Here is a 144,179-nt window from a genome sequence, read left to right as displayed (position 1 = left end):
TGGATAAAAAAGGGCTTAAATCATTACCACAAGTGGGGCAAAAAAAAACGTCTTCAGCGCTAAACGCTGTATTTTGAATCAGCTGGGTTTATCCTCTTCCTTTAGTCCTTCAGTCTAACCTGGACTTTGTCAGCCTCAGATGCACTCAGGCTCAGCTGTGCTTTGAACTGAATGCTAACCATAGTTAATCATAGCTTAACATGCTAATGTTAATAGTGACGAGGGGACCAAGGCCAATTTCACTCAACAGTGACAGTGGCGGCAGAGGAAAGGTTGTATTCTGAATCAATTGTGTTTTTTCCTTTAGCTCTGCACAGTTGTTGTTGTTGTTGTTGTTGTTGTGAGACACTTCAGACTCAGTCCATCAGGCTCAGCTCTGCATTGTCAGATTGCAAAGTTCTCAGCTTTCATTAGTGTGAGATGTACTTCGTCAGCCTCAGCTGTACTCATTTGCCTTTTCTGAACAGTGCTGGAATTAGTTTTGACATTTCTATCGAAGCAGCTGCAGCAGTTCAGTCAGTATTCGCTGTGTCTTGTGAATAGCTATCGACAGCGCATCTGTTTGATGAAGCGATACTAATGTGATAACAGACCACCCAAAATGAGGTACACGGCTCACAAAGAGACTCTAAGCTCAGTTGCATTACGTGATACAGATCGGAGACATGGCATCCCCATGCCGCTGTGATTATGCACCACAATGGTGCCAATGCATTTAAAGCAGCCACACTATTACAACTGACAGTCGACTCATCTCTTCATCATTTATTCAGTGCGAGGAAATTTTCCAAGGCTTCCCCAGATGGTTGTCGATTTTATGCAAAATTGAAAAGAGACTCAGTCCAGCCAAGCTCAAATTGATATCTCCAAGTCACAGGTCGGATAGTTATTTGAAAGCCTTGAAATAAAGTATGGGGTCTTGGTCTCATATCTGTCTGACAAAAGTGACAAAGAAAAATACATGTTTCCCCGTAGATATTTTTCAAGAAGGATGACAAAACATCCAGGCTGGCTTTTATGGAACCATTTATTCCACTTTAACGTCACCCACACTTTTAAGGGTCACTTAGGTTGCCTTAAAAGTGGCCATTAGCGCAGCTTTCAGAGACAGGGACCTCTTGTAGGAGGAGCACCACTTGTTACAAAGAGCTTTCATCCTCTGATCTTTCTGTGTAAATGCAGCGTTTCAGCACTAAAACAAACACATCACGCAGGGTTAAATTAGAATGTGTCCAGATAACAAAATCTCAACTTGTTTGAAATTCATTAACACTGCAAGCATCATGGTGTATTCACTCTGCATATATTCAGCAGCCTACTATTATTAAAACAGGACTAGCTCGCACAATGTGTGTGCTGATTTGTATAAAAACCTGCTGTGCCATTCATGAACATCTTCTAATCGTACATACTATTTTGCTTAAAAGCCCATGATAAATATTGGAGTTGATATAGTGTCAGCTGACTGACATCCAGTGCTGTGAACTAATGCACCACAGTAATGTAATTGCCTTTTCTGTATAATGTTTGTTGTAACAAATTACTTTTGTTGTCACTCCTGTAAATTTCAAATTATAGAAGACTTATAATCAACATCCCGCCTCCTTTATTCATTCTAAATTGCACAAATGGCAGCAAAATTGACTCTCAAAGGTGTCAATATTTACACAAATATAACTATGTTGGGCGAAATTGGACTTTGTTTGGTCCCCTTGTCATTCACAGGAGAGGAAGCCGTAAAAGAAGTGAGATTTACCAGTTGTTTGGGCAGTAACATGATGCCAATGAGAGAGCATACAACGACGTACCAAATTCTCTTTTGAGTGAATAGCATACATACAGTAAACATAACCTAGTTTGATTAACCTTAACAAAGTGTTGGCAGTCTAAAAAGCACACAGGCTAATTAAGTAACGTTAACACCTTGCAATCATGTTTGTGACCTACCTAAAGTTCCTGAAGAGTATGAGTAAGTTAGCGGACGTGAAAGTTTTAATATGGTAACTGTGCTGTGATTTTACGGCTAACTAACTTGCTTAAAAGGATAAAAAATCTATTTAAAAAATAGGCGAGGCATTTACGGACATCACCGTTCCATCAACCACAAACGTGTTTGTAATCGGTATTCGTTTTCGCCCTTTAGCCCACATATATGCAAGAAACAAGTAGCTGTCTGACAAATCCTAAGCACATGTTCCATGTTCAACAAATGCACTCAACAACGTGGTGACGTCAATGCGTGTCGCCGTCTGCCACATCACATCAAATGTTAGCTAACGCTAGTTGCCCGAGCAGTAATCATGTCTTTTAACGCTACCTTTGTTGTTTTCATTCCATTTACGAAGCATAAATAAATGTCAAAGACAGTCAAGGTATAGGAGCGAAACAATAACTGAGGTTGCTTTGCTGTGATTGGTGCATTGGCCAAAGATTACCAATGGTTATGTTAAAATAGGATTATAGTTACTTCTAGGTTTGCTCTACATGCAACAACCTAGGTTGACTTAGACAAGACTACAAAATATATATATCTCAGTAGTTAATCAAATAAGCACTCACTATGAATGAATGCTTTTAGACTGGCTAATAGCCAGTATTATACTGCCTCTATTGCGATTCCACTGATGCTTCTTCTATAGAGGAACAGAGCGTGTTTTATGTAGACTGTAAAGGCAGACTTAAGATTTCCCCTGACCCTGATGGTCATCGCGAAAGGTCTGATCAGATTTCGGCTTGTGGCCTTCAGCCGGAAAACACGCTGGTCTCATGACAGAGCTGTTTTTATACTGACCTCTCAGTCATCACACATCCCACATGGTGACCATGCCAACAGGGTAAAATAGAGGATCTGGGACAATCCTGCACGTAATATGCAGCTGGAGAGGACAGGGACTTCTTTTTCTTTCCTTCTGTTTCGTTTCAGCGCTGCTTCATGATGAAAGACTCGGCTGGGGCCTCTGCTGAGAGCCACAGAGGTTTATATTGATGCAATGACTATAAAAGATGCGGTACCCTTTGCTTTGATTTATTAGCTACTCTTCAATGTAACTGTACCCACATTTGAAAGGTACATATTGGTCACAGCCCGCTATCGATTTCTCTACAGTTAAATGGATGGCTTTGTTTAGCAGTGAAAAAGTGAGCAATTTTACCTGCACTAGCAAGCTGTTTAATAGTCCCAAATCTATATTTCATTAAAATGATGACACATTGCACCCCTAGCCCTCTCCTAACTTTTGTTCTATTGATCACCAACAGTTCGGGCCTTGTAGTGAATAATAAATCGTCCCGGCATCTGAGGCACACTTTTTAAACACTCACCTCCCATTATACATGTAATGAAGCACAGGAATTACACAGTGACGTGAGGGAATTTGAGGTCACCCCGCCATGAATCTTCATCACTCAACATATGTTATGGAGGAATTTGGTCCTCATGATCGCCGTGCACAGCAGATGGACAGTAAACACCGTGCAGGAATGTTCTCGCATGATACACTGTATGTTCTCTAACAGAAGAGGAGAAAACAGGAGAATCCATCTCACTTAGCTGCTCATAGTTCCCCAATTCTTTGTGGATAACAGCCAGGGGCGCCACAATCAATAGCATTTTCTCTATTTTTCTCGACTCGCACGCACTCCTGCTCACACTTGGCTTTGAACGATCACAGGGAAAATCCCTTCTTTATAGGCTCGCTATGTGTCATCACTCATGAAAGGATGACCTTTACTGTCTAACTAAACGCCATGTAGTGTTTAGCTGGAAAAGACAGTGCTGGACTTTTGCTGCGTGTCTTCCCTTTCATTTTTATTTTCACACAATTAAACCTGGAGTAAGGGGCCAGAGCAGCTCAACATGGGATGAGGGAATGTTTCGGTAATGGGGGCCTGTTGTGTTTATGATGAAAACTGGCCAATCTGTCTGCCTCTGGAGGGTAAACACGTTTGACATTTGGTGTTGACCTTATCCCTTCTATTAGGCTGCTTGTTTTTCTGACAGAGATGGATAAGGGTGCTTTTTCTCATTTCATCATATGGAATGATGCTGGTTAACAAGGCGTCCTTGTTGGGTCAAAGCATATTCACATTTACATGTTTCACTGGGACTGCCACATTTGAGGTGAGCTCATAGTGTACAGGAGCTGCTCCGACTGCTGGTTTGCTGAAACATGGAGGCCATGAGAAAACAATGTTACCAATGTTTTTATTATTCCATTTTAAATGTCAGTGTGTACTGATTTTAAGTAATCCTATGTGACATTTTCATTCAAACAAAAGTCTGCCTGTGCTCACTCTTGGCCGTTAACATAACACTGAATTAATGTATAACAATTTCACGAAAGCTTTTGCTGGATTACGGTTGGCTGTTACATTGAAAATCCTCAGACGCTCAGGAAATAAAGAAAAGAAAGCCAGTTACCGTGGATGAGTAGCAAAAGTAAAGAGTGCTGCAAACAGTAAATCACAGAGACATCACAGTATACAGAACACACAGCTTGACTGACAGGTGACCTCAGGGAGGTGCAGTGCAGAAATGCCGCAGCAAGATGCTAATCAGGATTAGCACCTGCGATCTGTGGCGTGCTGTGGCAGACTGTGATTACAGAATGGACGTGGAAATTTGACCCAGACCGACTCAGACGTGCTCCACCCACCATCACACACCCTTTTACCTCACAATGTGGAACAAAGTATTATAAAAGCTTGCTTTGATTATGAATTAAGTGGACATACTGTTGGACCACAGGTCAACCAGGCTACCAGTAAATCTGCTACTCCATATGGCCCCATGCTCTTATGTTTCTGGAGTTTTGTTTACTAGAGTCCTAAAGATGACCTGTTTGTGTTGGTTAGATAACAACTGGAACTGGACCAGCACTGCCATTTCATACTACAAAGGAAACATTAGCTATGGGGGCAGCAATTCACCTTGAAAGGTCCTGCTTAAAATTCAGCATTGTTAAACCAAGAATTCAGCATGAGTATCTCTTAGAGGATGATCCATCAATATGGTATTTCTAACAGAAAAGATGAGCTGCGTATTCTTTTGCAAAAATATGCCACTGCTATGGGCCCTTAACTAGTTAGCTGGCTTGATAGCTGTGTGCCTGCAGATGCTATGTTTGATGTTGCAAACATCTGCCTATTTACACAGCTGAGGGGTTAAATATCTGACTATTTAGCCGCTAAATGCTCCACTATGTACGCTCGGTGCAATATTAGCCTGGCTGCTGTTTTCCTGCTGGGTACGTAGTGAACAGTATTTCTTTTGGCTGCTCCAGCTGGAAATGAGACAATCAAATGAGTAAAGTTTTGAGCCCCAAAACCAAAATGCCGAGCACCACGAAGCTGAGGGAAACCGTAGAGTCGGGGGATAATTCTTTGTGGGTTTGCTTTAAGGAGCAACACTTTAAGACATCAGGAGCCATGTTTCCATTGAATTGTCAAGCAAATTTTAAGAGAACTTCTGAAATGTCGCAAAAAACAAACAAAAAAAACACATTTCCATTAACTGGTCACTGCAAATCGTAGTCTTGGCTGTAGGCTACGCTTTATGCATGGCCGTAATCCACCAGTAAAAAGAGGAAGAAGTAGAGGTTGCACACCGGAAACAAAACGGGTCGCCTTGGCCACCTAACCCATCTATGAGAGACAAATGGAGAGAGGTCCTCAGGAATTTGTCTCTAATGGGCAAGTTTTAATTGTTCTTTCATGTCAGCTGGTATTGGCCAGGTGTCGTGCTGTCCAGACCCAGACACTAAGAGAAATGAATGTGGAACGGTGCTGCGTCAAAACTTATTCGTCCAAAGGTGTTTCCATATCCCATTTAGCGCATCAACTCTTTTTTTTCAACAAAGGCAAAAAACCACCTCAAGCGAGCGTAAACGTGTATATACACTTAAAAATGTGCCTGAAAATACCTTTATGGAAACACAGTCATTTAAATTTGTTTTAGCCAACTGGCCGTGGTGATTTGGATTCTCTCCGCAGTTACCGACAAAACTGAGCAATCTATGAAATGTTTGTATTCTCCAACCCTTGTTGAGAATCATTGCTGCAATGTTCATATTGTATTGAACAGGGTTAACATTCCTAGTACTTTTGCCGGCTTGTGAAGCTTTCTGAATCATAAGCGTTCTTCCTCTTGTCAGTTCACAGACTCGGGGCCCTATGAGAACACATTACAAGGCCTGTGCTTCCACCTGAACCCTGGCTTTGATTACAGAAGAGAGCAGGTGTGAATTAAGCGGGTGCAACAGGATAGCTTCCTGTGAATAAATGCATTTTGATTATGAGCAAACATTGCCCTCCTTTGGCCCTCATTATGCAAATTAGGAATTGTATTTTAGGGGAAGGGAAGGGATGGAGGGCGAGGGTGATTTGTTTGCAAGAGGATTTTGTGCAGCCTGGCAGTCATATGCTGCTGATTAACGGACTAATGGACAGGCAGCAGAGTGGGGTGAAGTAATTTCATACCAATCACTATTCATTACTTAATGAGAGATGATGACTCGGGGCACTCTCCAGCTCCAACGGCAGCAAAAGGCAAAGTTGATGAATCGTAATAAAAAAATCATATCATTATTTACCTCTTTAAATTCACCGGGGCCAAGGAACATAATTAAGTGGCACACAGGAGGACGGTGGAACAGTTTTTTTTCACAGAAAGACAATCATTTATCATGACCAAATAGGATTTTTGTTTACAGCTCGGGCCGTCAGAGCAGCCGTAGTCTTACCTGTTGAACCGAGGCGTAATCAAATCAATACGCCGATCTACAATATATTTCACTTTTGCAATGCCGCTCAGTAACGTGCGGCTTCCCATTGACTTTGTAGATAAATGAACCAGAAAGAGTCATCTCGCTCTTTTTTTCTTTTTTTTTTATGATTTCACTTAATTAAATTTGACAGGATTTTATTTTAATGGCATGTTATTTCTGTAGTTTGTGCAGTGGATAATGAAGTGGCTGCAATCTTAAAGCAATGATACAAGGGGATGTTCATTTGAGCTACTGAAATGGACAATTTTGTCTTTGGTTAATGGATGGATTAATGGAGCAGAGCTAAACTTCAGGTCACACAATGGTATGTTGGTATAATGAAAACATTCTTTGTCATGCAATGGTTGTTGGCAAAGTTAAGTATATACAGAACATTACAAAATGTAACTTACAGGCTGGATCTTCTTACTTTTTTTGCTCTACCTCACACCCCAGATGCCCTGAAAGCCCCAAGGTCACTGTGTATTATGTGGTATGTGGTAAAAACTGGGTCCGACATCATTTCCCAATCTTGATGCCTTGCTTTGCTTCGGCCCTGTTTCTGAAGTTTTTATTCCTGCTGTAGGGATGCAACATACAAGTGTTTTCATTTGCAATTCATCCATTGCTTATTCAGTTGATGGCTTAGTCCAAAATATATATCGTAAAGAGTACGACACAAAAGGTGTCATGTTGACAGTATCGAAACAGGACAGGCAGGTGGGAAGTGAACATTGAACAGTACCATACTGTTGCTAACTAGCTAACCAATGAATGTTAGCTCTGTGCCACTAAAAGTTGAAGATTGATTGATGGGTGAATGTCATGATGTTATTGGCTGAAATTGGTTGGTCCAAGCTTATGTAAGCACACGTCATATTTTGTTTTGCAGGAAGAAAAGATTTTTTTGTAATATTTTTGGCATATATAGTTAGATAGGTGCACAATATGACCAGGGAAGTGATTTAAAAGGGTTAAAAGAGAATTTTTCATCTCATACTCTAGGGGGTCATTAGGGGCCCACTGCAACTCCCCCCCCGCCCCCCCCCCCCGAGTCCATGACTGAAACACACATTTTAGAAAATACATTATGTACAAAGTAATGCTGTAAACGTCCTCTGTGCTGAGATCAATGAGTAGCTTGTGCTTTTAAAAAAGAAACATAAAAGACACCGTGAGATTAAAAGCAAAGGTGCCTTCTCCTGAGCAGATTCCTAATTTCACCTGTTTGTTTAAGGTCTTCAGGCAACTGCATGGTGGCGTTTGCAGGGTTTTTAAAAAGATGTGTGTTTTATGTCCCCATTTTTTTTTTTAAATCATTTTTGTTTCAAGGAGAAATGTGGTACATTTTATGGGATTTGAAGCAGCTTTTATTTCTTTTTCTGCAGGTGTTTACGAGTTTTTTTTTGGGAGAGCTATGTGTTACCTCAGCAACTAAGGCGTCCAGATGAAGTGCCCAAGTGCATATGGTCCAATAATCTAATCCATATGGTTGAAGTTATTCCTCATGTAAACATCCAATTAAATATGCTCTCTCATTCGCCTCACAGTGTTGATCTGTCATTACTGAACAGGTGCTGTTTGAATAGTGAACTGTGTAAATTTTGGAGCTTGCAGACTCGCTCCTGTCCCTTGACAGTTGGTGCGCGTGTGTGTGTGTGTGTGTGTGTGTGTGTGTATGCACATGAGAGAGAAAGAGAGGGAGGTAAGTCATATTTCAGATCACTTCACCAATGCGCAACATTCCACAGTGGGAGGAAGACGGTACGCCCACAACCGATTGATTTTGGTCATCACAGCAGATCACATTGCAGCCTTGGTAAATCTGAATTATGCTGCTACAGTTTTAGCCTCAGAAGCCTCCCAACTGTGTGGCCGCCAGTGTTCACTGTTCACGCTGTTCAAGTCTTTTATGTCTGACAGTAATGACCATCATGCTTCATCACCCACAAATGTCAGTTTTCTCAGTTTTTACCAACTTCTTCCAGGTGAGGAAATGGCCGTTATTTCTTAAGAGGCAATAGACTACCATCAGGACAAAGCGTTGATGACGTGGGAGAAAGCTCCAGCATAACAGTTTTAAGTCAAACGGGCCCTTGTTCACCGTCACGCCAAAGAGTAAACAGTAAGTAGATTGTACAGCATGTGTCTGCTTGAAGATCCGTGGCTCTGAACTGAAGTTCGAAGCCTCTAGATGAAGCTGAATAAGCCTGGCTAACATGTTAGTCAGTTGTCCGGCTCTGTCTTTCTTTAATTTTCTTATCTTCATTGGCAAATGAAACACTGGGTAGAGCTTCAGACTAACTCCTGCAAACACACAGTACATCAGTACTAAAAACCCTACCACTATGAATACATCAGCTTCCGGGTTTGTGTGAGGGGAGGTGCCATATCCAGCTCTCCTAATGCAAACGTGGCCTGGACTCACTAGCAAGTTGTTCACCAGCAACAACATAGTATAGTAGCATCCCGATACTCACAATGCAACACTCCTCTCTCAAAGTAACAGGCCATTGAGGCTGTTCCTGCATTTACCATTTGCATTGTTACATGAGGAGATTTCTGTAGCAATTAGAGTTGCCCCTCTTTCGGGTATGTGTGAGGTATACGGTTTTTTAAAAATGTATTTTTTATTTCCCCATAATTATTTAATATGTACCCAGGATTTAAAAAGTCCTTACAGTGTAATTTTGTAGGTCCCTCATAAATAAAAAAGGATTGCCCCCCCCCCCCCTTCACTCATCCATGCTTGGTAAACTGCTGTAGATGGCGGGCTAACCGTGACCTCATTATCTCAAGTCAGTCACTCGCTGTGAAGAGGGAAAATAACGCTCGCTAATGGTCAGCTTAGCTCAGTCGCTAATGAGTTCACATAGTTAACTCATAAGACGTATTTGTACCATCGACTCCTTTCTCATAACTGTCTGCAAAACACAGGTCTCTGGTGGAGCAGTTTGTGCTCCGACAGAGAATGGTGACACCCAGCAAATCGTTTGGACTCTACAGCTCTCAGTTCCCTCAGCATTGTCGAAGCGGTTTGTTATCGGTCAAAGGCGCAATTTCGCGGGTCAAAGTTCACCAAAGTTGAACGCTATGCGGAATGTTCACGCGGATTAATTTCGCCTGTGACTAGGTCTTTAATTCTAGTAAGCGTTTTGTTTGTACCCTGTATGTACTCAATATTTACACTCATTTCTGAACTGTAATCTAAAGCTTTACCGCATCCTCTCATTCAGTACCTGTGCGGACAACATGTGATAACATTGCCTCACCTTAACTTACTGCTCTGTATCGACTTTGCTGCAACAGGTGCCAGACTGCATGTGCTCCCCCCCGTCCTCACTGAAGTCCGCCCCTGCAGCAGTGCAAGTCTCTGACATCCTCCCACTGTTGGATAATGAAAAATGCATTACCATTGATCTCCTCTCTGTTGCAAATCTTGCATAACGTCGACTCTCCTGAACAAACTGTGCTCATTTATTTCTGTTATTCATTCTTTGTCCTACCTGGTCACCATTAAAATGTAATGCTGACAGTTAGATACCCCAACATCAAAGCCGCTGGCACCGCTTCTACCCAAATGAGATGAGGCCTCCTTTCAATTAAACCAACTCCTGACTGTTCTTTGTTGGGCGTCCTGTGTTCGTGAATTCCCTGTAACCCTTTCATCACCTGCTCCTCATTAATTCCCCTTCACATGGTTTTCGCTCTCTTGCTCTCCTGTTTCCTGACTCCGAGTTACCTCACGTCGACAGCACTGTAGGTTTTGCAATGATAATGAAACTGAGAGTGGTCGCAACGGGCCGTGGTCCACATCCCATGCAAGAGCACGTAAGGCGGGGTCCGCCTCCGCCGGCAATTCCAGCGGGTTGCTTTGCTCTGCGAAGGGGTTAGAACGTAGGTGCAATGCCGCCCGCGCCGAGAAGGCCAGCACAGCCTCCGTTAGCATAATTTTTTCCCTCCTTTCAAATTCACAAAGTGGTCTATCCATCTCCCTTCGCTGGAATCCCTGCTGGATGTCTCCACTGAGGCTGATAAGGCTTCATGTTTAAAAATCATCAGCGTTTGAGCCAATCTCTCCATTTGGTTCTTCTTTGTTGGCATTTCTGCCGACAATGCACACGGTTCCGTTCCAGACCAACATCCAATGGCTACCAGAGATGACATTTAAAAGTAATCCCTGGTAGAATCTTTTGTCTCGAGGAGAATCCACATCTGCTGGTGATTAAACGGCTCAGTAGCTTTAAAAATTAGCTCGGAATCATATTACTTCTTATTAATATACTTCTCCCTCATAGTCTGGAGAGAGAAAACTATATCTCTGTAAAATGAAAAGGATGAATAGCCAACTCCTCAATTCAATTCTGAAACTTAATCAAATTGCCAATTAACTGTATTAGCAGGGGAGGCTACATGTTTAGAATTGATGGATCCGAGTTGCTCCTCTTCCTCGTTCTTAATGAAACTGTAATTCAAGGAAAGTCTTTTGAGGTTGACCTTCATCTACTAATCTGCTAATTAACTTTGAATGAGACATTGATGCCTAATTATTTACCTGCACATGTACGGCTAAATCTTCACAGATTATGGGGGGGGGGGGGGGGGAGCATTGATAAAGATGAGCAAATTTGTGTACCGTATCTTATTGAGAGGTCCTGCAGACACGACTACCCCTGGCACCGCTACAGAGACCCAGGCAGCTATTACGCCCATCCTCCCCCATCTGTCCCTCCATCCATCTCAATCCACCCTTCGCCCATTTATCCCTGTCGAAGTGCCTGTGTGTGTGTGTGTGTGTGGTAGTGGTGGTGGGGGGGGGTCAAGATTTTGCTTTCCATCGGGGAGAAAGGTGTTGTGAAGCTGCACTACCTGTCATTTTATTTAGATACCACTCTCAACCATTTGAGTAGTATCGATCTTCTCATCTAACTTTAGTCCAGCAAGCGATTAAGCATATTTCCCATAATTTTACATTAGCTCTGAGTTACCAGGCTGCTGGTCCTCAGGATTCACCATTCAAAAGATGTCATGGGGAGTGTTATTTGTCCACACCTGGGCCCTGGACAGTACCACATACCTGCCACAGCAAGGTGGGGTGGGGGAGACCTCACTTTAGTCTGTGAATATTGAAGTTAACATTGTAAAAATGAATGTATAGTTATTTTGTTTGTTTTTAGCATTATGTGGTATCAAACTCTCTGTGTAGTGTTGATATGTAGTTGTATATAGCTGCGTTGCCTTATATATATTGCCCTCCCCTCCCCCCCTTAAGTGTAAGGATGGTTTGGTCTGCCAGTATATAGGTTCCCCTGTCAGTCAGTTTAAGTCAGGTGTTCACTTCTGTTGCGGTTGAATTTGCTGGTGTTTTGCGTTCAGTTCGGCTTTGTTGACCTCTTTTAGAGCTTGATGTAGTTAATGTTCGCTTTTGCGTCATCTTGTCTCATTTTCTGGGTAAATAAAAACCCATTGTTTTGAAATCTAAAACCTGAGTCCTAATGTCTACCTGCTGGGTCCCTTACACGGTCCCACCCCCACACTGACTGACATGTTGCAGATTTGTCATTTTGTTCAAAAGAAAGTCGAGTGTCAAGTATAGTTCCTTCTCTAATCCCAGGCACTAACAAATCACAACCTCAGCTGGAAAAAAACAAACTATCCAGGAAACAGCTGGACTCATCAACATTAGATCCGCTGTCTCTTTCAGCCCTTCATGTCATCCTTTATGTATGAAATATAAAATATAAAGAAAACAGACACGCCAGGGTTTTGTTCTGATGTGCTTTGAAGTTTGAACTTTTCTGTCACCTCTCTTGAAATTCTCTTTGTGAATAACTCTCCTAAATGGTTTATTATAAAAGGCTTGCTTATGCTGTACTGTTATGTAGATCCATTTCTCAACTTCAAATCTTCATTTCAGTCTTGACTTTCACCTGTATCTCTTCACAAGCATCTGCAGCCTGAGGCTGGCCTACAGGGCTCTGGCACTACAGGACTGCTGGATGAGGGAAGTAGAGGGAGTTTTCACCTTTGGAGCTTCCACATCGCCGGAGAAGAGACAAGTTGTGACTGCAGCGAGAAACACAAGCAAACAAGAATGCATCTGGAGGACAAATGTCGTGCGAGAAAAGCATCTGATTCTGCCTCGGAGGAGCTGTGTGATGTTCAGAGGAGGATCACAGCGGCCCCTGACATCTAAAGACGGCGCTGTTGATTCCCGAGAGTCCTAGCACTGCTCCAGATCAGGAGGCAGATCATGATGGTGGGAGGGGGGGGGGGTAATGAATGTGTATGGATATGTGTGCCTGGGATGTTGGATTTGGATGCATTTCAGAAAAGCACACCATATGCACTTGTCACTGAGTGGATAATCCAGCGATATGCAGGATCAGGGTTAATCTGTTGTTAAAAATGAAATGGATTCAGAACATATCAAGACGCAATATCTCCCGCTCAGCATGTTTGTGGTTTTGCCAATGCAGCACATTTTGTTGAAGGGCGAAAGTCATGATGACTTACTTGATAGTCCAGACATAAAGCCCATATGGATATTTTTTCTAGCACAGTATATCCTCTTTCACCTTTCTTTCACAGCTTTTCTTTTGCATGATGGAGTGGACCTTTGTAAGGATCATCTATCATTACACGGGATTACCATTTCTTTGCATGCTGGGATCTCTTAGGATTACAGGGAGATTACTTCATATTTTTAAAACCCCCGTGCCAGATCTGCCTTTATCTTTTCCATCCGGCAGTTTTTGGTGAGACGCTGAATCTCCGCCGTCCTGAATGCGTCTCAGAGAATTAATTTCCACATTCTCAGCATTTGTAAAAACTGATTTTTGTCCATCTATCTTCATTCCAATGATTTCAGAGAATCTGCATCTACTTTTTAAAGACCAAATGAATGTTAGATATTTTAATTTTCAAATGTTTTAGATGTGTTTGTTGGCGTATTTTTTCACCTTGTACAGAGCCAAGCTAGGCCTTTATGCTAAGCTAGGCTAAACAGATGGAGTCAGGATGTGTGCAGACAGATAAACTAATGTTCTATGTTACAAAGTACAGGTCAAAAATATAGATACAATGTGTTAATCAGCTTTAGGGGTACAATCACTTTTTATCATTTTTGCACTTTGGCGAGGTCAGCTATTTTCCCTTGCCTACAGTGTTTGTGCTAAATAGGTTAACCGTGTCCTGACTCTGGCACTGTACAAAAATGATACCAATCTTCTCATCTCATCAAGCAAATCAGAATAGTTCCCAAAATGTTGAGCTATTTCTTTAAAACGGCATTGTTCACCACAGTTCACCACCATCTCTTTTTCCTCTCTCTGCCTCTTAGCGTCTCTCTCTCTCTCTCTCTCTCTCTCTCTTTCTTTCTTGACAGCCTGTCATCCCCAACAGATATATCTGGTTTCAGGATTCTCTGACCTCTGCAGTTACAGCCCACCACAGCTGAGAAATGATATGGATGTGACTGGTGAAGTGTGTTCACCAGCAAGGCTTCAAAATTGGTGGGTATTGTCGGAATCACTTTTTGGAAGTTGACTTATTATTATCCAGCACCTGAAAAGGTTGGTCACCTTGAGGAAAGGTGACGCGAAAAGCTCAGTTCAACGGACTCTCGCTGGCTTCTCAAACACCAAGATGAATGGATTTAAATGTTTTCTAGCCTTTTATTCTCACTTTTGTTAACCAGAAGTTTCTCCTTGTCCTCTAACCACTTACTGGAGAGACGAGGAGGCATCTTGACACTTTATTGCCAGTGTGGATGCTACAGTAAATGTTAAATGTCTCTGGATCAATATCTTTGCCCATAGCTCTGAACTGTACCGGGTCTCTCACAATGCTCTGCTCATTAGCGATGTGTCTGACCTATAGGCTTACATCAGCGCACTGGCAGCAGATACAGATACCCACACACACACACACACACACACACACACATTATTCTGTGGCCCATCAATCCAGCTCTATCTCTTCCTAAACACAATGCAATGAGACAATCTATCACAGGGCACTGTGTAAATGTTTTGTCTCATATTACTGACAAACTCATATTACTGGCAAAATGGCTTCATTGCTGGACCTTTTAATAACCACAGCCTGTGTCACACAACAGGCGAGAACAGAGAGCAGTAGCACCATCTGCTGGAGAGACTGCAGAAAATGTTCATGGCATGGAAATTGGAGGAAAAATGGAAATAATGTACATGTAAATTTGCATGTGAAAGATGCCACCATCTATTGCTCACTCACAATGAATTCAGTCTGACAATCTGACAATTGTTTCAAATAGGAAAAACTGCTACGACTGATCGATAGAAGACGTGACTTCGCTGTGAAAACAGCACTGATAGATTTCCTGATGGAGACTAGACGCTAATTGTGGAGTCGACATGGACATGAAATTTTAGGGAGATGCATGTCCTCAACTCCGTAACAGGCTGGCAGGTGTTCTGTATGGAGAGCAGCACTTAGACAGCTAGACTAAGGACAGGCAAGGTTTGAACTGCAGCATGACATCTGCTTCTCGAATGTTTTTAAGTAAAAGTTGAAGATTGACATGGGTAGTTCGCATATCAAGATTACTTTCTTAGTCATGTCCAGAGACCGTATATAAAGATGTCTCCACGTCCTCCAGGGTCTGCACAACAGTGAGTGGCGCCGCGGTACAAGGTCCTGCCCATACACCCGCCTGACCCAATTTGCGAGCACACCACAGTCAATCGCAGCAGTCAATCATGACGTCTCAACCCCTTTTCATAGCATAAATAACTAATTAACACTGAACAAACATCAGCGTGATAAGAACTACTACTACTACTGCTTAAATGAGAGACACCATCTTTAGGAAAAATGCATTTAACGTTTAACTTTTATTTTTTAGTTTGGCCCATGTCCCATCCGCAAACATGGAGAGGGTGGGGCCTATGACCTATACTGCAGCCAAGCCACCAGGGGGGCAATTGAGACATTTTGGCTTCACTTTCGGGGAACGATTTCCTTGGTCTACAGACACTATCATAAGCAAATTGCACTCGTTAGCATAACTGCAGGTTCAAGTTTTCAGTTTTAAAACCCTTTCTGTGAAATATAGTATGATACTCAAATGACAAGACAGGATACAGCACAGAAAGTGAGTTTAGAAAGCCAAAATTCAGTTACTGGTATTGGTTTACAGCCCTGTCATCCCCCATTACGGTCACCTTGTGTTATGGAGCAGTGCATTAAATAAAAAGGCAAGTCCAGCCCTCACTGTCTGCTGGTCATAATAATACTCTACACTTGTTTTTGAAGGCATGTGCCAGGGTGCTATTCTTGAGTTCCTAGTGAGAGCATCCTGTCAAAGAAAAAAATCTCCAAACTGGAAGATCTGTCATCAATCGGTTCCCCCTGTAGCAACTTTTACTCCTCCGGATTAAAGAACATCGAGATGGAAAGACGTCATTCACAGCTGCACTGAAAGTCCAGCTCTGCCGCATTTGTGCTGCTTTATCTTCCTGATATGTAGGTGTGAAATCCCGCTCATCAGTGTCATGGGAGATAATGAGACCATGTGAGATCTTATTACCTTCCAGCACCGACAGCTTCATGCAGCAATAATTACTCCCACTGGCGGCTGGTTTATTGACGATGCCTGCCCAAAGTATCACTCTGGGACTAATGCTTTCCCTCCTTCACAAGGCAAACAATGGAATGAACACCGCTTCAATCAACTCCGAGTGATGGATTTAATGACAAAATCATTTTTCCTCCACTTTATGGGCGAGGAGGAGCGACGCATGCAGAATTAGACAGGTCTCCGTGGGGATGTGTTTGTGCGAGAGCTGTAAACAAGAGCGCTGCTTTTATTTGCTGTGATTTCATTGCATTTGATGCTAAGTGAATGTGACCAACCAATTGCTGTTAACTTGCAGCAAATGAAATGCATTACTATGTGTGAGCGTGGGTCCCTCATCAGTTTTCGGCAACGGAGTGATGTCTTTAGGGTCGGGCTGGAAAAATGAGCTCTATTGATTTCAGGGAGGGAAGAAAAAGGGAGAAAAGGCAAGTAGAGGGACTCCAACTGGCCTCAGTTGGATCATGAGTTCAACATGCAGTGACAAATGGACGGCGGAATGAGAAAGAACACCCTGAAATCAAATTGAGTATGGATTGTTGTGGCCTTGGATTTATAGCTCTGGGGTATCCCAAACCTGGAAGTCATAAATTGATGCAGTTGAAATGGGACGTCAGCGGGGGATTGCTGCTATGATTCGTTTACTGCGCGTGTCACCAGCGGACAATACAAATGGCGAGTCATTGTTGTCCCACAACAGGGCTCGTTAATAGAATATACACAGACAGAAGTTAAAGGCCGTGACAAATCTGCCCCGGAGGACGGCGTGGCTCGGGGAGGCAGGAAACAACCACATCTTTGCTCCCAGCACAAGCACCACTCAGGGACACTGACAGTGTCGGGGTGACAGCCTGGGTGAGACCAGTATATTGGTCTGCACGTAGATTATTGTGGGTCTGTATTGGTCTTATAGGAAAAATTAGGCAGTTAGTTGTTATATGATGGATCGGATAAAGTTTGGGTAATTGCATCCAGTGCAGAATGGATGAATTTAAGACAAAATATATTAAAACAGAACATACAACAGTAAGCATATAGTTAGTTTTTATTTTTCTTGCCCTAGATGGACAGTGATAGCATCCCTTATTTTAAAGGATAAGTCCCAAATCCCACTAAAAGACCAACAATGAATTGATCCTACGAACAAATAAGCTTCCTGATATGTTATTCCTCTGTGCCACAGAGCGCCATTGTTGTCCAAACACTATGAAAAACACATCAATGAGCCACACTGTTGCACTAACTGACATGTTGCATTATGAAGATGAACATGGGCACTGTAGTTTATTTTGAGAGGATCCCCCTCCGGAAATACTCACTAAAGCCATATGTGTATTAATCCGCCACTGAAAATAGTTCCCGACAAATGCACCATTTCCTCAGGTTTGAGTAACATTTACTAAACACTACAGTGTATAGTGTGTATTTGTATATATTTGTGACCTGTCTTTATAGATTTAAGTCTTTAGTAAGAACCTGAGAGCCACAGACAAGCTGGGGAAGTATTCAGAGACAGACTAATATGTTGTTGGTTTTGGTCTCACTAAGGTCTGCTTCTGGGGGCGTGTTTTCGTGGAGTGCACACATGGGAATGCAGCCACAGGACTCCAGCAGATGTCAGTTACCTTGTTAGGCTGAACCAAGTGGTCATGGGAGAGAGAGGGGAGAGGGTAGAGGGTTTTTTGTTAAGTTTATTAGTTCTTCAGTTTATTATGTATTTTATTTTGTATTAGGCAATAATCATTTGTATTTTGGTACAGGGAAATACTGGTGAGGTTTAATTGTAAATGTAAGTTTTAAAGTTAGATTGGGATTGTCGAGGTACCCTTCACAGTACAATGATGTTGGTTGAGATGTAGGTTGATATATCAGGTGCTCGTGTTCATCAGCGTGCTTCATGTTTGGTGAAAGTTGTGGAACTTGGTCACTAGTAAAAATCCCTGCTTGACTGTGCTGTACTCTATACTACGTTTGGATCGGAGGGTTCACCACCAGCAAAACCTTTTAATAGCCTGACAAGAAAATCTCCACGCTGCAACATTGGTAGACGAAGCGTTCACACAATCAAATGACCGGACAGGTTGAAAAGAAATCCCCAGTTTATCTAAAAAGTCAGCGCACCAGAATTGTCCATTATAGTTTTAGTTATTTTAAAACTGCACGCGCTGACAACTGCAGTAAATATAATTGGACATATTTGAAGCAGTAGGGCTGTAAAAATTGAATGGATATTAAAAAATATTGGGTGACAATATGTTCTTGATTTGCTATCAGATGACCAAAGTTCCATACTTTTAGATCCTGCGATGACAACTGAGCGATCTACCTCTGCCGATGAAGACCGTGAGATGCGGTTAAAAGCCGTGGAAGAAGCTAGAAAGTGGACCATAAGATTTATTTTTTGTCAAATTGTGCGATAAATTCACTGTTCACCTTCGCTTCCACTTTGAATTAAGATGTTTAGAAAATATGCTAAAACTTGGGATTAATTTAAAACCTGTCACGCAGAGGAGGATTAATCCACTACAACTGTGGGTCCCTACTGGGCCCCCCTACATGTTCCCCCACTCAATCCCACCCTGCCACATGTTTACTGTGTGTCACTCTAGACCTGATGTCCTTTAGATCCGTTATACGTTCAGTACTGTATGTCATTATACCCAGTCGACAGTGTTTAATAATCCTCGGTTACCAGATGAAATCTGGGTTAAACCAGATTAAAATTGGAGAGGGAAATGTCGCAACTGATAGAAAACCACAAAAAAAAATGTTTTGAAGCAAGCTGGAAATTGAAAGATAATAATGCAAAAGGAACATTTTTTATTGTAACATCATATCTGTTAAATAATACTATGCTATATATATATTTATATTTTTACATAGGACACAAGCTACTAAGGAATACATACAGTACGGTCAGCAACATAGAAAAATATTTGAGTAGTATTGGCACGGATGAAGTAGTATTTACTGTTCTTTACATGTTATACATTCAGCAAAAGAACTGCAGAATGGAATAAATACGTTCCTCACAGTGAAGTCAAACGTTTCTTTTTTTTTACATTCAGTTCAAACACATGAAGGATGTTCCAGCAACGAGCAGACAATGATTACACGTCTCCTTTCACACAGATATTACACACCCTTCCCCACCCTCCACAAACACACACACACACACACACACACACACACACAAGAACAGGACTCTCAGTAAAGGGCAATCAAATACAAAAAGGTTCAAGTCAGCTAGTTTTGAAGGTTGACAGCACTTGCAAGGATCTATTGGATACATGGATCACTTCTGAATTCACTCTCAGTTATGACAGCAGCATAAATGTACAGACACATTTAGTCATAAAAAACAAAAAAATGCTCGACAGAATGGAGTTCAGCGTAACGTAAATACAATCCTTTCTGATCTAATACCGCGCTTTCGAGTGAAACCTTTTACAGGACAGCCATCCATCTCATGAAACAATTTCAAACCTGTATTTGCCCTTGAAGGGGCCAATCTCAATACCACAAACACCTTTTTTTCGCTCCATTGATTCCCGCTGACCCCTTTGGGTAAACACACATGGCCCTAAACGCAAACAAACCAAAGCCTCATCCATATACAGTGTGTGTGTGTGTGTGTGTGTTGTGGGGGGAAGTTGAGAAATGATGCATGATGCATGGCAGCTCCTACAAATTGCTTACGCAGCTTTGCTTAGTGGCTTTTTAAGAACGATCTCTGCGTCCTAAAGGAGCCCATTTGATTAGAGTCAATCTCAGTGACACCCTGCTCACCCTGCGGCGCCACAGCAACAGCTGCAGAACAGGAAAGAGCGCTTTGCAATGTCATTGTTTGTACTCGGAGACAGCACGCTTTGAAGACGACACAATGCTTGAACGGCCCGAGACGGACGGCCGCGGATGCGACCTTCAGATCTAAAGGAGCAGTGTATGTATAAACCAAAAAACAGATTTTGTAACGCTAGTGGAGGTTGATTCAGAGATGTCAATAAGGTGCACTTGCCGTCAAACCAGTGCAAACGTTAAATATAGCTCTCTGTATGTACATAACTACATATGCAGAAGATGCACAAGCGCAACGTTTGTTGCAACACTGACAACAGTTCTCTAACATCAAAATGTAAACATCACTTGATGGACAGTGATGAGGGAACAGTCCTCACCAGTATGCTGGACAACGCCATCTCTGCATGTGACGGCAAAGGTTGAGGAGAAAAAAAAAAAGAAAAAACATACATGTATTTGAATTAGCTGATGAGATGAAATATGGCATCGAATATGTTCGAGAACACGAGACAGTGTCTGCTATGACGGCTCTTCCCTGCTATCATCATGCGTCACATTGAACTTGGTTTGTAGAAAAGTGACAAATGTGTGTGAGGGAGAATCTTGGCAGTGGGTCCGTGTTATGCAAAATCATCCAGTGTTCCAGAGAACAAAAAGCAATGACACCCTGATTTACGCCATTTAAAAAAAAATAATGAATTTCAAAGTGCCTTATGAAATCTACCCTTGTGCAGAGAATTTCAATCTACAATTTAAGACGGCTCATTACGAAAGTGACGGGCATTAGACCATTAGATTGTACTGGTGTAGTCGTGGATATTGAGTCCCTGTATATTATATATATAACAGTATATTTGCTGTTACTTACTTCAAGGTGCAAAATGTAAATTAAGTCATGTATCTTAATCGTGTCACAGTGGTAGTTATAACGCTATAGATTTGTTTCAACACTGTTAGTCGCTAGTTTAGCAAAATAATTGACTGTTTGGCTAAACCCCCGACTCCTGAACAGCAGTTGTCCAATCATAGCTTAGCATCTGTAACGATGCACCACAGGCCTGTCAAGCTTCGGATTCCTACAGATGTTGAAGCGGTGTACATCGGACTATAGCATGAGAGATGCAAAGAGTTTCAAGAGTGGAAAAAAAAGTGAAAAAACTGCACACGTCAGCAACTAGCTTACAACCTATAGTAACAGTAACCGCACATTACCTCCAAAGGAGCACACCAGCCACCAACTAGGTTGCATTAGTTTGTGGGTACAGGTTACATTGTAAAAAGCCCCATTCTGGACTTGCGGTCCTGGATGCTATCAGAGTTTAGGCAGACGTCAGCAGCTCTGTCTGTCTTTATTGGATTTGGGGCAAGTTTACACTCCAGCAACGCAAACCAAGATTGTACATTTGCAAGACTTATCAGTCCTCATCCAAAGGCCTTTTTTGTTTTTAATGTTCAAGTGTGCAACATACAGCTCGAAAATAGAACACAATATGTAAGCTAAGCAGCCAAACAGGGCTATGACAGGACGAAATAACAGTCTCATTTTAGCGTAATGTGGTTTAGCCAGCTGGAAAAGGCGTTTTCAACCAACTCACGTAGCTAACACTAGCTAGCTACAGCTGACAACATTGAGAGGAATAAGACGCCTGCTTTTGTCTACCTCTGTCTGAAATCAAGGACCCACCGTTTCAAAAGTTACACAGAACTGTATGTGTGTGTAAACCGTACGAGCCTGGAAAGGCGTAGCAACAGTAACTGAGGAGGGCGGGGCTTGGCAAGTGATCAGTTCTTGAATCTAGTCAATCAACCTTTCGATCAATCAGTGCAAAAAAACAATCTATCAAAAAGTGCTGGCTAACACAGCAGGTCGAGCCATTTGGTATCAATCGATACTGTATTGCTCACATGATGTAGCTTAATGCTAATCAGGGTCAATGAGGATGGACTGTTAAACATATGTTAATGTATGAAAAAGCATACATCCACTATACTGAATTATAGGCTACATGGGGTAACGCCTCTGCCTCTATTGTATACTTTATAAACACTCTTTCATTTGATAGATTTGATGATAACAACACACAAAAGATCACATTTAGATGGGCTACTTACACCGTGGACACATAAGCAGATAAAAAATAAATAATTTAAACAATATATTCATTTCTGTATAAAGGAACATCTATGTTTTGTACAACAAAATACTTCATGTACAATCAAGGGGATAAATGCTGCGCATCTATTGCCTCACCTCCAAGGATAGTTTAAGACTATCATCGGTGTGACCCTTAAAGAAGGAATAAACTCTAAACTCTAAAGGGAAAGTAGTTAAATGCTTTTGACCACAATTAGCATCTGTTAGTGTTCTGGCTGAGAGGTTATTCATAAGGCCAACAAAACATCTACGATCAATCCGGTGATAGATGTCAGATGTTCTGTTTTGCATGGCTACACGTCAAACCCAGACTTCTGAGTTAGCAATTTTAACATTCACAACACACTGATCTTTTAATAACTGCTGCTAACAGTCCTAACAAATGGGATACACAGGGCCTCGCCACTTGGATATCAGGGATATATACATTGAACATACTGTACAAAGTGTATAGACTTTATCCTCCAAATCGGCTCCGTCAGCCACCAACAAGTTCTGTTTTGTAAGCCTGCAGTACTAGCACCTTTATTTGAAGTAGTTGAGCCCTGCCACTAAGAAGAACTTCTCCAGGAAAAGCTCAGAGTCCAAGACAGCGATGTGGGCGGCGCGGCCGATCAGGGTGTTGGCGGTGTTGGGCAGAGCGTGGAACACATTCTGGCGGATCAGTCGGCACTCTTTAGCCTCCACAAGTGGCTGCAGGAGGTTGTTGATCATCTCAGTGTACACGGGCCCTTCATTGCAAAAATTAGGAAAGTGACGGTGAGTCCTACTTACTGTGTACATGATACTCCTTTTGTATTCAAATCCCAGCCAAGAAATACTGTAGTCTGGCATATATCGTGTTAATTAATGAGATTCAAAGGTGCTCACAGGTAAATTGTGTTACCTTTGGACAGAGCCAGGCTAGCCGTTTCCCCTGCTTCCGGTCTTTATGCTAAGCTAAGCTAACCAGCTGCTGGCTGTGGCTTCATATTTACCATACAGACATGGGATATAATTCTAAACAAGAAATAGAATACTTCCCAAAAAGCCAAATTATTCCTTTTAAACCAACCATAACGGAGTTAAAACCGACATACGACTTTAAGGGCGCAATGAGCACATAGTCACATATCCCTAATTGGCTCTTAACATTTTGAAGAAAGACCCTTTACTGGCCGCTAGCTGTGAACAGTATATGTCCCGGAGATTCAGCTATTTAGAAAAAACTAATTCTCACTCGAAGCTGAAAAGAAAATAGATGCATGAACACACGTGACATATGGGTGACTTGGTGTATGTTCTCAAGAGGACAGTCTCCCAAAATCGCCCAAATCCAGCTAAAAAAAAAAGTTACTTTGTGTCACTTTAAATAGTCTCATTTATTCCGGATTATTCAGGATTCGCATAGGTATTAGGAGACGAAAAATTGGGATTGTTGTTCTAAAATATTGAAAGATATTGTCAGTATTCAAAGAGAAGAAAACAGAATCCAATATAGTATCAATACATGCAATTCTGACCTGTGGTCCTGTCTTTGAGAGCAGTTTTGCACATCTCTATTCTGGCAGAGTGGAAAGGAACATAACGGTCCTGTGGAGATGCCACCAACACCACGTTCTTGAAGAACTGGAGCCCTAAAATGATAAAAAAAAAACAAAAAAAAAAACAAGTGGATGAGACTGCAGAGTCTGAGTGTGTGTGTGTGTGTGTGTGTGTGTGTGTGTGTGTGTGTGTGTGAGAGAGAGAGAGAGAGAGGTGGAGAGGGAGGAAAACAGAGGAAAGAAGTGAATTGGTTGTAAAACGCGAAGCACAATCACAAAGTACAATGACAGGCTTGATACGATAAAACTGCCTTTTTTTTCCTCAAGTCTCCTGTCAGTGTGCTTTTAAGAGAGTGCACTGGTGGGTTTCCAATGACAGGGTTTGGATCATTTTGTCAGCCTGCCACAGCGCTGGAGGGGTAAAAAAGTGTTTTCAGGCTTATCTTCTTCAAGCCTGTGTGACAAACGACTGCTTTGTTCCACTCACACAGTGGGGAGGCCTCTCACAGGCCTCTCAGAGCCTGCTGGCAGGGGTTTGAGTGTGAGCGAGCTGACACGTCCAGAAATTTGACAAAAAAGACAAGATGACAACATTTTCATGAATATTTGAATAGACTGTCTTTCAAGTAATAGTCTGTAAAGAGAGGCAGTCAATATACTGTCTCTGTTTCAAATGCGTCTGCTCTCAGACGGTACCTGGCTTCTGACTCAGGAGATAGAGGAATGTTTTCCGTGGATCGACGTGATCTCTGAAGGTGAGCTGCAGCAAGGATCCCGATTTCTTCAGCTTCTGCATTAACCACAGACCTAAGCAACACACGGATGATACTCTTAGATAAATGCTGCTGAGGAGCGCAGAAACGTGGAGACGCAGCGCAGCACAGCATTGTAAATACAGCACATCTGCAGCGTGCGCTTTCCCCACAGCTGCATGGTGGCCTCACCTGTGCTGACCAGTGTGCTGTTGTTGTACAGCGTCCCCAGGTGCGGGCCTGACAGCGAGAGGAAAGTGTGCAGTTTGGGCAAATAACAGCGGAAGCGAGGCCTCGTCAGCACCGAGCGGATGATGATGTTCCCCAGAGAGTGGCCGATGAAGCTGTGGGCCGAAAAAGACAAACAACTTTTCAGAGAGATAAGCTTGCAGCTCGAGTGGGTGGCTGGAAAAACAGTGCCTCCAACGCTGCTGACCTACAGTGCGACGCTGTGCAACATCTTATTATAGACTCTTCCGTAAGCAGGAACCAGTTAGAAACGGAGGCTATTTGGAGATTTTAGCCACAACACTGGTAATTACAGGAAATTCATTAACTTGTGAAACGTTCAAACATTCTCAAAGGCAATGACAACTTAATGATGCTAACGTGGAGGACATACCAAACAAATTGAGAGCGTCTTTTTTCCAGCAGTGGGAAACATTAGGTTCATGAAGCTATGTCTGTCACTTAGTTTAATTACTGTACTGTTACCGCTCTACCCAAAATCCCTCATCGCCATGTCTGCGCCATCTCATCTGTCTCCCACCAAACTAAATATAGAAGTAATGTGGAAAGAACCAGATGCCTTTGTGGCAGTCCATTGCTTTTGTCTTTGATACTTGCTCTCCAGAGAATACGCCACAATAAAGAAAGTTAACTAAACTTGGGTAGAAACTCTTCCAAAGAAAAACAAAATTGGCACATTGAGGGCAATTTAGCAGGAAGATGAATAGCTTAATTTGATCGGAACCAAGCGGCACACGGCTGCATGAAGGAGCACAGTCTATCAAGTGAAAGCCAGAAACGTATTGGCACTGTATGATAAGAGCTTTTCATCCATTTTGTGCCACCTACCCGTTTTTTGGGGGGGTTTTTTTGAGTTTGTACTGACTATATATTACCATGAAACAGTGATTCTCATAGGTTAAGGTGTTCATGCTGAGTCCAAGTATCCGTGTAAAGTCTCTGCTGCCATCTGCTGACCAAAGAAAAGGCTGCTCAAGTTGGTGACTGCCCCTGTTCTGACTTTGCCTCAAATAATCAATCAAAATCAGAAGGAGAGCTGTCAGTAATGTGCATGTCATACAGCATTAAAGCTGGGGCGACTGACCTTATCCTGCCTATGGTGAGATTGTACAGCTGGATATGCTGAATGATCTCATCCAGCAACCTGTCCGTCATGGTGTCGAAATCTGCAAACGTGTCAGTCTGCAGAGAAAAGCACAGCCGTCAGCGGTCCGCCAATTGCCTCAAGGCACTTTGGGAAAATGTGACTGTACATGTTATCAATTTGCTCCCATCGCCGTCATCTACCTGGTTCCTTTCAGACATGAGGAAGTCCAGCCTGGATCCTGGCAGGCCTAACTCGATAAACGTCTTCACCAGCCGAAGGTCTGCACTGTTTCCTGGAAGCAAAGAGGAAATAATACTCTACTCTACTTTCTGGCCCATTAATCATTTAAGAGACACCTAGAATATGTGTTAATGAATTACTATTCACAGACTACACAGTGCAAAGACATGCTGTCAGAGGCCATATTACACACGCTACTAAGGCACTAAAATCTAAAAAAAGGACATCCAGCATGCTACAGGTGTGTCAGTCTAATGGCTATCCCGTTCTCGCAGAGGAATTGGCCGGCAGTGAACCGGAACACTCAGCTGTACGCAGGCTCACCATCAAGCCCGTGGACACACACCACGAGGTGTATGCCGTCGTCAAACTCCTCGTCGTCCTCCTCGGGGGGGAAGTAGGGCATGTCTGATGCCAGGTGAGGAAGGTCGCCGTACAAGCTGGCCTGAAAGCTCAACTCTTTGAACAGCTCCTCTTTGGCCTTGTAGAAACTGGAAAGAATAAAACCCCGAAAGAGATTATGTTGTGTATGTTAGCAATACAGTGAAAAAGAATGTGCAAAAGACAAGCAAATAATGTAGAATCTTGGTTACACACAGAGGGATAAAATGCTGATCTAAAAAAGTTTGTGTAGCACTAAAAGTGAATCGCTCACGCAGTCTTCTCCCTTCGGTTCCAAAATATATTGGTAAACCTGCCTTCCATTTTGTATTTCAGTTCGCATTTCCCACCTCCCAGCAAACCACGGCTTATAAACAAAAGTCCCACAGACTCACAAGTAGCTTCTCTGAGGTTTATTACCCTGTCACCCCGCCAGGTTACAGATTTTTAGTAGCGGAGGAGTCAAAACAAATCCGATTCCAGCTCCTGTACTTTCAGCTAATCATGACGGATTTGTCTGCACTCTTTGATGTGATTTAATGCACGCAGGAGGCATTTCACCTCGCCTTGACTTCCTTGCTTCAAATTTGCCCTCACTTCATTTTGTTAAGCTAGGCTTTCCAAGCATGAGTAACTGCCAGCGACTGCGCCAGATGTCAGCAGCCGTCTCCACATACCCATAAAACACCGTGTTTTGGCCCTGTTTCCTGTCGTTGGTGTGGATTATAATCTCACTCCTAAAAAAGTTTTCCGTGGAAGAGGGCCTGCGTTTCTCTGAAACATTACTTGCTGACACCCAGGTCAGAAAGGCATTATTCTCACCTGCCTGAACGCAAATAACCAACACATTTGAACACGCTTGAATGCAGTGTTAGTGTTAATATTCTTTTTCTTTTTTTTTTTTTTACAGAAAGGAAGGAAAGTCTCAGGAACGCTCCTTCAGCCTCCAAGCCTTTAAATGGACGGGCTGGGGTACGTGTTTGATTGAAAGCTCAGTGCCCCAAATAAACTAGTAACTGTAGCTTATTAAGCTAGCAACTAAATTGGTCGAAACTGACCAATGTTGAAATTTGCAGGTAAATTTATGCTGTTCAAAGTGCTACAGCGGGCTATATATTTTGCTGTCTAGTAGCGTGTTCATCAAAAGATATGTCCTCGTTTGTAGATACGAAGGATACATAAGCTAGGAAGCTAATGTGGGTTCCAGTTCAAAGTCTGTGGCTATTTTGTGTGTTTCTTTTTGTTTTGTGTGTGTGGCAGGCTGCTGTCTGACTGTAAGCCACTGTCACTGTCTGTCAATAGTATGCAGACGGATACAATGGCATTCTGCCTGCTAAAAAAAAAAGCTAATATTAGCTAGAAAGCTACTGTGGTTTGCAGTTCACAGTCTGTCGCTCTTTTCTGCGGTTGTCTGGCTGTTAGTGTCGCTGTCTGTCTATGTCCGTGCCTTCTTCATTTTCGGCACTGACTCCACAAGGAAGTTGGATTTACAAAACGGGCCTATATAGTGAAGCAGAAAATAACCTGCTGTGTCATTTAAATTGGGGTTTGTATGTATATGTAGCACAAATTGTCCTTTGCTAACGCTAGCGTTAAAACATAAACTCACTTTAGCATTCGTTCATTGGTCTCATCATCCATGTTCAGGGGATTGAGTGAAGACGAGGAGATGATGCCGAAGGAGCCCAGGGGCTGATGGGTGATAGGTGAGGTAGCCTGGCGGGCGGACATTCCACTGATGGATGGAGAGTCTCTCAGAACAGAGGAAAATGGCAGGCAGGTCGGGGCGCAGGCCACTGACATGTTCACCACCTCCACCATCTTCTTATTCACGAAGGCCAGCCCTGAGTTGGGGATCTTAGACGACTTAGTCTGGCAGTCTAAAGGCTCTTTCTCACTGGCTGATGTCCCATTCAGGTCAACAGATGATGTGATATCATTGGCTATCAGCCCTGTGAGGTCACTCGGCCTCTGTGTGATGGTGGTACTGTTGGGGACGCCAGTGGAGTGTTGAAGCCCCGAAGGCTCTAGGGGTGTTCGCGAGGGATCCAGACACTCCTGGTCCTCAACACTAAGCAGTTCGGTCTGATGGAAACTTTGGCACTCATCTCCCGTGTTAATTCTCTCCTGATCTGCTGCACTTTCATGCACACATGGTTTGTTTCCACAGCTGCAGGGCGCTGCTTCCGTTTCAACGACATGCACATCCTCCACTGAGGCGCTTACTCCACTGATGTGTGTTTGATGGTTCACATTCTCCCCCTGGCTGCCAATAACAGCGCTTTCCTTCATATGAGGGCTTTCTATAGACTCTTGTAAAAGCAAGACTTCAGACACACCACTTAACACTGACTTGGTTCTGTATGTCTCTGACAGGTACTGTTGAGGGTTTGACTTTTCAGGGCTAATATTCTCCTTGAGAATATGGCCAAGACTTGTCGTTAAACTCGGGTCTAATATAGATGATTCAGATTGCTCTGAATCCAGGTTGCTGTTCAACAAAGGGCAGTTGATTTGAAATGAATCCTGGTGTTGCACTAAGCACTTAGTATCTGTTTCCTGGTTGAGCAGCACATGGTCCTCCTCAGTGTCTTCAGGGCTACTTATCTGTGGTGCAGAGACTGACTTGGTCAGTTTGCTGAGCTGCCTCTGCTGCTGGTCCTCCTCGTAGGGCAGGGAACTTATAGAGGTGAGTGAGGCCTGTATGCCTCCACTTGGAAGGCTGCCGTTGCTCTCCATCTGCAGGCCCTCCAGAGAGCTGCGGTGAACCGGGTGGCGACACACTATTTGCTGCGGGATCTCCCGTTCACTGGAGAAGTCTAAAGGAGGTCGGCCCCGCAGTGCAGCCTCCAGGGGCCAGGCCACCGAACTGGGCTCGCTCTCAATACCTGAGTCAGAAATAACTGAGGATGAGCGCTTCATGATCTTGGAGCCAACTAGGCCTCCGCGGTGACTCATCTCTTTTCTGAGATCACCGGGAAAGGGAGGTATAACTGGGTGAGCATAGGCAGGGGGCAGGCTGATGAGAGGAACATCCTCACTCTCATCATCCATGGAGTGATTTAATGGCATGGCGATGTCAGACTCCTCGTCATTGTTTTCATTGTCTCTTGCATTGCTGTCGTTTGTTGCATCACAAAGTGGGACGGTATTTTCCATTACACGATGAGCAGGGGACTCGTCGCTGCTGTTATTAGAGTCAATGAGGGGATTATGGTTTGAGGAGAGAACCATAACAGCTTCTCCTCTATATGGATCCACATCACAAGGCTTAACTGCGATGTACCTCAGGCCTGGATTACACTTCTCCTCAACCAGGCTTTGTTTTTCCTCTGGTTCCTTCAGGTTTTCTGCCTCTGCTAGAGAGGGTCCCACACTGTCCTCAGTAGGAATGAGGTTCTGGGTACTTCTGATGTTGGTACTGGTCTTACTCTGCTCTGCTATGAATGAGACATACGTGGGCAGGTCCATGCAGTCATCACTGTCCAAGGTATCCTGGGGTATTGCTGGTGATCTGGCTCCCTGGTTGCTTTCAAAAATCCCATTGGCGGCAGTGATGGCAGGATCTGAGTTGGTCTGCCCGTCAGTGGTTGGCACATGTGATACCCACTCTGGAAAGACGAGGACATTGCAGTTCTAGAGTAAACTGTTTGTCTTGAAAAGCAAGCAATCAGTGATAAGGTGTAAGTAAGACAATATTTTCAGTCATTTTTTGCATTACCTGTTTGAGGAGACTCCACATATCTGTCCTCAAAGATGATAGGAAGGCTGTTCCAGTCTCCGTCGATGTCCAGGCACTCAACAGGTAAAGGAGGCATCTTGGTCAGGTAGTCTGAGCTCCGCACCTCTGCAGCTATCTGACCATGTCTGTTGATTCTGAATCAGCAGAGTAACATCAGAAATGCTACACTTCTCTCCATTCTTATAATTAATTCTACTTTTACCGAGAAGGGTGACACTTACAGTTCCTCTTGAAAAGTCAGCGATATCTCTTTGGGGTGTTCGGTGAAGAAGTACGCCTCCGAGAACCTCCTGACCTGGTGTTTCCAGACAACAGACAAAACAATTTTCACTTTGCTGCTGCCTCATCTTCAGTGCCATTACAGCATGAGATGACGAAAACAGAAACAGTGAGTCAACGCACAAAGAGAGATTCAGACGACTCCTTCCAGTCTGTGAAACAAGCTTGATCCAAAAAGCTTTCGTCTTTTCCAGCTCAAATTAGAAATGCATTGTCCTCGAAAGCCAGCCACTGTGACAGGCAAATCACCAGGAACACTATTTCTGGTGTATTTTTCACCCCACAATGATTACAGAATAAGTGTTAATTGAAATCCTAACTCCACTGGTGGGTGGAGGCATGACAGTATCCCCTCGGGGTAATCTAATACCAAAGCAAACATGTTCATTATTTTAATTTCTGAGACAAAACAGTGCCACATCAGAGAGGCTTGAGAGCTACTCTACTGTGAAGCACACGTTCGAATTAAACAGCCCAGTGATTAGATACAAATTGCATTGGAAATTATATTAGCTTGCTCAGCTGGGCTGGGTTTAAGCTACTGAGCTCTAGAATTACATCTCATCATATCAGAATCAGAATCAGAAATTCTTTATTGATCCCCGAGGGGGGAAATTGTACAAGTAAGAAAAAATAAGAATGACTGATTGTACGCATGCATTACTTATTCCCTTTGTAGCACTCACAGGCCACTCTGACTCTTCAGAGTTTGGTCAGTTTAAGTCAAACTTCTGACCTTTGACTCATATGATGTCTTTTTCCCTGTCCAACATGAAGGTTTCTGCCTAATCACAACTGGTTTAAATGTTATTTTTACTTTTAAATGTATGCCCAGAGAGATCATCTCAGTACGGAGCGAGAGGATTTCATTCAATAGCTTGTAAAACCTTTAAGAAAATTGGTCCCAACATGCCTCAAGGAGCTGCTTACAGAGCTAAAATGTCACCGGTTATGAAACCACTTTGATTGTTCTGTAGTATTTTTATTTTGGCGTGTGGGTGCTGAGGATGAAAATGGCTAAATTTAAACATATCAGCAGAAATTGTCGTCATTGCGCTCGAACGTAGGGACTATCTGTCTGGAACACGTGGTAAATGTGGAAGTATTGTGTAAGCGTGCCTTTCATGGAGCGTGACTCTCACCCTGAGCGTGTGGTGCTCCTGGGCCAGGTAGGAGAGGATGTGGGGGTTGAGCACAGCGGCCTCCAGGAAGCGGCTCCACAGAGCAGCCAGCTGGGAGCAGAGCTGGCTCATGTCCCTGCTGATCTGCTCCACTACCTTCTCGTGGCCTTCCTGCAGCTGATGGGGACAGAGAGGAGTCAGAAAAGAAAGAAAAAAAAGATATTCCTATAATATCTTTGTTTCCCAAAATACATTTTGCATAATTCTATGATAGGATAACATATTTATACCTACTGACAATGTAGTGTCTGCAGGCTGCCTGACTTTCATGTCTTTGGATTATTGTAAAAAAAAAACTAAAAAAAAAACCCTCATCAATCAAGCAGCACGTGCTGTTCTCTGTGTGACCGGCTGGGCCCTCGTACTAGTCCACACACACATTTCACAAGTCTTGTTTTAACACTTGACAGCCATGATTATTTATGTATGCCTCAATGATCCCCTTCATGAATTAAGAAATTGTTGTTGTTGTTGTAAGATTTTTAGTCACCAAAGATAATATATATCAGCCAGTCCCCTTGAACTAAGGGCTCATTAGCATTGCCTAAGCTAACCTCCACTGTCCTACAGTGCGAATACTTGCAGCATTCCTTTTTTCAAATAATCTGAATTCCTCTTGTGTTGGTTAGCATGCAAACCCCAAAAAATTACATACATACACATACATCGAGATGAATCCATTAGATTTGTCATTGTCTGTGCACAGATTTAACTGTGCACCAACTCGCAAACGGCTTTACATACATGGTACAGCAGACAGGCCAAAGATACTGTCTTTTCGTCTTCCAACTTTACAGTCGTAACAAATAACATCAAAATAAGAAAATGCAGTTACAGAGAAATCACAACAATGTGGGAGTAACAATACAATTAGAATCACAATCAGAACTAATACGTGGATGTAGTTTGGCGAATGAACATACCTGTAACTCTATTGTGAGCTGATTTAGAGTTTCTTCGACAGGCAGCACTTCTGCTGAATGAAAGAGACAGGGTAACTACACCGGTAATAACAGAAAGTCATTTATTTTGTTTTAGAAAATATTTTCAAAAACCAATTAGGGCCGAATTTAAGACCAATTTATAATCTTGAATAAAGACACAAATCTGCAGATGGTGACAAAATGAAATTAAATGGTCATAAATACTTTTGAGGCAAAAGTGTATTTTTACATTCTTGTATTGGCACATAAAGAACAAAGAAAATGGTTGTTAGATTATGAAAAAACATACATTTTAATTCTCAAAAGACCTTCAGTTTCAATCATTTATTTGAAGATTAATTTTATATTTCATTTTTTAGGACCAAAAATAAGTCTGAGCACAGAGCTTTGCATGAGGTCACCTGAGTCTAGTGGCGTCTGCTGGAGCTGTGGGACCTCCTTCATCAGTGCGGTGTAGTAGGTGTGCAGGCCTCTCTGCGCGACCAACAGGAGGCGACAGAGCCTCCGGTGCCACGTGTGAGCTCTCTGCAGGCAGTTTTCACTGGGCACATAAAAGCTTCCCTGCGGAGACGGAGGCACAGAGGAAATGTCAGCTGCTATGTAGGTCAGTAGCCTCCTCTCCGAAAACGGGCCCGCCTTAATAACGGACACGCACACGTGCTTGAACTTGCCTCTGCAGCAGTTGTAAAGGCTCACTGACCTTGTGCTGAAAGGAGCTTGTTTCTGATTAGAACGGAATCAAATAATTACTTGGAAGATCAAGTGCGACGTTAAAAACAAATGGCCCCTAAACACAGCTTGCTGTGAGCTGTAAAAGCAAATCAATACGGGTATGTGGCGTGAGGAGGATGTCACGCGTCCCTGTTAAGACCTTTAAAAGTTCACAAGCGTGGGACGTTGACCCACAATCCAAGGCGTTTGTCTGGGAGAAACAAGAAAGAGTGTGTGCATAATGGTGTGTATAATACTGCAAATCGAATTTGTCGAGCTAAAATCATACAATTAAACGTTCAGCAACACCAAGAGAGGTAGAAAGCTAAAGGAAGCCTGATCAGCTTGATGAGGAAGTAACTAAAAAATATCTCCTGTAGTTCAAGTACAATCTCCCCCTCCTTTTGAGTGTTAGCTAAATATGAGCTGTAGTAAGGACCTTCATCCCAGTAGATGGCTCTCTAACAATGCAGTAGAAATATGAACTGTATTTCACCATTGCAATTTACAGCATGTCTAACATGAGAGTAACAAACGGCCACAAATCACCAAAGCCTCGAATCACCTTTAAGCCTTTAATCACGTCTCTCATTTGTCTTCCTGAAGAGCTACTGGCCGTCCACCCAAACGACTATCATTGCACGCATCAGATGTCGCAACGCGGAGCCAGGGAGCCTTGAATGTGACCAGTGGCTGCCCTCGCCCGCTGGCCCCCCGACCTGAAACAGTCTGCTACCCGGCGAGTTCTCCTCGGGGCCGGGATGCTTCGGCAGCGCCAGTGGGGCTCTGAGCTTTGAAAGGCATGTCATGCCTAAGTATCTGGGGATGTACTGTAATTTGCCCCTAGCAAAGTAAAGTCCCCAGCCCTATCATCATACCTGTGTGCGCTCTGTAATTGCAGCGGCGCAGTATACCCCGAACCAGGAAGGAACATCTGTATGTTTACTTTCATAATTCTCTTTACCTTTATAGAGGCCTGCCTGGATCAGTCTGCGAGCGAAGGGCAGAGAAAAATAGCTATTTTTTCAGTATGAACTAGTCATTATCCTAAAACCATAGTTTCTCCCTGGGCTGACAATGCCTGGGATGTGCCCCAGTCCTGTTTGCTGTTGACTTTTGCAGTTCACCGTCGCAGGTAAGCGTCCAATCACCGCTGGCAGAGAAGAGCTTCTCAAAGGCTATATTTGACACGAGTTCTGAGTTGTTATCTTCAGAACCATCTTTTCCAACCATTTTTTTCCCCACCAAAAAGACCAAACATTGTCAGGTGTCTCACTTCAAACAGCATTTTTCCTCTCAAAATATCCTTTTATACCACAGAGGGAACTTTTCCTTCTTTTTGAGATGTAACAGCTGATATCAATGGAAAGCTACAACATGTGATTTCTTTTTTTCCTTTTTTTCCAGAAATAACAACGTAACACTTGGGAGGAAATGCTGTGGTGTTAAGGGGGAAAGTGCTGAAAATGTAGTGTAGCCGCAGGTGAAAAGCTCTAAATAAATAAAGGTGAAGGAGGAGGCGGCGTTCTGCGCAGATTTCACCTGCAGCTATGTGATACGTGGCGCTTGTGAGCAGATCTCATTACTGTGATCAAACGAAACCCCCCTGCTTGGCTAAACGCAGAGCTTATTAAAGTGCCCAGCCAGGGGTGGGAGTAAAAACCAGGAGGAGGAGGCGGGGAGGGGGGCAGCGCTCGTTAAGATTTACAGTGTAGCCTGTGACGTCCGCAGGGACCCGAGAGATGTATGTTATAAAAGGATGGGGGGAAAAGAATGGCACCAACGGTTTTACAGTTTTTCACAAGTTAGAATAATTGGCAAACACAATTAGATACGTCTATAGATGAGAGACGATTTTGATTAAAGATAATGGCTCCATCAAGATCTACACCTAAACTCGGTCTGCTACTACTGTAATATTGACTATTGCCAATAGTCCAAGTAAGAGTTTTCACATAGATCACAGCTGTGTCCCCATACTACATATGAACTCTGGGGGGCAAAATGAATTGTACTCAAAGAAGTCAGTATGCGTACTAAATCCACACTACATACTAATTCTATACAGTAGGTACTACACACTAATCATCACAGTACTGTTTTGGCAGTTTGTATACAAAAAAACATTCTTCACCATTTTATACTAATTATTATGAAATTATTGTGCAACTTTGGGTGTCAGTCAAGCCGTTACTGACTATTTCCTTGCTGCACTGCATTGTGGGAGAATAATGTACTTCGACCAAAATCACGCGCATGCATATTGTCTGGTTGGTGATTAAAGGGTAATAAAATAATCGAGTTCCTCTTTAATCATTATGATAACAGTAATTGGATGACCGTTTCTGTCATCATGCAATTGTGCAGCCTAACTGTACTGTGCATGGGCACAGAGGCATGAGAGGGAGGCGGCAATACCACACCATCATTTCCAGGAGGAGCTGCTATCACTTCCAGATGCTGAGCCCGGAGCCTGCGTGCCTGGGCAGGTGGGTTAATCAGATATTATGAAAAGCCACGGTGCAGCACAGTAATAATCTCTGTGCTGGCCACTGGTCTTTAAGCCTTAAGACTCTGCGGAGCCCCGACAAACGGCCGACTCTGAGGGACAGACAGATCCAGATCAGAGTGACTCTCAGCCCGCCCAGCTCTGGGGCTGAATCCTGTTGCTTCTGGATGACATGCGAAAACAAATCACGTCTAAATCCATCGGCCTCTGTCCCTAAACCGAGATCACGTTGACGTCATGGCTTGGCATTTAGCAGCTTGCAAAAAAAAAAAAAAGGAAAAAAAGGGAACAACCAGCTGAATGGGGACAACACCGGCTCATTCTGAGCTGTTTTCAGCTTTGTGAGACAAAAATGGGCTTTGACTGTCTGTTACTTTCCATCACTGAACTGCTAAAGGTTAACATACCTCAGACATGACAGGCTTGCAGTAGCCAGCTCCGAACACAAGGTTCTCTACGGACACGGCAGATGGGTCGCTCGCGCTCTCCGGCGAGCCCTTCCCCAGCCAGGTGCCCTTCCCTGTACGCGCAAAGCTGCGGAGGGAACAGGGAGGACACATGCAGGGACAAACACATGAGTGTGTGTGTGTGTGTGTGTGTGTGTGAAGGAAAGACAGATAAGCTGAGAGACGGGAGCTGCTACTATTCCAATCAGTCAAGTGCTGCAGTAATCTATGTAATGCATGGCTAAACTCCGAGTTTATGATGTTGACAGCTGAATTCATCAGATAAGTGTTTGGATAACTGTCCTTTCAAGCAGCTAACGAATACACTCTTGATTGTGACTGCCAAAACAAAAACAAGAAGGAAAAAGCTGTGCCAGCTTGAGTTCTTCTGTTCTAGATTCTTACAGATACAATTGCAATGTTAGTTTTCACTCTAGAACTCTACATCTTCCCAGTGCAGCCGGGTCTACGATTCAACACGTATTTCCAATTGACCGTCCGCTAAACCCCTCCCACGAACAGCAATTGCCCAATCATAGCTTAGCAACTGCAGCTAGGCATGGCAGAACCGTCAAGCTTTGGATTTCTTCGGGTTTAAGTGGCGTGCACGGGGCTGCAGTAAGAGCGGTACCCAGCATTTACAGAGTTGGGAAGGTGGTGTCGTGTTTTAGCCTTAAGAGCAAAAATGTAAGCACTGGGTTTAACAGTGTTCATCTGCTCTGATGTGTGCTGCAACTGTTGGCGTGTCTGGGCAGTTATTGTGACTGTTACAGGTTACAGGTGTGACACATTGGGGAAATTTGGAAATGTGTTAGCTAAGCAGCAGACAGGTTGTAATTATTTTGGAATGCTTTTGTAACCCTGGTTTAGAAAAGTGCTTCATAAATTACTTAAACTACTCACTGGGGATACTGACTTTTGCCTCGGCCACGCAGCTTTGGCCTCTGTCTGTTTGCGCGGTATGATGTATTGACCGTCCGTCATCAAGGGCATAGTTAAAACCCATTTCTCAAGATTCTCATTTTAAAATTAGTCAGCTAGAAACCAATGGAGCTAACGTCGGCTTAATTAGCTAGCTGACTGCAGTTAATAAAATCTGCCAGCCGTAGTTCAGCTGTCAAAATAGACGGCTACAAATGAGAAGCTGCTTTTGTCTACCTCCGTCTGAAATCGAGGTTTTTAAACATTTCTAGAGAAACTAAGGAGGGGGCGGGGTCATATCCCATCAAAAAGGTGCTCGTGCTTTGTGTGAATTCAAGGTCTGTCAAACGCAGACGTTCACAAAGGCCCTCTTGACTCTACCTGATCAGCGGCTGATGTAAGGCAACCAGTGAAGCGTGTATGGAGACAGAAATGACGGACAGGTGGAAGTAGTCGAACATGACGGGGACGTGGTGGTGGAGGCCTCTCCGCGGGTGGAAGTGGAGGCTGAGGGTCCGGCTGCTGATCAACGGGACAGTCCCTATCTCTGCCAGCCTGAGGGACGGAGGAAGAGGGAGAGAGACGTTACACTAACGGACAAATGACAGACACGTTTACATACTCTTAAAGGGGTCATCTGCAGAGTTCCTGTCTCTGGGATTCTCCCCGTCTTTTGTGCTTATTCCAGGTGAACAGTTAGTCTGACGATGGACAGGGACACATCAAGCAGCAAATTATAAGTTAGTAAAAAAGTAGCGATAGGTAAACACAAATAAAAGAATACAATAGATTAAAAAAACTGAAAATCTAGTATATTTAAATTAAACTCAACTTGTAGTACAGTGCTGATGCAAAACTACAGAGAGTGCAGATTAATTACATGCAAATGAAATGACTGTATCACACGTTCTTAACAGGAATCTCTGTATCTATTACATCTGACCCTGGAGAGTCTGTACCTGGGTACTAAAAGGAGCAGCTCTTTGTTTAAGGAGGTGGAGGCATCGCCGACAAATGTCTTTGCCTTTTTGCCAGACTCTTTAAAAGGTGTTGAGAATGCGGACTGCTGCTCACCAACCACCCAAGCATCATTATCGAGGACATGTTTATTGCCCTCGCAGCTATGAAAGAAAGGGTCGGAGGGAGGAAGAGTCTGCATCTTGACTGGAATGGCAATGGTGACCTAATAGATATTCTACAATCCTTCAGACTCTGAGTAAAAGCAGCCATTGTCCACGCTATGATATAGGGAGGGAGCTCCGTAATTCAGTCGCTATAATCACACAGGTACGACAAAGACGGAGAATTAACGGTTTAAACGCACAAACACAACGCTGACTTCTCTTCACTGATGTGCAGCCGCTGGTCGATACAAGATAAGTGCCCCAACAAAAAAAGGAGGCCTTTTTAACCACCCATTTCTTCTCCTATTGGTCCCAAGCAAACAGACAAATCACAGTAATCACGCATTGCTAGCACAAAAGTTGTGATCAGGTGCATCAAGACACGGCCATGAGCCAAAAAACATAGGAGCACTTATTCATGCCTAGTTTGCATTCTCATTCTCGCGTAAAAGCTGCACAAGGGGAAAGTATAGCATTCTCTCTCTCTCTCTCACACACACACACACACACACACACACACACATTTCCAGACTGCTCAAAACACTTACTGTTGCTCATTGTCAGTGAAATGAAGATCCAGCTTCAGCTGAAAGTCCACCTCACTCAAGGCTTCCTCCACCTGTAAAAAAACATTGGTACAGTAGCGTTGTTAACGCGTGAACATTACAGGAACAAGGTGGCATGGAGGGGGGGGGGGGGGGGGGGGGGGGTGGACAAAACAATGGAAACACCACATGGAAACGTACCTAAACTGTTCTGAATCAGTAATCAGTAAAAAGAGCAACATGGCGGATGTTTACAGTACATACAGGAGGGTGTAGACCAATACTGCTGTTTGACAGGCCATAATGTGACCGACCTTGTTTGCAATGCTGCCCTGTGAGGTCTATAAATCTGTCTTCCTGATGTGTTAATCGGATGTAGGTTGAGCAGAGCTGAATTACTCTCCTGTTCAAAGTGCCATAGAATACCACGGTTTATGGAAATAAGGAGCACTCATTCAAATTTGAAAAACAAAGTGAGGAAAAACAAAAGGTATGAGCAAACTACAAAGGCGGTGCCGAGAGTTGGGTCTTTTGAAGGCTGAGGTGCAGTGTTGCTTATTATGATAAAGGTTAGACGCAGCACTTCCTCTCTTTCTCTGTACATTCGTCCAAAACACACACACACACACACACTGCAGAGTAAACATACAAATCGTTGCAGTTCTGTCCGACTCTGACGCTCTGATTGATTAAGCATACATATGGGTGTACGCAGGGGAAACGAGGGGCTATTTTTCGCCTGTGCTATCTGTAGCTGTCAGCGGCAGATAACCTCCGGAAGGTTAATGAGCGGGGAGCCTTCGGGAGAGCTTACAGCTGAAATCTGATATGCCTTAAAGCTCCTCTGTCTCCACACCTCCACGTGCATCTACATTTAATGAAATCTTCTAAAATTAGGACCCATGCAGAGCATCCGCACTCTTGTCTGAAGCGGGGATCCTTCCCGCAGTAATCCGAGCATCTCTGCTGTGGACGCATGTCAGAGAGCAGCTGTGGTGCAGGGCGACGTCAACGCGTCAGCTATGGCTATCACATGGATGATTAGCTTCAAGCGGGGCCATCTTAACACCCCCCCCCCCCCCCCACGCACACACACACGTCCCAGCCTCGGGCCTGTCTCATCGCTGTCACCGCTGATCAATTTGAGCTCCGGTGGCTCCCAACAACAAAAACAGGCAGAGTGGATTTTTCGGGGTCGCGCCCACGGTGAAACCGTTAAGGACAGTACATCAATAACTGTCCGGCAGGTTTACACGCCTGATCATTTCAACTGAGCGCGGGCTGTCTGGGCCACGGGCAATTTACTTTTGTCTGCGAATTAAAGCACATGGATTCCAAGAGGCAAGTTGCTCAACTCAATAATCATCATACTGCTTCTGTAGCTAAACATGGTTATAAAGTAGTTTTGGTCATCAGGGGCCAGCCGTACCCCTTTTGGAGCCCCAGGCACTATTTTCCTTTGGGGACCCCAAACTCCAGCCAATCATTTCATCACATTTTCCAAACCACTGACGTGTCTGGCTAAAAAGAAAAAGAAAACTGCAACTGGGACCCCCCAGGGAAGGATGGGACCCTGGCCCTGCCAGCGGGTCCAATCATTACTAGCGACTTTAGACCTAGTGTGTCAATTGCTAACACTTCTTCCTGTCAAGATTCTCTGTAAGGTTGATGTAAAGAGCTCACTAACTGATCATCAATTAGCTTATGTCTATATTTGCTACAGCGTCTGTACTTTACTGAGTTAGATCACATAAACATATGACACACGTCAGATGCGTTTCGTAACTTTTTGGTATTACTGTGTCGGCTCTGTCCTGTTATCTGTACATTTTGTTGCGTCGATGATTTGTGCCACCCTTTTATGAAAAAAAAGAGGTGTCTTATTTGTTTCCAATACTTGCACTTGCTCGCTTTGAGAAACATAGTTACCAAGTAGCTGAAAAGCTTCTGAATGCATAACAACAGATTCAGCAAGCTTGCAACAGTGGAGGATTACTGAACAAATACTGCCCGCTGAGTCGTATTATTATTATTCCATTATTACATGACTTCTTCGTTCCGTAGTTATGTTGTATTTTTGGCTTAAAGTTCTGTGTTATGATAAGGGAGTACTGTTTGTGTCAGATGGCAGGAGTGGGGAGCAGAGACTTGTGTAGGAGGGAACAGTGGATGATAGAATGCATTAATTAATGGCCATTTAATTGAACTATTACGCAGCTGCTTTCACTGTAATTATCCGTCATGCATTTTACAGCCAGGCCACTGATAAAAGGCAAGCAGAATGGTGTTCCCTACTCTCTCTGTTTCTTCAACAGGAAGTGTGTGTGTGTGTGTGTGTGTGTGTGTGTGTGTGTGTGCAGAAATTGTCCCCGGCGTGACTCACCCTTTCTCCGTCCAAAAGCAGGTGGACTTTGAAGACCATACAGTCATTCACCGTAATCTCCTCATTTCTGTAAAGGATCTGAAATATCCGGCTGAACACGGCGCCGTCATAAACCCCCGCCGAGCTGAAGCTGCATTCTCCTGATGTGGGACACAACAACGTGCACAATACGCATCAGCCTGTTGCTACGTCACAACATGCGGAGCTTTTACAAAACAACACTAAACATGAGCGTTTCGTTGTTTAAAACATGGAGTTGTCCCAGGAATACACTGTTTTTAATCATTAGAAACAAAATGAGGCCTTTGATTTTTTGCAAATGCATCACCGGGTGTTTGCAGTATGCGCTCAGATGTACACAGATTTGAAAATGCGTAATGAGTCTTGAGAAAGCATGACCTGACATTTGCAAATGTTTACTGGGGTTGCTGAGGGATCAGCGTGTGTATATTCAGATTTGGAAACATATGCTAAGATCTGTGAATATGCGTCCAGATTTGAAAATGTGTATTAGTATTACAGAAGTAGTTCTTGTTTCTTGTCAACTCAATTATTTCCTTGTTGAAATATAAAACTGATATGCAGGACTTCAGGAACAATACGTCACAATCTATCAATAAAGCCGACAACGGTAGAGTTGGGGTTTGTGTTTGGTAATTTAGTCTTTCAAGCACAGGGAGAAATTGATAAATTTGATTTTATGCGCAAAAATGAGCGTATACACACACACATATACATATATATACACACATATATATGTGTGTGTGTGTATGCTCGTCAACATCTCCCACGTTCCAGCACTTTTGTGTGCAATGTGAGGGCTGCTTACTCTTTGCTACTGGCGGGGCTGCAGTCACAGAGGCCGAGCTGCTGTCCAGCTGCGAGCCGTGAGAGGTCTTTGAAATCCCCTGCTGAGGTTGTGCTCTTTTCTGTCTCATTCTTACTCTCCCTCTCTCCGCAGGCCTCCTCCAGATAATGCTGTCACTACTCGCAGCATCAAGCAGCCCCAGCCAGGATGACGGATGTGTGGTAGCACGACTGTTGTCAAAGACTTGGTGGATGTGTGACAGAGGCAGCGTAATCCCTCTGGGTATGTACTGTATATGTGGAAGGAGTCGTATCTCTGTGTCAGCACTGTCACCGCACAGTCAGACGACTGCGACTTTGATATTTTTGTTGTCTCCTTGTGTTTGTTTGGGTTTCCGCCCACTGTCTGAAGACATACAAGTCAAGTGGATTAGAGACTCTAAACCGCGCGCAGGAATTTACATAAATGATTCCTCCGTGTGTGTTCGACCCGTGAAGGATTCTTGATCCCCCCCCCCCAGGTGCTTCCATGTCCTCTGTCCTGCGCGTGGTCACCTTTCGGTGTGGCCAACGTCACTAAATCAATGAACTGTACCTGCTGCAGTTGCCCTTGCTGCTTTCACACACTCACACCCACTGCACTTCCTTTGAATGCCAGTTTATTTTACAGGATTGATTAAACGTTAGATTATGTACCAAGGGAGCAGAAGTGATAAGACCTTGATAAGAAAGCTGCTTTTGCTTAGATCTCTGCTTTGACATTGATAGCAAAGTGTTATGAAGAGTACGGTCGAGACCTGCTCTATGTGACAAAGTGCCCTGAGATAACCTCTGTTAAAATTGATTCAAATAGCACTTAATGCTGTTTGCAAACAAGTGCAAAAAGAAAGCAACACCCGTACACATGGAACGCTACCCAATACAACAGCCATACCAGACCAAGTAACGCTGTAGCAGCAAAATACCTGAGTGTATCGAATTGACCAAAGGTGTGTTTTCTTTGCCCATCAATTCTTTTCACATATCTCATTTCTTCTTTCGAATGTGACACAGGGTCAGTTTAAGGTCTATGGAAGCCCCTTTCTGCCAGGAAAAGAATAACAAATAATGAATTTGTAATAGCTGTCTGCTCAATCTTCATAATGCGACATAAACGTGATCCTGGTAATGATCCACAAATGATAATGAAAAATAAAAATACAACATATAAACCAGTGTAAAGGACAGACCTTCAGTGGAGGCCACTAACTGTTGTGGATTACAGATCTGGAAAGAAACGCTCATTCACTATTATGACTAGCATTAATACCATCGTCGGAATGACTCCTATATAATTCTATATGCCATCGTTTGGATAACCGAGAATCTTCACAGAAAGATTTCATATATATTTTTCTCAGCAGAAATGGTCTTCCATAAATGTCAAACAAAGCAACAGACAATTTGCTTCTACCGGATGCAGACACTAATAAAATATTTGCAATGTTTAACGTTATTTCCACGCTCTTCTTGTTGTTCTTGTTAGACATAAATGTGATTAGAATCCATTTTAGAGCTCCCATTCATGTTTACAGTGAGTTACACCAACAGAAATACATCAAATCCACCCAGTTCTGACATTTTGGTGTACTGCAGTTCTCACAGGTGTTGAGGAGTTATCACATACTGCACACTAAAACCTGCTGAAATGCCCCGAAGCTTTAGCCACAGTTATTCTGTGCTGGAAATAATCTCCTTACAGTCTCTGGTGCTCTACATCTGCTGTGTGTAATAGTGTGTGTGAGCTGGTTACTCCCTATGAGTAAAACACACAAAACTCTCTTCATGATATTAATATGAGAGAGTATCTTAGTCCGTGCACTAGAAAACACCATAAACAGCAATGCAATCCTCCCAGTTAACATCATGGCTTGAAAATCATCATGTTACTGTGCGTGAATCATAGTCATTAAATGCTTCAGTTGAGTGTGTGGCACGATCCTTCACACACAATTCATTTGTCTGAAGGGCACAGACAATTGAAATGTCAGGCCTACACTTTCACAGAGAACACAGTAAGGGATTATTTCCTGTGTCTTTATGATGTATGCATTTCCTCTCGCTGGACGGAGCGCTGTCTGGTGCATTTATGCTCAGGATTCATACATGACCTTGTGGAAGGAGCTGCAAAGGGGAGGAGCCCTCCAATTACAATATGGATATGATACTCACTGTAATGTACACTGCTGCAGTATGCTATTTCCTGCTAAAACATAGGATTGCAGATACAGGCCGCAGTGCTTTGGAGCAGCTTTGGAATGTGTAACTTTGTTGAAAGAGTTGACAACAGTGGAATATAGGATTGTAACATATGCATGGCACAGACTAAAGGAATACAGAAATAAATATTGAACATATGAATGTAGTGGAAGGTAAATCTAATTAAGCTACAATTTACCCAAGTTGACATGTGTGAATCTTTAAGGAATAGTTAAAAAAAGGTTTTCCGTTCAACATGGAAAAGCTTATTTGCCTTCTTTCCATGTGTGAGATTAGAAGATCAATATCAAGCTCATATTTGTGCATTAAGTACAGAGCTGGAGTCGGACGTGTTTAGATTAGTTTAGCATAAAGCAGGGGAAACAGCTAGCTTTGCTCTGTCAAATGTGAAAAATATGCCTCAAAAGCTGACTTATTTAAGATGTAGAAAACCACAAATTATCTTTTTTACATTTCTGTTTATGTACGGGTTCAAAAAAAAGGCATGCAATGTTTTAAATGGTCAGCTTTTCGGCATGTGTTGCCATCTAGAGTTGGAAGAAGCTTTTTTTTAATTTGCACAGAGCCAGGCTAGCCGTTTCCCCCTGCTTCCAGGCTTTACGCCAAGCTAGGCTAACCTCGTCCCGAGGCTCAAACCTAAACCAGCATTAACTGATTGTTTGGCAACTTGGGGGCAGCAGAAACAAGCTGCTAACACTCCATTGATATATTACTACCTTTTAGGTTAATATGGTGAGCTCTTTTGTAAACCAGTCCTGTTTACATTTCAGGCAGACACGGTGCAACATTATCATTCATTGGGAGTCGTGTTTCTGGCCACCTAATGAATGTAAGTCCTATATTTATTCTCTTATGAGGGACCTTAGGGCAGCTAAATGCTCCACTATGTCATGTAGTGTACAGTGTTGTTATTATTCTACCCTAAATTAACTACCCGATGCTTCTGAAAACAAAGCTGGTGAGACAGGCGAGAGTGAAGCAACACAAACAGTTGTGGGCCAGAAAATCATCATTTGCAGCATTTGTCACTACGAGTGAACCCTTTCATATGTAAGTATTCATGCGACCATTGGTACTATAACAATATTCATTATAACCACTGACATGTTATTTATATCGATCTTCTTAACTGACTCTTGCAAAGAAAGCAAATAAGTGTATTTCACAAAATAGTTATTACTTAAGGGGTATTTAGCTGAAGAGAATAAATGTATATTATATACCCTCATGCTGGATGTTTACTTGTGCTGCTGACCCATTCAAGGTCAGTTTCTTGACATCACTGGCAAGATAATTCTAAGGATGAGCTAAAATTACTAGTAAATCGACAGCGTATTGTTAACAGCAGCAGATTTGTCTGTATTTACACACACTGTATGTGTTTTAGCAAAGCCTCCTCCAGCTGGACTATGCTCTATCTTCTTTTCCTCACCTGACATCATGTAAAACTGCACCTCCAGGATTTAGCACCCTTAAAATAGACTATTGAGAGCAAGAATACTGAACTGCTATTTTTATCATTTCCATTGCAATCTATTAATATTTTGACTATTCAGGATTTCTCTCCATCCATGAACTAATGAGGTATAGGAGATTGTCTTCCCTGCTAGTATTCCTGTCACTGTGTTTCTGGAGAAAACACTCGAAATGAGATGAATCACTGTCATATCTCAGACTGAGACACATTGCCTTCACAATCAGCCACATCCTTGTCACCACACACACACACATTAGTTCTGCTATAGCTGTGAGAACATTTAAACTGACAAATTATCCCCCTGGTGCCTTTCACATTAACCATAGGAGCTACATGCCTAAAACCAAAGTCTGGATCTTAATATAACCTGAAACTGAGCCAGAAATCATATTCATGTACGTCCTCACAGTCCAAAATGTCCTAAAAGGACCAGTGGGTTGGTACAGTCAGGAATTGGTCCTCACAAGTACAGCTAGATCAGCCCACACACACACACACACACACACACACACACACACACACACACACACACACGGCGCTCCAGTCATGACAAGCTAAAAATAGCCGTTATTACTGCGAATCAGTATTGCCAGTGAAACGGCTCCCTGCATTGCCAGAGATCCAGATTTTAACACTTGGGTAGGCTCAGAAACACTGTGTCACAACCTATGAATACAAAAGAAGACAAGACATGTCTGACTGAGTTGGTTGCATATTTTATTGCTGGTTATTTACAGTATTTTAATTAATAAACAAAGCTTTGATAAAAAGTATTTCATTTTAAAAGTGAAAATGAGTCAAGCTTAAAAGTTCCAGCTACAAATTAATAAAGTTTTCTTTGAAGTAAGGCAATTAAAGATTAGCTGTTCGTTCTATTGTGCTCTATGTTGCACTGCTTTAAGCCTCTTTTATCATATTCAGTCTTAAATCCCTCATTATAAGACAACAGGAAAATACTCCTGCTGTAGCATTTGAATTCCAAGAGAGTTTTATTTGTTTCACAAAGTGCAAATGAGACAGCAAAGAAAAAAGGAAGATCACCCAATTTTTTTTTATCAAAAGTTGGGTTTAAGAAAACTGAAATTACATTTGGAGCAAGTTAAATCATCTTGTCTCTATTTGGTTTTGAAAGGTATTAGAGATGCAAGACTTTCTGCAGAGTGAGTCAGTCAGTCTTTAACCCAAAGACGGCCAAATGTCCTAAATCAATGAGACAAGGCAGAGCCATAAAATCCCCAGACACCTCCCTCATTCTCTCTGATGCAGGAACTCTGATGGCTGGGACACACCAATATGACCACTTATTGTACTTACTATTTTTAGTCTCTGGCTTTTATCCACAATTAAAATGAAAGATTCTAATGCATTCTGATGTAAGTCCACTACACCTCAATTAGCAGATGGTGAAATATATGGTTGTTTCATTTTTCCTCTGGCATCTGTGGATTTCTTTATTTTAAGAAAGGCTCTATTCGTGTGTGTAATTGAAGGTCTTTTGAATCCACAGATGTCAGAAGCCAAGACACGAGGGAGTGAATCTGTTCCCTCATGTCGACTACAATCCAGAGAAGATTGTAGAAAACGTTCATATTACACATCCACATGATGCTGTAAAACTATGCTCACTAGTTCCAGGAGAGGCACAGAATTAGAGCTCTCCCTGCACACTACCATGTACTTTAACACAAAACACTGAAAGATTACTGTTTTTCACACACACTTCAAAGACAAACATGAACAACACAATGTGAGTAATTCCATTCCCTGTGTCAAGTGAGATTTTCTCACACTCAGTCCACTTTGGACATAACCCACTGTGAATGAAACGCAAAGTGATCTAAAGCATAGGATCAAGCTAATATCATTATTTGTCAATATTTGAGGCCCATGGTGACATTTAATTAAAATTCAACTGTTGGCCAGTCGGTGTTATAACAGTACAGATGGAAAGTCATTATTTGATTTATATTACTGAGTGACACTAAAGTGATAATAGAGGGTGTCTTTAATGTGGACGAATGATGTTTTATACACAAGTATGCAGGATTTATGACTATATCTGGTTGTGTATTTTATTGTACTTTCCTGGTTTCAAATGACATCAAATATTACCACCTTGGAATATTCTCTGGAAAACACAATAATGACTACACAGTGACGCAAAATTACTACAAAGAGACGCAAAACGACCACAATGAGACACGAAATGACCTAAAGGAGACTGTGCATTGTCTCATAATCCACTCACGACTGAATTAGGCCTGTTAAGTCATGGCCTGTAAAACCTAAAATCCTCAGTCTCCACACATGCTTCAAAACAGTTGGCGTTTGCTGAACAAATGTCCATCAGCGAAAAACACATTACGATTGCCACGAACCAATATAGCAAACTGGGAGCTCATCTGCAGACGAGAACGAGGATAGTGTTGTCAGACAGGTCAAGTCTGTGTGATGTCTAAAAATATTATGTGTGAGTGTGTGTGTGTGTGAGGACGTAAACATCACTTCCCCTTACCTGTATTGTCTTGTGTTGTCGCTATCAACCTGTGGGGCACTCGAGGTGAGACCTTCAAACCTGCTCGTACCTGGTAGAACCTGAGGGAGAGGATACAAACATACTGCAATAAATAAATGGACATACTGTCACGTCCAAATGGCCTGGCGGTGCCAAGAAAATGAATAATGTGAAGAGTAAAAAGCACATGCTGGTGTTCGCCATTCTGTCTCGCTTAATACCAAAGCAGAAGAAAGCTTGAATACAGTTCTCTATACTCGCAGATATTTTATATTTCACTGTGGACATTTTCACTAGAATAATTCCCGCTGTATTTAAAATCCTAAGGGTCAGACCCCTTACTTGGGAAAAACTAGTAAAACTGGTATTTCTTCAATACAGGGAGACTTTACAGTTATGAAATTAGCAATTTCAGGAAAAATACAACAGCTTGAATTTAGAGCAGACGTTAGCTCGGTACTTGCTAGCTACCTTGCTAGTGACACAAAACACAAACCAATTTTCAAATGTTAAAAATGTAAACCTGTATGAAAATATAAAAAGACATCCATCAAGGGCTACTTCTTTCAGGTATTTTTTTTCCTTGCTAAATGTTTGAAGCTTCCTGTTTCAAAACAGGAGAACAAATGACGTGTTCGTGGACCGGGAGAGACCAGGACAAACACACTACTTAACCTAAAATGATCCCCGCATGAAGTATTCTGGGTACTTGTTGACATGACCTCGGTCACATTTGTGGCTGTGGTGTTGCCTGTTTGCCACCCTTAGTGTGACCTTACTTCAAATAGATCCTTGTGGTAACATGGTCTAGGTGGAATACAGGACGCTCTGTTTTAGCATCGACAAAGACAGGTTTTATGTAAAAAAAAATCTTGACAACTACACCCGTTAAGTTTCACAAGTGCTCTTCATGACATGGATGAGAAGTTAACAATGTCATGTTCAACAAAATTTGGCCATGAATTGTACAAATGTAGTTTAATTATTAAAGAACAATGGGCTAATGGCTATTAATAATGAAGGAGACATCATAATGCACCTCGAGTCAAAGGCTGTAAAGTATACTGTACGTGGTATCAGATGAGCTCTGGCGCTGGAATTCTACAGCTCTGGCAAACATTTAAGGAAAGATGAAAATGTATTGATCCCAGTTGGGAAATCAGGTTATTACATATCAGCACAGGGCCATAAAACGGAGAACCGAATAGAGCGGTCCGACTGACTGAAACAAGGCTTATTTACGTGACATTCCGGCCTGGAACCAGCTATGGAAAACATGTCTTTGAAAAGGTCACTTTGACAGTTCAAGTCAACGCAGCTTTGTGTAAAAGCACATCTCAGCTCTCCGGGGAACCGCTGGCAATCTGAGAGACCAGAGCCTGGCTGTGGACACAGTCATCACATCAGTGTGTTGGCGACAGCTCTCCTAAAGGTGGAGGCTTAACAGAGAGGAGCACAGGAAAGGTTTTGAAGGTTGATATATAAATAAGGGATGTTTATGGAGTGAAATAGGTCAACTCAGTGGCAAGTGAAACTAATCCACCACCTCTCACAGCAGAGATTTGTAGACTTATGTGCTCAATGTTTAATTTTCAAACGACTTCATTATTTACTTAGACTACTTGGTGTAAGCGGCCAGAAGGAGTACACTAGAACTTATCAGTAGTGGCATTGCAGCTGGGTTTGTAATTTGAGTATCGGACGCAATCTAAGACTTGCCTCCATTAGTGAAAAAGTGTCGTGTTTATCGATATCACCTTCTTTACAAATCAAATGTAGATTTAATCAGTATTTGTAATGTAATCAGTGTACAGCTGGGCCCTTCAAAGTGTACAGCTGTGTGGCCCCCCCCCCCCCCCCAATCTGGCACAGCGCTTTGTATTGAATTCGGCAATTAGACTGCTGCGTGGCGAGATGCATAGGTCCTGGCAACTAAACTGTTCTTATTCCACAGTGCTTCGTATTTGCATTGGGATCCAATTCTTTTGTTTGCGTTCACGCCAGATCTCTGCAGCTATGTGAAGCAACGTGGCAACCGGTAAAAAACAAACATATTAGTGCACTCACACAGCTGAAGGGATTACCATGATGAAGCTTCAGCCCATCCCATTTAGAGAGGGGAAATCGTTTTGATAAAGCTGGCGTTTCAGCGAGCCGAAGGCCAGCCAGATGAGAGGTCTTAATCTTCCTGCAGACGCGTCATTGGATAAACATGGCCCTTTTTTATGTCAGGGAATATCATGACACACTCCACTGGAACAGTAACAAATCTGATTTTAGCTCTTTTTATTTACATTCTTCTTCTTTTTTTATAAAGCCTAATATATTTACACTTGCTGTTGCTGTGCTGTAATGTATACGTTTGTATGTTGTGTTACCATCCTCAGGTCAGCGCTGCCCTACAAAAGCAAAGTAGAAGCAGAAATGCCTCCATTTTGGGGCTGATTCATTTCGGGCAATTTTGCCTTTTAGGGCAGGGTCATCTGTTGTCTGAATGTTGATGAAAGTAAACCGCCATTGCATTGGACCACATGATGCCCTGACATACATCTTCAGGGGATTATGGGTACTTGCTCAGACATGTCTGACAACATCCAGCTCAGACGGAAGTTGTTCAACTTTTTTTCTTTCTTTCTTTCTTGGACGGCGTGAGTCAGTTTTACAGTGTTATCTTTGGTCAGCAGAATGATAAAGGGGCGGACAGGTACATCGCTTTAATTCACCTGATCAATTAAATTGTCCTGTGATTATTCCAAGATGAGTCATATCTCCATTACTGTTCAGCCATCTTTTTCTACATTGCATGTACGGGTATCAAGCTTTAACAATGTTTTCATTGGTTGGAGGGATGATGTATTTTACACATAGTCAAAGCAACGTGTCTTTTACTTGCAATTGTATTGTAATGCTTATATTGAAGTGCTGAATTCAAGAAATCATGTTGTGGTGCCTTCCAGCCAAGGCTGAGGGAGCCAAAGTAACTGTCTGATTTTTTCATACAAAATACGTATAGTCCGTTTCAGTTTGAAACCATTGTTCTACTACTTACGTTGTGTATCTTACAAATTTAAGCTTTGAATTCAATTAATATTCATTTTTAGGACAGTATACAAATGTTCTGTGAGTTTGCTGAGTTGCCAGTTGTGAAGGCAGGTAATATAATCAGAATCAGAAATACTTTATTGATCCCCGGGGGGAAATTGTACAATAAACAAATATCATGACCCTGGAAGTGTGATTTCTGTGGAGATGAATTGCTTACCCCCTTTGAAAGAGATCCACATTGTGAAACTTGTGCAGCTCTACAGAAAACTCCAGTGTTCCCTGTACTTCAGACATGATATAATCCCGCTCATCACCTGTCGAAAGAGAAGACGCCCCAGTAAATACGACATAGCAGACAAATAAGCAAAAATAAGACAGAATCCACAGGGACGGATGTGAAAGTGATGACATTTCTAAAACTAGCGCACACTGTTATTTCCACTGTTTGCTGAGCTGATATGACTCATGCAGTCCAGCATGCGGAGCGGACTGTATAAGACCAAGACATCTTGGTCTGAATATAGTTATCACCATCGCTGTTCACCACCCCGTCTACTTGTTCCAGAGTAAAGGCCCTAATGTGTGCAGCCGCTCTCTGTGTTGTACTGTATAGCTCTGCTGCGTTAATATATTGCCCTTTAATTGAATATCGGATACCTGCAAAACTGGCAATTCCGTGCTATCTTCTTTGTACATTTCAATTCTATTATGTTTTTAATGTTTTTATTTAATAGCCTTATTTATCCAAAAGCCTCTTCAGTGTTTCAGGGTAATGAGGGGCATCCTTCCACCTGTTACTGTATTTTACTACTTGTATTCAACACTGTTGAATTTAACCAAAAACGTCTTTTGTGATCAGCTTGGGTCACACAACACTGAAGCCACTTGTTGGAAATTCACTGTTGCACAGGTGCCTACATCTAAACAGGCAATGACAAACTTCACTGCCGGAAAATGTACACATTCAGCGACGACTCTTTTCTTTTGGGCCTAAGAGACAGGAATACAGGCCCGCGTAAACATGGTCATTGTCTCAGCTCATTGAGACTCAATGTGCCTAAATGCATCAGACCATTTAGACAATGGATTTCTCTAAATGAACCTGTGATCAACATATCCCGGGCTTGCTGGAGCTTAATTCACACCCCTATGAGGAGTGTTTTCCATTAGCAGCAATTAAAGCTCAGTGTTTCCCCCAGCACTTCCAAACATGAACCATCTCATTTTACTTTCAATCCACAATGTCTGAAACCATTCGGGGGAAAAACTTAAACTCTGAAGCGTTTAGAGAAAGTGCTGTGGAAGCTGGGGGGGTAAAAAAAGCAGATGAAACACTGACAGTGTTTACAGTAAAGTGTATCAAATAACCTCTCATTGAATGCTTTGAAACCTAATCCTCGCGTGTGTGTGTGTGTGTGTGTGGGGTATTGTGGTTAGTGTTCCTGTAAGTGTCATCACAGAAACAGAGTCATTGCTGTGAAACACCTTACAGAAGTGCAACTTCACTTGTGCATTACGACCAGTCCTCGGCTTGGCTGCCTTAAAAGCATAATACTGTTTCAGTCCACTTTCTGTGTGCAGTGAAGATTTATCTCGACGGGCTGGTTTTATTGCACCAGAGCTTTGACACGGGGGTATTGTGAGAGGTTAATTCGCTGCTGCTACAATGCAAAAGTTCCTACTAATCACAGTTAACGCCAGCTAGCAGATACCCGGTGAATACCACCAGTCTTCCTACCATGGCCTGGAAAACGCTTACAACCTCAAATGTTTTGTGAATTTATTAGCAACTGACCGTTCGCTAAGCCCTGCGCCATTAGTTAGCCTACTGTTAATGCCTGTCAAGCTATCCGTTCTCGCACATGTGCAGTTTGTTATTAAGGTGGCAGCCTTTCCATTTAAATTCAGAGTAATCTCTCAAACAAGGGTCCTTAATTTCAGACAGAGGTAGACAAAAGCAGGCCTCTCATTTCAGCTGGCTTCATGTGCTATAATACTGTGGCTGAAGCTACATGCCCTAGACAAAAAGTCAGCATCCTCACCACCTCATGATCCATTTAGCACAGCAACAGCATTGTTCTTGTATTGCAGTGTAAAGCTAGCTGGTCCTATTAGTACAGCAAGGAAAGCTGTAAGAGCAGACTCTTGTTTCGTTCCAATGTGCTTGGCTTACAACTTCTCTTTTAACATTGAAAGATGAAAGTCTAACCGACGTGTTTGGCAAACTCAATGCTTTCTCGGGTAACGTTGCTGAAGTTGCAATAATAAAAAGGTGACAGTGTCCAGTGTTAAAGCACATGAACATAAAGGCAAGCAGTACAGCCGAACAGTCCTGTAACCTTCTCTACTGTGGTACATTAGCCAGACACTGCTGCAAATGGCCTGAAGAGGCTCGAGATGACACTGAACTCTTTTGCCTCTTCTTGCTGACTCTGCATGTCGTGTCACACTGACACACACTTTGCCACACTTGCAGCTCCATAAGAGTGAAGCTTTGTGTGTGTGTGTGTGTGTGTGTGTGTGTGTGTTTGTGTCGGGGTGACCACAGATGACGGCGGTCATCATAATGCCATGAGCCAATTATAGGTTGTTTGATGTGAGAGAAGCGAGACACTGGAGTGTGTGCAGCTTGTGATTTCTTCGGCGTTGTTTAAGCTAGCCGAAGCTGCTTCGTCGCATCCCTAATTCAATCCAACGTCCTAGTTATCTGTTAACTGCTGTCTCAAGAGATTCAAAAAAGAAGCAGCTCACTTCTCCAGGAAAAGTGTTGGCTAGGCAGTAAGGAGGCGAATGAACACTGTGCTTGATTAAATGGAGGCCCACAGCCCAGGGGTTTGGGACTTAATACGCTTTCTTTCCCACCAAAACAGTCTCTACCTACAGTGTGTGTCCGGAGCACAGAGACTCTGCATGCACTGATTATCAGCCTCTCCTGAAAATTCATCAATAAGTTAATCAAATCAGCGAGGCACAGACCACAACACCCACGCTGACAGCTTCAAAGGCATACAGCTGTCATTCATCGAAGTGGGATACTTTGTGTTCCCTTTCATGACGATGACAATGATGATGATGATGATGATGATGAAACAACTGCAGCATAAGCCTCTAAAGGTCAACGTGGGGTTACTCCTATTTTCATATTGTCATCAAATCCCATGAAAAGGCCAAAACTGACAATGCAGGACGTTTGTTCGACTTCTAAGGCCTGTCTGTGGCACTCAGCCCTGAGCTAATTCTTGCCTATTGAAGATGTACAGTAATATTTTAAAAACAAATCCCAAATGTCTTGGGGTTTTTAAAAGGCTTAGGGCTACATACTCGTTAGTGGGATAAATTCGTTGTTGGTTTTGGTCTTTCCATTGGAGATGTTGACAGAAAAAGAAAATGATCAAATATTGGCAGCCTTATCCTGGCATCTTCCAGATAAAGCCTGTCTTTAGGCTGATTCCAGTCGGCCTACTTTTAGACTATTCCAACCAGGATCCAGTATTCCCCCACCACAATTTTACAGGGGCTTTGAAACAGAATTTAGACCTTCATGTCATAAAGGGATAACACTTTACACTACATGTCTGCAATTTCCTTCTGAGGAAAGGTTCTGAGTCGGAGTTGTCAGAGTAGTCAGTTGTGTTGTTGAAATTGCTGATTTCCTTGAAATTCCTGCTCCATTTATATAAATCTTGCAGAAAATAGAATTGAACAGTTAAGAATGCAAATGATTAGAGACTTTTAGAGACTTTCTTTTTTCTGTTTCCTTTAAGTTATAAACTTTAAGCTATTCATTAAATCAAAACCCAATTTTGATAATATTTAAGGTTGATTTCTTTCTTTTTTTTTGCAATAGCCTTTCAATGCATTCTGTAATACTTTTCTATAGTAGTTTTCATTGTTAATGGTAGAGTCCGCCATTTCCCGCCCTGGATTCAAATTGCCTACTTATGCTACAACTACAACGTGAGTTTGTTTGGCTGCACTGTAAAAGGCCCCCTGTTGTTATGGAACCTGTGGTATTAAGGTAAAAAAGTTCAACTCCTGGCTGCCCTTAAGCTGCCCTGTTGGTGTCAGCTCATTTGGGAATGCTGCCTGACATCTTCAATCTCAATTCGGGGATGATGAAGAGGCAACATAGTGACTGAATGTGGAATGAGCACATTTTGCAGGCTACGTGTCAGTGTATTACAGAGAGCCATTGTGTGCCGCGACTGGAAGCTGCTGTATGTGTGCACAGCTCAAAGGGCCGGAAATTAATCTCAGGCATTATTCCATTCATTAACATCCAACTCCCTCTGCAGAACACAGTAACAAAAAAAAAAAAGGACTATCACCAAATATAGGGTTATGTGACAAAAAAAAAACAATGAGTTATAGCAGCTCCTTCAGGGAAACAAATGAAAGGAAGTAATGCAAATGTTGTGAATTGCTTGCAAGGTTGTCAAGTATTTTAAGGATATTAAGATATGTCAAATCAAAGTTACTGTAACAGTATTTATTTTTCACCATGTCTGATTTGAAGGAAAAGGAATCTGCACTCTGGATATGTGCAGACAGAGTGTCCTTTACAGGAAGGCACCGAGCCAGCAATCATGTGATGGCATAATCTAGCATTTGCTAAAGCCTTCCATGACGCTGTATTAGGCTCTTTGTTGTCAAAATGACAATGCCAAATCCCTGTGAAGGCAAAAAAAAAGAAAAAGAAAAAAGGAGACCAAGTGGCCTGAGTTATCAAGTTAAATGAGTCAGAGTAAGACTTTGAGAGGATGAGATCGGCGCCCTCGCTATCTATCCAAATGAGATTCTATTATGAGCAACGAGCTGTTCTGCAAAAAAAAAATAAAAAATCCTACATTCACCAAGTCTTTTGTAGTGTTTGGAGAGCTGCTAGAGCATGATATCTGCACCTCAAGATCATACACACACTCACTGTTTGCATTCACAACTCTGATTCAGCGTTCATTTGTTTGCATGAGAAGCAAGCGCGGGTCACTGTGTGTGTGTGTGTGTGTGTGTCTGTGTATGTGTGTGAGCCACACACACACACACACACACACACACACACACACACAAATGTGCACGCGCTCCTCGGAGAATGGTTCAAAAAGTATGAAGATGACATTAATCCTTTTAGTTCAGCCAACTGCTTTGAAACGACACAGTCTAGGACTCTGAACGTGGTTTTTCTGCTCTGGTGAAATGTTCACATCAGTCACATGAGGGCCTGAAGTGCTGCTGCATTACAGTACGAGCAGCCTTACTCAATGTATTTAACCTTGCATCTCTGTTTACATCCTTTCTTATCTAACTCTGCTTTGTGTCATTTTGAAGGGGGTGTGGGGGACTATTGTGTGGGACTATTTCAGACTACAGCATCTGTGGAAAAGCTGATTATAAACAGCACTCAGGGCACTGTGGTGGACAAACACCGTCACTTGCCATAAAGATAATACAGAACTGCACAGGACACAGCTGCCAGCTTAGTTTGTCTATCGAAACTGAATTTGACTGACATTTCATTTGGATCATTCTTATTCTTATCGATACCTTTATTTTGAAAGGCTCGTTGGATTTAAATGGCCCCTTTTGCTTTGTTAACCCATCAGTGTGGTGTCCTCAAGTCTAGTTACAGAAGGACACATGCCACACATACAATAGACCCTGAGCTGCCAGCTAGAAGTAGCACATATGATGCAGCCTGTAAATGAAGCTCAGTTCCCCATTGGACACTACCTCTCCTATAAAAACCATCCCCATTCAGCCTGGCATCGCTCAAACCACCCAGCAGTCTCCAGCGGCTGCTTTCCCCTGCTGTAATGTATAACAACGAGCCCCCCCCCCGCCGCCGCCCCCAACCCTCTCATGTTCCACACACACACACACACACATGCAGATAGCACCCATCCCGCTAAAGCAGAAAGAGGGTGTCACATGTAGGGAATAAAACAGCCTCACCTTGGTAGTGATGGAGCGTAGATATCCGCAGAGGGGTCGGTTCCAGCCTCCACTGAGTAAATCGCAATGTTTATATCACCGCTTCTCCTGCTGCTGCTGCTGTTGCCATGGTTATTCATCCAGACCCTGTATGTTCTGCAGTCCCCTCCTCTCTCCCTCTCTCAATGCCCTCCCTATGTCTCTCTCTCTCTCTCTCTCTCTCTCTCTCTCTCTCTCTCTCTCTCTCCTGACGGGGATTTCAATTTGGGAAAGTGCGGCGGCGTCTGTCGCGGAATCTGGCTTTGCGTTTCTCCCCCCCACCCCCCGCGCTGCTTTTTCGCAGACAATACATATAGACAGTGGGGAGTTTCACAAGGGGAATATTAATAGCAGCCAGCACCCAGCCAGTGTGTGTCCTGGTGCTGCTGCACTACAGCGTGTGCGTCCGGCGGGCGGGCTGACGTCACAGCCTGCCCCCTAAAAGCTGAAGTGGACCGTGCGGTTGGAAATCACCGTGCAACAAGAAACAAAGGAGTGTTATGCAAACAAACGCGGTAACGCAATTAAAGCATGCGGGTGTCACGTGACGTGGGGGCCATGGCAGATCAGCAGAAGAAGAAGAAGAAAAAAATATACACTTCTCGGACTATGACTTCTTTGTACAGTGACTGCAAAAGTACATGAACACTGTTAAGGGAAGAAATCAATAATATATATATATATATATATATATATATATATATAATTTAATCTCAGCTTCACTGGTTGATAGGTGACCAATAGATAACAAGCTCAGGTCTGGTCCCCAGCTCCAACTGTAGTTGACAATAAATAGTTATAGCTTATTAACTGTGATCATAGGTTCTTATCCATGGGCGTTCCGATGGCGTCATCGGAAAGGGTTAACATTTAAAGCAGCACTAAATGTAACCATCTGGGGGAAAAAATGGCAAAAAATATTCCCAAAGTGACCAGAATCAGTGCCAGTGAAGCCGATGCCAAGTCTGGACTACCAGCTTGGCAAAGCGGGGCAGCGAACCAGTTATTTGTATTTTGGTCTCCACCAAACAGGAGTGGAATATTTGGTTGCTAAGCTTGTCTGTCTTTAGGTGCTGGGCAGGTAGTGTGCAGTTTATTAGAGAGCAGCTGCCTGCTGCTAGAAGCATGGTTGATGAGACTGAACCAAAACAGTAAAGATGTGGGCCATAAAACCAAGATTTATCAAGATGGAGTCGAGCTTTCATTCTCCGACAGACTTTTCAAGGTAAAGCAAGAAAGAGTAAGTTAATTACAGGGCAAGTAGATGAATAACTGGACAGTTACAGACCGTTAAACGTGCTCACACACATAAAGTGTGTTTAGTCAGGAGCTTGATGGAAACAGTACTTGCTGAAACAACGCTTACATTTAAAGAATAAATGTTGTATTTTAAGAATTCACCCTTTTAAGAATCCAAGGAGTGAAACTGGTCAGATATCTAATGTGGATTTAGTTCTTGGAGAAACTCCATATCAGCAAAGTAACAATGGACAGACAGCCACTAACCAGCACTGCCTCGTTTGTTCCTGGCAGTCAGGTGTTGCAATTAAAATGCCATCTGTCCTGGTTAAATAACTCCTCACAGACTAATCACTTGTCAGATAAGGGGGATGGGAGGATTATGTAACTACAAAGGAATAAAAATGTCCATGACACATAAGCTGTTGGCGTTGGTAACTGCGTGTTTAACAGTTGTCAACAATAGGAAATGAGCTTTCTCTATCGCTCGCTTTGTGTCTCTGATGCAGCATCCCGGCCAGGATGACTGTTTCCCAGCTTCACCTTCCCCTTAAAACACCCAAAGTCAATTGCTGCTTTTCTCTCGTGGCGTTCTGCCATAAGCTCCGAGCACTCTTGATTAAGAGAGAAGCGCTATTGATTTTTTTCTTCTTTTTTTTTTTTTCCTTTTCAGATGCTTGCCAGAGCCCAGATGAGATGATTTCAGAGAGGTTACACAGCAAGGACACCAATTTTCACACACTTCAGCATCAGACTTAGATGATTATTTCTGGTCTATAAAAAGTATAACTACAGAGCATAACAGTGGTGGCGGTGGTTACGTCCTATCAGGTGCTTTTTTGCTTTTAATTTGATCTGGCAACTCTGGTGATGTAATGTTACGTGACACTCCCACCTTATCGTCAACTCACTTCTGATTGTCGATGGGAACTATGACAAACTAACAGTACAGATGGGTGCCAAATATCCAGAGGAACCCGAACACATGAACCCAGATGCTTCCATAGAGGCCACGACAGGTCACTGTATGGTTTGATGAGTATGAAAATGATGTGAGTCATATGCTATTGTCCCACCAGATGTCAGCTCAATTCAACACCTATTAGAGATTTTGGAGCGACATGTTAGACAGCGCTCTCCACCACCACCAAATGAGGGAATCAACCCTCCAGAGGAGTTCCACACATTATATTATATATATTCTACAAGTGCGCTTCCACCCACCTGTTTTTATGTGCATTTTGCACACTGGAAATAAAATTAAAAAAAAGCTGAAATATAGCTGAAGGGTTTTTACGCTTGGCTGAGGTAGAAAAGTTGGTGTATCGATGAAAACAGAATCTGCAAATGTGCACTAAATTTGAATCACCTTACCAAAGATACTTTGGCTTCTCCTTTAATTCGTCACCTGTCTATAACAAACTAATATACATTTAAAAAGCTACAGCTACACACACCCACCACACTGGACACTGCAAAGCTTTTACCGCGTCCAAAACCTGCAGGGTGCCAAAGGTGTCACTTCCACGCGGCCTGTTGTTATAGCTTTGTGGCCACAACACCCCTGTTTTTACATTTCCACAGCACTATACCAGCTACTCTGACTGGAGGGCCTTGATGTTTGTGACTCCAGGTCACAAGTGTGCTAGTCATGGGGCCTGCCACGTGGATGGATGATCACAAACTGTTTTCTCTGTCCGTCTGGCCGCACTGTCTGTGCCTTCTCTCTCTCTCTCTCATTGAGAGCATGAGCTCTCAATTATCCAGGCTGGACACATGATCTCTCAGCCAGATCTCTGGAGAGGCCCAGTCACTGGATCCTGTTCCCCTTTACAGCTCTCTTAGACGAGCATTGTGGCGTAGCTACAAAAACAATCAATTCATGCAATATGATACAGTAACAAATACTTCTCCTTTATATTATTGGTTGTAGTAAATTGTAGGGCATCAGGTGACTGCTAGGTTACTGATATATCATATCATATGGCAGGGACAGCAACTGCCAGGATCAATAAACCAATAATACAAGACATACACAGAGGAAAACAGTCTCAGGGATAAAACAAAATATAGGAGGAATATTTAAGTTACACGCTGTGCATTGCACCCTCATGAGAATGTGTCCAGTCGTTATGCTCCTGGACAGGAGTGGTTATCACTTTTTCAGATCACAATTACCTTTAAATTCCTTTAAAGCAGGTGCTGCAGAGTTTGCTTAATTTGCCTCAGAGAGATCTGTAGCCACTTGCAAAGCGGCTCCTGTCACTTCAAAATGGTTGTGTCGGAGCTGAAAAACCTTTTTGGGATGAGAAAGTAGTAAGAAATGTCAAAACGTCTGTACAAGCTAAATAAAGTCGGAGCAATAACGGATGTCGCCGAGTATTTTCTGATTTGGGTTAATGTGATTTTCCTGCAGCTCGCTTTAGGCTCTCTGATCTTCTGAAGTGCAGCAACAAAAAAAATCACAGATCAAACGCCACAGAATCAATTACATAACATGCAGGATACATAAACAGCATGACCGCCTGAGGCCCTTCAGGTAATAACAAGGCTTTCTTCGTGTCAACACTACAGGCCAACATGCATTCTTCAGCTACACTGATGAGTACACGTGATTATCAAATCCACATTTCATCACTCGCTGGCTGCTTCTCTCCGCTATCCTGACGATAATTATTAAGAGAATTACACACAGGCATACGTGTCATTAGGAGGCACTGTAAAGAAAAGAAGCAGAGGGGTGGTGGTGGGTGGGGGGGGGGGGGGGTTTACTCATAGAGGCCCATGGGCTTCTGCATCTTTTTAAGTGTTGGTAATAAAAAGTAGTCGCCACCTCCTGAGGAACTCCTGGCCAATGGGAACCCATTGAACAAACTTTTATGTGTCCTCAGAAAATGCTTGAGCATCCCCTGCGCCGCTTCTCTCCGCCAGTCCTCAACATGCTCAGGTAGGACTGACTTCAGGGGGGAAAACTTCATATCTGCGGCTCCTTCTGCTCCTGCATCTCACCACTGTGATCCTCGTTGCTGAGCCCGTCCGTCTGTCGGTGCGTCTCCCATCACGGAGTGGAGTGGAACATGGCCTTCCACAGCTCTGGTCTGACGAGGTAAATGTCTCACGTTGAATGTCTGTCGGGGCTCTTTGTCAGCAAACCATCGTCTTTGAGCCTTTTGTGTCATTTCCATAACAACGAGGACCCGTCTCAGACTGGGTGCTCACTAAAAATCAACTTCTCGTCTTTATTTAGAAGGAGGAAACGTCTACATTTCCCTCTGTGCAGCCCTCAGTGACTTTATGGGCGCAATAAGATCTGTAGCTTAGCATAGATTAAAGAAGCCTTTTAATCTGGCCCACACATGCAGCCTGTAAACCCCTATGGTGCATGACATTTCAACAAAGTAAAAGGGAAAAAAGCCAGTCTTTAGATCTTCAGTGTTTCCATTTGATTCACTGGAAAAAGCCTGAATGAGTGATTTGATTAATGCCTGTAGCATCATCTTCTATAAAGACGTTTTCACACACGCTGTTGCTCAAAAAGCTTTTGTCCGCACATGAAATCAACTTTAACATGACCGAGTGGCACAGCTGACTGCTTCACGGTCGACAGCGGTAATTAAGACAAATGAGAGAGCAGAAATCATGCCAGGAGTGTTGGCTCACTCTCTGCATTCTGGGAGCACCTAAGGGACATCACAACACGGGTGGCAGCAAAGGGAAAGCCCCATCAAATGTTGATGAATGTCAGGAATTAAAGTAGATGACATGTCATTACCTAATTGACTTGACTGATTGATTTCACGACGGGGACATTTACTGGAACGTATTTGGGGATTTTTTTTTTTTTTGCCCTTGCAAGTGCTTTCATCACTTTTAAATATCTCTCTGTGTGAAACCGCAGCACCTTTAATCTTGCAGGATGCGCATTACGCACATTTACACTTATGTAGACATAACGGCATTTCATGTTAGTATGTTAAAAAGTTCAAATTTAAGAAGCCCTGCAGCTCAAAGCCTACATTAAGGCAGCTGTAAACGTTCTTACTATATTCATTTTGAACCAAAAGGAACAAGCACAGCTTTTGATTTTGATTCCTTCTTTGTCCTTCCACTCTTTCCTTTTCAAATGACATACACAGAGCTACACGTGCCTGTGACTAAATATTGTGAGAAGTGAGTGGATTATTGTACAATTGTGTGAGATCCTTTAAGATCCTTCAAGGAAAACAAAAAAAATCATACTTTGCAGAGAAGAGATTTGATTTGGTCCACGTGGATGTTCATTTGCTTTATGCTCATAGTTACCTGTCTTAAAGAAATAGTTTGGCATGCCGGGAAATACGCTTATTAGCTTTATTGCTGTGAGTTAGATGAGAAGATAGATATCAGTTTTATCTGTCCGTTAAATATAAAGCTACAGGCTGCAGCTGGTATCCCAAATATAGACTCTGACTGTGGCTTAGTTCAAATTAATTGATCAAACCTCAGAATTCTAAAATCATCGCTCAAATCAGCCTAGCTCTTGATTATCTTAAATAGGACCAATTTGCAGTGGATTCTGGGTAAATAAAGACTTTTTTTGGACAAGGTGGTCCCACCCTTGGTGGACAAGGAGCAGGTATACATCCACAATGACGAGTCTTTTGGCATCCATGTTGCCGTTGCCTAGCAGCGGACTTACCACTTGAACTTGTGAAACTGTCTAACTTGCATTAGACTACTTTCAGAGAAAAATTAAGACTGGCCTAACACGGCAGAAAAAATCTGAAACCGGCCAAGATGCTAGCTTAGCTAAGTACAATGGAAGCAGGGCCTTGCTTCTTCTAAAGGTAAAGAATCAGCCTACCTTCCTACCAAAAACACACTAATTAACACGTTATATCTTGCTTGTCTAAGCCGTACAAAAGCTTATGTGCAAAACAAATGGCAATTTGTGGCTTCACAGGTGGCTATTTTTACCTCTGCTAAGCTAAGCTAACCGTCACCTGGCTGTAGCTTCATATTTGATGGACAGATATGAGAGTGGTATCGATCATCTCGTCTAACTCTCCGCAAGAAAGCCATACTCCTCGAAATGTCAGACTATTCCTAAACAACTATGGGTTTACAACTTTGAAGAGTTCAACACCGAAAGCTTCCCTCTTGCCACATTCCATCAGTGACGTGTCGTTGCACCAGTCTACTCTGCAGATGGATCGGCTTGGAAGGCAGACAGCCAATCCCACTGGGGCTCTGAAGATGCTCCTTTAAGGTGAGGGGCATAATGTTAGGGCCCAACACCTTCCCTGAAGAGACCTTGCTGACTAGCCATTAGTCATATCTCTGACAGCACGCTCACACACACACATTTGCAAGAGAGTTCACACGCTGGAGATGGGTTACGCCCTCAGTAACACCTCCGCTACCTCATTCATTTCCCAGATTGACGAGCTACAACCTCTGCCTTTGGAAAAGAGTCCTCCCTATCACTATCAGTCACGTTGATGATGGATGTAGGATTGCTGTGGAGAGTTGTCACAACTCAGGACACGCATAAAAGAAGCTAAAAGATGGGAGCGTACTGATGCTAGTGGAAGTACTCAGACACATGTACTGCTGTGTAAGATCACCTGCTTTGGCTATTGCTGTCATTCATCATTTACCTTCTCCAGAATTGAAAGTGCACCTGCAGATATTAGTTCTACCTGAGCGGAGCAGAAACACACGCCTCCGCTTACAATGCAGGCAATGGTAAATAATATCCATGTATGCATAATATCTGTGCATTCAGTAAATGCTGATGTAACGATTCGGGAGGCTTGTAGTGATTCATGTCCTCAGCGGGAAAACTATCCTGAAGACGGATTGGAGTTTCAATTGAGTTAGATGGCGGCCAGTAAAATTACAAGAGGTCAAGAGGACCTGGCCTCAAGCTTTTTAGCTACAGTAAGCTTGTTAGCTAGCCTGCTAGCCTGTCAGTATAATGAACACTAAAGCGATGAAAGACTTTTTGATAAATCAGTCCAAGCTCAAGGTTGACTTATTCGATTTTTACAGGGCTCAGCTGCCCGACCAAATATACAGTATACACACACACACACACACACACACACACACACACACATATATTGTTAAGCTTGAAAGCTCTGGCAAAAATATCTAAGTGGGCCTTGAGTTGGCATTGTTTTGTCAAACAATTCAATTTACAAAGTAAAGAATGAACTTGCTTTACTTATAGCTTCTGTTAAACCTGCGTTAACTGATTTTTGACCACTGTAAACGCAACACTGACATATTATCACTCTATGTTTAATGTTACATGGCGAATGTCACCAAACATCTGCTTATTTGTACACTACATTCAACAGATAGCGAGCAACATTAGCATTCATTTTGGGTCCTCTAGATGAATGTAAGTCCATTTTTCACTCTCCCTTTAGCTCTGCTTTGGTCTCCACCAGCTTCCGAGAAAAGCATCAGGCTCTTTAGCCGCTAAATGCCCCACTATGTTAACCAGCTGACCGGGTCTGTCTGCTGTTTGGTGCTGAGCAGATTCTGTACACTGGGTGCCCGCTGTGGCTGGAAACGAGTTTAATGAGAGCCAAAAGCATTGGGAGCCAAAACCATGCGGGCCGTAAAACCAAAACAATGACCTAAAATGCACTGACACAGCTCAGCTCAAGACCTTTTTACGGTTTCTGCATCTGTGTGGCGTAAGTCAATTGTAAGTGAAATGCATCAGGTGTCTGGTGTTGTTGCCTTATCCAAGTACTCTATATCATTCAATTCATAAAACTGTGTTTATCAAACTGTTCCACCTCCATGTGGCTTTCTCACTTGGCATTTACTGTCATTTCCCATTTACAGTAATCTTTTCCATCTTCACTGGAATGGGCAAAGCAAACACAATTTGAAGGAACGACTTTTTCTTTCTGTTTACGTGCTTCTGTTTATGGGCACAGAGGACACCAGCAAAGTGCTTCATGTCTTCCCTGTGGTGTTTCATTGATTCAGACTCAAAGAAACTGTCAAAGAGAATTAGATGCATGACTGAATGCTGATTTCCTCCATCGTTCCCGAGCAGAAAGCAGCTGTGGCGTCCATCGATGTCGGCGTACTCCTCTGTCTGCATGGCTCTGCTGTCCCTCCTCCTCGCTCCAGCACTTGGACGTAAGTCACCCGCAGTGCAATGCACAATCATCGACACATCACAAAGCCAGAGTACCGCGTATTGCATGAATGCCGCCATTACTGTGAAGCTGTTTGTCTTGTAAACACAGACAAAGAGGAATCGGGTGGATGTTGATGCCCGCTTGTTGACCGTTGCTAGGTCATTCTCTTTATCAGAACTCACAAAGCAAAGGCCAGAAATAGCACACACACTGTGCTGGTCTGTGTCGTAGGATTAAATCAGATTAAATGTCCCCTCTGATAATCACAACAAGCCCATTCTCTGCTGTTGTTTGGGGACACAACAAATCTAGCATGAACACGCAAGTGAGCGCCAGATACAGTAGGTGTGCTCCTTTTAGAAATCCACCTTGTTACCACAGCGCGCACATGCAACTGCATGTGACATCTTAATTGTGGTTCATCCCCCGCTCATTGCACTAATGACTGGCTCTCTGAGCGTAATGCCGCGGCAGGCAGTAACTTTAACAACTGGAGGCCCACATGCACAGTCAGACAAGTGTTTAGTGGTAGTAAATATGGGATTATAAATACCGTCTCACCACTTTATCTCATTTCTCAGCAGTTATGTGGGATCTGGGGACGGCTTCCAGATGTGTTGTGTTCACGCTGCTCGCTGCAAACGAGCTGACTCAGGTTATTGACTGAGGAGGCCCTCTGGCTGTCAACATCCTCGTTTCATGGAGTTTTTCTTTTTTAAAAGAGGCTTTTCCCCTTCATAACAGCAGTGTAGGGACTCAGGGATAGCGCCCTCTTCTGACACCTCCCAGGAATTGATTTTCCACTGTATGAAACACCCCAGTGACAGTTACTGCAGGGCGATGTCTTGGGACCTGCATAGTATGTACCAGTTACTACACAGCTATATTGTGCATTGACACTGAATGAGTTTATTCTATCACGTACAAGTTTTTCTGAATTCACTAGTAATTTATATTAACGTCAGTTTGCTAATGGCAATGGAAAACTAGGACAGTCTCTTATGCCGTATATCAACGAAACAAAACATAAAAGTATGGATTTCTCAAACAACTGAGAAACAGTAATGATGAAAGCTGAAATCACATGGCAGTGTGATGTATTGCAGGTCGCGGTTTCCACCAAAGGAGACTTCCATCTTAATAAATCATACACATAAATAAAAAGGAAAGCGGCTCACCTGCCATATTGACCTTTCTAAAATGTGTGGGATGACATATGGTTTTGGCCGCAGTCGTGCAACACTAGCTGCCATATTTATCAACATTATGTTTCCATCTCTGATGACATATTTGGACCACAAGGGGGGTGTCTGAGCAGTCTGCATTATAAATCTCAAGGACTGCGTTGATTAGCCCGTGTTCATGCTTTGGAATGTGTGAATATGTGAAACACTGCAAGTATAGTTGTAAAAGAGACTCACATTAAAAATGCCCCTCGGCGCGTTGTGATGTTAATCCACTTTGACATTAAAGACCTTGCTTTTCCCTTGTATCCACCAACTGAATTAAACTGGCCGCTATTATATTGGATTTGTCAAATTCAGCAAAGAACAGGCGTAACAAGATTATTGGTTTTTTTTGTTCTTGTCCTGTCAGAACTAGACCTCAACCGATTGGATGGCGATACCGTCTGCCCACCAATGAGAAGCGGACAAGATGACCTTCCAGGTAACGACTTGTAGCTGTATTCAAACAAAAGTAAAAGCAGCAGCCGAAGCTGTTGCGAAACCACAAGCCTCAAAAATCCCTAAAAGAGAAAATAGACTATCCAAAGGAAGGTGGTGACTTTAATTAGTTGAACAGGGTGGGCCGCCTAATGCCTCGAGGCACCTTCAGATATCAAATGAGGCAAATAAAATGTTCCACTTGAGCTTTACAGAATCTTAGTTGGAACAATTCAAACTCAGCAAGATTGTAATTGCTCACCACTGCTCTGTTTCAACCGGTTCACTCCCTCAACACATCTGCGCACGTTCTGCTCTGTGGTTTGAAAAGGTAAATGCCTCGTTATTAAAAGTTGTGTACTTCACATGGGATTCATTATCACTTTTTTTTAAATTTTGTTTCCTCATTTTACGCTCTCACCATGAGCTTTATCATACATTTCCTACACATTCAAGCCCCACCTCAGGATCAATTGCAATCATTTTTGGCGATCCCCTGACTTTTCATCTTGCGCCACCATCAGGTCAAAATTCCACTTTGGTTTATGACCAAATGCCTGCCAGACTAATGACATTCCCATAAGCGTCAACTGTACTTTCTGTTTCTTACTAATTCACAAATGTTAGCATGCTGACATGCTAAAATAAGATGGTGAAGGCGGCATAAAGGTTATACCTGCTAAAAGATTAGCATGGCAGCATTGCCCTTGTGTGCGTGTTAGCATGCTGACGTTACCACTTAGCTCAACACGCCGGACTGTAGACTCTCAGTCTTGTTCCTGAGCCACAACAAAACTATACCGACTGCTTTACTTTGTCAAGATTATGTGTCCATATGATTATATAACACCAAATCATCATAAAATCATCTTCCATCATCTGAAAAGGAATTATTCATAAAACATTAACCTCCTGAATTTGAGCCATCATCTAAAACATTAAAGGGTCATTGCTACAAAGTAATACTAGCAGTTGCACTCAAAGTCACAGTGCTATACAATGTACAGTGGATGATACTGATCATTATGTTATACATTTTCCTTTGTAGGTTTTGATCTGATCACCCAGTTCCAGCTGGACGTGATCGCTCTGAAAGGTGTGAGGAAGGTGGACGGCTCCACTCCACTCCAGGTGGCCTACCGCCTCGACAAGGAGGCCAACTTCCAAATTCCAACCATGTAAGCACAGTAAAGAGGGTTTAAAAGAAAACAGATAAAACACGCACAAACGTCGAGAGGCAGCAGCGGTCTCCCGATGCAGGTGTTGCGTTATTACAGGTCCGGCACAGATGTTTCTGCATGGCGAGCAGCGTGTAATTGGTAAAGAAAAACATGTCTGAGCCTATTTGGCATTTCTTAGACACAAAGGCACAGTGGAGGCATTTTTCTGTGTGTGTGTGTGTGAGTGAGTGTGGGATTGGAAATGCACCTTTTGAACCCTTCTTGAAGCCCTTTGCATCTACAGTAACAACGTACAGTAAAGAGACAGACTTCACCATGCTCTTTTTAGCTGCGATTTATCTCCTGTTGTAAGTGCTCCTTTAAAGGTTTACACTGAAAAAACGACAGCACTGGCTTCCTGTTAAGATTGCCCTAGTTTGTAATTAAAGGTTAGTTGTACCACAGATTATCCTGAGGCAAAAATAAGCTGCGGACCCCACCTGATTTGAAAACAAAAAGGTATGTTGTTTTACGGGTATGGGCGTTTTTTGAATCCATTAATTAAACAACAAGTTGATTGATAATGAAAACAACTGTATGTTGCACCCCTAGCATGTAAAAGTAGATACATTATTAACGTAACCTAATTTGTGATTTTGTTGATATTATGATTGTACTCCAGCTATTTTGTATTGTTCTTCCACAAAGTTGGGGGACTTTCAAAAGACATCATTTTCAAAAGAATAGTCAAAATTGAAGCAGCAGAGGCTGAGATAGTCTAGCTTTTAGTCCCTAGTATGAGTCAAGCTCTTAAAATGCTGGACCTGGCCCACTTTGGGACGCTGGTGCAATGACGTCATCGGGGTTTTTTTTTTTTTTCACTTTGGAAAGCTCCCCACGAGACACAAACTGAGTAGTAGCACTCATGACGAGTAAACTGAACTTCATGTATAAAATCGGAGTGCCCCTACTAATCAGTCAATCAAATTGCCACGAATCTGGGGGTTTCAGGGCCCTTTGAGGCAGCTTCCCACTTTGCCCAGTCCACGATGCAGCCCTGCTTAGTAACTGCTGCATTTGCTCTTTATCTAACACAAGTGAAAGGCACACTGTTCAAGACATCATTTCCAAAAAAAACACTGGCGTCAGTACAGAGTGTGCAGGTTGATGGCTCTACCACTTTACGTAACCAAAGACGTCTCCTGGTGTTTCCCAGTGTGCCTGTTCCCGTCTGTTTTGGCTAATCTGTTCCTGCAGGCCAGCTTTCCTCAGAAGCTGTTATGTAACTCGCTGGCACCCCGAGTCTATGCCACTCGGGCCTGTCACACTGAATGTAAATACATGTTTATTCCCCCCTGCAGGTCCAGTGGCACCGGCTGTGCTTTGAAGTCCGTACCGGCCAGCGAGCTTTATGCTGCACTCCCTCCTGTTTTTTTTTTTCCTGCAGGACAAAAGCAGCACATACTTTAGACTTTCTCACCTCAGGGATAGCCAGAGCGTGGTCTTCATTTGTTTTACTGGCTCACAGGAAACTCTTTTTTTATTGCCTCACCTTGATCGTTTACTAGATGGTAAAAAGTGCCGGCTGCAGCGCCCGTCTATGAACGCACCACCTACTGAGATTCTGGCTTGTTAAAAAACGCAGACGGTGGATGCAAAGCAGGACTGCATGTTGTAATTGAAGCAGTGATTTACGCACTGAGGCAGCCTCTTTCACAGTATCTCATTTGTGATATAATAGCACGCCTTAAAACCTTAAAGAAACTTTTGTTTCTTTGAAGCGTGTAACTTTAACTCATTTGTGTTTGACTTTCACAGACAGTGATGGCGAGCCTTTTGAGTTATTTTCATCCACGTCTTGCACTTGATTTGATGGTAGTTTTGCCGAGTGGTGTTTATTCTGTTATCATGAATCCATTTGGACAGAAAAAGGTATTTTGAGAATGATAACCTGGCTGGCACAGAGATATCTTTGAGCTTGTGTCAGTGAGCGTCACTCAATGAAAGCATGTTAAAATATCTCTTTTGACGTTTGACGAACTTTCTACTCTGATTCCTCAGCTGATTTGAACCCCTGTGCTGAATTTCCCTCTCAGGCTGAACTTTCCTCGTGGCTTCCCTGACGAGTACTCCTTCATGGTGACCTTCCGCATGATCAAGAACACAGTGAACAAGGTGTGGAACGTCTGGCAAATAGTGGACGAGGACGGCAACAAACAAGCCGGACTGAGGCTGAACGGCGACCAGCAGGCTCTGGAGTACTTCCTGATGGGCGCTGACGGCAACCTGCAGACCGTCACCTTCCCCGGCCTGTCTGTGCTCTTCAACACCAAGTGGCACAAGGTGATGATTGGCGTGGAGCGCGACCAGGTCACTCTGTACGTGGACTGCCAGCCTGTGGATCAGAAACCCATCAAGGGCAAAGGCCCCATCAACACAGAGGGAGACACTCTCATTGGCAGGCTGGATGCTGATCCCGACGCCTCCGTGGTGGTAAGCGAGGATGGAGAATTGCCTGCTGCATTTAATCATGCTCGCTGACTCTCCTTTCAAGCTCTATCAGTGAAATGGTGCTCTGTGCGTACAAACACGTTCAGGTTTATATGTGTGCTGAGCTGTGCTATAATTCTAAAGTGCTGCTGTCACAGCAAAGCTGCTCAGCTGGGTTCCAGTGGGGAAAAAAGAAAAACTTAATCCCAGCAGAAAATAGCATTGGTGGAAAATCAAGCTCAACAGCCCATAGAGGGCATTGATTTCATTGACTAGAAAGAAATAACTGCACCATGACGAAGCATTTCAAGATTCTTTGTCAATCTTAAAATGAATGCGTAGTGTTGCATTTGTAGTAACATTAACATCTCTTTTCAGTTTGAACTCCAGTGGATGTTGATCCACTGTGACCCAAAGAGAGCCCAGAGAGAGAGCTGCAATGAGCTGCCTGCCACCGAGGTACAGTAACAAGGACTCGGATCTGCTCAGCATCTGCTGTGGTTTGTGGTTTTACCCAGGTTGACAGGGCTTCCAGCATGCTGAAAGAAAACAGGGCAGACATGCTGAGACGGAGCTACAGGAGTGTAGCAAATACTCAGTTTCCTGCAGTACATCCAGAGGTTGCAGTTCATCCGAAACAATTCGCAAGTTGGACAAGTTGGATTCTGTTATATTCTTGTTGTCAAACAGTAGATTGGAGTTGCAGTTCCACAAACATTCCTCGGAAGGCAGAGCTGCTGAGGACGAGGCAGACATGATCTCATTGGCTGTGCTAAACCTGCGTGGAGCCAGAACGCAAACACGAGTCATCTAACGGGCCAACTTTAGAGAAAGAGGAAGTTTGGTCAAATTAAAAGAGTGAGATCACAAACCTAGCCAGCACAGTGTGCTTAGTGCCAGATTTTTGCGGTCACCATTTCATTTCAATTTAGCACAGCGATACAGAATGTGCCACTACCTGCTGCTACTTGATTATCAGCTGACAGGAATGCAATAACACCTGCCGCCTGCTGTTTAAGACCATTCAAAGTGGTTTTCTCCACCCTTGTTGCTGAGGAACACGTAGCCAGCCGCTAACACCAAACAGAGTGTACTGTAAGAAAAAAAACTATCAGTGGAAATTGCTTTTTTTCCCATCAATGTATCCCTCCTTTGCTGCATTTGCTGTAATGGAGGTTAACTATTACTACTACTGAATTTAGAAGGTCAGTTAGCTTGACTAGCTAACCAAGTTTACCTTTTTTTTTTAACTAGTAACACGAGCGATAAACTTCATAAGTTTCAATTTAATGAGCTTAATCTTTTCTGTCCTTTAGCTTTGGCGACCCATGTTGGGGGCCGGGACCCCCGCGTTGGGAACCGCTGTTGTGTGCGATCGCGCTGCCGTCGGGTTCTGGCTGGACACTAGAAAATCCAGCCTCCGTAAAGCGATTTCCTGATTAAACCAGATCATGCTTCGTGCGTGTAACTTGTTATTGTAATTACCAGTTTCTGGCTTATAGAGTATCTTTCAGGTCAACAACCAAGAAAGTCACATTTTTCTGAAAGCAACTTGGCTCTTAGTATGGAAGTACCCAAAAGAGGTAAACAAATATGATTGTCTAATGTCAGTCAAAGTCCATCATTCAAAGTAATGACACCCAAATGTATTTGATATAGTGCTATATTCCCAACGCACAGTGCTTTTTACCCTCACACAAGCCATTCTGCAATCACACCACCATCATGTCCTCACAATTCATAAACATGGGAATCTTTCAGCACGAGGATTGGCTAGGGATCATTAAACAGTGTAATCTATTTGGAAATCAGTGAGAAGGTATTTGATGGTGGCGAGATGGATTTGAATATTCATACACGACAATAGAAGAATGAAAGTTAGGACGGCGTCACCCTGAAATGAAAACGCACACACTTTGTGTAAGGCTGTGAAAGGTTTGTGGCATTCATGACTAAATTTAAATCTTTCATTTCAGTGTAGCTTTAGCGCAATTAATGAGATCTCTGCCTCCGAGAAATACTTGTAGCCTATAATGAAAATGCCACTCTGCTGTCTGGCATCTCATTCTGTATAAAGTCTGCGGCAACGAATAAGGATCAGCAGGAGTGTTTTTGATCCAGTCGCTTGTATCAAGATAGAAAATTACAGACAGAACTATTTCCTGGCCTGGTGCGCTCTATTAGATTTCAGGCTAACATCCCTGCATCCAGCTGTGAGGTGGTTCTGTACGTGGGGAGTGTTGGTACTATGGGCTGTATATTCATAAATGACAGCATGATGAACTCTTCTACTACTTCTGTGATTATGAACAGGTGCGCTTCTGCTGACACTTTTGGTGAGGGTGGTGTGACTACTTTCACTAACTCTCCCTTTATCTGATTTCTCTTGCTTCTTCAGATGTATGCCAATGCTGAGGTATTTATCTATCTACTCCATTTTCTTTTTGCTTTGGTTGCCTAATTGCCTCATTGCTTTGTTCCAAATCTAATTTATGGTGGTGATTTTGTTTGTATGCTGTGTTGGGGGGCTGTGTAGGTAGACCATTCACGCATTTCTACACCAATTCGCACATGACCAGCAATAAAGTCGGACTGTAAATAAAGTTGGCACGTAGATATTTAGAATTATACCTGAAACGTCCCAAATTATAAACACGTCTGCAGGCTGTAAAATACATTATTAAAAATGTTACATTAACATTTAAGTGCCATTTAAATTAATTTGACCTCCTTAGTCCAAGCATTTGTTCAATTTCCTGTTTTATTGCTTTAAAAGCATAATATCTCAGATAACATTTGGCATCATGTAAAATATCTCACCATTCTGGATAAATGATTTGATGACTGCAATCCTTGAAGGTGTAAGTTTCATTATGTTTTTTTCTTTCATTAAAAGCTGTATTCATAGTTTTTATTCATTTCACTGCCACTTGCTGACTGGCTGTCTCCACTCTCAGCCTGACAAATCAGTCCAAGGCCCCCCAGGAGCCCCTGGCCCAGAGGGTCCCCGAGGGCCCGCAGGAGAAAACGGCAGAGATGGAAGAGATGTGAGTATTTCCTCCCTGATAACAGCCATTCTTTCTACAAATCCCTACTGTCCTTTATTGTCTGAATCACAAGTCGTCTTCTCTTTATGTCTCTGCTTTCTTTAACTGTGTTGTTTTGCTCGTCTCTCCAGGGTCTTCCGGGTTCCACCGGCAGTCCAGGCGTTCCTGTAAGTATGAAATGCTAAATGGTGTACTGAGGGATTTCTAAATTGGCTTGTCCAAGACAATATGTCTTTTTTGTAGGCCAGCCCTGAAATGTTTCCTCTGAAATGTTTTAAGGAAAAATGAAAAAGATAAGGTCTGTAGCAATCAGTGGCTATTGATATTCAGACATCTGGTAACCAAGATTATTTAGATTTCTAAACCACAGTAGAACTCTACAGGGGCCTGTAACCCAGACGTGATCCTGCCCCATAACCAAAGTCACATATTGTCTTTTATTTCATCCATTACTGAATGTTAGCTTGCCAGACTATTGGCTAAATTATGTCTCTGTCCCTCTTCCGACTGGGCATTGTATATCTATTGGCAACACGTGACAACACGTGGACACAGACCAAACCCAAACCCGAAAAATGGAACTTTTGTCAAAGAGGCATGAAATTTGACTCAAAGCTTCATATTGATTTTCCAAAAAACTAACAAAGAAGCAGGGATGCAAAGGTCAGTCCTTACTTCCTGTGGAAACAAGTCTACGGAGAAGGTCATTGTAGTTTCTGGATTTCTTCTTTTGTAAATCTCTGTCTTCCAGGATTACAAAAACGCTTGACGATGCTCACTTAAATTCTGGTTTCAAGCGATTCGTTCACTGTTAGTGGGTCTTCACCTTCCATAAGGTAGCGGGGGAAAAAAAAAAAAAAGTTTTAGAACTGCAGATCCATCGTAACAATTGTTATCTTACACTCAGTTGAAAAGATGTGGACTTCAGTGCAGAGATGTTTCAATGTACTGAAATGTATGATGTTATCTGTAAAAAGTTAGTCTTTTTACAGATAACATAAATAAGATAAATACCACCATGTTTTTGCACTGATACATAACTGACCTGAAACTTTTAAACAAGTGTTACTGATTGAAAATGAAAAGAAGATGGTGGACCTCGCTAGCTACTTGCACGTTCCTCTGGTCACACTTTGGCATACATGAATACACAACACACTTCCACACATGCGCAGAAACACATACAAATACGAAGTTTCTTTATGTAGTCGAAGTGTAGTCCTCCCACTAACAAAAGCAGATACAAATCTGTGCCAAATTCAAATCATAACCTCTGTTTATTATATCTCACTGTGTGTCTGTAAATATTGTTACACCCGTGTAACCTTTTGTCACCATTTGTGATGTGTCATTTTGTAATTTTGTAATGTCCTTACTAATTACTCTAATAAAGAAAACAACTGATTGAGCCTGGGGGTTAACTGGAGGCAACAGTGTTTACTGGTGCCTCTGTCAGTCTTTATGCTGTCCAACCCGTCTGTTTATCTGCACATCCTCACACAAGCTCGGGCTGTGGTTGATTTAAGAAACAACAAGAGCGGCCCACCTTTCATCGATTAAATGTTGAGTGTCGCCGCCTCTGTGTATCCTAGCAACAGTGCAGCGAGATGCGGGAAGGAGATAAAGCTGTCTTATTCCTGTTGTGTCTGTTTCCTAGGGCAGCAAAGGGGAGCAGGGGGAGATCGGTCTTCCTGGACAGAGAGGCCTGCCCGGCCTTCCAGGATCTGCTGTAGGAAACATCACCTCATCCACTGACACACACTCTTTATAATATCTGCCACAACTGTCTGTGTGTGACTGTGTGTTTGTCGTCTGCAGGGTTCTTCTGGCCCAATGGGTCCCAGAGGGTCTGTAGGGGAGAGAGTGAGTAACCATCTAGATCATTTCCAAATCATCCATTTATAAGAATTATGATTTTTTTTTTTTTTTACGAACATAGACCATTTTACCTCCTGATTGCAGGGGCTTCCTGGCTTTCCTGGACCTGCAGGTCCTCCTGTAAGTGGAAAAGGCTCTGATTGAAGCAACACGCATGGACATTACACTGTATTTGACTATGAAGAAGCTACCAACACTTAAAGTGGATGTAAATCTTCTGTCTCTTGTTTCACAGGGCCCAGCAAGTGAAGGACCCGCTGTATGTGTTTGCTACATCTTTTTTTTTTTATCTGTTTTATTCTGAAACATTGTTGAAATGCTTTTACATGGCTTACCGGTGAACGCGCTGTTGTGTTAGCGGCTGTGTGTCTGTGTCTGACAGGGACCACCGGGGAAACCAGGAATCCCAGGAGATGAAGGAAACATCGGGCCTGAGGTCAGACTTCACATGAAAACAAACTTTACTTGAGTATTTCCATTTTATGTTACTTTTATGTTACTCCACTACATTATATGTTAAATATCAAATATTGTACTAGGTACTACTTACTTTAAGATTTCAGATAAAAAAACATGATACTTTTATAACTGTTCGAGGTTCAAAGAGGTAAAGTTAACTTGAATATTAACTTGAGCCTTGAACGGCTACAGCAGTAAAAAGCGGCTTAGACATTGATGCATCAGTAACAACCGTGTCATGTATAATACTACAACACTAATAGTATCAGTCATAGGGGACATTTTCTGAGTACTTCTTCCACCACTGAAAATAGTTGTAAAACCTTGTTTCCAAACATGCAGCTCTCCAAATATGATTGGTTTAGTTTGATGTTTGGCAGATGTTGTGCTTGGCATGCATATCAATCAAATGCCTGCTTCATCAATATATATATATATATACATATCAAATGTTATGATAATATATCCTGCAGGGCTCACCTGGACTCAGGGGGTTACCCGGCATCGCAGGGCCTGTTGGCCCTCCTGGTCCACCAGGGCCTGTGGTAAGAACCAGACCTAGCCCATGTTTTGTTACATATCACAATGTGTATTGAATTTCATTTTATTTCTTTGTTTGATTTTTTTTATTTTTATTGTCATTTCAAATCTTCCATACTTAAGAGCCTATATGTAGATATGGATATTTGGGATTACAGTTGCTGATTGTCAATATTACCTGATATCATTGAGTTTGAATTAGACACTCTTCATGCCAAAAGAACTACAGAACAACTGTAGCTACACCAGACATGTTTTATTTGGAAAAAGACATTGGGATGCTGAGTGTCATCAGGGCTTCTCATGGACCTGGACCATGTAGGCCTGGTCAATTATAAAATACTACACTTTTGTATTACTGATTGTGTCATGCCAAATGGTCAGTTTATCTGCATACCTTTTGATTAAAGCTCAATGTCAGCCACACACTGTATATTGACCTTCTGCTGAAGAGGTGTAACCCCAGTAGCCCTCATACTAACTTGTCATCTCTATGGGGACAACTACACTTCATCTTGAACTCAGATTTCCATGTGGAATCATGAGGGTATGGTGATGTTGCACGCTTTTTTTCACATTTTCTCTGGGAATTTCTGCTGTGGTGGATTTATGAGGACATCTAAACACTCCACGGCTTGTTTTAGATGTCACTCTGCTGTGTTTTAGGGACCGCCTGGTGCCAGCAATGAGGGGAGTGGGGAAGCTGTGAGTGTTTTTCTGACTTACACACTGCCAAATGTTTCCTGGATGCATGGCAATTGGATTGGTGACAGTGAATTTCTGATCAAACTGAGTCATTGAAGTTAAGAGGCTCTTCAGCAGCCATGTTTTTTGAGTATCTGACTGTCTGTTTTGTCTGTCTGTCTGTCTGTCTGTGTTTGCAGTGTCCTGCTGCCTGTCCTGCTGGACCACAGGGAATGGCTGGGCTACCAGGGATGAAGGTGAGGAATGTCAATAAAAAACAATATTTTTTGGACTTTAGTTCTATTTAGTTGTGAGTGAGTGAGTGAGTTAGAGGTTTATTTGTGAGTGAGGTCATGTTTGTAACTGTTCCTCCTACAGCACTGACGTCTATACAAACAGGAAAACACTAATCAATCTTTGGCATCATGAAAAAGAGAACGTGAATTTAGTGGCTACCTGAATGAAAATGGTTGCTGTTTATTATCCGACACAACAATGTAATTTCTGAATAACCCCATAGCGCTGTATTTTATTGTATGATGCACACCGTGACGAAATATTTCAACAAACGGTCATCTATGTGAGGCAAATGAAATATTCTCTGTAAATTGATTTTCAGCCATGCTAGGGCTGCTAGGGAATGTCCGTCAGTCCACCCCTTTGCTCCAGACTGAAATATCTCGACAACTATTCATGAAATCTTGTGCAGACACTCATGGTCCCCACAGGATGAATCTTTACAACTTTGGTGATTTTCATCGAGCGCATCATCTGGTCAAAAATCTCACTTTGTCTAATAGTTTTAGTTTATGACCAAATGACTGCAACACTGATGACATTCTCGTCTGCCCTCAGCTTTGTGTTTAGTGCTAATTAGCACGTATTAGCATGCAAACACACTAAACTGAGATGGTGAACAACATAAACAGTGCTCGCTAAACATCATCATGTTAGCATTGTCATTGTGTGCATGTTAGCATGCTGACATTAGCATTTAGTTCAAAAGTACATCTTCAAGGAAGAGCCAATGTGGCTGCATTAGTCTAGATTATGAGAATAGAGGAGCCTGAAGCGTTGACAGTATTAAGATAAATAAATACAGATGTTGATAAACTATAATACAAAATTGTTAATGTGATTGATTGTTGCCTCCAGGGACACAAAGGCTTGTCTGGTGAGCCTGGAAAAGATGGAGAACCTGGAGAGAAGGTATGTGAGAGAGTAAAAAACAGAAAAATATCTAGCCAACAAATGAGGTTTCTTCTTAATACCCCCCCCATAAGTTGACAAAACAAGACTCCTCAGCACCGACTGTGTGAATTTCCATTTCCTGTAACGGGTCATACCTATGGGAAGACATTGATACCAAGAACAACTCGCACATAAATGAAGATTTGATTGCGGCCTACAGACAGCTTAATATGATTATCTCCGGTGTCGCAATTTAATTAATTTGTTCTGGTTGGTTTTGGTTTTTTTCCACAGGGAAAAGATGGAGCAGATGGTCCTCAGGGGCCACCAGGTCGCATGGGAGATGATGTAAGGAAGCGTATCCCTCTGTCACAGTGTGTTATTGCAGACCTGTCTCTATGATATATATTTTCAAAAACGCTCTTTGGTCATTTTAGGGTCAAAGAGGGCCCATTGGATTCCCTGGAACCACGGGAGAGAAGGGAGACAGAGTCAGTTGAAGTTTCATCACACTTTTTCTAGAAATTCTTTGGTTTCATCTACTGCGGACTACTTCAAAAAAAAAAAAAAAAAATTTAATTTAGTGACGTGATGATTATATAAACATTCGTAAAAACGGACTCCTCTCCATTCGCAGGGTCTTCCTGGTTTCAATGGCGTCCCAGGACCGACCGGCCCACCTGGAGCTCCTGTAAGCAGTCTTAGTTTGATCAGTTCTATGTCCTCTGCTCTTGGCATTTTACTCTCAGAGCAACAGGGTGGGGTGTATTTGAAAGCCAACTCTCCAGACGTGCCTCTGATTGAAATCTCTTCTCTCAGGGTGTGGAGGGAATCCGTGGACGTCAGGGTTTGGAGGGACCTAAGGGCGACACTGTGAGTCCTACACTTCAACTTAGATTCTGCATTATATTATTCTGCATTATATATTATTATATGTTATCTGTTTCGGTTAAAAACTTTGACTGTGATTAGGGAGAAGTGGGCCCTCAAGGGGAGCAGGGTCCGGCAGGGGAAAAAGGAGACGTTGTAAGTACACTTTTCTGTGGCTCATTCGCTCTTTAGCCCGCCGTTGTTTAGAGTGTGACTGGGTTATAACTGTGTGACGTTACAGGGAGAGCCCGGTAAAGACGGCTTGGATGGACTTGCTGGAGTTGATGGAGCTAAGGTAATCAATAGCTTTACCTTTTCTTTTCTTTTTTTTTTACCAAAATTATCCAGATATTGAGTTTCCCCCGAGATGTTTTTCACTCTTTAGGATGTAAAGCCTGTGATACAATGTTTAGACCATCATGGTGTACTAAAACTCACTTAACGCACTTAATCGCAGCCCAATGAGCGTCAGTTGCTCCCGTTGCTAACATTATCCACCATGAGCCAGTGTTCATACCAGACCAAGAAAGGTTGTATATATGTGTGTGTACTGAATTAAACGCATTGCTATGAACTGAACATTTTTGTAAGAGGAGATTTGTCATTCATTCTGTCCAGAGTTACATAGTGTCACGTAAATTTACAAAAATGATTTAAAAAAAAACAAAACTTTTTTCCTTTCAGGCATGTTCTCCATTATATCAGCAGTTTATATAGATATGGACTCATATATGTTGATCTAACTCTGCTCATTATTCTACTACTATTATTCTATGCTAAACTTCTCCTCAACAGGGAGAGCCTGGTATTGCTGGAGCTGCTGGTATCAGGGGGATTGTGGGTATTCCAGTAAGTGCAACTCATTTTGTTCCCATATCAAAAACAGTCACTTAGTTACACTTTACAGTTAGATCTTATATTGGTAATTAGGACTTTGAATATCTTTGCAAAGTAAGTCAAAAGCAAGGAAAGCTAATGGAGGACGAGCTCCTCTCTGAAGCCACAGAGCGGGTCGGATAAATGAAACATTAAAGCCAAACAAACAGCGGGAAGGAAACAGCACATCTACGGCACCTGTGCTTGTGAATGGCCAAACCGACTCTGCAAACAGCGCAGTACAAAAAGAACAGTGTGTTTTATGTCCTTATCTCAAGATTTACTGAATGAAGCTATGCCGTTCTCTTTCATGTCCTGGTGGGAGATTTTTCGGATGAATTGTCAGGGCTTAAACAAAAACTGCAGCCTGGGAACTTTTTTTGTAGTAATTCATTTGCAAGCCACCACAGATATATATATATATATATATATATATATATATATATATATATATATATATATATATATAAAAGCATTGTTATAGAGCCTCCACTAATGACATTTAAAGGGAGGTTATATGTATGTTAAAGTATGAATACATGTTTGTCTGTTTTTGTTGCCATTATATCTTTAAAAGTCAGGAGAGTTGCCACTGAATTTTCTACTGACATTCAAGGCTCCCCAACTATGAATCCTAAACTCTTTGGTCATCTCCTGACATTTGCTCTAGCGCCACCAGCAGGTTGACTTTTGTGGCTTTTACTCAACGCTAAACTCAGACGGTGAACATGGTAAACATTACCCCTGCTTAACATCAGCATGTCAGCACGCCATCACATGGGATGGATGGTAGAGATGGAAAGACGGTTGTCATGTTAACGACTAGCGAGAGTTGGTTGTGCGAGGATTAGAATACTGTGCATTTTTGCTACCTCATTGACTTTTAATAGACTATAAATTCTCACATCCCACACAAACAGGGTTGAAGGGTATAGCAGCAATAACACACTCATTTTCTGTTTCTCTTCATATGATGTGTCGTTGCTTCTAGGGGCTGCCAGGGAAGCAGGGAACAGTTGGACCCACTGGTGCAAAGGTAATTGGAATAATCTCCTATTTAATGAGACATGTCCACGCAAATTTTATTGCTGCACTATTAGACTTCATCAGAACTCAGTCATCGTAAGCGAACTGAGCTGATACAAATAAAAAAGCTAAAAGACTAACACATTTCCTGTTGTGGATTTAGGGTGACACTGGTGCTGAGGGGTCCATCGGGCCAGTTGGACTTCCTGGGAAGACTGTGAGATTCTCCCACCAAGCCCCCTGTCACACTCAAATTCTATTCATCTGTTTATCTGTTATTTTCAAACCCACCCATACTCATCTGTTTTCATGTAGGGGGAGCCTGGAAATGCTGGAGAAGACGGTAAACCAGGAGCTAAAGGAGCGACCGTGAGTTGACATTTGCTTCTCAGTTTTGTGTCAGATCATTTTAAGGTGTCAGTTCCTGCTTTTTTATTGATTTTGGAGTGTAATGGATGTCAGTTGCACGTTTTCTATAAGTTACAGGTACATCAATATTACTAAGTTGATTGTAAATTGTATGTACAATCAATTTGCAGGGTGAAACAGGAAAACAAGGGCCAGTGGGACCTGCAGGTCCTCCAGGCATCCAGGTGAGAATATATAATATTATATAAGGCTCCATCTACCAGTGGTGGAATCTAACTCAGTACACTTACCCAAGCACTGTACTTAAGTACAAATTTGAGGTACTCATACTTGAGTATTTCCTCCACTTTATACTTCTACTCCTCTACATCTCTGAGGCAAATATTGTACTTTCTACTTCTCTACTGAATTAGATTATTTTCCGATAAACTGAAGGATTAGGTGTTCCTGTATGGGTTGATAAAATTCTCCTACTTTTTCAGCTAGGTAAACTACTTCAAACCCCCCTTGGATGAGCATCGTCACAAAGCTGAAAACAGGGCTGTTTTTCTTCGTTGACTTTCTAGAGATACGTAGTTCTCACAGGACAGCAACGCTACAAACATCTGATGATCTTATAGAATATGATGCGTTGCTGTAGATGAAACCACCCGACAGTATATAAAGTAGTTAAAATTAGCTCAACCTTTAAACATCTACGGCAGTAAAATGCAACATACACATTAATACAGCAGTAATATTAAAACCAGAAACATCATATATAATAGTTATAATAGTATGATAGACGCCAATGAGTGCTTTTACTTTTAAGTACATTTTGCTGATGATACTATGATATTTTTACTTAAGTAAGGTTTTGTAAGCAGTGGAGTATTTTCACGGTGTGGTATTTCTACTTTTACTAAAGTAAAGGATCTGAATACTTCTTCCAACACTGTCATACACTAAGAAACCTTATTCACGGAGCACGTGTAATGCTAGCGGAAAAGAGATTTTACAGTAACAAGATAACCAACATCATTACTAACACTGGAAAACATGTACAATGTTGAACTGTATAGAATAGATGGATGTAAAATGTTGTATTTCCAGGGTGACACAGGAGAGAAAGGTGACACTGGTGCCAAAGGAATGAAGGGTCACACTGGACACAAAGGGGACCAGGTTAGACAAATCTCCTTTTACCAAAGTTACTTTTAAACATCCGTAATGATGAGAATCTTTAGTGAAGTACATAATGTTTTTTTCATGTGTTGTCTAGGGGCCAATGGGACCAATGGGACCAAAGGGTAGTCAGGTAAGAACAGTTATGATCTCTGTATTTAAATGTAATGCGGCCATTTCACCGATAGTTACACACTCACCATGTTGCTTTTTGCAAACAGGGGGACACAGGTATAGCAGGAGATCTCGGGGTTAAGGGAGACCAGGTATGTGGAGCTACGTTTTGTATGGTCAAAAATGAAACAACCTTTCGGTGAGCGGATTTGAAAGAAGTCTTTGCTAATCTTGGTGTGTTTTCAGGGCCCCCCTGGTGTTACTGGAATCAAAGGAGAGGTATTAAAAAACTGCTGTCTGTAGTGCAACTCTCACATGTCTGTTCTAAACTGTTGCCTGAGGATCTTTTCACATAGAGCTGTGACTCCTGCTATTATTAGTGGCTATGAGCAAAATCATGTAAAGATAGTTGTGCCCCGCGTATCTTGATGAAACCCCTACACATATAGAAGAAACAAGGAGGACGTGCAAGTAAAACAATGAATGGACATAGTTGTAGTCTCGCTAATATCACAATGGGATGGTAAGCATTTCTTCTTTTTCCACCTTAAGCGTGGAGAGAAGGGCCAAAGAGGAGCTACAGGAGATGAGGGCAGACCAGGCCAGCCGGGTCACGAGGGTTTGGCTGGTCCAATGGGAGCTCGAGGGCTGGAGGGAGAACCAGGCCTCGCTGGAACACCAGGCCCCAGAGGTCTACCTGTAAGTGTTACCATTGCCAATATACAGTGTGTACACGCTATCCGCAGCAGCAGCTGTAGTTCGGACATTGATTTACTTTTTAAGCCATGCTAGAGATGCCAGCATTGGTCTGTCGGTACGTGAGTCCTCGACTTTGGTCCAGACTGAAATATCTGCTGGATAGATTGCCATGACATTTCGTACACACACTCATGACATTTTGTACACACACTCATGGCTCCCAGATGATGTATCCTCTGACCATCATCAGGTCAGAATTTGAATTTGTCCAATTCTTTGGTGACCAAATACCTGCAGAACTATTGACATTCCCATTAGCCTCGGCTGTACTTTGTGCTACTAATGTTAGCATGCTAAACTCAGATGGTCAACATAGTGAAGACAGTGAAATGAAAAATACATTTTCCAAGTTCTAATCCATTTGTTACTTGTTCATTCGCTTGGTTTATATGCTAAATATGGGTCAAAAAAATCTTTTTTGAACTGTTGAATAACAAAATCCAGCTCTTTTCTCTTCCTGTAAAAATATGCTTGATGACAACAGAGGGCGGTTGTAAAAACCCATCCAATGAAATGTGATTTGGGCTGGGCTAACCCTGCCCGTCATACGAAAGCACACTTCATCGTTAGCTAGTGTGGGCAGCTGGCAGAGCAATATCACAGTAGGAGTTGTGTGTTTGGATTTCAGCAAAAACTTTGTTTTCCTGATCTAACAATGTGGGTGAAGAGCTCTACACGGGCCACTTTTGAATGACCCAATCACATCTGAAGAATTTGACTTAAATCACTCTTGTAACTGAACCCCGCCCACATTACACTCTTCTGTTTCACTGTAATGTCAACGCCTGCATGTTAGCATTGTCACTGTAGCGTGTTCGTTGACGTTAATGCCTTTTTCATTCATTCACAGGGCCCAAAAGTGAGTGATGAGAAGCTTCGGGAAATGTGCTCAGCCGTCGTTGAAGGTGCAGTTTGTTCACTTCAATTTGACCTCATCACATCCACATCTTTACTGATATTTAACCCCTGATCACCCTCATGAGGGGTACTTGGTTTGTAAAATTCTTTCCCGTTTTAAGCTGATTTGTTCTTTGTCCATCTAGAACAATTAGCAGAGTTTAAGAAAGAGTTTTTGAAGAAGCCAGCCGCAATTGGTGCCCCTGGTATTCCTGGACCGGCAGGACCTCCCGGCCCCCCCGGAACAGCTGGAGTGGCAGGAGCAGCAGGAGCCCCAGGGCAGATGGGTCCCAAAGGCCATCTAGGCTTCTTTGGACTTCCAGGCTTACCAGGCAAGAAAGGTCAGTAAGACTTTCCAAATCCATTCTCCACTACTCAATACTGAACTCCAACAAAGCCAGTCCTGAGATAACCAAAGCTGCTGGCTTCAGCAATCTTTAGAAAAGCTTTAAGTGGTTTGCAAATACTGAATGTGTTTCACCAGCACTGTGATAGATAAGCTGTGTCGCTGTGATAGCTTTTTGCCTTTGCTTTATTTTCCTGGAGAGCATCCAGGAGTCTTACAGTGGATGTAGTGGCAAGAAATTAAATGAAGCCTTCAGAGAAAACAAGGCCGTGGGTCCTGGCTGGCAGCACGCTTTTGTCTTCACATTGCCACAGCACACTGAAAGAATGTAGAGCGCTCTGCGGATGGAAGGGGTTCAGCCATGCGTAGTATTATACAATCAATGATTCACTAAACAAGGCTGAATCAGATGGAGCGAATTAACTTTCCTAATTACATCCCCATAACTGTGAAAACAGTATGCCTCTCCATTTCATCTCAACATTCATTTGTGTGTCCTCTATGTGCTCTTCTGTTCTGCAGGGGATGCTGGGGAGAAGGGAGATAAGGGAGACAAGGGAGAGGACGGTGTAGGACTCAAAGGCAGCCCAGGCGCACCAGGTGCACCAGGTAAGGCTACATTCTTGTCATGATGAGAGCATGTTGCTGCTGAGAGGAAACCGTGGGTCTTTAAAATGTCGACATTCCTATTAGCAGTGGGAGTGAACATTAAAAAGGTGCAAGCCTGTGGGCATAAAAACTTCAGGGTAGAAGTTCCCAAAGTGCATGTCGGCAAGAAACATCCTATCACAGAGCTTAAAATTTTGTCACATGAGTTGTTGAAAACAATTATTTTACGATCTGCAGCTTTAACCAGTTCACTTTTACTTTCTTGATCATTTTTGGATGAATTCCCAACTGCAACTCTGAAGTGATTTGAATTATCTACCGTTCTGGTTGGTGCGTCTGACTGGCTTCCTCTCCATGGCTACAGGGGGCCAAGCCTCATGGGAAATGTTTATTATTATTATTATATTATATTATATTATATTATATTATTTATGTAATTATTTAGAGGTTATACAGTATATGTTTACACTAATTTCTTTGCAAAAATGTTTTCAGTTCGACTTTAATGTTTCACATGTTTTGTACCTCCACCTCAGGTGCTCCAGGCGCTGCTGGCATTGGCAAGGATGGCAAAAATGGAGAACGTGGTGAGACAGGAAGTCCTGGTTCCCCAGGAGCATCAGGTCCAAGGGGACCGTCAGGGGCACCCGGGCTTTGTGATCCATCAACCTGTATAGGCAGACTTCCACCTCTCTATATGGTCAGCGGAAAGAAGTCTGCCGGCTACAAAAACCCATGAGACGTCACAGCTCAATGAAACGCTCCAGATCTCATCCTGCAGTGACCACGTTTAAGGGCCTCTCAGAAGTCCAGGTGTGGTGATCTTTGGGAGTCTCCAAATGTCTCCATCTGAACCACGGATCTAAGGGACGCAAAGGGAAACAGAGACAAGGCACAATTGTAGAATACTGTATAGACGTTTTATCTTGTATGTGATTTTAGCGAGAGCTTATCTAATGTTCAAAGATAGCTGCTACTGATGCCAAAGCAACTTCCTCCAGCCGACGACAGGCACGCAGGCCCACAAGTTGTCCCATACAGATCTAGGCAGTTACAGCTGCTGACCCCCTACCGTCAGGAAAACACACATGGGCAGGTTCTTAAGTATTATAAAGGTACATCTCTCTGATTTCCTCTTATTGCATGTACTTCTTCATTCCTTGAATAAGCTCCCCGAAGACATTGCTTCTGTTCTTTTAGCTACATGTAAAGCCTACAGCATACCAGGTGCCATTTTGACCCACTGATTCTCCACCGCAGTCATGAGCCAGTTAGGAACAGAGTTTGGCAAAGTGGAATTGTGCAGAAAAAGAAAAGTGCAGACCTGAGCTGACACCTCCAACAATGTGCTTTTTCATTTAGGATCATACATTTGCTGTGCCTGATTTTGCCATATTAATGTTCTTTTTCAAACAATGTAATAAAGTGATGTGTTTTGGAAGGGTTGCATAGTACTGTATTGAGACTATTTCACCTTTAATGGAGCACAAAATCCAGGTTCTATTAGTATTAAAATTCAAAGATATGCAAGTGGCAATGAGTCACATTACTATATAGCACGATTAAGATAGAAGAAAGTAGATTGGTATGCACATGGCAACATGGTCGATCAATGAAATTCCACGGCCGCTAAATGGTAAAAATGGTTATGTATTGAAAAGAAGCTCCCTGGGTTGTTATGGATATAATCTGCGTTCAGGAGGGCGTTTCACTGTTGCCAGGTTACAAAGGAGAGTCAACATCATCCCTACCTCTGTCTGCACAGTACAAATACATTCACAAGATCAAACATGACCTTTGCCAAGCTACTGGGAAAAGGTAGCATAGCAGCCATCCCAAGGACATCCCTTTGATTTAATAGATCCCATCATGGCTCAGAGCCACAAGGTTCATCAGATTTGACTCAGCAAAAGACTGGCTTTACATATTCAGCACATAGATATTAAACACGATGGGTGGCTTATTTTAAATGTATCCTGATAGAAGCATTGCCTTTTCAAAAGAACAAAGCAAAGCCTGTATTATAAAATGAATCCGTTCCAGTCTTTATTATACAGTACAGTACATGTGTCTTTCCAATACTTACAATATGCTACTAATTTTAAATATCTTAGCACCAATTCATCAAGAAAAAAACGATAAAAAAAAAAAAAAAAAGGGTTAATATATTTTAGTTAATGCACTTTTGTATTGGTTCAAATGAAGAATAATTTAGCAGTATAACTTAAAAAAATCTTTCAACTAGCAAAAACAGCCAATTTGAATAACGAAAGATGTTTGGCTTATATGCATTACAACATTTTAAACTGTGTGCAGCAACTTACCATCCCACCCTGTAACACATAGTCTATTGGTGACTGTAACAATTTACAAAACCAAGGGCAATACTGATACGGTTTGATTGTTCAATAATAAACCATTGACAGAGAAGCAGCTAACAGATTTAGTAAATAATCATTTTTATCTATTTATTTTCGCAACTTGTAACTTTTGCTGAACAGAGGCCACTGTCCAAATGTGGCAAAGTAAAAGTAAAAATTGGATAATTGGATAATGGCAAATGTTAAATTCAACCTTTTGCTAACATTAGCTAATATTAGCCACCATAAGCTACTGGTCATACCGGACCAAGTGAGGCTGCAGCATTGTGGGTGCATTTTATCGCTCATGAATTCAACGTTTCATTCGTAAGATGAAGAATGTGCCATTTCTTCTCTCGAAATTGACATAGTCTCCCTTTAACTCGACAAATCAAATTACTCCTGCCTCCAGAGTGGTCAGGAAATACTGGTCAGACTCAAAACTCCCATCTGCTTTACCAACATCTTCAAAACTAAGTTGTGTCAGAGCCACAACTTCACGTTATTCATTCTTCCATTAGGTAACCTGAGCAAGCGATGAAGCATGAGAGAGGTATGACTGCCTCATATAGTGGTTGACCTGTAGGTCATACTGTATGTCTTGGCAAGCCCACATAAGATCTCTATATTCTCTTCTTAAAAATTGCTCCCCCACTTCGCCTTTTGTTCTTGTGTGTATTTAGGTGTTTCTTCATGTTTTTGAAAGGAAGACAAATGTGATACCTTTTGTGGAGGCTATTTAATAGGTTCGTCTGACGCTGGGGAGAGGTGTAATTGGTCCATGAGGGACGTAAGGCAAAACATCTTTCAAATGGTAACCACAACAGTCTGGTCATCAGGATGCAGGGAAGCAACTCTCCAATTTTAGTTTCCAGGGGACAAATAAGGCCAGCAATGTCTTTTCTGAGCAGGGCCGAGCTGCCCGGGCACTGCCACAGCGTAGGCACTTAATAATCCTTGCCGAGCAGAAAGGAAGTGACACATTTAGAGAAAGCAGGGAGAAACAAGCAGCTTTTCAAGAAAGGTGGACAAAGGCGGCAATTATACCACCTCCTCGAAGCTATTTACTGCTCAAGTCTATGCATACCTCAAAGAGAGAACGACCAGAGCCACTTCATTAAACATAAAAGTACAAATCTAACAGTGACATTTCTTCCTGTCTCCACTTCTTTTTAGACTCGGGTTTAATAGGCATCCTGCGGGTGAGCTTGGAACAAATCACTACATGGCACGTATGAATTATGCATACGTGTCATGTTATCACTATTTCGGACAGATTTGCAACTGTAAATTACTTTCATTTCAAAATTAGATGTCCACCTTTAAATGACACACATTCATGCAAAATGATTGATAGTGTGGGTACTGTGTTGCACTTGTTTGGCAAATAAACAGGAAGCCTCCAGTTTATTCCCCGAGTAAAACCTTGTTCCGCTTCTGTCTAAATAAATCAGACATGTTTGCTTTTAAAATATCGAGCCAATTTCCAATTTTTTTAAGTTTTTTTTTTTTTCTAAAAGTTATTTTATTTTACTGCCAATACTATCCAAAACAGTCGGAATACTGCTTCTTGCCTCCAGCTTGGATGAAGTGCAGAAATGTGGTCATTCATCACCTCTCCACACTAACTCATTAACACCCCGCCTACACAAAATCACTATTGGTATTTGAGATTGTGCTTCACACCGTCTGTCCTCCGCCCCGTCCCTTCAATGACAATAAAACGGATAATTCCCTTCACTGAGTAATTACCAATAGCTGGGCAGAAGAGTCCTAGTGAGACATCAATTTATTGATCAATTTCTGTTGCTTGACGATGGACAGTGTGGGCTGTGAATGGTAAGTGATGCAAAATGGTGTCGTGGTGCAGACATATTCCTGTACGCCTAGCTGAACTTTTGAGATAATTACCGATGAAACGATACAATATCAGACTCCCAAATCTTCTCATGGGGGGTGGGGGTTAAGAAGAGGGAATTGCATCATCCTTGTTATCTCCCTATATATTTTACAGGAAGCATGCAAGTGAGGAAAAAAAAATGTTTAGCTGCCCTCTTTACCCCATTTTAAATCTGAAAAAGCCCCTCGTGCTCAATCCCCATCCATCCCAAGCTTCATACCAAAAACAAACAAAACAAAGAATCTGACCGGCAGCACATATTGCTTCAGCCCTCCGTACTGAGGTTATCTTCAAAAAAGGAAAGTTCTTGATTCAGACTCGACACGACCAAGTTCATAAATACAGCTGGACTTAAAGCTCTTTGTGTCTCTTCTCTCTTAAGTCCCCTTGACATTTTTGGTGTGGGGTCTGTGTGCCAGGCTGGCGTAGTAGGCACACTGGGAGGGGTCACATTGGCCAGGAGGACCCGGAGGTCCGGACTGGCCGTGGGGGCCGGGGTTTCCTGGCTCTCCCTGGGCCCCGGCTTGTCCCGGGCTTCCGTCTTTACCATAACCAGGTAGACCGGCTGGACCTATAGCAGGAAGAGGAACAGTTAGGGCCTCCAAATTGGGTGAAGCCAACTTAAAAAGAATGAAAAGAGTACGTTTGCGACTAGTCGGTACCTATTGGGCCAGTCGGTCCTTGCTCTCCTCTTTCACCGATACCAGTATCTCCCTTTTCTCCCTTTGCTCCTTTCTCACCTGGAAGGAACAGAAAACAAAATAGTCACTATGATTTCTGCACGTTATCTTTTAGGGTATTAAAGGGAAGAAAGTGCCTGAGGGCTTACAGTTGGACAGCTAGCGAGCAAGTATATTGCAGAAAGGTTGTCTGGACAGTGGAAAACCTCATTGGTTTGTGAAATAAATGGTTGCACTGGAATACCAGGCCCTGTGTCTGTACCAAGCCTTTGTAGCGTGGTCATCCTCTGCACAGCCTTTCTCAGCTATCTCAGGATGAAAAAGTCTACTTAAAGGGGCACTCCACAAAGCCGGTCTACACAGTCTGTGAACTCAGTTGTGTAACATCTTACGTAGCTGTGGAGGAGTGCTGTCAAGTCCGTGAAAATTACTCCAATTATATCAATTGAGTTAGATCAGCTTGGCTACCATACATTTGTAATGGAATGGATGCAGTACAAATGGGGTCCGTATGTTTAATCTGTACAAAAAGTGTAAAAACAACACCAGGACTATTTCTTGGCCAGGCCCTGTCACTTCCTGGGGTCTCCGCTAGTTGCACAGCAACCTCACAGTCACTATGTACCAAGAAATAGTCTGGCACCCTACGTAAAACCATAACGTGGCATTGTTACTCTTTGTTTTTTGTATGGATTTAACAAACAAGATGCAACGTGTTTATTAGTCAGCTTTAGAGGTGCTGGGGGGTGGATTTAGACAGAATTAGGTTAGCAGTTTCTCCCTGTTTCCATTCTTTGCGCTAAGCTAACTGTCTTCTGGCGGTAGCTCCTTATTTCATACACAAACATGAGAGCGGTATCAATGTACTCATCTAATTCTCAGCAAGAAAGCAAAGAAGAGTGTTTCCCAAAATGGGAAACGATTCCTTTTAATGTATCTCAAACATCCCTCAGATATCTTTTTAAAGATAAACTTTACTTTCTGATTTGTAATTAGCATTTTGGCACAAATGTTTGAATCGTTCTTTCTTTTCTCCACTATCTGATGTAGATAATTCCAAGTCAGCCTTAAATGCACTAAATTATATTGTTCACTCCTAATACAGAAAGTGATTTCAATGATTTGGACAAACCAATGTTTAAATTGTAACAAGTAACAAAAACCTTAAAAATAGCACTGCCACAGTATGAGTCTTCTTCCTACCTTGAGGTCCCATGGGTCCCCTGGGTCCTTCTCCTCCATTCTGTCCAGGCATACCAGGCTCTCCAGGGGGGCCAGGTCGTCCAGTACTGCCGTCCTTACCTGAAGGACCTGGAGGTCCTGGACGGCCCGCTGTACTCTTCACATGGGCAGGCTGGATCTGAGCCATGAGGTAAGCCATTTTGGCTGGACAGAAAAGGACAGTTACTTAAATCTAATGCAACTCTATGAAGGTTATCCAATATTCGCCCAAATCAACCAAATATCTCAAATGAGACCCAAAAAGAAATGGCCTCCTCACCATCTAATTGTTTTGCCAGCTCCTCCTGGATGAGCCGTCTCATCTGCTCCAGTGACACTGACTCTCCCTGAGACAACAAAGATGATCATGATTAATTCAGTTATGAATACCTGCATGTTACTGTGCCATCAACATTGCGGTGGAAGCTTTCAGGAGTATGACTCACTCTTTGGCCTGGGAGACCGGGGTTCCCTGAAGGTCCTTGTGGCCCAGGAGATCCTATTTCTCCTGGTGGTCCTGACATACCCATCATCCCTGTGTGGCCCTTTCTGCCTGGTGGTCCGGGGTTTCCAGGCATACCTGGATCTCCTGCTAATCCTTTATCTCCCTTCACACCCGAGTCTCCCTGGATTAGATGACAGCAATTGTAAATGTTCAGGCTTGAAACACCTTCAAAAGAACTGATGGAATACTGGACAGTGAGGAAAGCCATAAGGGAAGTAGAGTATGTTCCCCATGTACTCACTCACGTATCAGTATTTGTTTATGTAAAATTTCACCGCTATGTTTGCTATGACAAAAATCAGAAAAGCTCTTTTTCCCCTTTTACACGCACTTTTGAGACAGTCCCTAACTTCACCTCACGATAGATGCGCGCATGTAAATACAGCATTGGTATCAAAGATGTTCATTGCAGTCGTGTGTCAACGCAGCTGCATATTGGTACAAGAAATCCTCAATCCTAATGCATGAAAGTCTATAAAGACAGGAGGTCTCACTGAAATCAGTTTGTTATGTGGATAGTAACAGTATGTACATAAGTACATTTCTGGCAGGCTTCACAATTCTGTTTTTCATTATATTAACTTATTATATTATATAAACGCTACAATGTAGATTTAGGACTAACTGACTCTGGCATACTTGTTTTTTTGTTTTGGCAAATCTGCATCATGAACAGTCCCTTGCCGGTTCTGTTATCTTTCCATAATCACTATCTAATAAAGGCCTTCCTGTATTTGGTTATGTTTTCTGTTCTTCAAGCGTGTCTCTGTATTCTCTTGTGTTTTCTTCCCTACATGCTGTGCAAGTTGAGTTCTTCATTTGCTTGTGTTTTGTCAAATTGAGCTAATAAATAAAGCCAATAAAATGCCACAAAAAAATAGAGCAAAAGGTCTGAATGTGATAACTATGAGCCAAGATCAGGAATTATGAGATGCATGTTTATCTGTTACCTTTTCTCCTTTGAAGCCACGATCACCAACTCTGCCTGGCATCCCCTACAACACAGCACAAACATTTGATGTGAGCAAGAAACCTGTCCATATTACTTCACATTAGTCATCAGTGGTCTTTTGACGTGATTTAATTATGAAGGGCCTACCTGTTTTCCCTCTGGGCCAATTGGACCAGGTGGACCCTGTAAATCAAGACAAAAGTTAACATTACCCACAGCTGGTCATAGTTGTGAGCCGCAATTCATCTTTCAATCAAAATATGTCAAATCTCCCACTCACCGTGGGGCCTTTAGGCCCACTAAAGCCTGGTAATCCCGGGTTGCCGGCTTCCCCCTTGTCTCCCCTAAGACCCTGCAGGACAGCAGAGACATGGCCGTTGGACACATGGCACACACGTGGCACGCTACACTTGTATTCTAAAAGCCTCGCTCATTAGTGAGGATTCGGCAAGATTAACTTTTAGCTGCAGTTCTTATCAGTGCTGCGGATAAAAATCTCACAGAGCAATCTTGCGGTGGGACATGGCAGCTTGAAGAGATTAAAATTCATATTTACAGGGGGGGACAGGCGGGCCTGAAGACAAGCTGGTGATGGCAACCACAGAGTGAAGGGATTTTTTATTTCTTCATATTCTTGAATGGATACACCATCTTCTCTGCGACTGTCCAATCGCTACACCCTCCTTTTCTCCGTGTGGTGAATTCGGCCATCTGATAACATTTTTTGGCAATATCTGATCCTGCCTCTAAATACCTTCACCCTCCACTGAGCTATCTCCTCTCCCAACCTTTCTGCATCTGGCCCCCGCCCTCCTCCCTCCTCCAGGCTATTTCTGATGATCTGCTCCCTCTGCTGACTGATATCATCAACTCCTCTCTGATAGCTGGCTGCGTATCGTCTGCCCTCCAGTTAGCAACAGTTACTCCTCCTGCCAGGAAACCGTCCCACAGCCCACGCGGAGCGGGGTGCAGCTCCTTCTATTTCTTTCCAAAACACATTTTGTTGCCAATGATACCAACATGTCAAATAAGATATTCTCCTCACTCACAGGTCTCACAAGATCTCACTATCTCTGCTACATTTTATTTCTGAAACAAATTATATCTGTCATGATGACATCTGCCTGCCCCCAACCACCCTCCTCTTCATCTCAAGGCCCCCCAGTCTCCAGTGTCACCCTATAAACTCTGTAATCGCTGAACCCTCACAGACTTTAATTAACCTCATCTGTGTGCTCAGCGAAATTATGAGAGTACATAGAGTACGAGGGCTGCAAAAGCACCATGAGCACTTGTGAAATGACACGTCACCTGGGCAGTTGAGTGCACAGCTCATATTTCACAAGTAGCTTGAAAGAACCGCACACGGTGTTTATTTAAACTTTCTGAATTCTCTGAGATTTCATCCTCATCTCTAACAATAGGGTATTATAAGTAAGGATTGCTTGCTGATTTTCACGGCAGAGCAGTCCTGAACCATGGCAGACGTGTCAGGAACATGCAGTACCTGTAGTCCGTGAATCTCTGAGACATCTGGACTAGATGTATCCAGATTCTGTCCTTGTTCACATGCTCACTAGTTGCCTCCATTGGGTGTCCTTCCTCTAGACTCCCTGACTCAGTCACCTGCCTGTTGCTGACTTTAAGCCTCATCTTGAACAAGGTAACCTGTCTTTACATCCTATCTGCAGAGTCTTTGTGACTCCTTGGATTCACATCTTGCCTACCAGAACCTGAGACAGTATCACCACCTACTGCATCCGATGGGCCTCACTTGTTAGGTAGTACAGAGTTCGTTTTTGGCTTGTCTAAAATGTAATCTCAAAAGCTCCTATGTGTGTGTGTATATATATATATATATATACATATACATATATGGAAGTGTTGTGATGCTGCCCATACACCTGATGAAGATCGGACAGACCGATGTCAGCAGTAAGTGAGACAGCGCGGGTTAGGGTTAGTTCTTCTCATTGATTGTAAAGTGAACATTTGCAGGTTTTTTTTTTTTTATTGAATCTATTTTTAGGCAGTTTTAGCCTTTTTGTAGAGCACACAGGAAACATGGGGAAAAAGAAAGGATACGACTACGTGGTATGCATCTTAACCACTAGGCTACATGTACCAGGACACCCGAATCAAATCCCATTTGTCATGGACAGACCTAGAATGCGCTAAGCTCACTGGTAAAAACAGTGTTAAGGGGATGAAGTGTTATTGAGGGACTTTTGTTCACATGACTTAATTGATTAATGCCTCCTGCACAATTCAGTTTTCTGACAAAACTGTTTTGACACATCTGTTTACTGAATTTCACTTGAAATACCAAAGCAACACCCTGTATTGTTTCATCATGTCAGATCTTCTTTTTCATGTGGAAATCATTCACCACCTTTTGGATTTGGTTCATTTTTTCATCCATTCAATCAAAATGTAGTAACGTTAATGCCAGTTGTAAAGGGGCCCCATGATTATATTTCCCTACTTTCTGACCGATCCTTACACACTCAGCTTGACAGGCACATCTTGGCTGTCACCTCTAAATCAAGGACAACCTTGACAGGTCTGAGCTGTTTTTTCCCTCCCAATCCCCACATGACCTTGTTTGCATTCTGCACCATCAGATGATTCAGACCCTTTGTCGTCAGGGACTCTGCGTGGGTATTTGTCTATGGACGCACTTGTGAAATTCAAAACCTTTACGTGGCACACAAACCTGGTGAGGGAGCTCACTCGGGGGAGAGTGATGTTCCCACCCTGGTCAAGACAACATTTACTCCAATCTTCCATCATAATCTGACAGCTCATCTTTTCTAGAAATACTACAGTAACTGCTCTCTCTATTCGCTCTGAAAATGCTACTTTTTCATAATCCTCCTCCCTGCTTGCTCTATTAAATGAAAAAAATTATATCGGTCACAGTTTTTATGGAGGTGTTGTGGTGAAGTGTTTTTAAGATGGAATATATAACTCACTGGAGTTCCAGGGAGACCTGCTTTTCCTGATGGCCCAGGTTCACCTGGCTTGCCCTGGGATGCAAAAGAAAAAGAAGACAGATTGAGAAAATTGATGAGGAAGAATGGCAAGAGAAACGACTTGAGTGCCACTTTACATCCATATCTATCTGTCTGCTTGACGCTGTGCTGCGTCTGGCTTTTGTTTGTGTCAGACAGCCCCGCGAGTGATTGGAAGTGACTCACCGACTCTCCTCTTGGTCCACTAAGTCCTTCTCGGCCCGGAGGTCCCATAGAGCCCTGCGAAAACACAAAACAGGCAGTTTTATTATCTCTTTTACATGCTGAAAGCAAAGGAAGCTCTCCTCTTTGTGGACTGAGTAGGTGGGAAAAATATTTTATATTTATTACTTCAGGCTGTGAGAACATTCTGTCCCTAAGCCCCACAGCCAGAGGACGACTTAGGGGAAAAGGGTTTTTGGTGAAGTGTTACATCCTGCTACTAGACAAATGGGGGGATGAAAGTGCTGCAGCCTTCAAAGGTGTGTGTGAGAGGGATTTCAGTTTGTCGTTTGATGAAGATGAATGTGATGAAACCCATGCAACGGCAAAACATATAAAGCTGCTTTGGTTTCATATTTTACGCTGCTGGTACTGGACATCTTGTATTATATGGACGGGACTAAAGATTCTGCTGGAAATGTTGCATTCTGTCCAAAACTTGTTTAATCTCAGGGGTTGTATCTGCATTCTATCAATCAATGGAGGGTTGGGCCCCGACAGAAATACTGATTATTCTCAGGAACTGGAAGGTGCCTCAGGAGGGTCTCCTTCTCAGAACTGGCTGACTGAGTCAAGAAGGGATGGTGCATATGAAAAGAACGCAGGGAATAATAGTGAGGCCAAAAATCTGCTGTGGGGGTGTGTATATTGCTTTTATAAATCCATAAAAATCTAAGGTGGAGGCATACTGATTTGTTTTGGATTCCATGCTTTTGAAGTTTTCTTGTATTCTTTTTTCCTGAATTTATTCATTTAGTTTTATCATATAATTAAAGTAACTTTATTGCATCATCTCAGAATCACATCATCTGTGTATGTTTGTTATGGATGGAGGGAACTGCAGAGGGAAACACTGTAACTTCTCCTCCTGGTTGTTATAATTTCAATGTGTTTGCATACGGAGAATGAAAATGAAAAAACACTATAACGTCTAATGTATACGGCTGAACATACCTCCTTTCCAGGTTTGCCATCGCGCCCAGGTGATCCAGACTTTCCATCTTCACCCTGTTTGGTACGTGAGAGAGAAAAAAATGTGAAATAAGAGAAACTTTAAAGGTTTACTTGATTGCTCAGGAGAAAGTTGTCTTTCCATCCAGTTTGGTCTGTTTTTATATCATCTTATGTTTTATTGTAGTGGCATGTTCTTCAAAAGCTTAAAAAGCTTATGGGAAAATCTTACATTTTTGATTGTGACATCTTTCAAATTATTCGAATGGCTTTCAAGCGAGTGTGTAAATGAAATTTTATATAATTTTACTGCCTTTTGTCAGTGTTTGCGCTCCGTAACATAGTATTGTGCTGCCCACAGAACAGATGAAGACAGTCTTGAGATCCACAGGGTTAATTATAAGGATCTGTATGACACTTCTATGTACAGACCTGTGCTAAATCTGTAGGCTACTCCTTATTGTATATATCAACTTTCCTGAATAATGTGAAATGTGAAACACTTCACAGTTCCTCTAATAAGTTGTCTGCTGTCTGTGTGGCAGCGCGGGCTGCAGGGCTGAGAGGCCGCCTGCCTCGCCGTGGCTCAGTCAGGAGCTGTCTGTAATGAGCCATGCTATTGGTCACGGCGCTGTGGCAGGAACCTTTCCTGCGGGTGTGTGCTGTGTGAGAGACAAAGCAGCAGGTGCAGTGATTCTCTCGGAGGTGTGCGTAAAAAGTGCCAGACTTGCTGTATGTTGACATCGCAGTGCGGCATGCCAAAAACTGAACGTGGCTGTGTGCTGTTCCCTGCTCACTCCTGCAGTGAATAGTTATGAGCAGAGGAAGTTCACTTTCTAAAGGCACAATCTAATGTTCTTCACGGGCTTTTACAGTCTGATGGGCTGCCTGCTTGACGTGTGGTCAATTAGGACATCATTTTACCTTTTTTGGGGGCAGTTTTAATATTGTCATTTGATGAATATAACTGATGTAATTCCAATTGTGTGATAAATTGTACACACATTTACATTTATATGTTATGCCAAACCTTCATATAGGATACATAACAGCATTGGGCCTGTAGAGACACTCGTGTTATCTTAGGTAGCTGTTGCAGCATGCAGCGCCATTGACATGCTGTCTGGAAAACTGCACACCTCATCAAAAATACAGCAAAAACACTGTCACCTAACATGTACAAAACTGCTCTGGGGTTGATTTTCTGCTTTTTCGTCCAGTGTCAGATTCCCTAAACTATTTTATTTCACACATTTTATGGCGAAATGTTTAAATTGAACACTGCTGGCACAAAATGTGGAAGCTTTCACTGCATTGGCCTTGTCAAAGTAAAAGGAGAAACGTTGCTGCTTCCTTCGAAATTGAAGTCATGTGTTCCTTTTTTTTTTTTATCTGTGGCATTGCAGATACTGGCGAAATGTCATTGCAGTTCCATTGCACCAATGTGTGGTATTCATTTACTTTGACAAAGTAAAGACGGTAAGAAGCCTTAAAATTGTAAGCTAAAGACACCACATGAAAAATAAGAACAGCTGGTATCTTTAGTAGCTTGTACAATATATATTAGTTTGTCATTGATATGTTCCTCTCGCCCCCAATTTTAATCATAGCAACAGGTGAGCAATATTACTGACAGAACGTACTTGTGGCTCCTGAGATACTGAAGCTCATTAGGCAGGAAAATGTAGCCAAATAATAAATTGTTGTTTCAGAAAAAAACATTGTGTTCCTTAGATAAAAACTGACTGAAAAAGTAGCACACTGACCTTAGGTCCTGGAGGTCCAGGTTCTCCTCTGTGGCCTTTAAAGCCCTGTATAGGAAGAGAAACAGCAGTGAATCAGTCACAGCAAATTGCACGGCCATCTTCCTTCATCAGATTTGCTTACTGGTGGTTACTTACCGGGAGTCCCCTGAGCCCAGGGTTTCCTGGTGGTCCAGGTTCACCTTGCTTGCCCTGAAATGAAAACAGAAACAGTTACAGCATCATGGTCTGGCCACATTATACTATCAAATGTTTCTAAAAACAGACAATGTCTTGTAGTTGGTGTCCAATCTTTATATACGCTTTGCATCATTGGCAAGGTAAACATTTCCATCTACTTACAGGTTCTCCTGTTTCACCTGGTCGGCCATCTTTTCCCATTTTCCCGGGCTGACCCTGCAGATCAATGAAATTCATCATTTAGTGTCTGCAACTGTAAAGACCTACAATTGCATTTGCAATTCATCGTTTACACCACATTGCAGGACTTGTATATATATATATATTCATGATGCTGTACATCAAATAATTTTTTCTTACTATCAAGCCAGGAAGACCTGGTGGTCCCTGGATTCCTTTGAGACCCTCTTTTCCCTAGTGAAGACAAACAAACACAAAGAGGTCACCGTCACCAAAGAAAAAGAAATGATTAATGGCCACTATTACCACACAGGCTGGCTGACCCACAAGCCAGAGGGAGGAGGTTTGTACAATAATGACACATGGGTAATAAGTTTTCTGAGGGGAAAGTACATGGAGTGCATCCTGACCTTTTCTCCAGGGGCCCCCGGGGGACCGACGGAGCCAGGCTGTCCATCGTTACCCTGAAAAGTAAAGAGACAGTGTAAGTGGAGGTCAACAGAAATAGAAAGCCCAAGTGTGAGACAAAATCCCAACACCCTGTTTACAAAAAGCTTAAGTAGTTAGACCATTTCAAGTGCCTATTGAAAAAACAGAGTATAATAAGCCCAAAATAGTGACTTACAGGTGTACCCATTAAGCCAGGAGTACCTGGATGTCCAGGGGGTCCTGGGTGACCCTGTTAATACAGAGGAAAGTGATTAAGATATAATAATGTGATTCATACCAGACAATATTGTAATGAAGGTCCCTTTCAACACATAGATAGAGGAGGGGAAGCAACAGATAAGCGGGAGACTCATAAACAACAAATATACCTTATCTCCTTTGTCTCCAGGGCCTCCTGGAGGTCCTCGATCACCTTTAATACCCTGCGGTGAAAAAGAAAGAAAGATGGTATGAAATGTCACATTTCAAGAGGAAAGCATCTGTCTGAAAATGTTTAAAATATTACTAAGGAGGATGTTACAATACCTGTATTGCTTTTCAAATATGATTCAATATATTTTTTGAGTGCTGTTTTGATATTAAACATTAACCCTATTATGTAATGTTGACAAAAGCAATTAATTACCATTATGGCCCTTCGGGAGCCATAAGGGTGCGGTTAGTGTGCAAACTTGCCTTTCCACCATCAGCTCCAGGGGGCCCTTGAGGTCCAGCTGGTCCCGGCGGGCCCTGTAATGACACAGCAGAGCATCAGTCTCTGTCCAGGCAGACAGTGCCGAGCAACGTCACCTAATCGTTCACTGCTGCCCCCAGAGGAGGCTGAGCTAATGATGCAGACAGAGCCTCTCCGTCCGTCGCACCAACCGTGATTGATGATGACAAACGTGCAGCTACGACCTCGGGCCTCACTTCGGGCTAATATAGTGGACACACACTTTATAATACTCCTTTAAAGATGAGCAGAGTTATCATAGTAGTCTTCACATCGCAAGAGAAGTGAGGTTATGAGCAATGATGGTGGAATATTAATGACTATGTCCTACTTGGTAACCATCTTGACCGTTTTTCCCTGGAGGTCCTAGGTGTCCTTTATCCCCTGGGACTCCTGGTAGACCGGGTGGTCCGGGTGGACCTGCAGGGCAGTCTGAGCAAACGTCCTAAAAGATGGCAGAGACATGTTTGTGATTAAGTGATCATTCTCAGGATCCAAAGAGGATCCTTTTCTCACTGAAGGGGACTGTAAATGCTCCTTACCTTCAGATTTAGGTCAGAGAGGTCTGCTGCCTTTCCCTGAAAGACAGTGAATCAAAGAGTTAGTCAGTCAGGGAACACAAGATTAGAGGTCTCTATTCAGTAGGCGACCTAGGGTTCCATTCCAGAAATGTCCTTATGCATTTATTATATGCTACATGGCCCAAAAGTATGTTAACACCTGTATGCAACTGCATCTCATTCCAAAAACATGGGCATTACTCTGCCACTATAATAACCTCCACTCTTGTTGTTTCAGGCTTTCCACAAGGTGCACCCATTCAGACACGAGAATGTTCCAACACTGATGTTGGGTGACAAGGTCTGGCTCGCAGTCGGCAATCCAGTTCATCCCAAAAGTGTTGGATTTAGTTGAGGTCATGAGCCTGCAGACCAGTCAGGTTTCTGCAAAACCATTTCTTTATGGACCTCCCTTTGGTCACAGGAGCATTGTGACTGCTGCCACAAAGTTGGAAGCACCCCATAATCTGTTGTATGTGTGTAAGATTAAGATTCCCCTTAAGCAGAACTAAGAGGGTAGCCCAAATCATAAAAACCAGACCAAGAAAAGCATGTGTCCACATACTTTTGCCCAAATAGTGTGTGTATTTTCTCTTGTATTCAATCCTTCAAGTAAAAAAAATGTTTTCAAAAGTATCCACTGAATGGCTACGAAACAACTCAATGGGGTTTTAGTTTAGGCTTGTATCAAGTGTTAAACTTAGGTAGTTTAATGATTGTGTATAAGTACAAAGTTTGTTTATAAGTGCATGAGTTTTCTCTCCTTATATCTCACTTTATACAGTCTTCAGGGGACATATTTAATATAAAGTGAAACATAGTAGTTCAATGATCTGGAGAAAGAACACTTTCTATATTATAACTTATACAAACCAGTAGCACAGACAATACCTGCCAATTTCTGTACTTACAGGCTCTCCTGGTGATCCCTTATCTCCCGGCCTTCCAGGTAAACCCTGCATGTGCAACAAAGGCAACGAATTACATTTTCTGTTCACTGTAGATTGTATATGGAGACCCAGAGTTTTCTGTCCCAAATAAACAAATAAGACTTTAAGAAAGAAATAACCATATGAATGAATACAGACAAAACACTTGATATAACCATGACATTCTAAAAATAATCCTTATAATAATAAGTTTAAAACTCTGCTCATTCCAAAAGCTTTACAAAAACTTTTATTTCATAATGTCACTTTTCACCGCAACATTTTTGTCCTACAATCGAGGCAAGCAGATTAGAGCCAGTCATGTGATTGGCTGGTCGCTCCGAATGAGCCACTTTGGGTGCCCATAGCCGTGGATCCATGAGTCTCAAAGCAATAAGATATGTAGATCAAATAACTCACGTTATGTCCTGCTGGGCCCTGAGGACCGGCGACTCCTGGTAAGCCCCTCAAGCCCTGGAAAGCAGATAAACAGATATTAGAGACACACATTTTTATAGACATAAATATATTCAATATTCATCTTAAGAAAATATCTACCGCAGGTCCAGTTTCCCCATTATTTCCTGGAGGCCCCTAAGAAAAATAAAAGAAACATTGCACATTCGTAAATAAACTCAGCGGAGGAAGATAGTGTAACACTGGCTGGCACTGATGCTCATACCGGTGGTCCCACTTTGCCTTCTCCTGCAGAACCCCTGTCCCCTGGTAGCCCTTGTTCTCCTCGTGACCCCGGTTGGCCCTGGGAGAAAAAAATACCCAAAACAAAGTTTACTTCACCGTCCCGCTCCTCAAATAATGTCAGTTCAGCCTTAATGTTTGGCTAAGAGTCTCGCTTGGCGCAGACACTGTCACATTCAGCGATGCCTGCTGATCCCAGAAATACCACTCTGTTTTTAATCTGCAATGATGAAAACACACACGCAATCTGCAGTTGACATTTTGGTCCTCAGAAGAGAAAATGTATCGGTGATGAGGGTGAGCGATTTGACACCATAAATCCAGCAAATGCCTCCGTCCGGCCTCTCCCGTTCTGCGCCCTCGACATGAAGCTCTTCGCAGCAAAGAGCCGGTCATAATCAGAGCAATGGTCACAGTGCAGTGGACATAGAAATTGCTTTTGCTGCTTTCCACAAAAAATGAATTGTTTTTCTCATCCATGCCAAAAAAGTTTTTTCATATCAACAAAAGAGCACCTGTGCATGAAAACACACCTCAGGCAACCTACAAAGCTTGCACACACGCGCACATACACTTTCTTGCAAACTTCTAAAATGACATTACCTTTAGCCCCGGGGGTCCTTGAATTCCCTGTGGTCCTGGCTCTCCCTGTAATATCACAAATGACATCAATCAAATTACATGCTACTCAAACCCTGGAATTAAGCCTTTTTTGACTAAATCATTTCGAGTCGACAGTGTGTATCTGAGTTCTTCGCACACACAACTGTGGCGAGGCCTCGGGGCTGCACCTGGCAGCTGTAAAAAAACAGAACTGCTGTGAGCCAAATCTGTTGTGCTCCCGTGTTGCTTTAATGTGATATGTCTTAACAGTGTTTTTCCTGCTGGTTCCTGCCTCGTCAGCAGGACGGGCCACATGTCTGTGGGTGAAAAATGATGAAGAAACATGTTGAGCTGCCGCGCAAAATCTGCCTACTCAGGCTCGTTTTCTCCCCATACAGCCGGTCATATTGTGTTGTGGTTCAACACGCAGGGAGATGTTTACAAGCTGAACACATGTGGAATACAAGAGACTGTTCAGAGGCACATAAATGAGGCTTCTATTACTATTGGGAGTAATGGAACGTGAACATGCGTTTCTTTCATACACAGCACTCATTTAATAATTCTTTTACTTTTGTTTAACAGTGACATGTCTTACCTCTTAAACCCCACTGACCTGCTCTTGGACCTGTCCATACAAACTTTATAATACACAGAACTTTATTCTAAAGTCTAGTGGAGATGCATCTTCCAAAGATGACAAATATATAAGGAAATGTGTACAAAACTGTGCGCAAGACATCTAAAATATTTGCATTTGATCGAATGTTGCAGCTACAAAAACATGGAGTTTGAATATTTCACCCAGGAAAAATCTTGTAGTGAGAGTTGGAACAAGATGTTACACAATATATACACGATACTGTTGGACAGGGTGGAATTAGATGATTTTTCCAACCCTGGACTTAAAATAAAAGAGGAACATTTTACTGGACTCTGCAGGCTGCAGCACAGTTATCACCTCAGAATTAAAGAAATCAGTCAGTTTGCTTCTCATTATGAATAATAGGCAACAACATTTATATATCCAGGTCTTGGTTGAAAACAGCAAACCCATCCTTCCAATCTGATGAGTAGTAGTGAATAAAAAACATCAAAAGGCAAATAATCAATAATGTGGCCAAAAATGTAATTCATTTTTAATAACTTAGTTTCACTTTAATTTGTTGGTGGTTTCCCTTTGAAGACTCTAACACCATATAACTCATATATACATAAAATCAATTGTTGTTCTTCAAATCCACAATACGTTTGAGGTACACTCAAGTTATAAACATAATGTGACAGAAAAAACATATCTTACACTTTGCCCGTCTTTCCCCTTCCCTGCTGGTCCTGGGGGTCCAGTCAAACCAGGCTCTCCAGGTGAACCTGTAGGGCCTCCTTGACCTGGTTTACCTGGATCACCCTAAAATAAATGTTACAATACAGAAAGAACTTTAGTGACTCTCAAGGCTGCAACAGGTACATCAGCAGGTGCCTTAGACACTCTCACGTGAAACCTTTATTTTTCAGAATTCAGAGTGAACAGTAACGACATGGGGGGAACAGAAAAGCAAATCTCACTTTAAAAGAAATGTCACTGCAGTAACTTATGCAGTAACAAATAAAGGGAGAAAACAGAGAAAATGAAAAAGCCATGAGAGAGAGAGTAGAAAGGGTTCTGAAACTCCACAGCTATGAATTCATAGACTTCTCTGCTGAAACAATAATGGAGGACATGCAAGGTCACTCTCTCTTCTCTCTGCAGTCTTATTTTCACTCTGCATTGCAGAAACTGTTCTGAACATAGTCTGAATACTTAAAACAAAAACATCCAACCAAATATATCCATAGCTCTTAAAAATAGGTGACCGACCTTGTCTCCTCTCTGTCCAGCTGGACCAGGAGGCCCAATGATCCCTGGTATGCCCTAGAAGACAGACAACTGGTAGTAGGTGATTTGTTATCACTGGCTACCGTTCATATTTTACATTACACAGAGATCATTCTTGTACATAAGAAAATGCAAGCAGGCATCAATAAGGTGAACCTTAAATACATTTCAAGACCTACCACGTTCCCTGGCAATCCACGAGGACCTTGAGGACCAGCTACGCCAGGGGGACCCTGGGGGAAACACATCAGCCATTACAGTTAGTATAGTGCAGTGCATCTTCCTGTTTGGTGTGAAAATATGTATTACATCAACTTACAGGGTCTCCAACGCGTCCTGTCTCTCCTGTGGGTCCAGTGTCCCCTTTTGGACCCTGGAATAAAAATGGCAATTCAGACATATTCTACTTATAATCACTCAACTCTACGTTGACTGTGAGGTGCAGGATCACTAGCATCTTACCGCTGGTCCAGCTGGTCCCTTAAAGCCTTGCTCACCAGGTAAACCCCTTGGACCCTTCAGAGAAGGCACAAGAATTAACATGAGTTTTAATAGTGTAGGCCTACGTGCCAATAGAGGTACACTTTCACAAAACTCTAATGCTGTAAGGGCTTTAATGATGAAGGTTGTAGATAATAACAACATCTATGAGTGAAGAACAACATTCTGTGACAACATTATTAACTGAACACCATCACCTTCATGGGGTGCTTGAGAAAGACAAAGATAATGGAAATACATATCAGCAAGTTAAGTATTGTACATGATGTAATTGTGCAGATAAAGACTTTTATGCTGCTTCCAGGCCTGATTCATCCGAAATATACCAATATATCCTGCATTCTATTCTGGTCCATCTAATATAATGTACATCTATAAAATGAAATGGATAGAGAGTCAGGCCAGTGCATTACTGTCCCTTAGAGTTTAATTTACTCAGCCAATTAAAGAAAGTCCCCTGAGCTCCCACATTAGAGCAGGACTGCTTCATACCGAATCTCTACTGACATCTAGTGGACTCCTCTGCGTATTGCCAGATGGAGGTTGGTAACGTTAAAGGGAAGAAGACAAGACAATAACAAAAAAAAATGAAGTGGAGAAAACTCACCATCTCCCCTGGTTTCCCTTGATCCCCCTTCTCACCCTTCTCTCCAGGTGTTCCCTAGAACCAACAACGCAATTAGAAGTTTGAAATGAAAAAGAAGACACAGGGGAAGATGAGAGGCAGAGCAGACTCTTAAGAACTCTTTATAAATCTTGTACAGGATCATATACAAAACCAAATTTCTACTTTTGAAGTATTTGTAAAATTCCAATAATCTCATAGCAGAGTTTGGTCTTCGTAATACAAGAAGTGTACTTACAGGTTCACCAGGCTCAGGGATGACATTTGCCACCTGTGAAGAAAAAAACAAAGAGTTATTGATAATTTACCGTATCTGCACCGAATCAGAGATACTGAGTCAAACAGTATTACTGACTCCATTACCTCCATCATGGTTGTGTCATATACATATATATATATATATATATATATATATATATATATATATATATATATATATAGTGTCTAGACAGTGTGTTCACATGCGCACTAGAAACAGCAGAAATTTGACTTACATTTCCTGGAGCGCCAGGCAGTCCCCTAGCTCCCACTTCACCCTGAGGCAAGAGACAATAAGGTCACATTTTCTGCATACTAATGACCTTATTACAACTAATACTGCAGGGTGGCCATTACTGAGACAGAAGGGGATGACTGTAACTACTGTAACACGGTAGGACTCACAGCGAGGGTTTTTGTTTTTGGAATATGCTTGACATGGTTGTATAGTTGTACAGCACATGAAACAGCTTCCTTATTTCTTATTTACCTTGTCGCCCTTTTCTCCTTTTGGCCCAAATGGTCCATCCTGTCCTCTTTCTCCCTATGAAAGAGAAGACAAAATCAAAATTGAAAACATTTCTACAGACAATGTTTGTGATTTAGTACAGGCAAATGGGGACTTTTTAAAATTGGAAGTAGGAAGAGCGTCTCAAAGTGGCATTTGAGGACACCCGGCAGCGCTTGAGGGTGTCCTAGGAGGTTACCCGGCCAAATTAGGAACAGTTAATTTCTCTAGAGTTTATTTTACCAGAAATTATTTGTGTTGCATAATAATATAATAATATCCTCAAGAGGATGTCTCCCCATGTGCAGTTGTAGATATTACACGATTTAAATTTAAATGAACAACATAGATCATCTTGTAAAATGGGGGTCTACGGCTGCAAATGAACTGGTGATGCTTGATAAAAAGCTTTAAGAAGCATACACGTCACACCTACCGCAACACCCCTTTCTCCTCTTGTTCCATCAGCACCTGGTTGTCCAGGGGAACCACCTTCTCCCTGTTAAAAAAAACCCCCAAAAAACATACATGTTACATGATAAACTATGTTTCATTATCTTCCAAAACATCCCAAACCAAAAAAGTCAACAGCTGCGAACTCACTCTCTCCCCTGGAGGTCCCCTTGGTCCGGGAGGCCCTTCGTCCCCCTTGCGAGAAGACACACGGCCATTAAAATGTCAGATTTGCATATGGAAAATACACATGTGCTATATCATAAGCTGCATATGTCTTCAGTTGTGTCCAGCGTGTCTCTGGGTACGATTAAGTCACAGTACCTTAGATCCAGGCTTGCCAGGAAAACCATCTGCTCCGCGCTCTCCCCTGGGCCCCTACAGAGACACAAGATGTCAATTTAAATGTCATACTTTCAGAAACATTTGCCAGATACTGTATGTAGTTAAGATATAACCACCTCAACTCAGCTTTGCCACCACCTTAAATGTATGTATTATACATTTTATTCAAAAAATTACTTTTTGCTTAATACTGGTAGTTGTTTAGCCTGACAACCAGATCGAATTGCCATTTTGTCTTACTTGATTCATATATGAATACCTAAAAAAAACAAAACATTGAGTTTCCAAGCAAAATCTTCTTACATCTTACACATTTTCTTTCTTTAGCATTCTCCATTCTATGTCTTAAGTATATGTGCTATTCACATAGTAATACAGAGCACATTTTTAGGTAATGCAGCTGTTGTCCACACTTGCTAATGCATGACTTGTAGCTTAGAGAGTTGGAAGTCATAAGCCTCACAGTGATTAAACCTACAGCACTATTAAGCTTTTTTTGTCTACTTGGGGGCAGAACCCCAGAACAAGCTGAACAACACATTCTGGCATGTAAAGTTGACATGGCTAACATGTTAGCAAACAGTTGCCTGTTTACACATCTAGCAAACACAAAGCAACATTAGCATTCATTTGAGGTCATGTATATGGCCATCTGATGAACATCCAAAGTCCAATATTCACTATCCTCTTAGCTTTGCTTTTGTAAAACTGTTGAATGGTGCAGCTTTAAAGTGTAACCACAAGAAGGCAAAAAGGAAAAAAGAAGTTATTCTAAAGGTCATACTGACCATGGTACCATCATTTCCAGGAAGACCGTCCAGACCATCTTTACCCGGAAGACCCTTTGAAGATCAGAGACAAAAGGTTGACATTGAGTGACATGAACAGAGACTGAGGCCCTATGACTGAAAGTACCATTAACAACAACAGATGTTTTCATTTGAGAATAAAAGGCCAACTCACAGGCTTTCCAGGCTCCCCGGGTTTGCCTGAAAATCCAATTTCACCAGGTAGACCCTTCATAAAGACAGAACGGGTATGCGAACACGTTACTCATTATGTAACAGACATTTATTTGTTGCCAAAACAAATGATCCTATTTAAGAATTATTGTGTCCTGATTTGTGTGTCTGGTCACTTACAGGAGGTCCAGTGTGTCCTTGGTTTCCTGGTGGCCCAGCTGGACCCTGAGGACCCTATAAAATCAAAAATAACATCAGTGAAGATTTATATCACTTGATCATCATCTCTTAAATATACTCAATATACAGATATAATTTGTGTTTTTGAAGGCATCTATATTTTTGGGATAAAAATAATAGAAACATTGTGCCAATAAGTAATGTGTTTGGATCATTTTCTTGCTAAATATGTTCAATACAAATATTCAGAGTTAATATAGACTTCTGAAAGACAGTGTACATTAGTACCAGTGAGCAGCCACTAGAGGGGGGTATTAAAGCACTGTTTACAGCTCATTCAACCTTGAATAACACTTGAAGACAGGTGTATTTCTATTTTGCTCCGGGGAGCAATTTGGAAAATTAATTGACATAACCTGTTGGTTTTAATCCAGCCTGTTTATTTTCCCTCTATTAAAACACACAGTGAAGACACCTTTGAGAGATCAGTAATTTTGTGCTTTGTGGGTCACATCAAATATTGAGCAACCCAATACACAATTCAAATAGAGGTCAAACAAGCGCATTGCTAATATGCATGCACATTTTGCCTGTTATGAAATTGAAATTGTTCTTACAGGGGGTCCAGGGAGGCCATCCACTCCAGGCAATCCACTTTCACCTTTCTTTCCCTGAAAGACAACAGTTAAATTCAATTTAAAACTAAATTAAAAAGAAATGCATGAGGTGAGCTGTTTCCAGAGCCGTAGCTACTACTGAGGACGCTGAAGTCAAGTCCTCTGTATTCCAGTGTTTCTCAACTTTTAAAAGATTTAGCATTCCTCCACCAGAATTTGGCAGGGTAGAGAGGGCTTTGAAATTATGAAAACAAAGCTAGAAGATAACATAATCTTAGTGGTCCGTAATTTACTAATGTTTTCCTGGAAAGAACAATGTAATCTGGGATGGTTATTTTGTTTGAACTAAGCAGTTCTACAAAAGCCAAACTGCAATAACTTCATATTTGGTCAAAAATGCTAAAGCTAACGTAACTGGCGGTTGAGTAGCATTAACTTTCATCTCAGCTTTTGTGTGATTTGGTTTAGTTAAGTATTACATTGCAAATGAATGTATTATGTTGCTCCCAGTGTTAATATCAACAGTAGATGGACAGACAGACACAGCAAAACAGAGATGCATTTAATCCCTAAATTCCCCCCCAAAATTCCATCTAAATAGTCCAAATGAAGCTTCTTTTCTTAAACAAACTAGATAGAACGGACAAGAAAGCTAAAAGAACACATTCTGTCTGTGGATACTTTGTTTTTCTCAAAACACTGTCACATTTCCACGCACAGGGAAATTCAGGCACTTGCTCTTTAACCCATTTTTTTCCCCCCTCGCCTTATTTTTCTTCATATGTTTGTTGATGCTCAGGCTGCCCTCAGCTGTCATATCAGGATAGAGGTGAACAGACAGGCCTCAGCAGCGGTGACACAGACGACTGATGAGAGCTTTGCTGCAGTGGAGGTGAGAGTGGCTCAATCTATACCAACTCAACCATACAGCCAACTCTATCAGCGCTGGCAGCAGTGGAGACCACCCTATTATCACAGCCTCTCAGGCTACTTTCTCCACCCACCCCCCCGACACACACACACACAAACTCTCCCTGTGCATCTTCAGCTGAGGTATAACAACCCTAAAGTTGGGGAAAATAGGTCAAGCTCCTCAACATCTGTCTGTTTTTCTTAGGACTCACTTGGAAAGCATTCCATGGGACAGTGATATGCTGCAATGGGACCTCCAACAATATTAAAAAACAAAAGCAAGGCTGCACGGAGGGAGATTATCTAGATATTGTAGAATCTGAACCAAATGCGATCGCTTTATTCATGTTAATAAACTAAAAAATCCCTTGACCTCAGAGAGGCTTGCCTGACTGAAAGCGAAATGCATTCTGGTGGTGGAAAAGTCTTTCATTCGCGGCCAGAGGAGGTTTGCCTTGCCTCCGCTGCCCAACTGAGCAGCTGCAAATGTTGATTCCAACATATTGCTGATGAGAAGTTAATTGCTCCCAGTGGAGACGGGGAATGGAGGTCACTATCTTTGTTAATGCTTTGGAAGAACAAATTATGCAGAAGCGCTGTGTCTGTTTTAATTACACACTGCTGTGTAATGGGACCAGTGTGGAGAGAGACAGAGGGAAAAGACACTGATAACAAAAACAGTCATAACAGTATCAGTTCTCATTGGCATGAGGAAGAAACATCAGTTTTCTTGATTCCAGATAATTCCCATTGGAATATTATAAATACAGTTATGGGACTACAGTACAAACTTCCAATTACAGCAGATTAGAGTTTTGTTCTACAAGAGCTTCTCTTGACGCATAAAAATCTCATTTTAGTCAAAACTCAGTAGACAGTTTTTCTGCATACGTTAAGTCAGAGTAAAGCAGTAAAATGCACAGAACTCCCAAGACTCCATGCGTGAAAATATTTATTGTGTGTTTTCTCCCCTCATTATCACAATATGGTCGTTTGTGATTTAAACATAACAAGGTTTGATTTCTTGTGATCGCAAAGAAAGTCTTGCTTCTCAGTTTCACCGACAGAAACCGTGTTATAATGTTGAGTCTGCGGTTACAAGGAGGTCAGTAGTATAAGAATGTATTTCTCGGAGACAAGGTTGCATGAGCCTTTAAGGCTGTGTTCATGAAGGTAAGACAGGAGGAACCTAATATAAATGCTATAAGGTAGGAAACTCTTGCCCTGAATTGAGTCTCCCAGGCAGTCCGTTCTGACAGGTTTTCTACAGATTGCTTCATTAGGATAAAGAAAATGCTCCAGTGCGATGACATCCTAACCTCAGCATAGCTCAATACATAGCCTAGGTTATGTGCTGTTTTCAGGTTATATGAGGATAGGGCCTAGGGTTGGTGTGAAGCTCTGCCTTCAGAGAAACCTGGGTGTGATTTGTATGCAGATGGAGAAGTACTGCCTCAGAGGCATCAAGAAAAGTCCCTGACGCAGTCTTGCCACACAAAGTTATAAATTCACGGTGCAAGCTGATGGTTCCATCAAAGTTCGGGTTTGCCGTATTAGCCTAAATGCCAGATGCATGAATAAAAAGAGAGAATGATACATTGCCACTTTGCTTTACCATTCAAGATGTCAGTTAGCAAACTTGCACTCCTTTTCCCCCAATGATACAACTCAACCTGTAAGATTCGTTCTACCTCCACAGTTTACAAGAAGAATCCAGTCTGTCCTATTAATATGAGCTGTAAACAACAAAGATAACTACAGGTGTGCAGGTATTCAACAACTATGTACTTGTTTGAGCATCTCCTGGTACAGTATAGGGTCTAAGCACTGAAGTGATGAAGACATGTGGAGGAGAAATGTTCAGACAGTCTTCCATCAAAATGAGATTCTTACCCTCTGGCCGAACTCTCCAGGCTCCCCAGGCAGACCCGGAGGACCCTGAGGACCCTGAGGAAGGAAATGTTCAGTTACAGTTCATACGGCACATGAACTGCTCACTACATCTGAACAGGTGGCCTTTCCCACAACAGCAAAATATCAAAATGTAAACAGCAGCAAAGAGGAAACATGTAGGAAGGAAGTAATAAATCATGATCCTTACAGGAGGCCCTTGGGGGCCATCGGCCCCTGGAGGCCCAAAAGGTCCAGGTTCTCCCTAAAACAGGTCAAAGACATGAGTATGTATTACACATATCACTACATACATAATATAACTTCTATTACTATTTAAGACTACAGGTACAGTTTACTCTGTTCTGTTGAAACTGTTCAGGTAATGAATGTTTTTTCACACACATAAGATAATTTCCTACAAAGGAAATACACCACAATATAGTCCATAGTTGTGTATTCAGTTGTTTTTGTGTTCGTATTGATCACTGCATCAATAACCCACAGCCCTATCCTTTTTCTAATATTAGTTAATTATTCTCTATGATAATTAATACTACGAGGTGGTCTTCAAATCTTCACGTACCTGCTAATGAGGCAAACATGATGAACTATTTCATGACTGAACAGTGACTCACCTTTTCACCCTGTAAGCCTTCTTGTTGAACCTGAAATTAAAGGAAAAGATGAATAAATAATTACAATTTGTTATTTTCAAATGAGTGTGTCTTTGTCAGATTCGTGCTACCTTGGTTTAATTACTGTGAAGAAATGAGGCCATGGGCAATACAACTGGTAACCCTTATCTCGCACAAATGGTATATTCAGTGTTTCATAGCACATTTGACATCAAAAACGCCTCTATGGCTTCATGTGGAAAAGAATAATGGTTGTTCTGTCAAATGATTCCCCCTTTTGTAACTGAAGAATACTGAAGAAAATAAACACATTGGAAGAATGTGTGCTCATTAATTTTTGATGAAGCGTTTTATTTATAAAGTGTCAGCAAATGGTAAAAGCAAAAAGGACAGTTACAGTTCCTACAGCACAACGAGAAGAGTTCAGATTGTTTGTTCTATCCCACCGAAACAACATCCTCGTGTTTTAAAAAGTGGGAGCAGCAAAGTTGTGTCATTTTTGCTTGAAAATCACGGAAAAGACTCACCTATTATCAAAATAGCTGCCGATTTATTTTCAGTCAATCGACTAATCGGTTAATTGGCTAATTGTTGTCTGGAGAACAACGCCCCCCTCTGGATATGTGCTTCCACTTAGAGAACAAGGCCAGTAGGTCAGTCCAGTGCATGATGACTTAGTTTGTTTTAAGTGATAATCATAAAAACTGATCATAGATAATATGTACATGATAAACTTTAATTACATATTTGTCTGTTAGTTTTGTTTTTGTTGTTTGCTGCTTCAACAATGCTGTTCATCTTTCTAACGTCACCACTCCATTCTGTTCTTCATCGCTCAACGAGCCTGTAATTCTTCAGAGCATCATTTCTGTGTCCTTTTGGTCTATTTTTGGTACTTACCATATCCCCAGGTAATCCGGGAAGGCCTCTCTCCCCCTGCGACGTAGTGCACACAACAAGGACGAAAACCCCGTCATTAGAATCAAGAGAATTTCAGGGTAAAGCACCTCGGGCAATATGGTAATGATACAGCAACGGCCATAATTTATGAGATGACGCGTGCTTAAGTGTGTACTTATTGTAGGCCTAAAGATGAGTGAAGTGGGTGAAGTACCGCGGCAATTCTTTGTGCATATGTGTGTGTGCGTGCGTGCATCCTTATGCATGCATATGGGTGTGGTATAAGCATGTGTGCACCACTGGAATAATCATCAAAGTCAGTAATTACAGACAGACAAATGAACTCTGCATTTTATTTTCTCAGACAAATGAGTGGGCTGACTTTGATGGTACACAGAAGAGACTGAGGAATGTCTGGAGAGTGCAGTAGCTTGGGAAACTAATGATACCTCTTTGAAATGATTTATATCAGTGCAGCTTAATAATATTATGCTTGCGGAAATATCCTCTTTGCATTGTTTCTAATCAAGTGAACGGGGTGTTTTGCATACAGCACGCGGCGGGCATACCATACCTTGGTGCCTTTAATTCCGCCAGCCCCGGGCGCACCGACCAGTCCACTCAAACCCTAATCAATTTCAGACAAAAGCTTCATTAATACAAAGGTGACTCACCATATGTGTCACAGGTGAATATTTGTTGCCTGTTTGTAACTCCAGATAACGGGAGGAGGATCATGACTTACATCTTTCCCAGGAACTCCTGGTTTGCCAGGGAATCCGTCCAAACCTGCCTCACCCTAAAATGGAAACAAGTACACAAGAAAGCCTGTGTTAAGTATTGCTAACTGTCGAGGACAATGAAAGGTTTAAATAATAATTCCGGCTATGTTGTATAAATAAATGCTCCACTGATATTAAATAAAAGTGATCTATATAAGATCTAAACACCCAGAAAATAGTCTGCCCACAGGAAACGATATTACACGTCCAGTTTGTTTGCAACAAATAAAAGTTTTGTATGGCTAGCATGTGCAGCCATAGCTACCATGGTTTCATAGACAAAAGGCAAGAAACTCAAACGTCATCAACAGAAAATCCAAGGAAGAAGCCCTCTCAGTGGTGAACGAAAGGCACGGCTGATGGGAATGTCATTAGTCTTAGGACTAGTTAGGAGCAGAATTCCAAACAGCCCCAAAACACATCCCTGACTTTTCAGTCAGCAAACATTGCCCTGACTTTAACCCCACGTGTCTCCTCTGAACCACCTATTCCCTTTATCCCTTTACTGAGGCAAGTACTTTTCCAGTTTTCACCTACAGGAAATAGCTTACTGACTGACTGACAGACAACTCTAAACCTGGCATCAGCATGTTTGAATGGAGCTTCAGTTTACCTAGAACCTGCTACACATCCTCATGCCATATGGCAAAGTAATCAATGTACTGATTCCGTGTTTACTGCTTTGTACAGACTCCTTGTTTAAGTAGTTTGAATTTAAATTCGAGTTGACATCTGAACATGATACAAAAGTACTTGTTACAACTGTTTTATTATATCTTCCTGCTGTGGGCAATCGATCTGTTACTTGTAGCGTTGCTGAAATCACGATCACAAAAACATCTCGACAACTTGACTTCCGTTGAAAGCCGTTGTGATGCTGGGAGATAACCTTTCACTTATTTATTAACAGTCTGGATTGCATTCAAACATCATCTTGAGGGCAAACGGATGAAGATGTTAGCAGCTCAGAGGAGACTTCATCAACAAAGCTTAAGTAGGCCTGAATGAGCTGCATTATAGCCAAACGCCCCCACAGAATCCCAGACAGGAAGTGTGGAGAGTGAATCAAGGAAGCCACATCTGCTCGCACAATTACGCCTCTGAGTTCCTGAGAAGAATGGTCTCTCAGAAGTTAACCCTGTCGTCAGGATCTGCAGTATGAACTCTATTCTGTACAGGTTCAATCTAACATCAAGGTTCAGATCCCAGGACATGCTGGGAAAACATGGGCAGGGAAAGTAAATGAGTAACTCTCTTTTGTCCTTCAGCAACTACTATTTTGATCAAGTGTCCTTGAGCAAGATGCGGAAACCCTCATCTGCTGCAGTAGAGCTATAAGGCCAACACCAACAGTTGTAGCAGGCAAGCCATGTAGGAATATGTGATACTGTGTGAATGTGACACATGGTGATCTGTTCACATCAAGAATTCAAATTTGATTTCTTATATCAAGGAACTAGTAACAGTATTACGTACCCTGGCTCCCGATGTCCCTTTTTCACCTTTTGTACCTGATTCACCCTACAACAAAACAAAGGAACATATCAATAGAATTTCAAATATGAATATTCTCATTTATCAATATCATTCAGATGATACTCACTGTGACGCCTAATGGTCCTGGTGCCCCAGGAGTTCCTGCGTCCCCTTGAATTCCCTATATGATATGAATTGAACAACATTATATTAGTGGATGTTATTGACTTGGGACTCTCCAAAAGTGTCCTTGTTACTGACTCAGCAATAAACTGTAAGCCAACTGGTAGACTGCTGAGTCAGAGTTGAATCAATGCAAGACATTTAACTGACCAACTAAGAAACCTGAAACCCCAAAAAAGAAACAGCAGTTGTCAGTGACAAGACCCCCCCTCATGGGAGAACCTTGAACTTTGACCTCCGACCTCACTTTCAGTCTTTTCTCATGCAAAGAAAAAGGAAACGTGTCTCCTGACATTCATTTGCAAGGTATCTTTCTTTTTATCACTGCTCTTTTTTATTGAAGGTATTCTTCTAGAAGGTTTACCCATCTAAATGATACACCACAGTGAGCCTGCAGTTACGCGTGGGAATAGATGTCGGCTTGACCGATATTTGAAGCCACCACTTTCAAATGTTAGCAGAGTGGAACCCATTTGAAGCTGTAATAGTATAAATGAAAATGTCTGTTTCCTTTTGTCTCTTGATGAGGTTTATCATAATCAACATATATGTAGTAAAATGATGCTTTAATCAGTAGGCCTATTGTCAGCTGGATTTTGACAGCTTAGTTTAATGACTTCAGGAAAAAGAATGATGCTATTGCTGTGTAAGTTGGTCTCTTTACAGTGCTCTAGAGTAAAATTCCTCGCTATGTGTGTGCCATCAACCACTGATGGGTTAATCAGATCATTCACTAATGTACTGTAAAGAATCATTGATTCAATAGGCCTTTTTCACTAAAAGACATTTTGACAAGTCGCAGAGGAAAAGCACAGATATAAGTAATAAAATGAATGATGGCTGAATTCCATTTGGCTTACTGTCACACTGTCATCGTTAATGTTATTGATAGCACCTTTTCCTGCTTTTGCTGCTGTGTCGGTTCAGGCCTGCTGGCAAAAACGTTTTGTCATCACTGCTTAATTTAAAATCTTTATTATTATCATTATTATTTGACTATTTGGGGAGCAGGAAAACTGGAAAAACTGTAATGGCTAACAAGGTAGCAAACAATAGCTTGCTTACGCATTCTGCACACTGGGAGCAACATTAGCATGCATTTGGAGTAGTTTTTCCTCTGTGAATTCATCTTTGTGAGTGATCCCTTTCACTGACTTTACACATAGTCATTTGATTCATTATATTATAAAAAATTAATGGTGGAGTTTAGCCTGCCAACAATGTTTAAGCAAAATGAGTGTCTATTGAGTGTTAGCCTGCTTACACAAATACATCAGTTACTTTATTTATTTTGTGTTATGGCAATTTCACATCGTAATGCTTATACTATAGGTCAAAGCTGAGGTTAGGAGGTGAGCTCTGTTTTCTTATTGTCTTTCATATGCATCTGTAGTCTCTACCCTCTGCCATGACAGTAGCCTAGTATTCCGTGTCGGATCAAAAGTGGACCATCATTTCTTCCAGTCCTGGGTCGAGCAGCCTGTCACAGTCCATTGGCCAAACCAGAGCAAGAACCCCTCTCTCCTCCCCCTCCTGGCTCTTTCACCAGCTGCAGCTTCACCCAAGGGAAAGTCAACCAAACTGCCCCAACCCCCACCCCCCCCACCCCCTTTTTCACAGGAAATCGATAACAGGCTGAGAGGTAATTGTCCAGAAAAACGTATGTACGCCCACTTAACAGAACAAGTGCGTCTCTGAGATCAGTGCCAAAAACCAGAATGACTAAAGATAACCTTTCTTCGTCTTTTTTTTTTTTTTTTACCCGCATCAACATTATTCTAAAAACCTTCAACAATGAGCCAAATGCATGCACACTGGCTCATGAGTGGATTCAAAATGGGAGGGCCACATTCACACACCTTTGGTCCAGCTGCACCTGGCAGCCCAACATCACCAGCCCGTCCTGCATCACCCTATATACAAAAAAAAACAAAACAAATGGATGAAAACATACACATTTGCATAAATGTCGAACCCTGACTAACATATAAAAAAATGATCTTACTTGGTCTCCTTTGTCTCCAGGTAGGCCATCAATACCTGGCACACCACCAATTCCCTGTGAGATGATTGGAAACAGTTAATATCAGTATGGAAACTTTTAAGATTCAGCATATTAGAGAAATCCTCCGAATGTCCAGGTTCACAAGTGCCACACCTTCTCTCCTTTTTGTCCAGGAGCACCTGTCAACCCTATCCTGCCTGAATCACCCTGTAAACAGAAGGCAAGTATTTACTTTGACTGTGCTGTGACACATGAGCATGCAGGGTGGCCGGTAACATGGGCCGACGATGGCGTGCCGTCGGAATATCAACCTGGTAGCATCACAGAACATGGTTTAGTACATGGTGGTGGGAGGATTAATGTGGAAGAGAGTACAAACGTTAGATAAATGGACTTGATTAATCAAACAGCGGGAACATTTGGACAAAAGACAGCAGTTAACATTACACACAGAACACAAAGAGTTACACAAGTCAAGGTACAAAAACACACACACAAACTTTTGAGTAAATGTTTGGGAGCCAGAATATGCTAACAGCTTCACCGAGACCCACTATGGTCTGGTCGCACGTCCAACCAAAGACTCAAGGAACAATGGCTTTCCATTGTCCTCCGAGTGTTGCACTTTTGGTTTGTACACTGATGTCATATGCTACGCCAAGGAATCCCTTGGAATTCGAGAGCTGGACTGAGTGAAAAGTAACGGCTGTTAAATTACACAGTACCACAAGGTCCTGCCCACCGCAAGACTTCCCTCAGCTTCATAAACCACTTTACAAGTCACAGAAGGTTGCCCTCTAATTATTTTAGGAGCTTATATCATTTGAACGCACGTCATTTCTTTCATCACAGCGATTAGGAGAGAGGCCCCCGCTCGACCGTGCCCTATAACGAAAAAGACATTATCTATAACAACACCGCTACGCGGGGAATTGCCTGTTCTTGTCGGTTAAAGATGCAATTAGAAGCAATCAAAGCCGGATGAATTCACTTTCACCCAGTGCGACTCGATGACCGACATAGCCATTTTTAACCCCAGCTTGAAGTCGGCTTACGTCATGTTTTTGCATCAGCGTTAGGAAAGTTTACAACAAGAAATTGCAGCCTTCTCTGGGAGAAAGTGAAGACGGAAAGTAAGAAATAGAAAAGCAGCAGGGATGCTCTGCATTAAAGTTTGATTTAATGCAGTTTTATCAAACCAGCGAGGTTTCCAGCAGCAACAACTACGGAATGAAAATAAATTTATCATGAAATGAGGTCTGCTGTCTGTCTGACTGCATTACTGACGTTAAAACAAAAAGGCTCCCTACTGAGACCACAGACTTATATACTGTAGGTGCACCTGTATTATCCAAAATAATGTACAGTTGCATTCTCAAAACTATCACAACCAAAGTAGATACCACAAGTGAGAAGACCATGTCTCGTCTTCCAGACCTCTTATGGCCATTTTAAGTGTCCCTCTCTGGACAGCTTGAATGATGCATGCCGAGCATTTTGTCTCTAGGAATAAATTATACTCTGCGACTCCCAGCTGGCAGTGCCAGGCAGAACAGAGGCTGTGATTTGAGCTGGGTGGGCGTCTGCGTGGGCCTGCCCTCTCTCTGCTACAACATCCTCTGTGGTAACCTGTCCTGTAATTCTGACAATAACAGCTACGAGCATTTTCCTAGCCACTCCCTGACAGAAAAGAGGTCAAACGTATACATAACATATAAAAGAAAGACACGAAACAAAAGATAGGGGAAAAGAAAGATACAGAATATCAGTTTTTAAGGAAGAAATTAGAAAATGTACATGCATATAAAATATTAAATCTTTGGGTTAACATGATGCCCATGCAGCATCAGGAGGAGCAGGTTTACTTACCTTCTCACCTCTGTCACCTTTGACAGAGATTACTTTGCCCTGCAAATAATTCATCGATAAGGATCAATTATTATCGAGGCAGGAAGAAAAGCAGATGAGATAACAGATGGAAGACATGCAGTCTGAAATAAATGAAATGTGTATGAAAGTGTGTCTACTGTGCAGTAACAACAAAGCTTTGAAACTATTAGCATTAAATATGCTGAGCTGAAACTCCATAAATTAGCACTTCTCTTTTCATTTAAGGGAAAGCTACACTTGTAAAGGCGCACACTTTAAGTTTTCATACAGTTTCTCCTTTTTCTCCTTTGAGTCCTGGTGGTCCGAAGGCGCCTTTAGGGCCAGTGTCACCCTGAAAACGCAGGCATGTTCACACAATAAAAAAGTAGAACAAACAACTCTGGAACATAATGAAACTGCAATCTTTTGTCACACACAAACTTGTACTTAATGGTAGATGACCTTTTCACCCTTAGGACCTGCAACACCAGGTGCACCGTCCTCTCCCTGTGAGAAATGAAAATACAGACGTCTTTCGAAAGCCATTAGAGAAAGGGTTCCTGCTCATCTGTAGAACTAATGGATAGGGATAAAGTCTGGCAAAATCAGGCGACTTTACCTTCTTTCCTGCAGGGCAGGAGCAGTTCACTTGAGGGCCTCTTTGTTGCTCCACAACAGTAGGTGCTGGAGTGGGGATCTGCACAGGTGGGGCCTCAGTCACAACTTTCTTAGGGCACTGAAATGACATGATTTATGCCAAAAGTAATGGTCAAACCAAACAAAATTGTAGCAGCACTGGTGTCACCACCACTCTGGCTTGACAATAAATGGCAGCAGCCATTTCGAGCAAGCACACTAGCGTCACCTTTAACCCCGCCTGCCCTGCCTCGGTCTGGGCTCGCTCACATGAACGACAGTGACAATGCCTAGGAAAGTGACTCTGGATTTGGTCATTAGTGAATTTTACAACTTTTAGGACATATTGGTTTAAATAAGGGCAATTTAAGTGTCCTTACTGGGAAGTGGATGTACCTGAAAAAAAAAGTATCCGTTGATTTACAGACGTCTCTTCCACAATGTAAGTCTATAGGGGAAAAGTATTCTTGGGGTCCAGTGTCCATCTTGTGACGGACCCGGAAGTTGTAATTACACGGTTTGGCCACTATGTCAAATTGGCTTCAAAGCCCGGCGCACTTCCAGGGGGCTTGGAGAGCTCGTTTACTGAGAAATATAGAGTTGCAAATCGGGAGAAACAATTTCAGACACCCCTGGTTCTGGAAGTAAAAGTCCCATTCATTTCTCCCATAGAAGAATTTACTTGACTCACAGTTGGAGCACTTCTAAGACTTGGATCGGCATAAAACTCAGAAACAATGTATCTGACTGCAATTTAAACAGATTTAGGATTTTTCATGCATCTCTGTTTTGCAATCTACATAATCATTACATATTAGTATATTTGTCAAGTCTCTAATGAGTCTCCATGGTGGAGCCAGATTTGGTGGGGGGAATTTTTGACACTGCCTACAGTACTCACAGGTCCATTGGGGAGATCACAGCAGGTTTCCAGCTCTGCATGCTTGGAATCACAGTAAATCATCATCCTCTGGAGGTCAAACTGCATGGACACAGACAGACAATTCATGAGCAGATCACCCTCAAGAAAATATCGGGAAATTAAAAATGCACCAGTACCTCTCATAATGCTTCATTTCACTACATGCAGGTAAAGACTCACATCAATTGGAACACTGTCATACAGCCTCTTCCCAATCACTGTCTTTCCCTGGATGTCGATGTCCTCCCTGTCTTCAATGGGCAAAGTCTGGATGTGTTTGCAGTCCAGGTACAGGGACACAGACTTGGCTTCCACGCTGAGGCCAATCTTGTGCCAGCTGCGGTCAAACAGGTTGTCAACTTCAGGGTTCTTGAACACAGCTCTGACAGCATCCTTTGTCAGGCCGACGGCATTGTACTCCACCGCCTTGTTCTCACCGTCCAGGCGGATGGACACCTGACAAGTCAGAGGCAGGATAAAGTTAACGATAGGAGCTGAAACAAAATGGCCATGGTCAGGTTCAAGCCAAGATGCAGAGACATACAGAGAATTTCAACCTTTTTTTTCTCCATGGAGGCAAATTATGAGAGTAAATAATGGAACAAAGTTTAGACACATACATTAGCTAAACCTGCTTTAACACGAAGAATTATAGTATCGCAAATAGTTTTACAATTTGAGATGCCATTTGAAAGCTATGAGCAGGAGTCTGGATTTAACTTTATCTGGCTTGACAGAGGTAAACACACCATTTCCATGTTTAAGCGTGTGGTCCATTAAGGGCGTTGGGGCGCCGCCCCTCCTGCAATTCCAATTGCGAAATACGCATTTGAATGAAAAATGGTTTTCGTTACGGTTGTGTTGTGTTTGTGTTTAAATACAAGCTGTTACTCTCACATGAATCATTCATTATAACCGAAACGTGTGATAACTGTGTGCTGAGGGGCGCACTTATCTCCGCCCGACGGTGGAATGTGTGTAATATGTTCGGTCACGCCATGCCACTGGTCTTAATAGTGAGCTATTCTAAGTTAACTTTATAACTGGCTAAATCCAGACACATGAAAGTCACATTTATTACTATTTACTTTTGGCTGACCCACCTGTGGGATTCCATATTTGTCAAAGACCTGCCAGAGGTACCAATCTTCCCGTCTTGAGGTTTTCCTGAATTTGAATGTCGTCACGAAGGCGTATTCATCGGGCAGTCCTTGAGGAAACACATCTCTGCGGAAGGAAAGCACATTGTTATTGCTAACACAAAAACGCTGCTGTACTTTACTCTTCTCTACTCTACACACAGTTGCAGTGACCCCATGACAGTTTAGACATTAATGTACAAACCGAAACAATCAAACACAGTGTCTGTGTTTCACCTAGTAACCGCTTTGTTTATATATACTGTTACTGCCTTCCGAAACAGAGCAGCATTGCATTAATATGATTAAGAACAACAACAGTATTATATACTAGCATCTACCATAAGGTGTGCTGATAAATCTGACACATTTTCTCATCGAACTCTTGCAAGAAGGGGCCCTGTGTCGAAATCTAGTTTTATCTTCATTGTAATTGTAGGCAATATTCTTTGGTACATATTCCTAAATAAATGAAATGAAAATGAAAATAGTCTGTTCTTAATGGGAACACTGCATGTGACAGGGTGCACACACAATCCGTGGGGGGGGCATGACTTTGAGTCATATCTTTACAAAGGAAAGGTGCACTGTCTTGTTTGCAGTACGACGGGATGGTCACTTACTCTGTTTGCTGTACGATGGGCATGGTGCCAAGGCGAACATAAGAACTCTGGCCCTCATCATCTCTGGTTCCCAGAATATCTCTCACACTGAAGTACTCCATCAGGTCGAACCCTGCAGCAACATAGTAAAGTAGCCTAGTTGGACTCAAGACAGTCACTCACGCGCACATAAATAAGCACACTGGGCTCTTGAGTCGTGCGGCTGAGTTATGGTTTTGTCAGATTTCTCGGGGTATACTGAGGTTTAATTGGGTCAGTCCCACCACACCCTGCAGCCGCTGTGTTCGTGGCTTTTTTGGAAAAAGATTAAAATCGCAGTATTTCCGAATAACTGGAAAATAGAGTCATTTGTTGGCCGTTCATTTGTTTGATTGGCTGCCAGAGGTCCTTGTGTGAGTCTGAGAGTTTGTGCACGTGTCTGTATGTTGCCCTGCAGCGTGTGATTTGAAGTGGTGTGACCACAGATCATATTTAGGTGGTTTAGAAAGGACACTCCCTTGTACAACAAACAAATGCTGTAGCTATGGTAAATCTAGCGGGATGAGAACTTGAACGGCACTAATGCTGCCATTTTGTCCGGCAGATCTCCCTGAAAGCCCGTGGTTATGTCGTGTGGACTGAGCTCCTCTGAAAGCATTCTGTGCTATTAGCGAGCCAACAGGATGAAGCCAGCCTCACCATATTCCTGCACGGCCTCAGTAATGCAGCAAAATCTATGAGATGTAAGGTGTCCGGTGGGAATATTAACACCAGTGCACTAATCTTCCAAAGAGGAAACCGGAACATTAAGGTGGTAATGTGAGAGTCTGGCAAAAGCTTAGTGGATGTCATTTTGAAATAGCCTGGAAACAGGTGGTTAAGACACACAGGCTGCCCCAGCAGCATTAGCAACAGAGCAAAAAATAACATTAAAAACAAGATCCGTCATAGCAGACTGAATAACTGATGGGATCAGCCGTCCACCACAGCGTCTTTGTCTGTCAGTAAAGATCACCAAGTGGCACCGTTAGGGATAATAGAGTGGAGAGTCTCTCTGTGCCGGTTTGTACATGAATAAGGGCATTTCTCATTAACTTCCATTCATTTTGGATGCCATTTATTCACTTGCAAATTAAACAGTTGCCTCTATTCTTCAGTAGATGGTGCTGTCTCTGCTTTGGCTTAAAATACTAACACAAAGCCATGGAGACGACAGTCTCAATCAGGGTAACTAGCATAACTGACAGTGTTGGAGCAGAGCTGTGTAGCTGTGTACCTGCGTAGTCTTGAAGTTTCAAGTTTTCCCACGTTTAAGACCAAAGGACACACTAAAGCACGACATCTCAAGCAGAATACGTGCAGCTAATTGAACAAAGGCTATTGAAATCAGATAGAAGTCTGATGTGAAAGGGTGTGGCTTACGTTTGAATCAGAGCAGAAGTCTATGCATTTATACAACGACCAGTGATAACAAATTAGCAAGTAGAAAGCTTTCTAACGCTCAGCTCTTTTGAGCTTTCATGATGCTACACAAAAGGGATGTTTTGCTGCTTATCAGTCTCGCTGAAGGGTTTGCTCGAGGAAGCCACGCAGCTGTGAGTTTTGCTGGCCCCTGACTCCCTCCGTCACCCTGCCTGCAGCGTGCACATTCGCTCGCCGCGCCGTTTCTGTGGCTGTTTGCGGGCCATCTCAGCACAGAGCTGTAATTTGGACTGGCAGCGGATAGCGTATAATCAACCCAAAAAGTTATTTTGGACAGCCAAAAAAACGACCAATGGGGTGATCTGTGGGAGAAGCCAGATGAGTTGACAGACTGGGAAAAGCACACACACACACACACACACAGCATTCTTTTGATCAGAGCAGATGGCAACGTTTGTGCAGTAGATAGTGAGCGGGGAGCCGCAAAGACACTCTGCAGCCTCTCGTGCGCTCAGTACCCCCGAGGGGTCAGACTAGACAGCCCACGATAAACACAAGTCTGACTCAAACCACAGGTCTCCTGGCTGTCAAATCACAATCAGTGGCTAATAGCCTTGACATTTCTCACGGTGAATTACGCTCCCTCTGCGCCCACGTGGAAAGCATTTGTTGTCTAATTATAAGTGGGAACCTACAGGAGCTGCTGGTGTAGTGACGATAAACACTGTTTGTATAGTACTTCTCTGGATGGAGAGAAAATCTCTATGTGCTTGGCCACAATCTGAAAAAAAAAAAAAAAGTTTACTTAACTCAAGTAAGTTTGACAATGTATGTCTTAAAGATAGGCCGCGGTTACAGAATTACTGCATTTTGGAAAACCCCGGATATCTTTGTCAGGGAGCTTCAGTCCTCCGACCGCAGTTTGATAAAGTGGGGCCCCAATGCAGCTTTGAGCTCTTAGATCTGATTATGACACCGCGGTCTGTGCTATGCTGTAGGCAGAGAAAACCAATAATCGTCCTTATACTTTCTCTTACTGTGCCAACATCCAAAGTTTTTTTCTGGGTACCTGCTGTGGCCTCTAGATGTACTCCTTGTGGTCCTTGGACCATACTGTGGGAACAATTAGGTAACCGTTCTCTTAGGGAGCACCATTTCATTTGTGGCGTTGGTAGCTAAATGTAAACTAAATATAAATCAGTGCAGTGTACAGTATATTTATGGTGTATTCCACAATAACCTGGCTTTTGGTTATAAGAAGGGTTGTTTTTTTTCTCATATGATGTTCCAATGGAACAAGACCTGGATTTGGATCTTGGACTTAGAAAGACCAACAGAACACAGCCCAAAAGGATTTATCCCAATTAGAGTGCTCACAGCACATCTGACGACGTGTTTCATCTGTTTAAGAAAACATCAGTGGGTTTCTGTGATTTATCTAAAGTTCGTTTTAATTCCTCTGCGGTTTAGAGGCAAAGGATAACCACATAATTAGCCCAAAGGCGAGGATCTGATAATATGTCTCGACAGTGGGAAGTGATGCTGTCAGCTGTGATCAGAAGCAAACACTCCTCTGCTCTGCACTGCCAAATCACCCTTGATTGGCTGTTGTTTTGTTTTTTTTAACTCTGACCAAAAAGTCACTTTACCTTGTAGAAACAACTTTTGAGATTGTGAGTGTGTCAATCTGTGATATCAAACTTAAAGCCTTCTCAACAGCGGGGACAACACTAACTTGGCTTCTGTGGTGAAAAGTAATTAAATACGTTTACGTTTCAAGATCTGTACTGCAGTATAATTTTGTGTCCATTTTAAACATCCAATTTGAAACTTGCAAAGAGATTTCATTCTCTTGCCCAATTTCATTTTATTTTATTCTTATTATTTTTATTCTGGTTATCACTGCAACCTTATAGCAAAAAAAAAAACGTACTTCATGGACAGACTCTGTCACCATTATGAGGTGTCACTGTGCCAGCCAAATGTGTTAAGAGTCAAACTCTCTAAAACACAGCTTTCGCCACTCTGACATCTCTCTTTCCACGAAGTTCAACATAGCAGGAGTCCAAACAGTCATGTCTGGGCATCTGTTATATCCCTTAGTGTGATGGATGTGGGTGGGAGACACAGACAGGAACTCAGATCCCCCAAAAGACGCTCTTGTAACAACATCCGACCTTTCTGGATAAACGCTATTCAAGAGTTCTGAGAAACCTTTAACACAGCAGCTTGGAACATATGAAATAACATCAAATGATGGAGGACTAGTAATGTGCTTCAGTTGGTATAATTCGAGCGCTGAATCACAGCTGCATTTAAAGAAACACATCAGTGTGTTCGCTATAGTGTGACATTTTTGGAATTATGCTTATTCACTTTCTTGCTGAGAGTTAGAGGACAAGATCATGTCTGTATAGTGAATATGAAGCTACCAGCAACAGCCTGTTGGCTTAGCTTAGCATAAAGGCTGGAAGCAGGGGTGAACAGCTAGGTTATTGAAATGTTAATTACTAAGCTTCTCTCAGCAAGAAAGCGAAAAGGCCTATTTCCCAAAATGTTAAATAGTAACAGACTTTAACTTTAAATCATGTATACTTTACAATTTGCTATCTCTGAATATATGACACTACAACTTTGACAAAAATGAATGTAACTTGATATATGCGTGTGAGTGATTACACGACACATACTAATTGATTTTCATGTCATATGGAAATGGATGGAAGCCAACGGCTGCCTGGAACCAAAATACATCTACTTTTTTAAAACACAAGCAACTTGGTTTCCAAAATGGCTAGCTGTGATGTAAAGTGGGGAAAACAGAGGTCAATTCCAGTCTGACAGCATTTTGTTTTTGCAAGTATATTGAGTTTTTATAAGACAGAAAAATGAATGTGTCAGAAAGGTAGCATTTTCAAAGGCATGAATAAAACCAATTCACTTTGCAATCAGACAGAAATAGAGGAAATTGTGAGAGAAAACTGTCTAAATCTTTGCATGTAGAGAAGTATCTCGCTGTTTCTCTTCATGTCAAAAAAAAAAAAAAAAGCTAAATGTGGGAGTGTAGGAAATGCTTTGAAAAATAAAGAGCTGACTTTGTGGTTGAAGACTATTGCCAGCGCTGCGTGTTGCTGTTAGAAAAGCAGCAGTTTGCACATACCTGGAACCTCTTCGAGACCATAACTGGTGCTGTTGGGCTTAAAGCGATCAGGTTGAACCTTCATGTTTGGACACAGGACATCTGAGGAGAAAGGACAATAGCTCAGTTAGACACTGTAAATCAGGATATGATGATCCTTTGGAAACAGGGTAGGCAAAGAGAACTGTTCAAATGACGTTGTATCTTCCTGTTGGAAATCTGATCATGTGTTATCATTTTATTACAATTCATTCTATATGAAACTATATGAAGGGTCAGACGAAAAAGGTGTGGGCTGTTGGATTGTTTTAGGAAATGGTGATCTCATTGAAACGCAGCCTTTGGACTGATATGTGATCTGAAGAGCATCGGCGCAGACAGACCGCCCTCCACCTCTCCTGCCTGATGTCTGGGGATTGGAGTGAGTGGGTGGGGGGTGGCTCTACAAGAGCAGGGGGCACATCCACAGGCCCAAGAAGCAGTAACAGTTTCATATTTCAACACACACACATTTCAGCGATGGTGGTGACAGTGAGAAAGGCAACACCGTCAGGTTAAGTTTTTATTGGCAGGGAGGGGTGTTTTCTATTTGTGTCAAGATGCCAGCTTCACTACTGAAGAACGCAGATACGGATCCTGTTGAGTTTAAAAGATATAAACATTGGCATAGAGATGAGATTGGCATTTTTAAAGGGCCATTTCAACTCAACTGCCAAAAACAACAAACATATTTTGTCACTTGGAGGTGATGTTTGTTTATGGTTCTCACAGCATTGAAAATGTATGTTTAAAAAGTGTATGTCGTCTTGTCTTTCCAGAAACAGTGTTCCACAGACCTCGATACCAACACTACTTTCTAGCAGGGAAATACTTCCTGTGGAAACGGTTCATAGTGAGGTCAACTGGTGGGTCCAGACCGAAATATCTAAACAACTACTGGATGGATTGCCATGGCATTTTGTTCAGACAGTCTTGTCCCCCTTTGAATTTTAATAACCCTTTTACGTTCCATGTAACACCATCATCAGGTCGTATTTTCACTGTCCTGAGGATGAAACCAAAGTTTATGGTCAGCCTCAGTTGTACTTTGTATTAAGTGTTACTTACCAGCGGTTAGCATGCTAACACGCTAAACTAAGAGGGTGAACATGGTAAATGGCCTCATCAGCATGTTAGCATTGTCGTCATGAGAAGGTTAGCATGCTGATGTTAGCATTCAGCTCAATGCATTGCTGGGTCTTACAAAGCTGCTGGCATGCCTCTAGACTCTTTTTTTGTGTCTAAACGTAATTTTTTAATAAATTAAATTCCTATTATCTTTGTTGCATTGGGGTGGCGTAAGAAAAATCTGAGGCTGATATCACAAAACCTGGGGGACAAACCCCCCCCCCCCCCCCCCCAAACTATCTGCATGTCTCCCTACCGCAAGAGGCAAGTGTGAAAACATGTTTTATGTAATTTTAGTGACCCAACCAGCTGCATTAGACAAGGCTTCGCAATCTAAATTAAATAGCACGGCTGCAACAAAGAAGAATGTCCCATCCCCACTTACTAATGCTGCAGGTGGTGTATTTGCACAAATAAAATCTCAGTTTTATCAAGACTAATCTGGACTCATCAATGTTCGAAAATCCCAATGGTCTGTTCCCCTGCATTCATTTCACAACTGACAAAGTGTATAAAACCTTCTCACCCATCCCACATGGCGAGATACATTTTCATATTGTTGATTAGGTACGACAGCAAATCTGTTCAGAGGAGCTCCTCATTAAACCTAACATTAGCCCAACAATTTGTCTGCGTCCTGACTGTCAGTCCTAAATATTGTCTGTGGCCGAAAATAGCACAGTGAGGCACTCCAACTTCCCTAATAGATCAAGTATCTGCCAAACACCCACCATCAAACCCTGCAATTTACTTAAATCACTGCTATAAAAATCATCACGTCAGAGTAGCATTTAACCTTTGCAGCGTTCGTTATGAGGACGGCTCTGTTGGCTTGTTTTTATGTTCCAGGCAAAGCCCAGAGCACGTCTAATAGGAAAATCCTAGCAGCTAATTTAACTGCGAGTATTTGCATACTTTTCAGTAATTCTACAAGTGACGTTAACTCCTTTTCACATGGTTAATTTCTAATTTCAGCTGCAGAGTTTGTCCTTATTTGTGTCTGTCATCAGTTTGTTTAGCAGTTAAATTAAAGGAATTTTTCCCCTTCATTCTTAAAGTCTTTTGAAAGTGATAATTGAAGATCTCGGAAAAGATTCTTGGTCTATATTGTTTATGAAGGCGGCGAGTCTACCAAAAACGACCATTCTGTGAATGAATAGAAGTGCGTCACTCTTTTTTTTTAAAGACGGAGTTGCTGCACAGCCCTGAGACTAAGCATGCTAGAAGTTACTCCCTGCACTTGTGGCCCTGAAGCTATAATTTAGGGCTCCGGCTGTGAAAATGGAAGCGATGTAAAACCTGCCTTGTCTCGGACAGGTTCATAGTATCAGCAGAAGCTTGAGCCTTGCCCACCTAACAGCCACCATTTCCTTTGCAGCCAGAGACCGATACATTTTTAATTCTTACTATTACCCGTGTCATCATTATGGCTGCTGAATGTTTTAAACACACCGTAGGGGACAAGAGCTTTGACATTAAAGTTCTCTCTCACTGGGGTCATGTAAGGTCGAGTGTGTGGTCATAAGCCTTGGTATTCTTAAGTGAGGCCACACATGCTCTAATGAATCAGTGCAGCACATAATAAGTAGTGTCCATTTTTGAACGTATAGATTAAAAGGTGAAAACATTTGACATGGACACTGGAGCGGCTGCACTGGACCAACTTGAAACATTACAGCTATAATTTTCTGGGTGAAAATAACTTGCATTGCTCAGTGAGCCAGTTTAGCTGACCACTGATATACTTGGAGACTCACTCGTGGCGATTTTAGAGATTACAGAAAGAAAACACTGTATCCTTCTTTGGTTAGTACTACCGAGCATAATGCTCTAAACCTGCGTGTATGCCATGTTTTATATACGACCAACATTATTCGTTGACAGATTGAAAATCTATGGAGTCAAGGAGCAAGGTCAAAGGCCAGTGGCTTTAAAATGAATCTCCTTGCTGCCCTTGCACCAGTATCACTCTGCAAGATGATATGCCCTTAAAAAAGAATAAAGGAGTCTGAATCAACAGAGACTTCAGTGGAGTCTCTACTTTTGCCTTGTCATACTTGACAATTTAAAGCCAGATTAGAGTGAGAGTTGAGAGTTTGTCGTTGCTCATCTGTGTGCTAAACCATGTAATCATGTCTTTTCTGTTTTTGTATTTACTGTTTGCGGCTGAGACTCATGGCATCCTTTTCTTTCCTGTCTGGCTAATTTTAGGCAGGAATTTCAAGCGTTGGAGTGCAAAGCATCCATCTTCTCCATGAAAACACTCACATGCAGATCCTTCTCCACTTCTCCACATAGCTACCGCACAACATGAGGCTGTAGCTTTATTTTCAAGCCTGTTTTACCAAATTCATTTGGCTATGTAAGCTACTTTTTTAGCCTGTGTGCCTGTGTTGAAAGATTTTCACAGCAGACTAGTGGAAAAACCATTGAGGTTAGCTTAAGACAAGCTTTCCAGTGCTAAACACCTCTGCACCAAAGCAGCAGTCAAAAAGGCAGCTACACCACAGAAATGTCTTGGTTAGAAAACTGTCATTTACAAGCCAATTTTTGCAACAGCCCCCTCACACGCCTCATATTCCGCCAAAAAGAAGCCACAATTGATTGTATGAATGTGCAGCAGCTCTTTGTGGTTGGGGTGGGGTTTTGCGGTTGGGGTCTTTTCTCCATCTTGTGCTTAAAGGTTAAAATAAGAGTCTAATTTGATTAAGTGCACGTTCAGGATGAGGCGGGCTGTTCAAAGTGAGGCTTCAAACAGAAGCCATGTAACGTGCAGTGTGAGGGATGTGTTGGCACTGAGCCGGATGGCCGACTTACTCTCGCACAGCCTCCTCCTCAGCCTGCCCCTGATCTTGTCAATGGCGTTAAAGTCCGTCACATGGAAGACGTGGGCATTCTTTGGCTCGGCTGCGATCTCCTCCAGCTCTACCTTCAGTGCCTCCCCAATGCCCACGGCAAACATCCTGATGCCGGCTTTGGCAGCTGCCTTAGAGGGCTCCAGAACATAATCCTGGCTTCGGCCATCTGTGAGAAGGATGGCTACCCTCTGAATGCCTCTGGCTGTGGGCCTCGCTCCATTCCGCTCCGTGAAGATGTTGTCGGTGGTGTAGCTGATAGCATCCCCGGTCATTGTATTTCCCCCCAGGTAGCGGATGTTACGGGAAGCTCGCTTCACATCTTCCAGGGTCCTGTGCTTACCCAGGTTGAACTCAGTGGTGGGTCTGTCACTGTAGCGGACCACGGCCACTCTTGTCTTGTCAGGTGCCACATCGAAAGACTCTACAAGGTTGGCCACCCATTGCCTGATCTTCTCAAAATTCTCTTTTCCAACACTGGATGAGGTATCCAGGATGAACGCCAAGTCATAGTGGACATTTTTACATCCTGTCATAGGTAAATACAGGAGGATTTAGTCACATACAGTCAAAATATAATATATACTACCACTGCTGTTATATCAGAATATTCAATCTTAATGGTCTTACCTGCCCTCTGTGCTTCCACTCTCTCGCCGGAAAGAGTCAAAGCCAGGATGACCAAGACCAGGGTGATCCTAAATCCCAGTCGTAATTCCATCTCAGCCTAGGTTTGGGTCTGTTTTGTTTAGCTTATTACCACATCAAGCTGTCCAGTCTGTGGAAAGGTCAGTGGAAACATCAACAATGCACTATTACATGTACTCTAGCAGACACTACAGTCAGTTAGCCTATGTTATAAATGTACAACTGAACCATAAGACATTGTAACTGTCCCTTGGCAAACAGGATTTCTCTCCAACAGTGAGACCAAAGTGGATGAAGCACTTCCTGCAGTGCAGGGAGATTGCTGTAAAAGAAAAAAAGCAAGCCTCCTGCCACATCTCTATATTGACATGGGACTGGTTGAAAGCTGATTTAAGATTGCATTAAGCAGTTATTTGTATAAAGGGACTGGGACTCAACAGGAAAGAAATTCTCTATCTCATCCCCCCTATTGTTCAGTATTTCTATTGTCCCCTGTTTGAATTTCTTTCTGGCTTGGAAGCTGGCAGGAAATGTTCTCCATTTTCAGGACGTGATAATTGAAACCTAAGACTGAAATGCACATCTCTCTACAGCAGCAAGCGAATACTCCATCCAGACAAAACTGGACTCACCAAAGATTGTTGGCCAAACTATTTTTTTTCTGGCAACTCCACCCACAAGACAGTAACAGAATAACGTTTAGGAGTGTGGAGTTTGCTGATTTCTCCATAGTGATGTTTTAAAGTTTGAAATTCACACATCTCTAGTTGTCATTTGGAGCTGCTAGAGTGACATTTGCGCAGATTTGATCCACAGGCACGTTGCAAAGGACCGATCAGTCTGTCTCTGGTTCATGAGGCTGTTGTGCCTGGGTGGCACTGACAGAAATCTATCATGTAAGCACAAAACTATTCTTGCTCTTATTGTACACCAGTGGTTGCGATGCCTACCATCAGGGCTGATGTGTGACTGACCGTAGCCATAACAAGGACTCATCCTGACTGGGAGAGTGTCTCATTGCGGGGGGTCACTGGGGGAGGTTGAGGAAAGTCTGGCTTATGCACAACTTGGAAAGCAATAATACGAGTCCCTCGTGTTCTGAAAAGTTCTTCACCATCCTTCACCACCTTTCCGTGCTCTCTGATATTTCCATTAGTCTGTAAATGCAATTGTTTTCTAGAGTTGAATGGCATCCAAACCTACATTTTGGGAAATACGTATTTACTTTCTTGCTTAGCGTGTGAGAAGATTGATACGACTCTCATATCTGTTCTTTGAAAAGCTGGACCCAGGAGACAGTTAGCGTAGGTTAGCATAAAGACTGAAAAGACCTCTAAAGCTCACTCATTAACACGTTTTATTTGTGTTTGTTTAATACGTACAAAAACTACACGTTGAGGTTTTACTGGGGGTTACGTGCCGGACTATTTCTTGGCCGAGAGCAGCGAATCCAAGCCCCCAGGAAAGGAGCTGGGCTGTGAAGCACTTTTCGCACAGTGGCTGCACCGGGTATTGCAACCGTGTTCATCACATGATGCACACTGGCATGTTTTCCATACCTCTCGGGAAGAAAACCAATGAGTGTATTTCCCAATGACTCAAACTAATCCTTTAATGGAGGGCATATAGTATAATATGGAGTTATATGATCATATTGTACTGTGTAGTATTGTTATTAACTGATACAGATATTGTCATGATTTATGTTCCCTTGACACTTGCGGTATTTCTCCTGTTTCAAAGGTAATTATGTTGCCATCTTTGCAGCATATTTTAGAAATGAAGTAGATGTATGAAAGAGTAACAAATGTGAATATAGTGAGTATATGCTTGTATGATTTTGAGATAGAGAGTGATTTGAGCAGAATATTGTTCCAGGAAATGTTGTGGGAAGAGAAACCTGTTGACTGTGGCTTGGCCTATATATCGCCTGTGAAATAGAGAGTGCATTATTTACTGCGGGTAAAGCAAATTGCTTTGGCCTCCAGATACAAGTTTCCTTATCTGATTCTCCATTATGCTATTTCTGCTACTTGGTTTCACTGGTGCTATTAATGAGCAGAATAGTTTCGCTGAATCACTCTGCTGTAATTGCCCTAATTAGTGTGCATTTAAAATCTGAGAAATTCAGCCCAGCAAGACTTCAGTGAAAAAAAGAAAAAGAAATCAGCCGCCCCATGAAAACAGCTGAAAAAGAATCAAGCTCCTAATAATCCTCTTTACCCAACTTTGTACAAGCCTAACATATCCTAATTTGTCCCCCTTTCACTTCTGATCACATTTAAATATACTGTATGGGTCTCCCAGTGCTTACTACTAAGCGCATACTTGTGTCCGAGGTAAAGCTAAAAAAACAAGCTGGTTTGCCTCTGTCAACATCTGAACTTGAGTCCAGATTCCTTACAAACTGTGTCTGTATCAGGCCTGTTTCCACTTCCTCTCTCAATGGTAGACCTGGGACTGCAAGGTAGATGTCTATAACAGAAGTACCACATTTATCATTCCCAAAACATAAAAAAAACAAAAAAAACAGACACACTTTTTTTTTTCCATGTCCAACCCAAGAGGAAGAGAAAGAAAGAGGAAGTCTGCTCTCTGATAGAGCATCTGAACAGCATGTGGATACCAAAAAAAGCACCTCTTGCCAACAATTCAAAACTGCTGATGAATAAATAAGTGTTTTGGAGTCCGTTTTTAGAGGAAGACAGCAGTGACAGATGGATTAATTTATGACGCTACGTTTTTTTTTTTTCTTACCTGGCCTGTCACTCAGTCAGCGTCACTGAGGTGTCCGTCTCCCCTTGCCTCCAGCACCCACACCCTGAATCAGCACCGGGGCAGCATCATTATCAGGTGATAATAATCCAAAGTACCTCTCCTGCAGGCGCCAGAAATCAAGATTAGATTATCACAGCATATAATCCAGGGTGACAATCCAGTGTACAGTGTTGTTGGAAAGTGAGGTGAGGTGAGCTTCAGAAACCTTGTGGATGGGTGGACAGAGTGGGAGGGAACTGCGAGGGGAGAAAGTGTAGAGTTTCACTGGCTTCTACTGTTCTTGACTGGGCCGTGCTCGCACATAAAAAAAGGCTGAGAGGCGCAGCCAATTATAGACCCAACTTTCTGGATATTTTGGTCCTTTATTTTCTCTCCATTATGGCTGCACCCATCTGAAGTGTTGCCCTCAAAGAAAAAGGCACGGCTTCTTGGCAACCGCCGCAACTGTCCGGCCTCTGCCACTGTGATAGCCACAGCGGAGCCGCCCTGGGACTGGTGGTGGGCCGGGCCGCGTTGGCTTCAAGCAGCCACACACTTGTGGAGAAGGGCTGTATTTAAGTTGGGGGAATGATTACAGAACACTCATGCCTGCAGCTTTGTGTTAAATGTCTGTCCTTGCACTGACTTACAGTAAAGCTCTGTGATCTATATTACTCATGTCGTGCTGCTTTGACAAGTTTACAATCATGTCAGACCGCACATCTTTCATTTCCATGTGACACATTTTCATATATGAAATATAAATATATATATATATTAATTCTTCACTTGCCTCAATAGTTTCTGTTGCTCTTTGACACACCAAACATTTCCCCGTTTCTTTTCAGCAACGTCCCAATTTCCTCAGAGATGATGAAAGTTTTATTTTATGACATCCACTTTGTAGATGTGATTATTTATTTACAACAAGAAAACACACATGATACAACTCATGGAGGAATAGTCCCATTTTCCGTATTTCACCCTGCAATCCCTTAGCATCTAAACTATCCTTGATGGAAAAGTCACTACTGTTTCCCAACATGTAAATCTACGTGTCTTTTGGTTTGACATACGCATTTAGAGGATGACTGTAATTCACATTTCAGCGCACACTGATGTCCTTATCATGTGTGGTCGTGCTCCCTGGCAGGAGAGGAAGCTGCAGTGAAACACACCAGCTCTGTTGTCTGTGTCTGTGTCAGACATCCTGCCTGGCAGACATTCTGTGCTTCTCCTCTAAAGTCCTCCACATCACAAGTGTCATGTTGGCAGCTCTTGGTTGAACCTTCCTCTTTAAAGTGCCCCTGCAGTCGCCACCACATGCTTCTGCCGCATTAGAAAATACATCGAAATCTGCTGTGGAGCTGTCGAGGCACCAACATCCTCTAAAACACAGTGTCAATATTTGAATGTCATGGACAACAAACAAGTTAGCCATTACATCCAGGCCTATTTTCAGTGCTTTTGTAGCCAAGGAAAAAGGAGCGCGGGCCAGGCTATGTATAGGCTCCGAGTGACAGGGATGGGAAGTAGAAGCTGATGATTTGGGGCAGATGCACGCTATGAGTGATGGTGTCAGTCCGAGGAACCGTCTGTCGCCTTATGTGAGAGGGCTAAAGAGGTGACCAGCTTGTAGTTTGAGTGAGAGGCTGCACGCACTGTGTAGTGTTGGAGAAAGCCATCTGTCCTCTGATTGACAGCCAGCTTTCAGCCTCCCACATCAGAGAGAGGCTCTTCTTCCAAAATATGTTCAAAATATTAATGTGTGAATTAGTGTTGAAGCAGACTATGCAGTTCTTAAGGCAGCATTTTCACCATAAGACAGTAATGGCCACATTCAGTTTCACACATCAGTATAATTAAAAAACAACCCTTTACCACTCTTTACGTCGCAGTTTACCTTGATGCCTCCCACTCGGGAGACTTGGTGGGAAATCGGCTGCACTGCTTTACAGCATAAAACAGCAGGAGGGCGCTGTTCTTCCAGCACCAGCAGAGTTTTGAAGTTTTTGGTAATGGCAGATTCGAAGTAGCAGCAGGTTGCCTGTAGACCTGCACCCCTCAACTTGTGGGGATTTTCCCACTGTGAGTTGGACCATTTCAAAGCTGCACTAATAAATGTTTTTACATCGGATCAAATGGCCATGCTTACAGGGGAACTGCACTGATTTTACACATCAAAGTCTGCTTACAGGTCTTGAGGAGAACTGCCGCATGTGTTATAAAAGTTGGATAAAGTGATGTCAGTTGAGTCAGCGACGGTTGGGGCTGAAAACTTAGATAGAAAGTTAGAAAAAAAGAAGCTTACCAGATGTCTGTATGTCTGTCTCCTCATCTCAGCTTGAGGCTAGCGGCTCGAGGCTACGCACATAACACACCCAAATCTCCTACCAAACTGTCGGCGGCCTGGCGGCATCGTGAGTGATGTGAGTGCCAGGGTTTGACGAGGAAGAAGAACATGTGGAATAAAACAGAGGATATCTCTGGTTCTGCTGGATTGATGTTGATCCTTTTTAAAAAAAAAAAAAAAACCTGCCCATCATGAGTCAGACTATATTATAGCAATGTTCCATTGGTGGAGTACTCTTTTAATGTAAAACATTTTAGCATCTTTCAGCTTCTCGTGAGGGTTTAACAACTGAACTGTTTTGGTTCAGTCTTAATGCGCTCATAATAGGCATAATAGGCTAACACATTAGCCATATCAATTTTATAAGGTTAAAATATGTCAATTTTGTGTTTACAGCTTGTTTTGCTGCCTGGCCAGAAAATAAATGACTACTGCTTTAGTTTCTATAGACGATTTGATGAGTTTTTTTTTTTTTTCTTCTCTTGACCCTGGGTCATCACTAGAGTCCATGTAACTTTTTCTGAACACAAGCTGACGACAGTTGCTGTCTTCCGTGAAGGAGCCAGATACAATCTCGAGAGTCCACACGGGGTGATATTTGACACTCCAGACTTTAATTAAACCCTCTGAACAGTAACCTGTGAAACAAAGCCTGGTGGAACGGAGGCTACATCTTGGCGACTTTAGCTCTGTGGCACCTCACAGGTGCACGGCCTGTGTTCTGGTCCGATGCCTCTAAGAGTGGAAACTCACTTTGTTACTTATGTTCATCCTCTTCAGAGAAAGTTTAGTAGTGTAGAGAGAAAAACAAAGACGAGACGATAGTCTTTGCAACAAGACAAAACAGGGCTTATAAAAATGTGGTCTTGTTCATGTTCTGCAAACATGCATACATCTTGGCCATGGTGTCATCTGTTAAGGCAAACATACCATTCACCTGATGAAGATAAGCTGATAAACCAGGCAGTGTATAATTACAGTGAGATCATAAGGACCGACTTTAGGCTGAGTTATATCGCTAATGTTACCTGTCTGGCTAATGACCGAAGATCAGATCAAGCATCATCCAAGGAGGACTTTGAGCCAAGTCTTCCAGAGTGCAGAGCAGCTGCCCCTGCCGATAATATATGTCATATTTTGAAACAGACAAGCAGAAACACGACATAAAGATTCCTTAACAGAAGTGAATGGTTTTGTAACCTCTTTTATTATTGAACTTATTATCTAAGATAGAGATGTGAGATTTGGCAGATGAAACAGTTGGGTTATATGTTTAATATGTGTTAATACGTAGATATACATCACAGTATTCAGTATCATGTGCAGGACTCAACTGATAAAAGTTGTATTCAACATACGGATGTTCACTGACTGAAGGTCACTCAGTAGCTGTCTTGTTAAATTACCCCCTAATTACTGGTCATATCATATCTTTTTCTGTGATGAATGTCTGTGCCGTTTCATTATCTTGGATCATCTCTAGTGGCTTGACTCTCTCTGCGGTGTGCCAGAAGCCTCGCTGCGTGCCGTGTCTGCTTCATTTGAATCAGTAAGTACTCTGATCCGGGGAATGGCTTTTGGAAATTGGACAGTCCATAACTTAGAGAGACCTGGCCTACACTTTCATGAAATGTTGCTCATTTATGTATTTATTTTCTATTTTTAGGAGCACAGGGGAAAGTCCACCGCACTTAATCATTAATGAACTTGGGATTGGTCTGGCTTGGTCCCAGCAATATGTTAGTGAAAAATACCTCTGCTAATAATATATCTTGATATTACAGACTGAGCTGTTAAAATAAAACTCTAAAATTAGCTTTATTTGCTTATGTCGTCGTGTGTGTAATTGGAAAGAAATTAACCAGTTTTGCAGATTTGAGATATTTGAGCTCTTAAACACAACTAATTCGAAGCAGTGTCAATGATAATGGCACAACTTTAGAAAGCATTTTCTGATTCCTACATGTGTTTTTTTTTCACCTGCTGACAAAAATACATTATTACATGACTACGGATCAGCTCCCAAACTGGGATACAGGCCTGTTTGTAGCCTCGTGACGCAAGTGCATCTCTTAGCACGACATCATTTTGCAAAGTCCCGAGCTGCAAAAGTGAAAGATCCAATTGAATTACAGTTGGAGACGTTCCAGAGGGACTGCATTGTTGTGCTTTGCGATCAAGGGCTTTTTCCTCTTTAATCTCCAGTTAGAAGCACTTGGCTTAACACCCTCAGCCGCATGGTCACTGCTTCCACCTTCAGCCAACTGTCGGTTCAGGGTGCATCTTGCAGATTGCTGACCGCAATCCTCTGGATGGCTCCTCCTGACACTTCTGTACTCCCAGGAGGACGCAAGAGGCTCTTTGATGCCTTTTCCAGCATGCGGCTGGCCTCTCGGAGCCCTCTCCGCCAGCTGCCCTTTGCCTTGGACACCTTGGGCCAGCTTGCCTTTATCTGCAAATAATCCCCCTGTTGACGTGTTTGAATTGCACTGATCCTCTTCTAGGCATTGTGCTCTGCTCAGCCTCAGCCGCCTCCTCCCAGTCTCCAACTGGAGGATGCTGGGGTTTTGGCGTGCTGCCTCTGTGCCACGTGCGGCATGAGCTTTACGGTGGGGAGAAGGTAGAGGAGGGGCAGGCTTGCTGCGCAGAGGAGCTGGGGTACCTCGACACACCACGTCCTCCAGATGCCTGTCTCCATTCTGCTCTACGGGGCTGGAGCGTGTCAGCTGGGGCCTTGAGGATCTGTTTTGCTGTTGGGCTTTGAGTGGCTCAGTGGAAGCAGAAGGGCACACTGCAGCTTTTACCAGTCTCTGTCTCACACAGGACTTCCTTGTACGGGGCTCATTCACTGTCCCATCCAGCTGACAGGAAGCATGTTTGCCTTCTGGCTGGATAGTCTTGAGTTTTTGCCTCTGAGCCTCCCTCACTTCCTCTGGCAGCTCCAGTGGGGCGAGCTTCAGAGGGCGTCTGACTGGTTGATTCTCGGCCTCCCTCTCTGAGTCAGGCTTGAGTGGCAACAAGTCCAACTGCGCCGTGCACCCCTGGGTCGGCGAGGAGGCCGTAAGCTGACCCACAGCCTCCTTTCCATGTGTCGCTGACAGATGGAGGCCAGGTGTTTTTGAATTGCACCCATTTTTAGCTGCCAGTCTGAGGTTTTGACCATTCAGAAGCAACGTGGTATTTTTAACTTGGATGGTCAACATGTCTTCTCGCTGGGGAGCCCCCTGAACAAAAGAGACAGTGACTCGTATGAATCTTTTTACTGAAATGATAATGTGGCCTCTGTTTCTACCTAGAAATCTCTTTTTTTTCTCTCCACAGTACTGTAAAGTATAATGGGAACTATCCAATGAAACAAGTCTAGTCCTCTTAGGAAGATTTCAGAACCACAAGACATATTCTATAAAGGGTTATAGTCCATATTATTGCAAAAAATTTATTCTTGATTTATTGAATAAGTCATTAATATGGTCAGCTTTGGGAGTGCTGCGTTGTTTTTTTAATAACTTTCATTCATCAGGAAGACCCCTCCAAGGAACCGTCCGACCACTTACCCTCTGGATGCAGAGCATCTAGGCCATAGTCCGTTTATTAACAACTGATTAATATTTACAACTGCAGACTTGATGGCTTCTTATAAACTGAGGACCCCATTTCTTACTAACATTTAGAACTGCAGGCTTAATAGCTTCTTTAAAATGAGAAAGTCATCCAAAAAACCTCGGAGGCTTCTTACTTTGTAAAACACAGTCTGCAGTTATAAACGTTATCATGTCATTACTAAATGGTTCTTTCACCACTACCATCCATCAAGTCTTGAGATGTAAATGTTTTTTACTTCTCATCGCTCCTAGATTAACCTGCTCACAACTAACGACGTGCAACGTGTGATAAGGGTTATAAGGAGATATTACTTCCTATCAAAGGGTCACAAACAAAGACATTTGGGAACTGACTAATGTTCTAGAGGGTACACAAGTGGTGGATTAAAGAGCTAGCTGAAAAGACAAAACAGGTTGAGCTGCTCTTGCAAAATGCTTTTAATGATTAGTTTTAAAAAGCATTCGTAAATGATTTATTAACCACTACTGAAGCCATTAGCTACAACTTTATAAAGTATGCCTTGCCTAGGAAGAGATACCGAAACATCTTTGAGACAGAGAATACTGCAATATGGCATTTACATTAACACATGCACCTCGAACCAAACTAAAGATTCTGTGATGCTCTAAATGTATAATGTGAAATTAACCAGCAGAACCCAAAGCTCTCCTCACAACAGGGACAAGTGGAATACTGATAACTACTATTTACTGCTAGAAACATACACAAATTCCTTGTATCAGTTTCCTCATGAAAACCAAGCATACACAGCACATATTTGTTTGTCTCATAATATACGGTTGATAAGGATACACACTGTATCCACAAGCATGTTCCCTCTCTTCCACTACATGTCGCTCAAACTAACATCAGCTAGGTCCGCTGCCAGTGACAGACCATTTCAACCGCAGAAAACTGCCTGTTGGTGCTACAGCATACTCACAGGTTTGGCGAACATCCCTCTGCTTGGATTCTTTGTGGATTCACTTGGTCGCGGCGCAGGAGAGAGCGGCCTTGTTGTTGTCCCTGTGTCTGCTCGTGTGACACTGCAGTTGGAAAAGGTTTTAGTGGCCATAATGTAATTAAGCAGATTTGGGTCACAGTGCCAGCACGCTGATCTCTAATGATATCCAGCTTAGTGGCAGCCAATATGCACACTCACGGCGAGGCCTTGTTGACGAAGAGTTGCTTTCCGCTCCCCGCAGTGCAACTTTACATTGACTTAAGAGGAATGGCTGCTCAAATGATAATGAAGAAGTCAAATTGCAGCAGGTCATTTTGCATTTTGCTGGCCACTAGATGGTGCCAGAGACCTCCTTTGCATATTTGCAGCAACGGTGGAGTTTTGTGTCCTCGTCATCATCATCATCATCATCATCATCATCACGTGCAGAACACAGGCAGCTGTCAAGGAGCTGGTGGAGATCAGCACAGCGGAGCCTCATGCTGAATCCTCTGTTGCTGTTTGAATGTAATGCGGATAACATTCAGGATGTTCTTGAGGCATTAAAGCCTTGTCAAGAAATATCTTAAATATTTATAAAATATACATACATGTTATCCCAATATACTGGGTTCTTTAAGAAAATATGTATGCCACATGTTCTCAATCTGGGGCTCGCAACCCCCTCACAAGGGGCTTCTTGCAAATACTGAACATTTCCTGAATCTCTTCAGGCCTACACAAGTCCTTCAAATTAAACATTTTTAAGAAGGAAAACCACTGTGGTTGAACTGCTCACAACTCAGGTCCACACTAACCTGTGAAAAAAGACTAGAATGTGACTTTCTCCAGCAGCATAGTGCCTTTGTTGTACTTCCTAGCTTTGTGTATACACTATATGTTTAAGATGCTTATTTTCATCTTAAACTGATCAGATTAATCCAGGTAAAAGCCTTTATGCCTTTTATCACACATTTAATCAAAACCACCGAGATATAAAGAGAAGCACAAGTGTTACAGAAGGATTTGTAACCCTTCGGAGCGACTGAATAGTGGCTAAAGGTGCCGCAACTCAATATCAGAGAGATGTCCTTAACATCGTCAGCATTCACTGGAGTTAAACTTTGATCAAATTCTCTTCCAAGCCCCAGCTCTGGGAACAGTTCTCAGTGT

General features: G+C 42.4%; 3 protein-coding genes across 3 annotated transcripts; 1 reads left to right on the top strand and 2 right to left on the bottom strand.

The window, feature by feature from the left end:
* Window positions 1-22,867: 22,867 nt before the first annotated feature.
* fam135b (family with sequence similarity 135 member B) lies at window positions 22,868-51,771 on the bottom strand. The gene is made up of 19 exons (XM_070921649.1): window positions 51,680-51,771; window positions 48,418-48,497; window positions 41,360-41,499; window positions 38,980-39,050; window positions 37,689-37,862; window positions 36,348-36,474; window positions 33,122-33,281; window positions 32,700-32,749; window positions 31,738-31,893; window positions 30,538-30,611; window positions 30,296-30,450; window positions 28,184-30,185; window positions 26,518-26,684; window positions 26,154-26,245; window positions 25,951-26,048; window positions 24,810-24,961; window positions 24,562-24,672; window positions 23,845-23,958; window positions 22,868-23,073 (listed from the first exon to the last, which is right to left on the bottom strand). The coding sequence occupies exons 1-19, from the start codon at window positions 51,754-51,756 to the stop codon at window positions 22,868-22,870; spliced, it is 4,206 nt and encodes a 1,401-aa protein (XP_070777750.1). The 5' UTR covers window positions 51,757-51,771.
* Window positions 51,772-61,745: 9,974 nt separating this feature from the next.
* Window positions 61,746-86,830, top strand: LOC139299275 (collagen alpha-1(IX) chain). The gene is made up of 38 exons (XM_070922181.1): window positions 61,746-61,774; window positions 65,729-65,814; window positions 67,413-67,484; window positions 68,529-68,658; window positions 70,737-71,133; window positions 71,509-71,589; window positions 73,529-73,546; window positions 74,088-74,177; window positions 74,309-74,344; window positions 75,835-75,906; window positions 75,996-76,040; window positions 76,140-76,175; window positions 76,291-76,314; window positions 76,438-76,491; window positions 76,988-77,059; window positions 77,721-77,759; window positions 77,939-77,995; window positions 78,894-78,947; window positions 79,224-79,277; window positions 79,367-79,420; window positions 79,567-79,620; window positions 79,749-79,802; window positions 79,902-79,955; window positions 80,041-80,094; window positions 80,595-80,648; window positions 81,667-81,711; window positions 81,865-81,918; window positions 82,017-82,070; window positions 82,241-82,294; window positions 83,163-83,234; window positions 83,332-83,367; window positions 83,456-83,500; window positions 83,595-83,627; window positions 83,901-84,047; window positions 84,958-85,012; window positions 85,151-85,345; window positions 85,873-85,959; window positions 86,496-86,830. Exons 1-38 carry the CDS (start codon window positions 61,746-61,748, stop codon window positions 86,696-86,698), a joined length of 2,850 nt encoding a protein of 949 aa, XP_070778282.1. The 3' UTR covers window positions 86,699-86,830.
* A 3,766-nt stretch (window positions 86,831-90,596) lies between these two features.
* On the bottom strand, window positions 90,597-133,423 carry col22a1 (collagen, type XXII, alpha 1). The gene is made up of 64 exons (XM_070922095.1): window positions 133,333-133,423; window positions 132,665-133,231; window positions 128,702-128,782; window positions 124,141-124,252; window positions 123,482-123,605; window positions 122,559-122,834; window positions 122,358-122,438; window positions 121,440-121,556; window positions 121,283-121,327; window positions 121,110-121,172; window positions 120,821-120,859; window positions 119,105-119,158; window positions 118,952-119,005; window positions 118,806-118,859; window positions 116,891-116,944; window positions 116,764-116,808; window positions 115,251-115,304; window positions 115,080-115,133; window positions 114,506-114,541; window positions 113,606-113,635; window positions 113,179-113,232; window positions 112,971-113,024; window positions 110,166-110,219; window positions 109,549-109,602; window positions 109,370-109,423; window positions 109,195-109,248; window positions 108,386-108,439; window positions 108,212-108,256; window positions 108,045-108,107; window positions 107,591-107,644; window positions 107,337-107,378; window positions 107,081-107,113; window positions 106,825-106,878; window positions 106,179-106,232; window positions 106,036-106,089; window positions 105,896-105,949; window positions 105,699-105,752; window positions 105,144-105,248; window positions 103,841-103,885; window positions 103,221-103,298; window positions 103,097-103,132; window positions 102,959-103,012; window positions 102,521-102,565; window positions 101,592-101,627; window positions 101,381-101,494; window positions 101,013-101,066; window positions 100,706-100,759; window positions 100,513-100,566; window positions 100,298-100,351; window positions 100,068-100,121; window positions 99,870-99,923; window positions 99,666-99,719; window positions 99,531-99,575; window positions 97,768-97,821; window positions 96,778-96,831; window positions 96,553-96,606; window positions 93,858-93,929; window positions 93,725-93,760; window positions 93,576-93,620; window positions 92,567-92,746; window positions 92,401-92,467; window positions 92,103-92,285; window positions 90,882-90,959; window positions 90,597-90,790 (listed from the first exon to the last, which is right to left on the bottom strand). Exons 1-64 carry the CDS (start codon window positions 133,421-133,423, stop codon window positions 90,597-90,599), a joined length of 4,869 nt encoding a protein of 1,622 aa, XP_070778196.1.
* Window positions 133,424-144,179: the final 10,756 nt, after the last annotated feature.

The sequence above is a fragment of the Enoplosus armatus genome, chromosome 16, assembly GCF_043641665.1.
Source record: "Enoplosus armatus isolate fEnoArm2 chromosome 16, fEnoArm2.hap1, whole genome shotgun sequence".
Taxonomy (NCBI): Eukaryota; Metazoa; Chordata; class Actinopteri; order Centrarchiformes; family Enoplosidae; genus Enoplosus; species Enoplosus armatus.
Note: the sequence above shows the minus strand (reverse complement) of the source record. Positions and strands in the feature narration are given on the sequence as shown.

Coding starts and splice junctions, on each gene's coding strand:
- fam135b (XM_070921649.1), bottom strand. CDS start 51,756: ATGTCTGAAGTACAGGGAACACTGGAGTTTTCTGTAGAGCTGCACAAG. Junction 37,863..38,979: donor TTCACTGACAATGAGCAACA/GTAAGTGTTTTG, acceptor TCCGTCCCTCAG/GCTGGCAGAGATAGGGACTG. Junction 32,750..33,121: donor GCAGACGCCACTAGACTCAG/GTGACCTCATGC, acceptor TTCATTCAGCAG/AAGTGCTGCCTGTCGAAGAA.
- LOC139299275 (XM_070922181.1), top strand. CDS start 61,746: ATGGCCTTCCACAGCTCTGGTCTGACGAG. Junction 74,178..74,308: donor ACGGCAGAGATGGAAGAGAT/GTGAGTATTTCC, acceptor TCGTCTCTCCAG/GGTCTTCCGGGTTCCACCGG. Junction 85,013..85,150: donor GTGCTCAGCCGTCGTTGAAG/GTGCAGTTTGTT, acceptor TTGTCCATCTAG/AACAATTAGCAGAGTTTAAG.
- col22a1 (XM_070922095.1), bottom strand. CDS start 133,423: ATGGAATTACGACTGGGATTTAGGATCACCCTGGTCTTGGTCATCCTG. Junction 121,173..121,282: donor CAGGTCCTAAGGGTGAAAAG/GTCATCTACCAT, acceptor CTGCGTTTTCAG/GGTGACACTGGCCCTAAAGG. Junction 103,133..103,220: donor AAGGCAAAGTGGGACCACCG/GTATGAGCATCA, acceptor TATTTTTCTTAG/GGGCCTCCAGGAAATAATGG.